The sequence below is a fragment of the Schistocerca cancellata genome, chromosome 2 (assembly GCF_023864275.1).
Source record: "Schistocerca cancellata isolate TAMUIC-IGC-003103 chromosome 2, iqSchCanc2.1, whole genome shotgun sequence".
Taxonomy (NCBI): Eukaryota; Metazoa; Arthropoda; class Insecta; order Orthoptera; family Acrididae; genus Schistocerca; species Schistocerca cancellata.
In genome coordinates, this window is record NC_064627.1 from 598,897,388 (window position 1) to 599,041,566 (window position 144,179).

The 144,179-nt window shown below is 41.0% G+C and overlaps 2 protein-coding genes across 2 annotated transcripts in view; both read left to right on the plus strand.

Moving 5' to 3' along the window:
- The first annotated feature begins 14,407 nt into the window (after positions 1 to 14,407).
- On the plus strand, positions 14,408 to 84,352 carry LOC126147163 (bile salt-activated lipase-like). Its single transcript, XM_049915673.1, has 9 exons — positions 14,408 to 14,538; positions 14,708 to 14,858; positions 15,317 to 15,502; positions 18,498 to 18,697; positions 36,044 to 36,209; positions 49,556 to 49,737; positions 57,068 to 57,200; positions 70,361 to 70,484; positions 84,141 to 84,352. Exons 1-9 carry the CDS (start codon positions 14,464 to 14,466, stop codon positions 84,295 to 84,297), a joined length of 1,374 nt encoding a protein of 457 aa, XP_049771630.1. The 5' UTR covers positions 14,408 to 14,463; the 3' UTR covers positions 84,298 to 84,352.
- A 49,005-nt stretch (positions 84,353 to 133,357) lies between these two features.
- Positions 133,358 to 144,179, plus strand: part of LOC126156951 (venom carboxylesterase-6-like) — a 37,117-nt gene continuing 26,295 nt past the window's right edge. The window contains exon 1 of the mRNA XM_049916343.1: positions 133,358 to 133,452. Coding sequence (XP_049772300.1) covers positions 133,384 to 133,452 — 69 coding nt within the window. The 5' untranslated portion in view covers positions 133,358 to 133,383. The remainder of the gene's footprint in view (positions 133,453 to 144,179) is intronic.

A 144,179-nucleotide genomic window follows, 5' to 3' on the forward strand; every position in this document is an offset into this window, starting at 1 on the left:
TTCTCTTTTGTACATTAATGACTTATCATCAGGTAGTAATTCAGGTTTCAGTACTTTACTTTCACATTTGTAATCCATTATTTTATCCTTTTTTACAGTTTCAGGTATTCATTCTGATATCTTAAGAGAAGGTATTTTACAGTACGGACTTTCTGTAATTTTTACAGGACCCTCTCTTGTTAAACACATAGCATCGCTTTCACAACCCGCACCCCTCTGAACGTAACTCACTTCCTTTGACCACTCTAAATGATTCGCTCCATTCTACAGTTTCAACATTTTATGCCGTTTACATTTTACGTAACTGTTATTCTACATTATTAGTGTTTCAACGAGAATTTTTTACATTATTGTATGTTCTATGATTTTAGCTCGTCGTCTCTTATTAAACTCATCACATCCCTATAATCTCCTTCCTGCTTCCTTTGTCCTTCCAAAATCATCCTCACTCCATTTCTCCTTAGCGCCTCCACCTACCACCGACATATACACTGATTTAGCTTGACTTTGTATTAGATCTAAAGATCATCCAGAGTGATCGAAATATGTAATTTAATTAACAATGTGCAACTGAGTCAGAACAATAAAGGAGAATTATCTTAATTGTCTGAACAATTGCTCGAGCTCACAAGACGATTATGTCGACTATAACGAGAGATTATTTTATTTGCAGATGAGTGCTGCAATGATTAGCAGGTCAAGCATAGTTTTAGTTAGGGTTACTACTAACAGTTTGATAGACATTAATAAATGGCTTACAGCCAGCTCATTTTCGTTAAACCTCGGAAAGAATATGTGCTGTTCAGAACATGTAAGGGGTTCCCAACCAGCACAAGCATAAAGTACGAAGAAGTGAAGATAGAAGAGGCTGACAGTGTTAAATTGGTGGGGTAGAAACATGATACTAAATTCAGTTTGGACAAACATTCCACAAAACGTGCTCAGAAGTCCAAACAAATACTTGTTTCCAATGTGAAAGTTATCAGACATCCCATTATATCTTAACATATCGCATTCTGAGATAACTTTTCTCGTAAATCAAAAGTTTTCAGTGTTAAAAAGCGTGTAATACGCATTATTTATGGTGTGAATTATTGTAGACTATGCGTTAGTACCCTCAGGTTCTATTCATTGCCCAGGAAATACATGCACGAGCATCTCAAATACAGATAGCTGCTGTAGTGGAAAGAAAAATGCTCTAGTCGACATGACGAGTGGGGTTGCTTCAGAAACTGCTCTGACCATCGTAGTAACAGCAGAGCGTATGATACCAGGACACTTGATGAGGGTCAGATTTTGGGCACTCAATGCGCTGGAGATTCCACCTCCTATGGAGTACAGCAACTACGATTTTCCCCATATGACCATGACGGTAGGCGGGGGGGGGGGGGGGGGAGGGGGCATGGGGGGCATAGTATCTCTATTGGAGGTAAACTCGTGACAGCCACAGCTACCGTCAGTAACAACGATTTGCTAACAGGGTAACCGTCGATATCCGCTTACTAGAGAACAAACAGAACACAGCACATAAAATCAGAGTACGACAGGAAAGCAAGCAGCAGTACAATTAGCATTTTGCCGTGCGGTACAAAAGTCTACATCACAAGTGAGGAACTCTCTATTTTGTCAATATGGACATGGTGTCATTAATGCGTCTAACTATATCTCGTCTCCCACTGAGCAGTCTCAGTAATATAGAGCTGAATTTTGGACATGAAACCATAATGTAATGGCTTGTCGATTTTTCCCACAGCCTCCAGAGTATCTATCATTCCCATCACCATTGAACCACCTATGTACGAATTACTGCATACCAGATGTATAGAAAGGAAATGTTATAATACATCAGAAGGTGGAACAACATAAAAGCATTGATGTTTCCAAGTACTGAAGTGGGTCAATGTTTTGAAGCACTTACTATGAAAATAGTAGTCACGGCAGACAAACTACAGACCAAGTGAATTGGCGCCAAAGTATTGAACTCGAAATTTTCAAATTTCGTTTTAATCATCAACAGTTAAGTTTCTCGTGATTTACATATACAAATAAAAGTGACCCAGACAAGTGGATACGATTGGACATTAATGTATACATATAACCATGCCTCGTTGTATGCACAGCACGATTACGCCCGTCACATGATCCACATTGGCTCAGAGCATAGTATGGGCAGTGTCAGTGTAAGTGGAACGGTGCAAATGAGGCGATAGTACTCACAATGAATCAGTGATTGTTCGTTGTGGAAAGTTATGTGACATCTAAGTCGTGGGAATGGGTAAGTTGTTCGCTGAGAAGTTTGGTGCTTAGTCCGAAAAGGGCGTCACACTGAATCTGTTTTGAACAAGTCAAAAAAGTGTTCCAAACCAAGGCCGGAAAGTGCCCCAAGAGATGACTGGTAGTCACTTTCAAAATAGTCTGTAGTCAGGTTAGTATTGTATTTCCTTTCCTGTGCTGTGTTTCTCTTTACCCTGGAACTCTGTTCTCCAGACCACTTTTGTTTGTCCCAGATTGTATCTCTTAAGGCAAATAGCAGGATGGTTCTTCCCAAAGCCGAAGTTCACTTTCCTTACCGATCCCTCTCCTACATGAGCTTGCGATCTGTCTCTAATGAAATTGTTGTCGATGAGAATTTAAAATCTAATCTTCCTTACTTGCTACAGTTAGTGCTGTTTGTGAAACAACATGATGATTTATTAAGCAATGTATGCACTTAAAGTCTAAATTGACTGAGTTAAGGTTAATCAGGAGTTCATCATTAGTTTTCTAAAACATATTTTAAAGTACATTTATTTCGGAACTGTGGTTCAATTCTTTGTTACTGCATGCAACCTAAAGACCATCGCTTAAACTGAACCATCACATAAGGTGTTATTATACTTATGGAAATAAGCTCTCTGAAACTGGTAACATATTGAGACATACCCTCACAGCATATTCATAGTGTAGACTATATAGTTACTGTTCCCTCAGGCAATGATGGTGAACAACTGATATTTAATATATCAGTACATCATACCATTATGAAATGCAGCAGTAAAACTTAGGTCGGTTCTAACATCGAGGTCTAAGAGGTGGATACAGTACATTTATCGAGAATAAAAGTAGCTCATTACAGGAATAAGAAAACCTGCACACGATACATCATGCAATACCTTATTTCATTACCAGTAGTAAGTTAGTCATTTTAAAAGTAATTAACTTGTCACATGGGAATTTAGTGGAATGGGGTTGTGCAGAAGTGGGGCATATTGAACTATATTACTTTATTTAACAACAAAATTTCAACAGAACATTAAAGCCCTTATAATAAAACAAATATACATTTTTCAGGCCAAAAGAATTTCAAGTATGGCTAAAATAACCAACAGAACAATTAAATATTTAGCATTAACATAAAAAACCCGAACGTAAACCAAATTCAGTCTTGCACTCTTGTGAGCAACTGGGCAACAACACAACAAATTGCAATGACAATTGAAAAGCTTACAGTGTGAATGACTACTCTGTATTATTTTGGATCAGTTCGATGACCTCTATACAGACCTAGATCTACTATTGTTACTATCTCCAGACAACTAAGAAACTAAATACCAACAACACTGCCAAGCTACCAATTCTTATGGCTAAATAACTTTTGATACAATTGATATGTGAGAGATGATTCATATAAGATAATAACAGAGCAAAATCGTAATACACAAGACTGAACCACTGGTTCAACCAAATTAACTCAATAACACAACTATTACATCCACTTGAGAAAGAACTGATTCACGCTAATAGCGAAAAACGAAACTTGTGGTTCATATATTTAGTCCGCCCCTGATAGATACAAAAATAGTTATGCTTGCCCAGTCTGGCAAAACACACTGCCACACCTCTCATATGCCACAGATACAAACTTCTCTATAGTCTAGACTCATAGTCTCTCCCATGTGGGAAGTTGTGTACAAAAGGCTGCATTCAGTGCACATTTGCATCTAATGTGGTGCAGTGCCTTGTTCATAAAGCTAACAGGCTACCACCGTCAGCTGCGAAAGCCCCCAGGTTGTGCTCCTTATGACCAGCAGAGCGCACTCTTCGACTCCTCTGAAAATTCTGTGTGTCAGTAGAGGTAAAGGCAGTAACCATTCCGCTTCGTTGGCGCCATCACTGCCCTCTAAACACTACAATGATCGCTGACTATGCACCACAGGTTCTGACCACAGACAGGGCACTGGCGCTGCCACAGTTCTCCATACGCCACAATGGCTACTGACAACAGTCCACAGATTTCACGTGTGAACACAATGACATGATGTTTGCTTCTTTGAGATCTGTATTTGAAGGGGAACAGGTCAATGCCGTTCTCACTACTTGTGCTCTCCACCATACCTTAAACCGTCACCATCAGCGCGGCAGACGTGGATCTCAGCGCTTCTTGCTGATTTTTTAGTACTAGAGCAACGCTGATGTGTCTGGCTGGGTAGGGTGGGAAATTAGGAATGCTATGAACTACAGATTCATGGCAATACTTGGTTGTTTTGTATGATCCCATGAATCAACAAGTTAAAAATGTCACCTTTTGAGAAAACATTACGTGTAGCTAAAAATAAAATCCAACTTTGACAATTCTTTTTCATTTTAATTTTTTTACCGTTACCAATACCTATTCTAACAAAACAATCATTACATAATATTACTAATATTAGAAGTCAAATCAATGTTTACAAATAATTAATGCTTGTGGTAAAAGGGGATGAAATACGTGGTTTCACATTTGATCAACAATTTTCCAAAGCATATCACTAGTGTTATGAGGAATATTTTAAGTTTGAGAGTGAATTTATGAACCCTGTGTTTTCCAGTTACTTGGACTCCAACGAAAGGCACGTGCACAGGGCATATAAAACTTAAAACTCATACGAGATTTATTGAACATCTGTAACAATATTTTTCCTGACAGCTGCAGCTATAATATTCCATAACATTTTAATTATCAGATACAGTCTACATAAAATTCATTTCTTTGACTTCTCCATATACCCCAGAGACATCACTGACTATACTCTAACGGATTGTGGTATGAAATAGAATGTAATGTTCGCTAGATTAAGACACTATATGAAAAACAGAACTTTGAAGATAAACTTAGAAAGAGACTTTATAGGAAATTTCACTTTTTTTATTTTGTGACACATTAATTTTTATCTTCTGGTCGGCACTGGGTTGCTGGGTAATTGATACATAATCTTGCTTCATTACCTTATTTCTGTGAGAGCTTCATTAATTTTGTGTAACAGGTCTAAATTATGCAGTCCATTTGTCATACCTTAAAGTACTTCTTCCACTTTTAAAGTGTTCACAACTCATCTGTTACTTCATTTTTTAAATTTTCTTTACATTTGTTACAGGCTCAAGAGTATGTAACAGTGGAAATACAAGAGGGCACCCTGAGGGGTCAGATGTCGAAAACATGGACAGACATTCCCATGTTCATGTTTCAAGGTATTCCATATGCTGAACCACCAGTGGGAGATCTTCGCTTCCAGGCAAGTATATTGTTTCTTTTTCCTGTGTCGTATATACAAGTAATGGTACTGAGTACATTCTGGCACTGTCTCCATTGCTGCTAGATTTACAATGGCATCATCCTTCCGAATCGTAAAATTTCTTCCTTCCCATCTGTCAACCCATCCCCTCTCCCCCAATCCATCCCTCACTCATATGATGTCATAGTGGCCACAGACCAACTGCCCTACGTGGAAACCACAAGAAATTCAAAAACTGATGGGAAATTAAAAAACACTGTGTTCTTCTCAACCTTCTAATGTCACAGATCAATTGTCCTAAATATAACATTTCGGGAAGTTCAAAATTCAAAGATGGACAGTTATCCCACAGGTGTAAAATGAAAAAAGTATCCGATTTGGCGACCCAGCATGGCTGACCTACCAACAAAGGCGAAGCCACAATGATTGACAGGTTTTCCGTCAGATCTGTCACATCTAAAAATTATGACATCAGAATCAATGATGGTGGACCTGAGGAGGCTTGTACAGCTTGCTTGGTTGTCAGATTTTCCAGCTGAATAGCGCAGCCTGCATGATTGCCAGGCCACTTGGACTAAGCTTAGAATCTGGTGTAAGTTTAAAATAGTGTGATATTCAAAAAATCATTGGTTTTCTCTACTCCTCTCATGTCCCAAGTTTAAAACTCACTCAACTTTCATGTCTAAAGAATTTCAATCCTGATTTTGCAACCCAGGAGCTGACTTGCCCGAAGTTTAAGACTAGTTGTACTATGCTCATATTTAATATTGAAACATGTAGAGTAAGATGGGAACAACTAAATCCTTATTTAAAGAAAAATGCAAATGGAGTCACTACAAAGACTCCAGCCACTACACAGCTCTGCATCACACTCTCTAGCAGCCATCCACTTGTGAAGCACTGTGCCATGTTATCCACTGTGAGTCATCAGTCACTGTGACAACCACAGCAGTTCGCTGTGTGCAAGCTGACACTTTGGCAGTGCTGCTGCCTCTTCGTACCTCTGAGCAGACCATGTGATGTTAGAATGCCAGCTTCCCATCCCACCAAACTGTATGCATTTGGTTGGCACCTGGTACTATCTGACATGCCCCAGTGGCTGCGACAGGGCACAACAGCTACGTAGTGGCGTTTAATCCACTACTTTTTGCTCTGCCGAATTAAGAGTTGTGTGACATACCAAATGCGTGAGTCTGCCAGAGTGTTGATGCCTATGAGATCACAGTCATAGTCCAGTCAGAATTTCCAGAGAGTTTGTGATATTATATATACCTTACGCAAACATTATTTTTCTCATAGACAAATTGAAAGCTGTAGCACATTCCAGCTAGAAAATGCACTTAGAAACGCTACTTCTGTTCTACAGTTAGTAACTTGGAGGGATGCCAGCTCTTTATATCAGACCTGTTTTCCAGAACAAGAAAATCCACTTAGTAGGTGCAAACACGTTTTTCTCCTGCAGGCAGAAACCTGTAATTCACTCACCAGTAGTTGTACTTAAGAAAGCCTTTAGACATGCTGTTTCAGACTTATAACCTGCAACACTACTTACAGCAGACACACGAAAATTCTCTCATCAGGAATGTGAAGCACTACTATCAAGTTACTCCTCACATACAACGGACGAATTAGGATACAATGAACACTAGACAATTCCAAAAATAATAAATGGAGGTTGGAAACATTCCATTGAGGTAACTAACGAATACTTTGCTTAGAAACTTGTGAAATTCAGTGAGTGAATAAAGAAATCTGGAAATAATAATCGTACATTAACAGCTCTCTTCTTAAACCATCACACACCTAACAATTCATAAAGACTTGTAGCTTGTGTGATGCAGCTGACATGTTTTTAGTTGTAGATTCATTCCACAGTTTCAAAGAGTAGGAACTACATAGATTTGTGGTAGTAGATTCAGTCAAAAGATTTCAACTCTATATCCCCAAAGTTACCTGAAACACATCAGCCACACCACATTTTTTCTACAAAGTTACCCACATTGTACTGTCAAAATATTACTTTATCAGCTTTCTTGGAGTTCAGGCCAAAGACTAATTTGTTGATACAGTCTCCACAGTAGTCTATTCTATGCAACCTCTACTGCAAACTATGTCTATTTGAACCTGCTTACGTATTCATGCCCAGGACTCCCTCTACAACTGTTAGGCTCCTCATGTCCCTCCATTGCTAAACCTATTACTCCGTGATGCCTTAGGATATTTCCTGTCAACTGGTCCCTTCTTTTATTCAAGTTGACCACAAACAGCATGTCTCCCCAACTCTGTTTAATACGTTCTTATTACTTATTCTATCTGCTATTAGCATTCTTGCACATGTATAAAATCACATTTTAAAAGCTTATGTGGTCTTCATGTTTGAACTGCTTATTGTCCACGTTTCACTTCCACACAAGGCGACAATCCATATAAATACTCTCAGAGAATCCTTCCTAATAATTAAATTTATATTACATGTTAAAAAATTCCTTTTTTCAGAAATGATTTCCTTGCTGTCCCCAATATGTGTTCTGTATCCTTTCTGTTTTGGCCATAATTAATTACTTTGCTGTCCAGTTAGCTAAACTCTTCTTCTACTTTTAGTGTCTCATCTTCCAATTTAATTACCTGATCATCGCCTGATTTAATTCCTCTACATTCCACTAACCTTGTTTTACTTTTATGACTATTCATTGCATTCAACTGCTCTTCCTGTTCCTTTGCTGTTTCTGTCAGACTTACAATGTCATCGGCAAACCACAAAATTTATATTTCTTCTCCGTCAACGTTAATTCACTTCCTTTTCTTTTACTGCATTATCTGCAAGGGTTTCATTTATTTTGTTCAGTGAGCATAATATTATTGGTGGTTCATGGTGTGGGTTCCTGTAGTCATGTCCTAGTTCATGAACCACGGGCAACGTATGAGTGGCCAAGTAAGTGGTCCCGACAGTCGGGATACCAATTACTTTGGAATAAGGCTGGGCATCTCGGACATATTCTGAGTCGTGGTCACCTTTGTGCTCATACGGCAAAGACTACCAAATCCACCGGTCAGTCCCTCAGCCGTTAGGGGTAAAACCCAATGGGACTCGGGGCAAGTAAAGCTAGCAACCTGCTTCCCTGGTACTTTAAATATGATGCTGGCAACAATCAGAGCAAAATGCCTCAGACCTTTGGAGGTGACGGAGTCCCACCTCTAACTGACAAATCAGGGATTCCTAAGATACGACTTGGCAAACAAATGGTAATGAGATGGGGAGCTATTAATATCAATGGGGGCTACTCTGGGAAGGAGGTAGAGCTGGCAGAGGCTGCAAGTAAGATGGGGCTGGACGTTTTAGCTGTTAGTGACATTCGGGTAAGGGGTGAGAAAGAAGAGGAAGTGGGAGAATACAAGGTCTACCTGTCAGGAGTCAAAGCAGGAATAGCACAATGGGGTGTAGGGCTTTACATCAGGAAAGAAATGGAACCCAGCGTAGTTGCAATAAGGTATGTAAACGAACGACTGATGTGGATAGATTTGACAGTGTCTAGCAAGAAAATTAGGATTGTGTCAGTATATTCGCATTGTAAAGGGACAGATCAAGATAAGATGGATAGTTTTTATGAGGCACTCAGTGATGTAGTTGTTAGAGTAAAGGACAAGGACAGTGTTCTGCTCATGGGTGATTTTAACGCCAGGATTGGAAATCGAACAGAAGGGTATGAAAAGGTTATGGGTAAATTTGGAGAGGATATGGAGGCCAACAGGAACGGGAAACAACTCTTGGATTTCTGTGCCAGTATGGGCTTAGTAATCACAAACTCCTTTTTTAAACATAAGAACATTCACTTGGGAAGGCAGGGGAACGAGATCTGTCATTGACTATATAATAACAGATCAGGAATTCAGGAAGGCTGTGAGGGACACACGTGTATTCAGGGGATTCTTTGATGACACTGATCATTATTTAATCTGCAGTGAAATTGGGATAGTGAGGCCGAAAGTGCAGGAGGTCAGGTCCATATGTAGGAGGATAAGAGTGGAGAAATTTCAGGATAAGGAAATCAGGCACAAGTACATAACAGCGATCTCAGAAAGGTACCAGTTAGTTGAATGTAGTCAATTACAGTCATTGGAAAAGGAATGGGCAAGGTACAGGGACACAATACTAGAAGTGGCTAAAGAATGTCTTGGAACAGTAGTGTGTAAAAGAAGGAAGAAGCAAACAGCTTGGTGGAATGATACAGTCAAGGCAGCCTGTAAAAGGAAAAAGAAGGCGTATCAAAAATGGCTACATACCAGAACCCAGGTAGACAGAGAAAGTTATGTTGAAGAAAGAAACAAAGCCAAACAGATAATTGCACCATCCAAGAAGAAATCGTGGGAAGACTTTGGAAACAGGTTGGAGACTATGGGTCAAGCTGCTGGAAAACCATTCTGGAGTGTAATTAGCAGTCTTCGAAAGGGAGGTAAGAAGGAAATGACAAGTATTTTGGACAGGTCAGGAAAACTGCTGGTGAATCCTGTAGATGCCTTGGGAAGATGGAGGGAATATTTTGAAGAGTTGCTCAATGTAGGTGAAAATGCGATCAGTAATGTTTCAGATTTCGAGGTAGAATGGGATAGGAATGATGATGGAAATAGGATCACATTTGAGGAAGTGGAAAAATGGTCAATAGATTGCAGTGCAATAAAGCGGCTGGGGTGGATGAAATAAAGTCGGAACTCATCAAATACAGTGGAATGTCAGGTCTTAAATGGCTACACAGGATAATTGAAATCGCCTGGGAGTCGGGACAGGTTCCATCAGACTGGACATAAGCAGTAATCACACCAATCTTTAAACATGGAAACAGAAAAGATTGTAACAACTACAGAGGTATCTCTTTAATCAGCGTTGTGGGTAAAATCTTCTCAGGTATTGTTGAAAGGAAAGTGCGAGTATTAGTTGAGGACCAATTAGATGAAAATCAGTGTGGGTTTAGGCCTCTTAGAGGTTGTCAGGACCAGATCTTTAGCTTACGGCAAATAATGGAGAAGTGTTATGAGTGGAACAGGGAATTGTATCTATGCTTTATAGATCTAGAAAAGGCATATGACCGGGTTCCTAGGAGGAAGTTATTGTCTGTTCTACAAGATTATGGAATACGAGGCCAACTTTTGCAAGCAATTAAAGGTCTTTACATGGATAGTCAGGCAGCAGTTAGAGTTGATGGTAAATTGAGTTCATGGTTCAGAGTAGTTTCAGGGGTAAGACAAGGCTGCAACCTGTCTCCACTGTTGTTCATATTATTCATGGATCATATGTTGAAAACAATAGACTGGCTGGGTGAGATTAAGATATGTGAACACAAAATAAGCAGTCTTGCATATGCGGATGACTTAGTTGTGATGGCAGATTCGATTGAAAGTTTGCAAAGTAATATTTCAGAGCTAGATCAGAAATGTAAGGACTGTGGTATGAAGATTAGCATCTCCAAAACGAAAGTAATGTCAATGGGAAAGAAATATAAACGGATTGAGTGACAAATAGGAGGAACAAAGTTAGAACAGGTGGACGGTTTCAAGTACTTAGGATGCATATTCTCACAGGATGGCAACATAGTGAAAGAACTGGAAGCGAGGTGTAGCAAAGCTAATGTAGTGAGCGCTCAGCTACGATCTACTCTCTTCTGCAAGAAGGAAGTCAGTACTAAGACTAAGTTATCTGTGCACCGTTCAATCTTTCGACCAACTTTGTTGTATGGGAGCGAAAGCTGGGTGGATTCAGGTTACCTTATCAACAAGGTTGAGGTTACGGATATGAAAGTAGCTAGGATGATTGCAGGTACTAGTAGATGGGAACAATGGCAGGAGGGTGTCCACAATGAGTAAATCAAAGAAAAACTGGGAATGAACTCTATAGATGTAGCAGTCAGGGCGAACAGGCTTAGATGGTGGGGTCACGTTACACGCATGGGAGAAGCAAGGTTACCCAAGAGACTCATGGATTCAGCAGTAGAGGGTAGGAGGAGTCGGGGCAGACCGAGGAGAAGGTACCTGGATTCGGTTAAGAATGATTTTGAAGTAATAGGTTTAACAGCAGAAGAGGCATCAAAGTTAGCACTGAATAGGGGATCATGGAGGAACTGTATAAGGGGGGCTATGCTCCAGACTGAACGCTGAAAGGCATAATCAGTCTTAAATGATGATGATGATGATGATGAGCATAATATTATGTCATCAGCAAAGAGAAAATTTTCTTCACTTTGTACGAGCGTCTGCTTCGCACTGAAATCAGTGCACAACAGTGCAAATGTCAACGGTATGCGTTAAGTGTCTCGTTTATATTCGCTCACAGTACCTGCTATTGCCAACAGTGACGCCCTCTTTAACTCGTTGTCCTCAAGTGTGTATTCAGTACTGCTGTGTTCTGTCTAGGACTTTGTTTTTCCGCAGTGTTAGTTGTGGTTTGACAGTGATAGACAGCAGTGCTATGTCTAGGCTTACTGATGAAGAGCTGACAGATACGGGCTACGTTTATGGGCTCATTAAGCACAATTGCAGAGTGGCATAACGGTTGTATGCTGAGCTGTTCCCGAACCGACGGCAACGTTATAGTACTTTTGCATCTTCTGAAGACTGAAGCATTGCATTTTGTTATGTGTTGTCGGTATTGGTGATCCAATATTACAGATCCTTTTAAGATTGTGAAGTTATTTTCACAGAAACAAGCGTGACTGCGATAGCAAACCAATTAAATAATAATTACTTTATTACCCTGTAAAGAACTGCCGGAGACCATAGGTCCGTCATACCTAAATACTTAGAAGGGTTACCTGAACAACCTCTGACACTTTGTCGATGGAGTTCCGGTTCACCCTGTATGCTTGCTTTTTGTACCATATCTGCTTTCCGCCTGCTTAGCTGAGTGATAACGTGCTTGTCTCCCAAACACCGGGCCCGAATACGATTCCGATCCGGTCGGAGATTTTCTCCGTTCGTGGACTGGGTGTTGTGTTGTCCTCATCATCATTTCTTCCTCATCATCGGCCGCATGTCGCCCAATGTGGCGTCGACTGAAATAAGACCTGCACTTGGCGACCGAAACCGAATGGGACTTCCCGGCCGCAATGCCATAAGATCACTTCGTTTACCATATCTGCTAATTGTGACTGAAACCAGTTGTCAGCTACAACTCTATTGCATAGCGATTCTAGCTTATTCAGTAGAATATTATGGTTAGTACTATAATCATCCTCGGAGAGATCTAAGAATATATCTGTGACTTACTCAACCTTGTCAAGAGTATCCAGTGTCACTTTTGTCAATTCTACTACGATTGACTCTGCACTTCTACAACTTCTGAATCCAAGCTGCGACTCACTTTCTATTTACTAAAACAAATTTGTCAGTCTGTTTTTCAGATACACTATGTCATTTTTCATAAAGAAGACAGCAAGAAAACAGGCCCCTAGTTTTCTGTTTCTACTCTGAAGCAACCACACCTTCGAACAGCTTCATTTAACAATGTTATTATTACACTGAGGTGACTAAAGTTATGAGATAGCGATACTGTCTCTGTTTGTATCGCGTACAAAAAGGTATAAAAGGGCAGAACACTGAGAGAACTGTCGTTTACACTCAGGTGATTCATGTGAAAAGGTTTTCGACGTGATTATGCCGCACGACGGAAATAACAGACTTTGAAAGCGGAATGATGGTTGAAGCTAGACGCATAGGACATTACATTTCGGATATCGTTGGAGAATTCATTTTCCGCGATCCACAGTGTCAATAGTGTCCCGAGATTACCACATTTCAGTCATTACCTCTCGCCGCGGACAACACAGTGGCCGATGGACTTCACTCAACGACGGAGAACAGCGACGTTTGCGTAGAGTTGTCAGTGCTAACAGACAAGTAATACTGCGTGAAATAACCGTAGAAATCAACGTGGGACCTACAACTAACTTATCTGTTACGACACTGCGGCGAAATTTGGCGTTAATGGGCCATGATAGCAGATGACCGATGCGAGCGCTGCCTTTGCTAACAGCACGACATCAACCTGCAGCGCCTATCCTGGGATCGTGAAGAAATCGGTTGATCCTAGACGACAGGTAGGCAGTGGCCTGGTCAGATGAATACTGTTATCAGTTTATAAGAGCTGATGGTAGTTATCGAGTGTGGCGCAGAGCCCACTTGGCCATGGACACGAGTTGTTAATAAGGGGCTCTGCAGTCTGGTGGTGGGTGGATCCATAATGCTGTGGGCTATGCGTATATGGAATAGAACGGGTCCTCTTCGATGTTCGGCTGCTTGGAGACCATTGTAGCCATACGTGGATGTCGTTTTCCCAAATAACAAAGGATTATTTTTGTGGATGACAATGCGCCATTTTAAAGGGGCACAGTTGTTCGTGACTGATTTGAAGAACATTTTTCACAGAAAATGGTTTGGCCGCTCACATTCCCCGACTTGAATCCCATCGAATATTTATGGGACATAATTGAGAGATTATATCGTGCACAAAATCCTGCACCGACAAGACTTTCGCATTTATGAACGACTACCCTATCGAACATTTGTGGGACATTCGAGAGGTCAGGTCACACAAAAAAACCTGCACCAGCAACATTTTCGCATTTATGGACGGCTACAGAGGTACAATATGGCCCAACGTTTCCGCAGTGGACTTAAAACGGCTTGTTGAGACCACGCCACGTCGAGTTGTTGCAGTACGCCGGGCAAGAGGAGGTCCGACACGATATTGGGAAGTGTCAATGACTTTTGACACTTCAGTGGATGTTCGTTAATTCACTGTTGTTGTTAGCTATATGTTCGTTATGCTTCTTAAGATTTGCTCTAAGCTCAGATATTTACGTATAATGAAACCTTCGCTTTTCTCTAGCCACCAGTGAGTAAAGCTGCTTGGTCTGGCGTTAGAGATGCACTGGCGGTAGGATCGATGTGTCCTCAACTTGACAACAATGAAGCGTCTGGGGACGAGGACTGCCTCTACCTGAATGTCTTTGGTCCAGAGGTAGGTATTATTAAATAAAAAACGGCTACTGCGTAAATTACTAATGTGATGAAAAACCGAATGATACTTTAAGTCTAATAACTAAACAAAACTATGTCAAAAAATTCCTTAGAAGATTTTATTTCTCCTTTAACACTACTCATTACGATGATTTTCTACACTTATGCAGACAGCCCTGCAGAAAGAAGAACTTAAACCTGTAATGGTATGGATCCACGGTGGATGTTTCACATCAGGCTACGGTCAGGGCGCGACACCTAATTACTACGTGGACCAAGACGTCATCCTCGTCAGCATAAACTATCGTCTCGGACTCCTGGGTAAAAAATATTTTTATCGACGTCACCTCTTACTTGAAGGATACAAATATTTTGAAATAATATTTCGTTACAAGTCTGGGTCAATGAACACCAGAGTTCGCCGTTTGTCATTAATGATTTATTTTGTATTTTGTGATAAGCAGTGTTTGTGAAGGTCCTAATTATTATTTATACACAAAAGTCTTCTTTTTTTTCTGAAATGTGTGACGCCACCTTACATCTAAAACTGGTGTTATTTACCACACATCATAGAAGTAATACTGTGCTGGTACATACGCTTGTTCTTAGCTGTAGACAGCACCAATATAAAAATTTCTGCAAGTGATCTGGCGTAAGATACCTCTTTCAGCAATTTCGCTATCCTCGCTCTGTTCATTACCTTACTAAATATCTTTATGTTAGACAACGTACGCTGTGTTTCTAAATACATCACTGACAAAACAAAAAAAATTTCGTAGGTTTCCTAAGCACAGGGGACGAAGTCGTCCCAGGAAACATGGGCCTTAAAGACCAGACAGAAGCACTTCGCTGGGTACAGAGGAACATAGCAGCGTTTGGTGGTGACGCACAAAAAGTAACCATTTTCGGCCAAAGCGCTGGAGGAGCCTCGATTCATTATCACGTCGTATCTCCGCTGAGCACGGGCAAGTAAAACTTTTCAAATACTCTACTAATTTAATCTTTTAACTGATCGAGGTTTTCAAAAATTATACGTTTGTGTCAACTACTACGTAGGCATTAAAATTATGTTCATTAATCACTTCGAAATTTGGAGCCGTAGTTTCTTTTCCGAGTAATAGTCGTCCATGTTATCTCGTAAGCATAGCTTTCACAAACGCAGCACGGCAACGTAGTCTAAACCATGAATTAAAACTTCCGAGCAAAGACGCCGTGGTAGATATATAAAAGTATTCCTTGACTTTTCCTCTCCGACTGCGCGAGACATCTCACCGTTTTATCTCCGATGATATCTCCCACAGTCGGAGACGAAAGTCAGGAAATACGTTCGTATATGGACCACGGAAGTTTTAACTCAAGTGAATACCAACCGAAAGGTCTGTATCGCGTGAATAATCTCAAACTATTTAAATTTTCATTAAAAGATGTACTAGTAGACCGATTTATTACAGAAATGTGCTGCTTTCCAAGAATAGCTCCTCAAAGCCTTGCACGTTAGTCCCATACTGGCTGCAAATTAATCCTGCTACTCTCAGTAACAGTTGTGAAAACTATTGGGTGACAGTAACAAGTATCAAAGGCGATAAAATGTTTCATCATATTTTAGTATCTATCATTAGCGTATAGCGAATTGGCTATAGTTCTTACGTATTCTACTGTAACATACCATGAATACACCTACAGTCACAACGTAAGTGTATTGTGTCACGTACCACGTAAAAGCGTCTGACATGGAACTTAAGTAATTAAATGAATATAATTTTAATTATCTTTCATGATACATTGCTGTTGTTGTAATTTACATTAGTTTAGGTACTAAAACAATATAATAAGCATCTACAACAATTTCCTTTTCAGTTAAGACCAATTCATATACTGGCTACATCCTGTGCACGAAGTTCTGGGAAGGGATTGCTCTCACTGAAGTGTCTTATTGTTCCTGTGCACTAAATTTTCGTTTGGAATATAATTATATTGTACTCTACAATGGCTTCAGGTTTCAATTGCGTCCTAGTTCCAGGCCTTTCGGCTGCATGTAGAAAGGGAAGTTTATCGTCTAAGGTTTCTATTACACGTCGATTGTAAGAGGTAGGCTGCAACTCGTGACGTGTTGACCAAGTTGCTTCTGCCAAGTGTTCGTTACGTCTAATGCTATATCCCTTTTACCGCCCCCCATCCCCACACACCCCATGTTTATTCAATGTGAAAACCATCCACAACTACTTTGAACTGAGTACTTCGGTTCCACACAAGATATATGAAAAACAAATTAATGACCCTTATGTTGCTTGGTTGTGAAGCTGTTGCTCTACAAATGATACTCCACAAAAACTGATTTTTGCCTGGCACAGCCGGTAAGTCTGCTCAGTCACTGTGTCGTACAGCGATTTTAGCTACTGGAGATATTAATGCAATATTTTCCCGCTGACCACATGTAAAACCGTTTATCGGTATCAGGTCTGGAGAACGGAATTATCCAGCACGTCGCACACTGCAGCGTTTCGAAGAAGTTTTGAGTTCTCAGGCGAAAGACAGTCACGTTTGGTTTTCGAATTTAGCTTCGTTTCCTTTAATGTCCAGTAGATAACTCATAGTTAGTATAAGCCAAGGCTACCAATACTAGTTCATTTATATTTATTCGTTTCAAGGTGAATAAGAACTGTATGAACTGATTAAGATAGCATACAAATTTGAAAGACGAGAACCTTTCTTTCTTTGGGAGATTCTGCCATTATTAGGCCCTACACTGCCGGCTGTGACGTCCACGTTTGTTGGGTCTTTTGTCCTTTTGTTGCCAGAGATGTGATCTCAGGAAATATAACCAGTTATTTAGGCACTTACGGGGCGAGGGAGTATTGGGATCTTACGTACTTCCTACGTCGAACTAATCAGAGTTGTCTTATGAGATCGGGTAGAATAGAAAATTGATTCATGAAACCGTCATGTCTTTCTACTTTTACGATCTGTACCAGCGGGAATAGAAGCTAAGCTTTAATCAGTGGAGCTGCTCGTCAAGCCGCTGCATTATCATGCAATCTGCCTCTGATGGATTATCAAACAAGGGACGAATGGCGCAAAGCTGTCTTTGGCGGTGAGTTCAGCGATGGTTGTTTAAATGTGTAACGTTGAGCAGATGAGTAGGTAGCAACGTAGAATATCAATTTTGCTCTTATGCTCTGGTAAGAAATTAGCCTCCAGTCATTGATGGAGCTAACTCTAGAAACAGTAGGCAGTGGAGGACATATCATTTATATCACACTGTGGTCGTACTTATAATGACAGGGAGAATGCCCTCTTATCGGGCCAACACCCACGCTCATAATTTTCGCATTACACAAATCTCTCTCCAAGGTAACACTCACTGCAAGAACTGACCCCAATAGGAAAATGGCGCACATGGTGGTACGGAGCAGGACAAGATTTGCATTTCCAGCAGGTTCTATTGCTCTTTAGTAAGAGCACATGGAAACAATGTGGAGCACTATGTCTCAGGATCATGTATGATCGTAAGTATGAGCTATAGCAGAATCAATTTGTAGTTAGAAGTCGTTGTGCAAGGTGCCGAAAGCATTCTTCAATAAAAACTGGTCTGAGGTGTGTTGTCGTCGTACAAGGTCTTACGAATCACTACAGTTCGTAAATACCATCTAACGAGGGTAATTTTCTGCGTTAATGCCTCGCACTTGTCCAATTATATTGCTCGGAAAAAATGCTAAATAAGACACGAAAGCATCTTCAGTTTTGCTATCCATCTGTTCCATTGCATAATACTGCCTCCCATTTGTTATGTCGAAACTGTAGTAGTGCACGTTACATCTGTGAAACTTGCTACAGAGGTGGTTTTCGAAACACCTTACGTAACGACGATGGATACGTATTTCACTGGAAACAGGTACTTGGTTTTTGTGTTAGCATTGTGTGCGATTACAGCAATTCATTGGAAATTTTTTTCGTCACCAGGTCTGTTCAAGAACGCAATTTCGATGAGTGGGTCATCGTTGAATCCATGGGCATTTTCCAGAAATGCAACAGACAGAGCAATTCGATTTGCTCAACATTTGGGATACACAGGGAAAACTTCAAGTGATCTTGTAAATTTTCTGAAAAATGTGGATCCCTCAACGCTAATAATGGATCAAAAGGTGGCTCTTTCGGAAGAGGTATGTATATGACTTGAATTGCACTGTTTCACTCAATAAGATAGCTTCTGATATCACCGTTGATTATTTTAGGCACAGATAAAAGGGGGGAGTACAGGGTGATGAAGCGACCAAATAATCTTAACAAACAGTCATACACACTGTATAACATATAATAAATAATTCATTAATAAACTTAACTTGATTCTCATGATTTGCATTGCTACCGTAGTGAATAAAGAGTAATAAAACTTATAATTGCAAGTTAGAGTAGTAATGCAAGGCATAACCTAGGTTTAGTTACAGTCATCTTCATGTCAAACAAATCCGTCACAGTTGCAAAGTGCTTTCATTGCTCGAAGTCTTATATGGACGACGTCGCTATACACTTCCACCGTTTCGGGGTCAGCCTCATCATGAGGTGTTTCTGAAATACAAAGTAAGACAATATTTGTAACATACTCCCTTAAACACTTAAAGTATTTAAGAAACAAAATTTAGAGTCTAAATAATCAGATAAAATTAGCCCACCTAGCAATAGTAGGTCGTCATGTCCATGCCCAAACAAAAAGCAGATAAACATTTAGCGTTTGTGAATCGTCGTAACCCGACATAACTGCCGCACTTAGAGGGATGTTGAAGAACTATAAGCAATGTGTCCCTCTCAGGCCAATTTTTAATTCTATAGGACGTCCAGGTCATGAATTGACTAGATACCCTAACAGCGTCCTCAGCCATCATTATTATTACTCGCAGCGTCATTTGGTTAGGAATTGGAAAGAAATTATACAACTCTTGCAAACAACTAGGGTTCTTCAGGAAGCTACGTTTGCTTCTTTCGATGCTGAGAGCATGTATACTGATATCCCCATACATGAGGTTCTGGACTTATAGACAATAATGAAGTAATTAGTAATTAATAGGAAGAATATATTAAAGAGCGTTGGAAGTTACTCACGCTGCTGTTGAAATATAACGATTTGAAGTTTGGAGAAGAAGAAGGGCAGCGGAATTTAGGTTTGCCAATGGGCTCTCCGTTAGCCACTACATTAGCCAACGTTTAATGTCACACTTGGATGGGAGATATTATTTGATAAACACCCCTCAGTACAAAGACATAATTGTGCAATGCAGGAGGTATATCAATGACGTTATTGTCGTTTCTGATCGATTACAGGGACCAGACTTTAGAATTGCATAACGTCCTAAATAATCAAGCACATAACACAGATTTACTATGGAGTTCTCACGAGATGGTACTTTCTTATATTTCGATTCGTTACTTACTTTCCATAATGAGAGGATTATGTTTAACATTTATTGGAAACCAACCACCACGGATACGTTGATACATAGCTCCTCCACGCCTGCTAGAGTACATAGTGTCGCGGCCTTCGTATCTATGCTTCACAAGTTACATGTAGTCCCAGTAAATAAGGATGTCTCTAATAATGAATGGTGCACAGTAAAATTCTTATCTTACGGGAGTGGGTACCCTGCCAAGATTGTGGGAGATATCGACAAGCCACTGGCAAAAAAAGAGTGGAAATAATGAGCTTTTAGACAGCACACTCATTGCACAGAGTGTGGGAAAGCGTTTGCATAAAGCTATATTTCACCACCTACGGCAGATGTTTTCTTTACAGACTGTTTGAGCATTGAAATGCTAGGGAGACTATTTTTAATGACTATGTCATATATTTTATTTCTAATTTTAATTTTTTAAATTTCCTGGCTGCTTAAAGGAGTAAGTGGCAAATATTGTTTTACTTTAGATTTCAAATACAACAGATCGTGGGGTTAAGACCCAGAAACCGTGGTACTGTTAAGACTTACGTCAGTAAAACAGTATACCTTGAGATGACTGTGTGTTAATGTTGCCCTCATCATTTCATCATCATTCATGAAAGTGGCGAAACTGGGCTGAGCAAAGGGTGGGAAATTGTACGGGCGCAGTTAACCGCGCTGTGTAGCGCCCCACAAACCAACCATCATCACCATCATCATCATCAGTAAAACAGTAAAATCATTTTACATCTGTGGCGGATTTGTTGACCATGTACATGTTGCTGAACAGTTGTGGATGTCCCATAACAAAAATTTATGCAATTTAATTATTTCGCCTTAAAAACTACTTGAAAAGCTTCCTTCTAAGTCATTCACCGTCTCTTAAAGTCTCATTAAGTCATTCATCTCCCAAGTTTCCATTAAACTTATCTAACAAATTATAGTCAGTCACCAAATTTACATCACTTCTAGTATGCATTCCATTTATTTATTTAATTTTGTGGCAAGGCAAGATGCATCAGTTCCTCTCTTACATCATACATGGTTTCTACGCATTTTAAATCAGTTCATTATGACACACACTTTCACACTTTATAATAAGTCTTACATATGCCAATCTTGAACATGACTGTTAACAGCAACTGTAACTTCCCAATTTATGAGTTACACAGCCATTCAGCTTCCACAATTTATTTTATTTTAGAACTCAGCCACGTTTCGATTGAGCTAAGGATTTCTTCTTTACATTAAAACTTTTTTTGACAGTAAAAATTGATATCTACCTCCCACCTATGAATAAAAAGTTTTAAAATAAAAACTGTTATTTATTCGGATTATTTTTCGTATAACTTTACGTGCATCAACATTACATCCATCACATGTTGAGGAACTCAAGTCAAAAACAGACAATGTGAATAAAATATCCATTAAAACTGAAAGAATTAAAAACTGGTGTAGCTACTGAACAGACAACCGTCAAACTAAGCACATAGGAACTAGCTGCAGCGCTTACTTGCACTGTAAGTTTCTACTATTATGAAGTAGTAGAACAATAATGGAAAGAAAACCTAAGATTAAAAGGAATTAAAAGGTGTCATATAATTTTAAATAGGACTAACTACCATATTTTTGACAGTGTAAAAGCAATTAAAATCTGTATTAACATGAAGAAGTACATAGGATGTTGTTCAAAAGCAGAGAAAATTTTTAATCTTGCAAAACGACGTTACAGGAAGTATCCTCTGGCGATAAATTAGTTCATCACAGAACTAATGCACACTCATGAAATTGAAGAAAAGTATTACGAAAAGTGTCTGAGGGAAATAACTCTTCCGAATAGGAAGTGATGTTGATTAACAAAGGTACCGTTGTTACACGGTAATGAGCAACGACTTGTAACCATTAAGGGAGGACCTATGCGAAATTGCAATACTTCGAAGAAAATCTTGTAAAGTCCTCAGTGCTCAGGATAGTGTAACTAAATTGGGCACACTTAAGAAATTTTATGTACATACACATGTAAGTTTTCATGATTATCAATGTTACACAGTTTTAATTACAAACAATTTAATTTTTTTCAGTAAGTTGAGTACCAATGTTTCCTGAAAAATCTCCCAGAACGACTTATAGGCTTTTCGTACAAACTTTGATCTACAAATATCTGTATAACAGAATTTTGATTTCTTCTATTGATGCAGTTTTACATCTCTTGAAATTGCACCAGATTTTGCGGCCTTTCTCTTACATAAATACTTTAATGTTGCATTAAATGAAAATACTTTCCACTATAATACTGACAAATTGCACGTCAAATATAAATACTGTAACGCGTTGTATGAGGAAAAGTTTTATAAAGTTTCCAAAATGTAACTAAAAACAAATATTTGGCACTTTTTATTAGGCCTTTCCTCATGTGGGTGCACTAGTGCAAACCATAAGCATATTTCTCTTCAACATGAAGCAGACGTTTCTTTTTTATCTTTACGTTTTTTTTAAATTTTCAAATGGAGTAGAAATAGTGGCACTGCATCAATTCTCTTCTTCAGTCATTATTATTGAGCTAGTTTCCAAGTTGTCGTTATGGCGTAGAGAAGAAATACAGTGCTTTATCCTTTTAAACAGTTTACTGGAACGAAGCATGTTGCAGACGGTAATAACAAATCTACATAAATCTTTCGTAAAAGTTATTCCTTTGCAGCCACTTGTAAACAAACACCATAAAGTAAAGAATACAGCGTCACTAGCAGTGATCCTATTCCGTAGCCTTTCTGATACGCCACACTTACAATCCCCTCAATGTAAGAAAGCGCCGTAGGAATAAATAACATAAGCAAACACAGAACAAGAAAGGGGCGTGGCTACTTGGAAGCTTTAGTCATTAATAATTTTTATCACACTTACTAGTGAACTAGGAACATAATGTTCAGGAATTTAAATTTCTTTCCACGTAATAAATGAAGAGTCAAAAAAAATTCTTCAAAATTATGATGGCTTTCACGTATGTCCACCCTTAAAGAGGTTATGGTTCCTCAATTACAGTTGTTCGTTTAAAAGGAGGCGACCTTCCTTTACCGTGTGTCTAAAAACCTCTGTTCCCTCCAATGTATCCGCCACTTTCTTTTTTTATGCAAAATATCATTTTTTTCTACTCTTTTCGGATTATGGCCTGACGTTCAGGAGTGTTCTGTTTCAAAATTAAAATGCACATGACACACTTTCTTTAATTCCAAAAGCATATGACAATCCTTTTTACTAAGGCTGTCTTTCTTTCTGAATAGTTCACATATTCTCTGTACGCCCATCTTTTCAGAAATGGTAGCGGAACCCGGCCGTTCTGCACAGAATGTCAAATCAAACACCTTTCAGTCGTCTAAACTGTTATTTTACTGGGCTACCAGTTTCGGCAATATATTGTGCCATCCTCAGGCTCCCTGGTCGAAATTCCAAACTCGGTTCCGCTCAAATTAGGGGCCAGCATTTCGGCAGATAATGTTTCAAGTGATCGCTGAATCAAGCAGAAATCTACAGTTATCAGTGATGGTCCATAACTGGACCGGAACCGAGATTGGAATCTTCCCACAGGTCGGTCAGGGGGTCTGAGGATGGCGTAAAATATCGCCGAAATTGTTAGCCATATAAAATAACATTCCCAAAATTTGACGGCTGAAAAGTGTTTGATTTGACATTCAGCACACATTCTCTGAGATTATTTGCTGAACCAGTTGTTCTGAAGTGTTAGCGTATTTCACACACTGTTTAACATTTTAATAAGGTTTTATGTGATTCGGTAGTATACCCGTTTATTCAAAAGATCTATTGGAACGGATAGCGGTACCTGTGTAAAGTACAGGGTGATTATAATTAAACTTTCAAAGCGCTGTAGAAATAACACCACTTGTCAGAATGATGTCAATTTGCAACGAAATATTATCGGAAACGAAAAAAATTAGTGTGAAAATTGATCAATAGATGGTGCTGTATGTGTCAGAATACATAAATGAAATCGTTTGTCATGCGCACGACCCGTTGAAGTTGGTATAAATGCGCCGGGTACACGGCTCTTCCTTCGTACGCCATGACTGTCTCAATGGAGGATCGCACTCTGTTGGTAAAGCTGTGTTAGAAGAATGATGACTGTGCAGACGTCGGTCTGCAGAAGTTCCGGACACTGAAGGGTTGGAAAAAAGGCGCTTGTCCGACAACTGCCGTGGGTCTGGAGAAAATGATTCCGAAATTCTAAAAGACGGGTTCTTTTGGTGTGCAACTTGGTTGAGGGAGGAAACGAGTTGATTCGACGTAAGTGCAAGCAGTGGTCACAGCAATGCAGGAGGAGACGAGTGGTGGTGCGCAAGCGTGTAGTGCACGGAGAATTGCCCCAATATTGGACATAACCGTGAGCACGGTGCGTAAAATCCTATGAAACAACCTTCTTAGCTATCCATTCAAAATTACCTATGTGCACGAGCTGCTTCCTGTTGGCCAGCGAGAGAGACCTTTGTTTAGAATTTCTTGCTCTCGTGGAAGTGGACAATCATTGGCCGTGGAAAATTTTGTGGACAGACGAAGCCCCCTTCCATCTGACAGTATATGTCAATACCCAGAACAGTCGAATATGGGTAACGGAAAATCCACATGCAGATCAACCAGTAATCCTTCATCCTGAAAAGGTCACTGTGTGGTGCGGGTTTACGGCATCATTTATCATGAGGCCATACGTTTTCGGTCCTGTTACCTGTACTGTCACTAGTAACCAATATGAGGGTCTTTTGCGAAACCACGACATTCCAGCTCTCCAACAGCGTGGAAGTTTGGATGGGATCACTTTAATGCAAGATAGCTCACGTTCGCACATTGAAAATGTGACGTTACCTGTGCGTGTCCGTACCGTACCCATGACGTCACAAGCCGTTTCCTTTGTCTACATTCGTGTATGCATGGTACCAAAATGCCGATTCAGAACATTATGCCGGAGAAATTTGCTAAGTATGGCATAAAGGTCATGTGTCTCACAGATGCACATTCACCATATTTATATAATGCTTATTTTTATACGAGGAAAGACAGCGATGGAGCAACACTATGGGAAGAAGTGGAAACGTTTGAATACCCGACACAGTCTGTGATTCGTCTTTCCAAATGTATATATATAGAACAAACAGGAATGGCACAGCAGGCAACTGATTTTTCTCACTGAATCGTGTAAGGAACTGTTTAAAAACAAGTATACATATGTTGAAACTCTAGAATCCAACGATAGAGAAGTTCTGAAAGAGTTTCTTCCCGACACAAAGACAGAAGTTGGCTCAGCTGTTTGCGGTCCCAATAAAGAAGTTACACTATAGCCTTTCATTAAAAAAAATGTCTAAATCATTTACAACTCTTTCTTCAATGAACCACTCTGCATATACCGATAGCAAAAAAGAAAGAAAAACAGAAATTATTAATTTCTATAATGTCAAGAAGTCTGGTGTAGACGCTTTAGACATGAACCACTCTGCATGTAGCGATAAAAAAGGAAAAGAACAGAAATTATTAATTTCTATAATGTCAAGAAATCTGGTGTAGACACTTTAGACATGAAGTATAGCATACTCAGCCAACTACTGAAAGAGGAGGTGTCCCCTGGCAGTAGTTCACTTTCTAAAATCAGTGAGCTCAGCAAACACCTATGTTATGTATTTACGTTAAGTGTACAACGTCAAGATTTGAGTTCATGAAGAGCATAGGAATGAGCTTAATCAGAAGGCATGAACAGAGCAGGCTATAGGTGTAACGTCCCCTTAGAACAATTGTATACGAGGCTGTGCTTAAACTGACACACAATATTTTTAGCGCAACGCAATCTGACTTTCAAAAATCCCTACAAAAGAATGGCCCTGACTAACATTAACCTATACGTTTCACAAATCACTTACCTCACCAAAAATCTTCCTTACTCGAACTACTGCAATACAGCGAGCGCCACTACTGCCAGCTAAATAAAAGATTCAAACTACGGAAGGCACTAACTACTGATAGGGATAGTTATCAAATGAAAGATTTTAATGGAGAACAAACAATGTATTTACCTTAATATCATCACAAGTCATAATATATGTAATTTCAAAACTCCACCATCTCTCTCCTCATATCCACCACTGCTGGCGGCTCACCTCTAAATGCGCAACGCTACGCGCTGTTCACATCCAGCTGCCGCTGCCCAACACTACAGTGGCAGACAACAATGCAAACTAGCCACAGACTGCACACAGCACAGCCAGTGATTTTCATATAGAGCGCTACGTAACGTTGCCAATAAGAAGTCATAAACAGCCTACTTACATAAAGAAAACATAAACAGCCTACTTACATAAAGAAAACATAAACAGCCTACTTACATAAAGAAAACATAAACAGCCTACTTACATAAAGAAAACATAAACAGCCTACTTACATAAAGAAAACATAAACAGCCTACTTACATAGCCCCCATGCTCCCCACAAAAAATTTTACAAATGGTTTTGGGCAGTGGCCAAGAATGATTTGAAAAAATTTTTCATAATTACAATAACAAAGATATCAAATGCACACACTTATTTATACAATGTTGGTCAAAAGCTAAAATTTTCTCACAGTCCATAAAGACAGTCCAGATTGTTCATCACAGTAAAATTTCAGTGGTTTTTTTTTTCAAAGTCTGAGCAGTAAAAGACAATGCACACGGAAGTAGTGGATTTCCATGCAGTCTTGAAGAAGTAGTGTTGTCCTTCCAACTGAAAGACAGTGCTGACTCTTGACATGCTGACAGGTAATGGGCCACAACAGAGCAAACCCACAGCGGAGTCATTCGACGTTTTGAAGAAGATTGGTAGGTAGGTCATCACAGAGCAGACCCACTGTAGTCCTGGTAGAGAGTATGGTATTGGTGGGCCACCAGAGGTGCAGACCCACTGTAGTCCTTGTAGAAATTGTGGACAGGCCCACTGTAGTCCTGGTAGAGATGGTCAGCAGCCATCTGTTGCGACTGTGCAGGTGCACAATCACCATTGAAGAGTCTTGCAGATAATATAGCAAGTCCATAAACCACCACTCGTGCACTCACAAAGTTTTTTTTCTAATTGTCCTTAGAACCAGCAATGCTGTTAACCAGTCCCTTGCTGAATTATTAACACACGTGCAAACACTAACAGTCCCTACTTCTCACATATTGTCCATATACTATGACCAACAGAAACGTGTGCAGTGAAATGTAACGTACAAGTTACGTAATTTGATGAACTGGTGTCAATTACAATTTTATAAACATAATAATACAGATAACATTTGTAGTAATACAGGTTTTACAAAATAATAGAAATAAACATATACATTAGTGTTACAGGAATTATGAGATAAGTAAATACATAAAAGATCAGAATAACTTTTGAAACATCAACTTTACACATGAACATTAAAACAAAACAGAATAAATAATGTCTAAGCATATTTACAAGGTAAATATCATATTATTAACGCAAATTATATTTGAGGATAACAGTATTCCTCATCATAGTTCATGTAGCTGAGTATTAGAAAAATTCTGCAACATAAGCCTTATCAGATAAACATATAAAGACAGGAAAAACATAAATACACAAGGGTACACAAACATATAGCGGAAAATACAAGGAAAGGACAGGGTTTGTTTTACTGCAGTATTTTGCAAACAAAACTTTCTTTACTTCTCGGAGATCTCCCTTTGTTCTTCATTATTTCCAAAAGACCTATCTATACCTGCTTTCTGTACTTTTCTCGTATAGCCTCTCAGTGCATTTCTTCAAATTCATCGCAACTCATTCTCTTATAGGCTACCCCCTCTAAAGGTAACTTAAATCTACTGAGCTCAGATGCTAAACTAAGGGACGAGGCAATGCAGCAGCACAAAACAATTAACACAAACAGCAATGACAAAAAAAAATGGAAAATCGCAAAGCAAGCTACAGTAAATCTAAATTACCAAGCAATACAACATTACAACTAATATGAGCCAATGTGCAGCAACAAGAAAAATAAATCAGTAGTAAAACTAGCTTAACAGAGTAATACAAAGTGAAATTTAGTAGCACTATGCCTGGCAAACAGCAGCAGCAAACGGAACATGACATAGCTCAAGCAGAAAAAAATATTACACTAAAGACAACAATGCAGATAAGGGAAATTTATATTCACATCTTAATGTCTATGTAATTAAAATGGTGCACCACAAAACTAATTCTACAAAAAATTACCAAGTACTTGAAAAGAAAATTATATAAGCAGTTACTGTTATTAGTCCCTTCTTATTGTTCTTTCCATTCCAAGAGCTCCTTTTTCGAAGAATGTGGATCATAAAATAATTATTTAATAGATCTGTTGACAGAAAGTGTTCACATTAGAAAATGCATGTAAGTTTATTTTATAAAACTAATGCTGCAACACAGCTGGAAACCAGACATTAAACAAAATGAGCAATCTCTGAACTACAAAGACAATAGATGTAAAATGTTTCTCATCATTTCATTAGGCCTTTTAGTAAATATAATAAATTACGAGCTCCACAGTATGCTTTCAACAAGGAAATGTCAATAGTGAGGATAATGGCCTCCCCTTTTTTTTTCTACCTGTGCCTCAGAAAAGGGGACACACTAATGGCTTGTTCTCCAGGTGTCTGACACAGCTGGGTGCCCACGACGCATTACGTGCAGGTGGTCACTTAACTTTCTTACGGAAATATTTACGACAGCAGTTTCTGCTACAGTGACAGTCTCATATAAAAATATTTCACAGGTCGAGAATTTGTGTTGCAAATGTGTAGAAACAAAATCTTATGAATATAACAGTGACCAAAAAATTTTTGCCGGCATTGTGATACATTCACGCATTTACACACATTTCATAACTCTTAAAGTACGATTCTTGGTTTCCAACATCCTTTTTCACAAATCAGAGTGCCTAACCACTACTCCTTATTCCTTACCTTGTTACACATATACATTTTCGCCGACATTCTTCAATATTTCATCATTATAAATATGTAGCATAATCAAATTTCTCATATAGCATCAGCTTATTAATCATAAACATACAGCAACAGCATAATACACGTAGTCATCATAATAATATCATAACACCTCAGTCAAATCTCAAAAACGTCGTAGCTTTCTGCAATAATTTCAAAACCTAGAGAAAATTCTCTGCTCATTTCAGTAGTGTCATCTACCTCAAACGTACTTTAAAAATCATGATCTCATACCAAATACATCATTCAAAGCTCTCATAGTATCACAATGGTTCCGAAAAAATATGAACAGTTCACAAAGTACAGACAAAATACAATTTCGTAAGTGTGAAGTTATCCAACGGTGTAATTACGTAAACATCTGTCATTGCCATAGTAAAAAAGTTTGTCTGTCTCAGTTAAATGATCAGATAGCTGTGTAATTATGTATTAGAGAAATATGGTACCGATGTGTAAAGTTGTATAAGCAAATATCATATTAGCTAGGGCTCCTTGTGCTTGCCACACACATGGTACACAAAGTAAGCATGTACCCCCCTGAGGATTAATGTAATTATAACCTCAGATGTTACAGATTACAAGAATGGAATGAAATGTATTACGGAAAACCTTTGTATCATTGTACTGCAAATATCTTTAAAAATAAATGATTTAAGTACAAAATTAATCACTCAAATACGTGTCCTGTAGCGCTAAATGTGCGTCTTGCTGTAAGATAATCTCTGTGGAAGTGTCGTAGTTATTGTCCTCCGTAAGCTAAGTTCTGCAGAAGCCAATGTACTTACCTCATGATAAACAAAAATAAAATGCTTTGCGTATAGATATCGTAGTTATTACGCTTATTGTTGTGATGATGAAAGTACTGTGTTGTAACGTATTGTTGTGCTACGGAAAAGGCTGTCTCATTGTAGCTATACCACAAAAGTTACTACTAAAACATGTTTTACTTTCCATAATAATACATAAAACAGTCATAAAACAGAAATACCGCAAAAGCAACATTGTAAATTGTCACTCATTAGTAGCGTCATGATAAAATCGTGTAGCTGTTACATAAACTAATCACTGTGTCATCTGGTATCTCACATAAAGTACTTTAAATCCAGAATGTATTTTCAAGTAAACCAAAATTTGCATTAAAATCTCATTTGCAGTATATGTTCTAAGTATGTAAGCCTGATAGTCATTACGTAATCGTGCAACTAACAAGCAAGAATGTACACACACAATAACACTGTGACGTCTGTTCACTATAACAATGCATTCGTAATTTCTGTTTAAGTAAGTTCTCTTGGTTCTTGATTTTATATTTAACTTCCAACATTGTTGCATGTTAACAGTTTCTAAGTCTGACAAAGCGTACTACCGATGTAAAGTGAAAAGTTATATGGCAAAGACAAAGTTAAAAAAAAGATTATCTCTCAATAAATGGTTTCACGTGTGAAATGTGGTGTAGTCCTTTGCTCTTCCTAGTATGCAGAGTTTCAACTTTAACGCAATTATCATGTGGTATACGTCGGTAAAGAATACTGGAATTTTTCTCAAAGTTAGCGTCTATGTTATTTTTCTCTGAGCCAGCCGGCGCAGGTGGCTGCCTGCGGTGCTAGTCATTGTCTGCTATCTCTTTGTTGGCGCACGTCGTTATTGGGATTAGGAGACCTAACTTCCACAAATTCACGTTGTCGAGAGTGCCCTGCTCTGTTTGAATCCCGCCAGTTCTGATGCAGTTCAGGTCTGTCGTTACGATTATATCGTCTGTCGTCATGTCGGTAGATTCCATAGTTTCTTTCTTGTCTGTCACGTGGTGGAGAATTTCTCCCTGAGTCGTAACTGCACGCTGGACTGTTGCGTCCAAAGTTATTCTGTCTCCCTTGATAATAATTATTTTGGTTCCCATATTGTCTGTTTCTCTGATTGTCTCTGTGACAGTCATTACCGCGGAGAGGTGATCTTTCCCTGTAATTATTACTACTCTGCCAACGGTTGTCATACCGGTGGTGTCTGTTTTGGTCACGATTTACGTTATAAGAATAGCCTTGTCATGTATTATTTCTGTCATCGTGGAATTGAGACAGATGTGACCTGTAATTGTTGTACGCCTGTTTTCGCGTTCCGCAATTGTCAGTGTCAATATCCAGTTCCTGTAACAGTCCCTGAAAGGCTTCAATGTCGTCTTTGCAACGTCCTGCTAAAATAATACGTCTTAAATGTTCAGGCAATTTCATTAAGCAAATGCGGATGAGTTCTGATGGGCTGTATGGGTTTGACAGGTACTGATTCTTGTGCAACATATCTTCAAAATATTTCACAAGACTGGAAAATTCAGATTGTTCGAAATGTTTCATCATTATGGTGCTATGTTTTACTCAGTCTTGTGTAGCTTGAGACCAATACGCTGAGAGGAAGGCATGATAAAATTCTCCTTCACTGTGACAATCGTGAATGACCGATCGCATTCTTACAGCTGGTTCATTCTCCAAGTAGCCACACATAAATTCTAACCTGTGCTCCAATGACCAGTTGGGAGGAAAACAATGAGAAAATTGATGAAGCCATGCTTGTGGATGAATGTCGTTGCCAGAATTCTTAAATGTTTTGAATTTACGTGTAGTAATGAACAGCTTATAGTCGAAATCATCGTGTCGGCGAGTCGCACATCGCTCATTGTTACTTCGTTTCGGCGGTTCCATCTCAAAATCCAATGCGCCTTGCCAATTTCTTTCATAATTTATGAAGTGTCCTGTGTTATTATTTTGTGGTTGTTCCGTATTTCTATGTCCCTCTTCCCGTACTGGAGCGCGAGTGTCCTCTGAAATATGTAATTCTTGTATTACCTGTGTCAACTGATCTTGTACTTCCCGGATTTCTCTTTTGTACTGTGTATTGATTTGATTTTGATTTTGTTTGAATTTTCTAATTTGTTCATACTCTTCTGTGTCAGTGAAGGCTACGGGTCTTGTGTCATTCAGATCATCATCTACCTTTGTAGATAAGTTAGGGACCTGATCCGAAAGTTCGGCTACTTTCTCCGATAGTGAACCCATTTCCTCAGTGTGTTTTTCTGAACCAAGTTTCAGAGTGTCCATTTGTGTTGAAATCGAATCCACTGTGTCCTTTATGTTTTCCTGAGTTTTTGCAAGTTGCTTAACCGAATCGGTAGATGCAACTGAGTCAATTTTAGCCCACAAGGTCTCATGATTTTCATGAACAATGGTTTGCAGTTCTTTTATGGCTGCTTCGTGATTCTGTAATGCATTTTCATGCCGCGAAAAAATAGGTTGAAAATGCTCACAAATTTGTGTTTTTACGTCATTACAGACTTTTTGACATTTCGATTCAATGTTATGTAACTCAGTAGTTAAATCTTCACGTGTTTGTTCAAGCGTGATGTGAAGATTTTGTTCCATTGCGTCTAACTGTTGCTGTGTTTGTCTCTGGTGTTCTTCCATTGTGTCTAACTGTTGCTGTGTTTGTCTCTGGTGTTGTTCCATTGTGTCTAACTTTTGAAGCCTTTGTCCCATTTGTCTCTGATTTTGTTCCATTTGTTGCATTAATTGCAATAATAATGTATTAGTGTCTGGAATCTGTTTCTCTATGCTTTTTGGCAGTGCATTTTCACCGGCAACATTCACATTTTCACAAGCAGAAAATGTGTCTTGACTCATTTGAGAAAACGGTGAGGACGCAAAACCTGAATCTACAGTATTTGCAAAATTGTGTCCTATCATTTCGGATTCCTGAGGCGAGCTGTTGCCGAGCGATCGATCGATAATGCTTCCCTGTTCACTAATTGTTTCACTGCCTACGCCATTGTTTGCCGCCCGCTCCATTTCCCTATGCACAGTTACCAAATTACTATGTTGAACATTAGTTAATTCATTACATGGTGGCGCTAACACATTACTTTCGTCTTCACTGTCATTTCTCAGTTTACTTTGGAGCCTAGTATTACGTTTTTCACACGCCATTATTGTCACAATATTTCACACAACAACACAGAAAAACACAATTTGAAGAGCAAAAATAGGGGAATACATTAACATAGCACTGAAAATAATATCTAGTTAATTGCAAGCGCAGCTGCGAAATACTTGGTGCAAATCTACATGCATACCACAACTGTTTTACTGTACAACAATGAAAGACTGCAACTACAAAGGAGATTCTCTCTACAATTACGCACTAGCAATAAACAAAATCTACACTAATTACACAAACTATAAGAAAAAATCAGAAGATTCCAGTGAGGTATCCTCGGCTAAGGGTCGACATATGTAACGACCCCTTAGAAGAATTGTATACGAGACTGTGCTTAAACTGACACACAATCTGACTTTCAAAAATCCCTACAAAAGAATCGCCCCGACTAACATTAACCTATACGTTTCACAAATCACTTACCTCACCAAAAATCTTCCTTACTCGAACTACTGCAATACAGCGAGCGCCACTACTGCCAGCTAAATAAAAGATTCAAACTACGGAAGGCACTAAGTACTGATAGGGATAGTTAGCAAATGAAAGATTTTAATGGAGAACAGACAATGTATTTACCTTAATATCATCACAAGTCATAATATACGTAATTTCAAAACTCCGCCATCTCTCTCCTCACATCCACCACTGCTGGCGGCTCACCTCTAACTGCGCAACGCTACGCGCTGTTCACATCCAGCTGCCGCTGCCCAACACTACAATGGCAGACAACAATGCAAACTAGCCACAGGCTGCACACAGCACAGCCAGTGATTTTCATATAGAGCGCTACGTAACGTTGCCAATAAGAAAACATAAACAGCCTACTTACATAAAGAAAACATAAACAGCCTACTTACATAAAGAAAACATAAACAGCCTACTTACATAAAGAAAACATAAACAGCTTACTTACGTAGGTTCCAAACGTACCTGTTGGAATTAGGAAAGCAATTTCAAATATTTTGGGTGATCGAAAAAAAAAAGAGAAGAATGACAAGCTAGAAGAGAGAAAAAACTGTCGTTGCTTTCTCTACACTCAACAGAATGACGGCATACAAGAGCGTGGAAAGTGATAAACCCAACTGCTTACAGTGCTCCATGAAAACATGTAAAATACGTGCAGAAAGTTTGCAATTTTTTTCTTTCGTATGTATTGTATCGCATGTTAACTGGGGACCTAGAAACGACGGGTAGGCTCCGTCCCCGCCGTAGCCGCAGTGGCCCACAACCCTACCGCAGTCCACTTCAGCCCTCCGCCACCCCACACCGAACCCAGGGTTATTGTGCGGTTCGGTCCCCGGTGGACTCCCCAGGGAACGTCTCACCACAGATGAGTGTAATCCCTATGTTTGTGAGGTAGAGTAATGGTGGTGTACGCGTACATGGAGAACTTGTTAGCGCAGCAATCGCCGATATAGTGTAGCTGAGGCGTAATAAGAGGAACCAGCCCGCATTCGCCGAGGCAGATGGAAAACCGCCTAAAAACTATCCACAGACTGGACGGCTCATCGGACCTCGATGAAAGTCTGCCGGGCGGATTCGTGCCGGGGACCAGGCGCTCCTTCCCGCCTGGAAAGCCGTGCGTTAGACCGATCGGCTAAACTGGCGGGCCGTTTTTTTTCTTTACTTCCCTATATATCAAACAATTTGAGAAAACACGTCAACTTAACAAACTATTTTAGAGGAAACAATTACATTTAAGTTGCTCAGTTTTACAGAAGTATAATCGAGTTTATAAACTATTTCATGAAGAAAGTATTTGCAATTGTTGGATGCTGTAGGGCCAACCATGATTTAAACATGATGAAAATACCAGTATCAATATTTCATCAGTCCTTGGAACTGCTATTTACCTTCGATGTTCACTAAAATGGACATAAATTGCAAAAATTGGTAATCTTAGTCTCCCAGACTGATGTTACCGTTACCGCACATTTTTACATGTTACCAACTAAGGGCTAAATCGTAATGTTTTTGATCCACCGTATCCTCAGATTGTCCTCAAATTGACTGGAATTTTGCTCAGCATCTATGGCATGTTATTTTGGAGAAAATGTTCAAGGTTAAGTAGTTGGTAATTGTTAGAGAAGGTGTTTCAGTCATTAATGTCGAACTTCTTTGGAACTGCATCGGAAGAGGGCACAGTATCTGATGCTCCCAGTCTGTCACAAAGTCCTGAACAACCAGCACGTGTTACCTGCTGCTCCGATTGTTCTTGAGAAGTGACATAACTGCGTCCGATATTTATGAGGAAGCAACATAACAGCAACAACATGTAGTCGTGAGCTAGACCTCATGATTATGTGTGAAATGCTTCATTTACCGGGAGGTCACATAAACAACAGGAACCGAGCTATCGCATGTTTAGCGGAATTACTGTTATTTAACTCGTCTAGTAGACTACGAAATGAGACATCGAATGTAATAGATGAGTCAAGTCGAAGTAGAGAGGAACTACAATGCCGACTGGCAATGACAACGAAAGCGTTTCAGAAGAAGTGAAATTTGTTAACATCGCATATAAATTTAAGTGTAGCAAAATGTTTTCTAATGGTATTCGTCTAGAGTGTAGTCTTGTACGGAAGTGAAACACAGACAATCAGTAGTTCAGAATAGAAGCTTTTGAAATACGATGCTACAGAACAATGGTGAAGATTAGGAGGGCATATCGTGTAACAGGTAAGGAGATACTGATCAAAACTGAGGAAAAAAGAAATTTATGTCACATCTAGACTGAAAACAAGATCGGTTGGCAACACACGTTTTAAGGCAACGAGAAATCATCAGTTTAGTATTAAAGGGAGTTGGGAGGGGGGCAGGGGACGCGTATAGAGAGCAAGGGTTGAAAACAGTAAGCAGGTTCATATGGATGTAGGTTGCAGTAGTTCTTCGGAGATGTAGATGCTTGCACAGGTTAGTGCAGAATAGACAACTGCACCAGACCTGTATTTGCACTGAAGGTCACAACAACATTCAAAGTTAATGACTTAACGAAACAGTATTGTGTGGTTTACATGTCGTTATGATTAAAGGTACACTGTAGCAAATTAAATGGTTAATAACGTATCAAAATTATCTGTGACAGGACAGCAAAACATTGTTCACCTGTGTTTGGGTGCCCAGTGCAGAGCCGGTAAACGATGGGGCTTTTCTGACGGAAGAGCCGTGGACAGCTTTGTCGGAAGGGCGCTACAATCTGGTTCCCTTCATGGCTGGCAACACTGACCTAGAGCGAGTTGGACACACTCAGCGTAAGTAAAATAAACCTCTCTCATAATTTTATTAGATACATAGTTCATTCCAAAAAAATGATATTTGTTAAAGTGGAATATAATTTTAACTTTATTACGTCTTTCCCAAAGATATTAATTTCAAATGTAGCCTAGAAGAAAAAGAGGAGGTTTTGAAACGTTGTTCTACAAAGAAATGCTGAAGATAATTATAATTGCGTGTAGGCGGCCGAGTACGAGTTTCGCAACTGGAAGACATTTCGGTGACTTGCATGTTCCTGCGCAGCCCGTTATTGAGCAGGGGAAATAGTACCTAAAGTTTAACGTGGAATCCGAATCAATTGTCGGTCCTCGCGACACCCCACATCGTGGAGAGGCGAAGGTTAAATTAAATACAGACTGAATACTTCCGTGGTCCGAAAGCGACCTCTCGGTTCTTAGGCACATACATTACCACTAGGCCACCAGTCCCAACAATGATGAAGATTTGGTGGGTCGATCAAATGACTAATGAAGAGATATTGTTATGATACAATTTAAATAAAAAAAGGGATGGTTGATGAGACATATCCTATTGCGTCAGCCAACCCTCCACCTCATTATTGTGTGAACTGTATAAGCATTTGGTAGGTGGGGGGCTAAACACTGAAGAAGGAGATCAAGACTGAACTAGAATAAGAACATTAAACTATATGTTTGTTGCAGCTGAGCTAAAATTTATATTGCTTTTTATCTGTTGAAAACTTTATAAAACTTGAAACATCCACTTAGAGAAATTTATAAAATTACTGTGCTGGTAAACTTCTACGTTATTTGATTTTCAATCAGCTGAGCAAAACTGAAAGTATTCAGACATTTCTCTTTCTACTTATTCTGATCCTGACACAATTTTTTTTAGTACAACGCAATATGACTTTAAATAATCCCTACAAAAGAATGGCCCTGACTAACAATAACCTATACCTTACCTCACAAAAATCTTCGTTACTCAAACTACTGCAATACAGCGTGCGCCAATACTGCCAGCTAAATAAAAGATTCTAACTAATGAAGGCACTAACTACTGATAGGCATAGTTAGCAAATGAAACATTTTGATAGAGAACAAACAATGTATTTACCTTAATAGTGTTCAAAAGTCATAATATTTATATCAGTTCATGGCATCCAGTTTTACAAATTTCGTTTTCTGACGGACACACGTCCAGATCGCTCTCAAACCTCTGCCAGCTCTCTCCCCACATTCACCACTGCTAGCGGCTCACCTTCAACTGCGCAACACTACGCGCTGTTCACATCCAACTGCCCGACACTACAATAGCAAATATTCCAACAATGCAGATCAGCCACAGACTGCACACAGCACAGTCAGTGATTTTCATACAGAGCGCTACGTGGCGTTACCGACATAAAAACCTGAACAGCCTACTTACAAACTAAGTCAGATTCTATATTTCTATTAGGGAGGTGGTAAAAAGTTAGTATACACTAATAAGTGTCTTGTAATTCAACATAATTTTTGTGTTGGAAATTTTCGGTACATGAGCTCTATTCAGTTATCCTGTAGAGTGGAAAATTCTTACGCCGACATATGATCTGAACATCATTTTAGAAAGAATTATGAATTTTGTTATGTTACGTCGATTGCAAAATAACTTCTTAATGTTCGAGGGGGTAGGAACTTTTCCTAGTCCTTTACATGGCACAAGAAAATTTTTTTAGCATTTACTCGAAGGTGACTATGCTATTTCACATGCCATTTAAGTCTTTAGATACAATATCGAAGATTGAGTCATCAGCATTGTTGTAACTGACCGAGAGACTAAGGTAATGAAGAGCGATGAACTTATATTCTTCAATATATCTTTTTCATGTTTAATAATTATGGACATCATTATTCTCTCCGAAACTTAGTCGACTGTTGACAACAAATTTCGTGAGCTAGTACATCAAACGTGATGCTGTACTTCGAAAACCTAATATTTATGCATTAGTCTACAATACGATCCGGGGGGGGGGGGGCGTGGCGCGGGGGGGGGGGGGGGGGGATGGCGGGGGGTGGGGGCGTGGAATACCCAATATTACTTTTGTTGGTCGCTTCTGTGCTGTAGAAACTTGCTTCCTTAAAGATGAGCTACTTGATAGTGTAATTATACAACACATTATTCAAAAATGAATCTCAACTTACAGATTTCTTTCCTTATGAGACTTGCAAATAGTGTGAGATGTAAAAATGTCTTAAAGGATTTATTCAGCAAACTATAGATTGAGGAGTTTTATGATTATGTACACCAGTCATTTTAAACACTCTCCCTTAATTTTTACTTTTTGGCTGACAGCGGCGGATTTAAAAATTTTGCGCCCCTAGGCACACCATATTATATGCGCCCCCTTCCCCCCAAAAGAAAAACACGTTTTAAATAATAACTATTACCTGATCACTTCACAATTGCCGTTTTGGGTGGGAGCGCTGTGACCTGTTTCCGTACTCTGCTATTCATTGTTCTCAAGGACGCTTCAACAGTCTAGTCACGATCAGTTCTGAACTGTACTTGGTGTACGGCTGCGAATAAAACTTAAAACTGTATTTTGTAAACACATTATTCTGGCGAAAGGCAACAGAAACGAACACAAGAAAATAACTTTTCCTTTATGGCCTAAAAATTCAGCATAGCGTGTAGGATACAATCGATTTTTGTTGTATATTTACTTTTAATATGTTCTTTTACACGAAACCGTTAAAAATGAAAATAAAAAATGTGTGTTACAATCCTAAAGTTGAAGCGAACGTTTCATACATTAGAAATTAATACGTACTTTTACAGAGATGCTTTCAGAATTAAAACTAAACTGTCGTTTTACGATCTAATAACTAGAATGTGTAGTAGATAAAAAAAACACGTTCGCTTTTAATACATGAATCAATAGGAAAGCGTAAGAAATGAAAAAGGAACAGAGATTTCGGTGCACGAACTAATAGCTAAATACAGACGAACAAACACAGAACTGGATTTGCAATTACATAATTTTACAGACTAATGTGGAAAAATCAAATTTGTTTTATAATCTAATAGTTAATTTGTAAAGCATTAGGGTCTGTGTAGAAAGATGCTGAATAAGAAGTGTACACAATACCTTTAATCGATGTAAGGGCTGAACAGGTTTGTGCTGCAGCTAATGCTCTCACCATAGCTTTTTCTAACGGTATTAGTAAAGGTTTTACTTATTTATCGACAGAACAGAACTACGTTATTTATTAACACTTTTTCATCTGAGCGTACTCTGCGATAACGTATACTTCCGCGATAACTGTACATTTCGGCAGACGCCAAGAATACGAATCAGTTGTTATATACTACAGTATCAGTGTGACTTGTCTGTACTGTGCAGAGCGGCCTGGGTCATTCGGGTATTGTTTAGTGTTGTCGGGGACCTTCGGTCACGTCTGCAGATAAACGAGATAAACAGGTGATTTAATGAACGTGCTCTACTTTATACTAAAAATAAATTAATAATCTTAAAATTTTTAAATCTAATATGAATAAACAAACAAGCTCACCAGTCATCAAAGTTTGCGTCTGTCTTTGACGGCAGAAAACTCGTTGATCATATGTTTATAGTTCACACCGTTATCTGTTAGGAGGTCGGCTTCGATGTGAAGAATGGACAGGGCGTTCAGTCTCTCCTCAGACAACGTAGAATGTAGGTACGACTTCAGTCTATTAAGAGCCGAAAACGAGCGTTCTGCTGAACAATTTCTAAGTGCCATACATAGAAATATTCTAAGAACAATGTCAACAGTTCAAAACACGTCCTATAACCTCTCTTTTCGTAAAAATTTACTCATTTCGACTGGTATATCACTAATCTCAACCGATTTCAAAAGTTCCGCGAAATATACACATACACTAGGGAAGGAAGGCTCTAAATCTGAGTCATATGATGCTTGGAGCTTTGCTGTACGTTCAGCAATATCGTCAGGTGAACAGTACTTAAGATTACTGAAAACTGTGAAGGAGTCCCACAGTGTTCTTTAGCTTTCCTTCCTCTTCACTAATTCGGCGTACTTATCGAGTACTGGGAGAAACGTTTCGACTCTAAATTTTTCCCTTCGCTGTAGCTTTGTTTTTTACAAAGGTATGAACAGCGGTATGACTTTTTTAAATGGCACCCCGTATTTCTTATTCGGTAATTCATTTCCTCTCCTAAAGACGTATTCAAAAATGTATCACAGTGTACCCTTCACTGAAACAGAACGTTATTAATTACATAACACAACATTGACTTTGAGCCCGGGATCACAAACTCATCCACTTGCTGGAGCTGTCAGAAAACAAATGTAAACCAAGTCAAAACACAACACAAAACTGACTTTGACTCTCCTGTACCATTGCCCACGAGTAGAACACTCAAAGGTGCTCAATGATGACCCCGGACACCGATTCACTGATGAACTCGTTGAATGAAAGAATTATTTACTGCTTCCAGTGTTGCCTGCTGAAGAGAATTGCAAGCAAGCACGATACGTTCCTGCTTGTCCTCTGGAGTTGTTGGAATATCGCGAAAGACAATGTCTTTAATGCATCCTCAAAGAAAAAAATCCAGACTATTTAAATCAGGAGACCTAGCAGGCCAAGTAACTGTTCCTCCTAGACCAATTCATCTGGCGGAATACCTTCGGTTCAGAACACGACCTGCACGCAAGTCATTATGTGCTGAACGTCCATCGTATTGACACCACATAAGCATTCTGGTTCTTAGCGGCACTTCATCCAGAAGAGTAGGGAAATTCGTCTGTGGAAGTTGGCATACACTGTTCCATTCAGACTACCATTTATGAAATAAGGGCCAATAATTGTAGTACCAAGCATCCCACACCAGACGTGAACTCTCCACTGAGGCTCATGTTCCACCTGTGTAAGCCATCGTGGGCTGTTGCTGGATCAATAATGCATGTTCCTTGTATTAATCTGTCCTTTGTTTGAGAAGGAACATTCATCGGTAAATAGAACACTGGAGAAGAAGTTCGTGTTGGCGAGGATTTGCTGCTGTGACCACGGACAGAACTGTACGCTTTTCTGGAAATCATTCACAAGCAATTCTTGATGTAGTTGTACATGGTAAGGATGGAACCGGTGACGTGTAAGAATTTTATGTACATTGGTTGTAGGAATGCCAGTCTCGTGCCAAAGTTGTCGTGTACTCACTTGTAGATTCATAGCAACGGAAGCGAGAACAGTAAATTCGGCAGCTTCGTCTGTGCGAGTGATACGACGATTACGTTGTCGTGGGTTGAAACTTCCCCTTCCGTGAAGCGTCTCAAGAAGACAAGAAAACACCCGTCGGGAAGGTGGGTTCTTGTCCGGATATCGCTCTCTCTGTACAGTTCCGCTACCTGTGTAGCATTTCGCCTACCTTCAACAACAACAACAACAATAACAATAAAAGAAACGTTATGTCGATGCAGTTTGTAGGAAGGACAGCCTTCACTGTATGCCTACTCTACACAAAAGTATTTAAAAGGACTAAACTACTGTAATAAATGTACCCGTACATAAGAAAACAGCATTGCAATTACTGTTATATTAACTTACATTCCCAACAGATAAGTAGCATACCTACCTTCTCTTCGTTGGTGTACATTCTACTCACACAACTCTTCAACTGACGATGGTAGACGGAATCACTGGTGTGCGTTCTATTTATGTTTATATTTGTCCCCTGTCAACGTCAGCTCATGGATGTGTTCCATTACCCCCAGTACACCTACATTAAGCGCTGGGTGCGTCAACGCCAATGTTGCGTTACTAATTAATAACGTTGTGTTTCAGTGAATTGTTCACTGTGATACATTTTTGGATAGGTCTTTAGGAGAGGAAATGAATTACCGAATAAAAATTACCGGGTGTTATTTTAAAAAAGTCATACCGCTGTTCATATCTTTGTAAGAAACAAAGCTACAACGAAGGCAATCATCGGGTAAAGAACATTTGCTTGAAAAATTTTGAAATTTGCATTTGGATAAACAGTTATTTAGGGTGCTCAAGATAAGTGGGACACCCTGTACACACTTGGAATTTCAGATTTACACTATTAAATCCTTCCAAACTGTCATCACGAATATCGTTTCTAGTCTGCTGAGTTGATTCAATAAAGCTGAAGCCACATTTGGCACAAGTGGTTTTCAAGCGTTTTATTGGCTGTATGTGAGGGCATTGATAATGGCCTCCCAGTTTCCATACAGACTTACACACACTTTCTCTCTTGCTGAACAACGTGTTTTTGACAAACTTTTTACCGTTTTGCTTCCTCCTTTCCTGAAAGAAAGAAGTTTATCCCAGCGCTGTGTATAAGCAGAGAAAAAATTATAAAGGTCTTGCACTGCACTGAAAGATGAACATGCTTCCCGACAACAGCTTGCAGCACTAGTGCCGACTAAATTCAAAGATTGTGCTGCACAAGGCACATAATGCGCTTTCGGATTTCGTTCTTTAATGCGTGCCTACTAACCAGTGAAGGTTCCTGACATATTGCTTGCGTTGTCATATGACTGGCCTCTACAGCCAGTAATATCAATGAAATTTGTAGACAGGACTTTCAGTACGGCCTCAGCTAAATTTTCAGACTTGTGTCCCGGGTTTGGTAAAAACAGAAGAAAATGGTCAACTGGTTCACCATTCTCGTTCACATATCTTAATATGAAAGATAATTTGTCAATATATGAAATGTCAGTAGTGGAATATACTATTATATAGAAACATTTGGCCTATTTTATTTCACTTACGATAATTCTTGTTATTCGTTCAGAAACAAGCTCTATTATTTCATCACAAATTGTTGAAGAAAGATACCAGTACACTATGTGATCAAAAGTATCCAGACATCCCCCAAAAAATACGTTTTTCATATTAGGTGCAACGTGCTGCCACCGACTGCTATGTACAACATATCAGCGACCTCAGTATTCATTAGACATCGCGAGAGAGCATAATGGGGCTCTCCGCGGAACTCACGGGCTTCGACGGTGGTCAGGTGATTGGGTGTCACTTGTGCCATACGTCTGTACGCCAGATTTCCACGCTCCTAAACATCTCTAGGCCCACTGTTTCCGATGTGATACTGAAGTGGAAACGTGAAGGGACATGTACTGCACAAAAGCGTACAGACCGACCTCGTCTGTTCACTGACAAGAGACCGCCGACAGTTGAAGAGGGTCGTAATGTGTAATATGCAGTCATCTATCCAGACCATCAAACAGGTATACCAAACCGTATCAGGATCCTCTGCAAGTACTATGACAGTTAGGCGGGAGGTGACAAAAGCTCGGATTTCATGGTCGAGCGGCTGCTCATAAGCCACACATCACGCCGGTAAATGCCAAACGACGCCTCGCTTGGTGAAGCAGCGTAAACATTGGACAACTGAACAGTGTAAAAACGTTGTGTGGAGTGACGAATCACGGTACACAATGTGGCGATCCTACGGAAACGTGTGGGTATGGCGAATGCTCGGTGAACGTAATCTACCAGCGTGTGTAGTGCCAACAGTAAAATTCGGAGGCGGTGCTGTTACAGTGTGGTCGTATTTTTCATGGAGAGGGCTTGTTTTGCGTAGCACTATCACAGCACAGGCCTACATTGACAATTTGAGCACCTTGTTTCCCATTGTTGAAGAGCAGTTTGGGGATGGCGATTGCTTCTTTCAACACGATCGAGCACCTCTGTTCATAGTGCGCGGAATGTGGCGGAGTGGTTACACGACAATAACATCCCTGTAATGGACTGGCCTGCATAGTCCTGACCTGAATCCCATAGAACACCTTTGGGACGCTTTGGAACGCCGACTTCGTGCCAGGCCTCACCGACCAACATCGATACTTCTTCTCAGTGCAGCACTCCGTGAAGAATGGGCTTCCATTCCCCAAGAAACTTTCCAGCAGCTGATTTAACGTATGCCTACGAGAGTGGGAGTTGCCATCAAGACCGAGACTTTTTTTCGTGAAGCTCGAAATCAGTAACAATTTGCTTCTCTTCATTTTTAACTTTTGTTTCGTCCGCATTTACTTCTTTTACTGCAGTCCCAGAAATATCATCCGTATTACTTGAACACGAAGTCGAACCATTAAGGTTTTTGGAAAAAATTTATCTACTCTGCCAAGCCTTTTTAGAACATTGGCTTCTCGTTCTTGTCTTTTCTTCGATAATTTCCGAAATGCCGTCCAATTTAATTTTGCACGTTTGTTCTTTTCACTGTTATTCATGTTAAGGCATTTACAGGATTGTCAACCAACAGTAAAAAGAAAAAAAAATGTAAAAGGAGAAAAAGAAAGGCTGTATCCAGTTCCAATTGTACTACACCGCACATGAGCACAAGGCTTTTTTCTTTAAACACGGCATACGATCACAAATATCGTTCCTTTGAACACGGAGCGATGAACTGACCAACTCGGATTACCCAACGTAACTGTGCTATGAAAGAACGACAATGCACAATAGTTTAATTTCATTGTAGCCTGCCGGCAGGAATTCGTCTCGTAAAGAAAACAGGACAGTCTCTTTTTTGGTTCTGTTTCCCGCGTCGCCGGAATTTTTACTGGGACGCAGATACGTTCTAAATATTCTTGACATTGTCTTTTTAATTTAGAAAGCAAATAGTTTTGGCATTTTCTTGCAGTGAGGTGTGCTGAATCGACTCTTATGCCACTTTTTCATATAACATTTTAGCGGTTTCTGTGGGCAGACTACGAAGTTTAAGTAGTCTTGTTGGAAGTTGATGTGGTGTGTTGCCATTTGTGTGAACACTGATGTTATGTTTATACGCAAATGAACCTTCTATTCCAACATAAAATATAAATAACATTTCTTCGAAGAAAAAAAGCTTGGTTAAGGAGTTTAATATGAAATTTTCAATGTCTCGTACTATTTGATTGCACTTACTGGAAACTTTGATATCATGCAGGCTGCAACACAATAAATGAGACAAACGAAAGTTGATTTCTTATTCTTTTTTTCTCCAAAAAAAAGTAACTAAATAAAAAAATAAATAAAATTTCTAAACTGTTGTGGGGCGTATTTCACACATTATTAGATATTCTGCTCATTTATTTTCGTATAAACATGTGTTTAAAAATGTAAAACATTCCAAGTATCAACACGATTTGTTAAACGGGTGTCATTAAATCAAATCTCAGATATTGAAGACCACAGAGCTTTCACATTACATTAATGGAGTGTTGACTTGATACTTAATCGTAATTTATACAAGAAATTTAAGTAGAGTCGGGTTTTACATACTGAGGCCCACACATGTTACAGTATTTAAGAAATTGCTGATTAGTTTATCACAGCTTTTGAGGGGTCTCGGTATTTTCACATGGAAAATATGGTAGGGTTAAGTAGAAGCCGAGAACATTCTCGGGACAATAACGTTTCAAACATTGGATTGTAGATTGCCATCCTGACAGCTTATTTCAAAATATTTTGAACAAACATGAAGATGATACCCGACAGAAACCCAATGCTAAATTTCCGTTCAGTCACCAAGTAAACTATGTATATTTCCAAGCTTGTACTGTCGAATTTCGTTCTTGAGGCTTATTTAAACTAGCAAGTCGTTTAGCAATGTTAAAAAAATTTTGTCCTTTGTAAGTGCAGTTATTTTAAAACGTAAAGGATTAAAATGAGTACAGAGCAAAAAAGGCAGCCCCCCTTAAGGGAGGCCCGTGCCTAGTGGGCCTGTATGCAAATCCGCCACTGTGGATGAGTAGTAATTTTGTGAGTACTGTTATACCATTTAATACGCGAACCTGAACAACATGTGCCGAAAGTAAAGCTTAATACGAAGACTGTTTTGAACAATACAGTGGTTTAGTGGAAACGGTCCTGCTGGAGATGGTATGCCTTTGAACTGACCTCCCGGCCAATTGGAGGACGCCTTACAGTTTAACGTGGATTCCGAAGTACGGTACAACTCAGCATTTTTCGCATCAACATACATTGCGAGAGATGAAGGGAGTAATAAGTGTCGCATAAGATTGACCGTGGATCGAACCTAAGACCATCGAACTAGAAGTATGGCACTTAGCCATTTAGCCACACAATATGTGTTTGCCTTTGCGTAGCTTTCTTTAAGTGATAATGTGATCATTTCAGAAAGCTAAACAATAATTACTTCAAACAGACTGTTTACAATTTATTTTGTTGCTGTACGTTTACTTGATTTTTTGGAAAATACGTCTCACAAACAAAGATAACTTTTTACTTATTGTGTGTAGGTTCCATAGATATAGTTGTCGTTCTTTCTGTTGTTGTGTGTCCATGGATTACATGTTTTAATCGGTATTTTGAGTGATCGTTCTCAATTGTACTTGTCACCGATAGAAGTTAGTGTTTACCAGTGTATTCAGGCAGTTCAGATCATAAACATTATCGTGAATTAATCATTTACTTTACTATTTGGTAAAGAATTTACAATCGTGGTCCCAATGGTCTCTTAATTCTGTAAGGGTAATATAAAGGAACAGGAAGCAAAACACTAAAACATACAGTAGAAGTAGCGTAACCAAACCTCGATTCTAAGCAGAAGGGAGTTTCTTAAAGAACGATTAGTTGTAATTTTCAGATGATAATTCGCACAAACACATGGCTGAAAATACCCAAGATCGGTAAGAACGTTAATGAAATAACAGCACTCACATGACTACTACAGTCGACAGATTTGATACATCCACATATACAGGAAGAACTGAATTTTTGCTTCTTGAAAAACATGGCAATGAAGTGGAACAGTTGCTTTTTCGTGGAGGGGTATAATAACTAATGGATCATCATGATCAAAGTGATCCATTGACACCAACTGACGGATTTTAGTGTGCTCTATACTCTTCTACACATTACCGCTTTAGAAAAAAATACTTCTTCTTTCTGCTTGTTTTCTAATGACACGAACCAATTTCGGTCTTCCTGAGGTCATGCTATCCAGTTCCATTAATCTTTCATTTGCATACTTATATCTCTCCGGACTTCCACTTCATCTTCATTGCGGTCATAATTACATCTTTCATTCCAGCCTGTTTGCTTATCCCTTTCTATAATTAGTATACATGTCCCTTTTGTCAGCTTAATAGTTCTCATTCTGCAACTGGTATTCATGTTAAAAGGCTGTGTCTCAATTTCATGAATGAAAACATATACTAATCAGAGAGTGAAACTTTTAGATTTCAGATATGTAGGTAGTTGAATTATGAAAACAAAATGGTTAAAATGGCTCTGAGCACCATGGGACTTAACATCTGAGGTCATCAGTCGCCTTGAACTTAAGAGTTACGTAAACCTAACTAACCTAAGGACTTCACACACATCCATGCCCGAGGCAGGAATCTAACCTGTGATCGTAGCGGTCGCGCGGTTCCAGATTGAAGCACCTAGAACCTCTTGGCCACACCGGCCGGCAATTATGTAAACAATATTTACTAGTTGTTTACCAAAAGCACTGCAAACTAATTCTATTCTGCTCTTTGTATCTCTTATTGTCCTTCCTGGCACTTTTTCGAATGCGCTAAATAAGAAAACTGAACTGGTGATACCACTACATTGCTCCTTTTCAGTATCCTCTTTAAGATTTGGTTATACCTCATTTTTGCATAATAGTTATTTGTTTTCAAACCTCGGCTGGTTACAGATTTGCTCCATTAAACTCTACTATTCGTTATTCAAGTACACTCCTGGAAATTGAAATAAGAACACCGTGAATTCATTGTCCCAGGAAGGGGAAACTTTATTGACACATTCCTGGGGTCAGATACATCACATGATCACACTGACAGAACTACAGGCACATAGACACAGGCAACAGACCATGCACAATGTCGGCACTAATACAGTGTATATCCACCTTTCGCAGCAATGCAGGCTGCTATTCTCCCATGGAGACGATCGTAGAGATGCTGGATGTAGTCCTGTGGAACGGCTAGCCATGCCATTTCCACCTGGCGCCTCAGTTGGACCAGCGTTCGTGCTGGACGTGCAGACCGCGTGAGACGACGCTTCATCCAGTCCCAAACATGCTCAATGGGGGACAGATCCGGAGATCTTGCTGGCCAGGGTAGTTGACTTACACCTTCTAGAGCACGTTGGGTGGCACGGGATACATGCGGACGTGCATTGTCCTGTTGGAACAGCAAGTTCCCTTGCCGGTCTAGGAATGGTAGAACGATGGGTTCGATGACGGTTTGGATGTACCGTGCACTATTCAGTGTCCCCTCGACGAACACCAGTGGTGTATGGCCAGTGTAGGAGATCGCTCCCCACACCATGATGCCGGGTGTTGGCCCTGTGTGCCTCGGTCGTATGCAGTCCTGATTGTGGCGCTCACCTGCACGGCGCCAAACACGCATACGACCATCATTGGCACCAAGGCAGAAGCGACTCTCATCGCTGAAGACGACACGTCTCCATTCGTCCCTCCATTCACGCCTGTCGCGACACCACTGGAGGCGGGCTGCACGATGTTGGGGCGTGAGCGGAAGACGGCCTGACGGTGTGCGGGACCGTAGCCCAGCTTCATGGAGACGGTTGCGAATGGTCCTCGCCGATACCCCAGGAGCAACAGTGTCTCTAATTTGCTGGGAAGTGGCGGTGCGGTCCCCTACGGCACTGCGTAGGATCCTACGGTCTTGGCGTGCATCCGTGTTTCGCTGCGGTCCGGTCCCAGGTCGACGGGCACGTGCACCTTCCGCCGACCACTGGCGACAACATCGATGTACTGTGGAGACCTCACGCCCCACGTGTTGAGCAATTCGGCGGTACGTCCACCCGGCCTCCCGCATGCCCACTATACGCCCTCGCTCTAAGTCCGTCAACTGCACATACGGTTCACGTCCACGCTGTCGCGGCATGCTACCAGTGTTAAAGACTGCGATGGAGCTCCGTATGCCACGGCAAACTGGCTGACACTGACGGTGGCGGTGCACAAATGCTACGAAGCTAGCGCCATTCGACGGCCAACACCGCGGTTCCTGGTGTGTCCGCTGTGCCGTGCGTGTGATCATTGCTTGTACAGCCCTCTCGCAGTGTCCGGAGCAAGTATGGTGGGTCTGACACATCGGTGTCAATGTGTTCTTTTTTCCATTTCCAGGAGTGTATATCTGCTCCAGAGGCAAACGGTTTAATGTTATCAGCAAAGCGAAGGTGACCATTAACTCAGTAAAAGCACACAAACTGCCTACCTAGCACTAAAGGATCACAAAAGACAGCGAAAAAATCGTTACAGATCATGTCACGCTTCCTTATCGGCTACAGAAGATTTTAACAGGTAAGATTAAAAAATGTGCTGCTCTGTACATAAAAACCCTGTGTTTTTTGTTGACAGCTGGAGGTTCATTATCCACGGAGGCCAAAATAGAGAACCTGAACGAGAACTTTGGCGAAATTGTGGGCTGCGATCTACGACTTCCAACGAAGGAAGAGCGTGTGGAAGGGGCAGAGTCCGTCAAAAAATTCTACTATAACGGCAGCGACATCACACTCAAGGACAACTACACCACCGCTCTGGTAAGCCACAGCAACTTAGATGTGAGTAGGTGCTCGAACATTTTTACCTGTGCCGATCTTCACTACATATTTCTTGAATCGTACTGGACTGGATCTCATTTATGAGTTGAATGTATCGACATCACTAACTTACCGATATTCCTGTCTGTCTCCAGAAGAATTCGCCATTTTCACATGCCCCTTCTGGATCATTTAAATAATTCTATTTGATAAAACAAGTTCTCCACTCTTTGTAGTTACTTTATTTCAAGTGTCCTAGAAACATGATCAAAACTCTTGGAAACTGAAAAGATGTGATGTATCTGTTACGGGAAGAGGAGAGCAAACCCCATTATATTAATGACGTTACATATATCTGCTAAAAAATGAAGCAAAATGCAGAAAGGCCTGCTGAAGATAGGCGCTGGAAACAGATATTGGCAGGTGACATACTACATGAAGAAATGTATCGTATTGCGAATAACTAGACGAGAAGACACGCTATTCTTTGATTACGCGACTGCCGAACAATCGATGGAAATAACTCCAATACCTGGATAAATGTACACGAAAAGACTTAGTAGGGACGACCACATAAAACTAACAGTAGGAAAGGCGCATGCCAGACTGAGGTTCATTGGATGCATTTTCAGGGAATTTAGTTCATAGATGTTCAGCACATCATACAGGGCGTCCCAAGAGGAATTATTAATCTTCAGGGACAAGACAGGAACGATCATTCGAAGTAAAGATGGGCTTTAAAATGCGCGCCTTAAGACCTGTGAGCACTTCTTCATCTTATACAATGAAAGAAATCTCTTCTGCTACAAGCTTTTTGTTTTCCATACTTTGGGAGGAGGTAATATGGACAAAAACAGCAAAATCACGTCAAGTAGACATCGTCTATAATGTGCACTTAGTCATCTTCGCTGCTAATAGCTCTTAAAGTATGTATTTTAGAGCCTATTTTTACTACAATATTCTTTTTCTTTTCATCCAAAGAACATCTACATCTATACGGATACTCCGCAAATCACATTCAAGTGCCTGGAAGAGGGTTCATCGAACCACCTTCCCATTAACTAGGTGTTTGGTTGAATTTACACCTTTTAGATTAGACTGATTTATCGTGTAACTGAAGTTTAACGAGTTCCTTTTAGCACCCATGTGGATGACCTCACACTTCTCGTTATTTAGGGTCAACTGCCACTTTTCGCACCATTCAGATATCTTTTTTATATCGTTATGCAGTTTGCTTTGATCTTCTGATGACTTTATTAGTCGATAAACGACAGCGTCACCTGCAAACAACCGAAGACGATTGCTCAGATTGTCTCCAAAATCGCTTATATAGATAAAGAACAGAAAAGGGCCTATAACACTATCTTGGGGAACGCCATAAATCAGTTCTGTTGTACTCGATGACTTTCCGTCAATTACTACGAACTGTGACCTCTCTGACAGGAAATCACAAATCCAGTCACATAACTGAGACGATATTCCATAAGCACGCAGTTTCACTACGTCCCGCTTGTGTGGTGCAGTGGCAAAAGCCTTCCGGAAACCCACTTTATGTGAATAAAGAGCTAGTTGTATTTCACAGGAACGATGTTTTCTAAACCCATGTTGACTGTGTGTCAATAGACAATTTTCTTCGAGGTAATTCATAATGTTCGAACACAATATATGTTCTAAAATGCTGCTGCATATCGACGTTAACGATATGGGTCTGTAGTTTAGTGGATTACTCCTACTACCTTTCTTGAATATTGGTGTGACCTGTGCAACTTTCCAGTCTTTGGGTACAGATCTTTCGTAGAGCGAACGGCTGTATATGATTGTTAAGTATGAAGCTAATGCATCAGCATACTCCGAAAGGAACCTAATTGGTATACAGTCTGGATCAGAAGACTTGCTTTCATTATGTGATTTAAGTTGCTTCACTACTCCGAGGGTATTGACTTTACGTTACTCATGTTGGCAGCTGCCCTCGATTCGAATTCTGGAATATTTACTTCGTCTTCTTTTGTGAAGGCATTTCGGAAGGCTGTGTTTAGTAGCTCTGCTTTGGCAGCACTGTCTTCGATAGTATCTCTATTGCTATCGCGCAGAGAGGGCATTGATTGTTTCTTGCCACTAACATCTCTTTGGATTTTCTGTCAGGTTTCGAGACAAATTTTCGTTGTGGAAATAGTTATAGGCATCTCACATTGAAGTCCGCGGTAAATTTCGAGCTTCTGTAAAAGATCGCCAATCTTGGGGATTTTGCGTCTGTTTAAATTTGGCATGTTTCTTTCGTTGTTTCTGCAACAGTGTTCCTAACCGTTTTGTGTGCCAAGGAGAATCAGCTCCGTCGTTTGTTAATTTATTTCGTATAAATCTCTCAATTGCTGCCGATACTATTTCCGCCAAAATATGGAAGGCAAAGAGCTTCCTGTAGAAGAGATTTGTTACACAGTATCAAAGGTGATATGCTCATAACTCTTAACGTATGCAGTTTAGAGCCCATGTTTACTAGACATTTTGGCTTCGAATGATCATTCCTGTCATATCTCCCAGTATTGTCCATTCACGTTGGGACACCCTGTGTACTTGGTGTTGCTTGGTCTCGAACCGTTAACAGTTAGAACTGATACAAGAAATGGAGGAGGTCCGAAGAATAGCGGCGTGTACTTTATGGGGTCGTTTAGAAAGAACAAATGCGTAACAGAGGTTCAGATCCAGATGCCATAAGAGAGTCTTTGTGCATGAAACTTCAGATTTCCAACAGTGTACATACCTCGAACAGTCAACAAACATATTACTTACTTCAACATACATATTATGAATGAACCATCAAGATAACAGTATAGAGATACGAGATCGCGTGGAATCTTGCCGACAGTCGTTCGTCCTATGCTTCATTCGCGATTGGAAAGGGAAAAGGGCACAGTGAGAGTGATACTCGAAGTATCCTCTGCTACACAACTCAGTGTGACTTGGGGCGTACAGATGTAAATGTGGTTGTAAGGGAAAATCTTTGACTACTTCCATTTATCCTCAATGTAGATCACGGAATGTTGTGGTGATGTAGACTGGCCTCATCATCTTTTAGACAATCTCAGTGGGAGAGTGATCTGGTCATCGTGCTAATCAGTGTAAATAACGAACGCCCTGGAGATAGCCTCGTGGAAAGTGTGGTGTATGTACAGTGCTTTACCCTGCTGTAGGAACACCAGTTGAATGAACTGGTTAACATTCAAGATATACCTTGCAACATTCACTGTTCCCTCAACAAGCATCATATGTGCACAACCGTTGTGCGAAGTAGCTCCCTACTCTCTGATCTTCAGCTTTGGTCCTATCTGGAGCTGTTCGATATCTCCAGTAATGGGTTGTTTTCTGGTCGACGTTGCATTCACAAGTGACTATCGCCAACGCATGGGCAGGTTCAGCCCTCGTCACTAAATATTACTTTACGTCTTTCACTAGACCATCGAAGATTTGCTACTCGATGATGCGTTGCGAAAGGCAATTTTCATTGAGGTTCTCATGTTCATAGTACATATGTAAGTGAGTAGTTACTCATTATCGTAACTGGGAACAAAGTCCGTCGCAATTTGTGCTGCGTTAATCGTTTAATCAGTAACGGCTGTTCGTATGTGCGACATCCCACAAGTGATTGCGTATGATGACGAAACGTGCTCTTTCCTTTTGTCCACCTGAACTGTACAGCTATCCACACTAACACGTCGCTGTTATTCTGTTGAATCCAGCAGCTGTGGCTGTTGGCGTTTTTCTGATGCTTCTACGAAGTTCGCAAACCCGAACTGATACTGGAACCAGTCTTTCTACAAGTCGAATATAGTTTTTGAGAGCTCATATTTATCAGGAGATCGCTGGTTTGGTTCCTGATAACGACTTTTTTTACGATGGAATGGTATGAAAGAGGCTTCCCGAGCATTGAGAGTGAATCTAACAAGCTCCTAATCAAAACGAGCAGTGTCATTGATTCACAAGTCGCCGAAGTTAAATTAAATTTAACACTGTGTATTTGGCTTTATACCATTGTGTATTTGTTTAACGCATTACCGAGGTTACGGGTATAGTTCATAAGCGATAATGATAATGATTACATGCCAGAAAATCAAATGGCTCCAAGCACTACGCGACTTAACATCTGAGGTCATCAGTCCCCTACACTTAGAACTACTTAAAGTTAACTAACCTAAGGACATCACACACATCCATGCCCAAGGCAGGATTCGAACCTGCGACCGTAGCAGCCGCGTGGGTCCGGACTGAAGCGCCTAGAACTGCTCGGTCACAAAGGCCAGCCGTACATACCAGATATACACTGCAGTTCCGATCTCTAGTTTCCTATTTTAAGTGCCTAAATGCGCAAGCCAAAGATAATCGAATGGGAGTTACTCGATGCAAAAGCCGATGATGGAGAAATGTCAATGCCGTATGAGAGGAGGAGAAGTAACAGCAAACAGCCCTCATTACAAATCCTTCCTTAAGCCCCAAACGATAGCGCAATTTAAGAGGCCGATTTATACGACGTACATTGTAATATAATCAAGGAATATGACCGATTTGATAGTTATCAGTGGAAAAACTGATATCTCGAGTAGCGGCGATTCTCTTATTAATGGGTACTGAGATGACTGGATTTTACTAACAACTGTCCCAATCTCTCGTTCGGGAGCACTTCATGAATAGCAAATTCTGGTTGAGGGAATAGTCTATACAACAGGTGCCTGACACACAAAATATGTGATCATGCGCTGCGGATGTGGCCCTAAATGGGCATCTGACTGCCTGCATACATACAGTTCGACCAATGATTACAGTTCAATGTAGACGAGTAAAAAACACCAAAGAGTAAAATAATTCTCTCCACTATGTAACATTCATTAAATGACTGGAAAAGCTTCACTGCACTGTGAAATGGTAAATTAATGACCACATAATATCATTTACACGTCCATCCTTCCAATAAATAAAAGACCTTTCTTGAAACAAAACTTATTGAACATATTCTGAATGGAGATTTACACTCAATGTGGCTTGTGTAGACTGACTGTAATGTATGTATCGAACAATATTAAGATCATCTCAATGTTCATAAATCTGACCTGGCACAATAAGGAATCAGAGCAGCTCCAAAAGAAAAAAAAATGTGTGAAAAAATGCATTACAATATAACTAATGTCTTCTTCTTCTTCTTCGTTGTCTCTCTCTCTCTCTCTCTCTCTCTCTCTCTCTCTCTCTATCTCTTTTCTCCAGATTGCCAACACAGCTCACGGTGCGTACGACCACAGACGTTTACCCGTCAGGTTGACATTCTACGTGGGGGCCTGTGCTTGCATGAAACATTTTTCAAAAATTATTATGCCCACTCGCTGCTTTAATTCTGTACCTCAGAAAACACTTTTGCAGCAACGCCTAGCATTATCACCTTGTAGGAGAAAATAGAAAGAGGCATGTACTGCAGTTGCGATCGGGTCGTTACACTGTTTTTGACTGACGACGGGAGTAGCGGAGGCGGTATAAAATTCTCGACAACCAGCCTCTGTGCGTATACCAAACCTCTCAGCTGTGAGTTATGGAGTAAAGAAAAGCAAGTTTTGGATTACAGTACAGCTGTTGGTTTCAATTATCATTATTCAAGGACACCCAAAGGGGTCTTGCTACGAAACCAAATGGAACCGAAAACAATTACTCTGCTGTCGGACCGTATGGCGGTTGACAGTCAAGTTGGTATACCACCGCCCTCTGGAGCGTCTCTACACACGTCTACGCTGGGCATCGGGGCTCAGTACGTAGCGGCAGATTCGAGGGGCTTGCTGCTGTACAATGGTCAATGGTAGTTGGGGCAATGGGCGCCATGATCCCAGCCCCCTTTCGTCGAGCAGCCTATTAATGGTCCTTGTGGTCACTGAAACACCAGTTGCACGTCGGATCGATGATAAGATGAATCTGGGAATCTACTGCCTCTCTGATTATTGCTCTTCCTAACGTTCTGCTGTCTGTCTTGGTTGACACTGTCTTCGGCCATGTCTCACCCATTGCTGCCAACATCGTCGAACAGTGTCATTGCTTCTGTTCAAACGTCGAGCGATTCACTGATTTACCCAAACGGCCTCTTTGGGCCCAACTACACGTCCTCTCTCAAATGATGACTCCCACGTATATTGTTCACGCACCTTTCTTCGAGGCATAGTTGCTGTCCAACTGAGTAGACGGAATGAAATTCAGAACGACTTTATGGCCTTAGCATAGAATCGTCCCCTCTTTAGTGTTTGCTATCATTTCCAGCTGTGCGGGTGGAATTGCGCTACAAAGTCACACTATCACGCATCGTGCACCAAAGCTTCTTTTTTAAAAAGAAAAAAAAAAGATGTGGGGCGTGTATTGCACGTAAATTCACTTGGTTCCCTAGTGAATTTCGTCCTACAGTTTCCATGAAACTCGAAGTTTATGAAGTCGTATCTTTTGAACCTATCGTACCCTGAAATAATTTTGCCGGTAAATTCAGTGATATATGCAGATACTGTTTGCGAAATCAATTGCGAAGAGAGTTAGTAACACAGAGTTAATAAATGATAACCAGAGTTTTTCATACGTCTCAGTGTTTATGACCCCATATTTTTTGAACAATATCTCGTACATTAATATACTTTGGCAGGTACAGTCAGCGGTGTATGTGAGTATTGCGTAAAAAATGTATAGCGAATGGTGTTAGAAGTAACAAAGTAATAAATTAAAATGTCAGGCCTGGTGCGGCAGTTTTAGTGCATGAACAGCGAATGTGTAAAAAACGATTAACTTTTTTTCCTTTCACCAGTTTGTGGGGGCTTTCAGCGAGAAGAAATCTCGCAAGGGCTTGGAATTATGTGGAAAGTTGGTTTCAACTCAAGAAGTGCTCTCCTTCTCAAATGGGTGTTGAGTAAAGTCTGGTTATCTGACCACCTGAGCTACATTCATTTTTTACCCCCACATTCATTCCGTTGAGAGCTACGTGGGTCTTACCCGCACACTGATTATTCCCAGATAGTAAATTACTTTGAAATCGATCCAGTGTTTCAGGAAGAGATGTCCAACATGCAGACATATATCCATTATTATAATATGTATGGATTAATGTTAACAGTGGTCTTTAATCGTTTTCGGTAATCACTGAAAAGACGTTTATTTATTTTTACTGTGCTAAATTCTTGAAATATCGACACTAAATTTATCTGTCAATTATGCCCATTTTCTCTACATCTTCCGAGTAATTATAATCGAATAAGAAGACTGCACGTGTATTTATTGGCTTCTGACTACACTACAATATTTATGATGCTTTAATTACATTTTGCAGTTCGACTCACACCTTTTCTTCGTGGAGGGAGTGGACGCCGCCATCAGGAGCATGTCCCGGTTGACCTCGCAGCCTGTCTACTACTACCAGTTTTCGTTCGTCGGTCCCCTCAGCGCGTATCCTGGCGGCCCAGGTATTCAAATAAAATAATTAGAAATTTCTCTCACTTATTATCATATTTAGTAATTTAAGGTGTTTCACCACAAGAAAGTAACTGCCATTCTGATAATTTTCCTAATACGTTCTGAGAATAATACCATGGAAAAGACAAAAAACACAAAAGTATTTTTCTTTTCGTATCGACTAATCTTCACCGACAACAATGCAGTTCTCGCAAGTTTAGACAATTGCTTGAAATTTTCGGCGAAAGCTTCTTTTCCCAAAACGAATCCCTGCGGTTACATGTTTGAAATGCCCCTCAAAACGTGATGCAGACAACAGTGATCTGAAGTTTTGTTAGCAACTTCATAGAAGTGGTAGTAACTACAAACAAAATGGTTCAAATGGCTCTGAGCACTATGGGACTTAACATCTATGGTCATCAGTCCCCTAGAACTTAGAACTACTTAAACCTAACTAACCTAAGGACATCGCAGAACACCCAGTCATCACGGGTAGTAACTACATTGGTAATTTATAGAAAAAGAAGGATCACAGGTGAAATTCCCATCAACCAATCTATTAATAGATATTTACGGATAATGCAGTTAAAAATGACATTTCTGATACCCGATTCCTTCAGCATCACTATTAACCCTAGGACGCCTAAGGGGGGTGGGGGGGTTCGTTGAACCCACAATTTTTTTATGTCCCCTGATTTTGCCCAAGTAACTTTCATACTACATATTCCCTTTGAGTTATTGTTTGTCGGCTATTTTATGAAATGTTAGTATCAATATATTTTATAGAAAATTCCTGCTTTGAAAGAAAAAATAAATAAACTTATTATGGGTCGAACAAACCCCCCATCCCCTTTGTCTTCCATACTATAGAAAATTTCCCTTAGTAGGATTTCGTATTTCTCATCTCTACAACAATGCAAGTTAGTTCCTTGTTGTTTGCTATTCTTGATATTCACAACAATTGGTTTACTTTCAGAGGAAGTGATTGTTGATGTCAGTCAGCTGTTATTTATCTTGTAAACTTGCAGTGAGTTAGTGCAGTTCGCTACTGTTCACACCCAGACTTACAAAAGACTAAAAGACTACGTGACTCGTCTTTAGAAAGAGTTCTGAATGAAATTTTAGATGAAGATTCTGACTCGGGGAGTGAAAGTGAATATGTGGATGGTGTTTTGGTGTATGATTCAGATCGGGAAAGTGATGTGGATGTTAAAGAAGATGAAGATAGCGCAGCTTCAGGCAGTGACCATCAGGATGTTATTGTGGCCAAGTCTGGAAGAAGGTACGTAACCACACAGCCTAGAATTCCTCAGAGGTCTGTTGCTAATATAGTAAGAGAGCAGGCAGGAGTAACTGCAGCTCGTTTTTGCCATTCACCTGGAGAAGCCTTGAAGTTACTTCTTACGCCTGACATCATGGATGTTATAGTAAAACATTCAAATGAAGAGGCAGTTAGGCGAAATGTTACTTTGACTAATGAGAAAGAATTGTATGCCTTTATAGGAATCCTGATTCTTATGGGGGCAAATAAGGACAATACTGTCAGTGTACGCGATATTTGGTCAGACCTAATGGATCAGCCAGTTTACAAGGGTATTATGGCAAGAGAACGTTTCAAGGAACTTATTGCACTCATAAGGTTTGATGACAAGAGTAGCCGCCAGCTAAGAAGGGAAGCAGACAAGTTCACAACAATCCGTGATGTTTTCAACAAAGTGAATGATGGGTTTCCACTATTGTATAAACCAGGGGTGCACCTCACCATTGATGAGATCCTCAGCTTGTTTAGAGGGCGCTGCCCCTTCAAAGTATTTATGAAGGATAAACCGGGCAAGTATGGCATCCTTATACGCATGATGTCCGATGCAGTTGACAGATACGTCTTGAACATGGAACCCTATGCAGGCAATGTTCAGAATTTGCCGAAAGAAGAATGGGGTTCAGCAGCAGTCGTCAAACGTCTGGTAGCAACTGTGAAAAATACTGGTCGAAATATTATTACAGACCGATACTGCACATCGGTGGATTTGGCGGAAGAGTTATACCAAGACTACAACGTTACTACAGTAGGAACTCTCCAGTCAAACAGGAAGCATATTCCAGACATAATGAAGAACACGTCAAATCGAGAGCTATATTCATCAATGTTCTTGTTCACAGACCCATCAACAGGTAGGCCTCCAGTAACTTTGGTGTCCTACATAGTAAAAACGAAACCAAGAGAAAACTTACTGATGTTGTCTACAATGCACCAAGATAAAGGCACTGTTGGAGGAGAGATGAATAAAACCGAGATAAATGCATATTATAATTCCACTAAAGGTGGAATTGATACCATTGATCAAATAGCGCGTATGTACACCTGCAAGAGGGGAACAAAGAGATGGCCTCTATCTGTATTTTCCTCTCTCATCGACATTTGCGCTATCAATGCAACCACCATATTCATCCAGCAACATCCAACATGGAATGAAAAGAAACACAACAAACGGAAAGTTTATGATCTGCAAGCTGGGATGGAATTAGTGAAATTGCAGGTAGAAGAAAGAAGTGCCAATGCAAGAGAGTTATCTAACCAAATTGTTCAATCAATGGAGACTATTCTACAAAAGAAAATCAAAGAAATGACAACAGAAGCACGTCAGCCTCCTGCAGGGAAAGGTCGGTGCCATATTTGTGTAAGAGAAGCTAAAACAAAGAAGCAGAAGTACAACAATCTAAGTAAACCAAAACAGTATTGTGGACAGTGTCATAAACATGTGTGTAACACACATTCAGAAAAAATTGTGAAGTGTGTTCCTCGCCTTGAAGTTGAGGACTCAGAGTAGTCTGTTGTATATGAACACATCTGTATTTTGTATTGTAGTATATCAATTTTTATTCACTCAATCCAATATTTATAACAATTAACAACATTTATAAACCGATCCCTTAGTTAAAATACATAAACCATTTTGAAAGTCGTAATTTTTCATCAGTCAACTTATTTAATACCTGTGGGCTCGCCGAACCCTCCCCTTAGGCATCCAAGTTAGCAAAACCTCTTGGGCGTCCTAGGGTTAAAGGACTTTTTTCCATCAACTGTAACGCTTGTTCCACGTTAATCTGTCATTATGTTTATTGGCGTTTCATTCAAACGAGGCTCATCAGCAACAATATTCAGGAATATGTTTCGCATGCTTCATCATCACTTCCTTCGTCTTCGCAACAGTTTCCCCATTCTGGAAAGATACATGGTGTTCATCTATTTTCCCAGTGAACTAAAAAACCACGCTTCACACTCATTGCAAGTACTCGCACATTCGACTGCCAGCAGCAAGCAACTCCAGCCCGGTATATTCAACGCTATCGGGTTTTCCGGATACATTTTTCGCATATTGTGGTAAAAATTTTGTAGCTCCACTACGCGAACCTATTTTATGTGGTGATTTTTCGTGAGACAGCTTTAGGAATTTCATTTGTGTACCAACGTTGTTCGATATGTTACGCTACCCAGCTAAAGGAGCTGTTTCATATTTACTACATTTCTCATGTACAAATAGAGTACTTAAGGACAGCAAATTGTAGCGAGACTGATAAAAGTAAATAGTATTAGCGCAAAACTTTCACTCAATAAATTAATTTGGTTTATTGCAATTGCTGCAGGATTTTATTTAATAAACACCAAAACAACACTTAGTTGATACAAACTGTGTATTCTAACCATTGATGAATTTATGATAGTTCACAAAATCGGAGTTGTTCAAACCAAAACAACTAGTATCTTCCTATAAAAACAAAAATTTGTAAACAATATAATGTCGATTCCATTAAAGGTGGTGAAGTGTCATATCCCCGGATGTTACTTATCCTGACTTTGGGACCAAATGAACATGGCTTTCATGCAGTATCCGGCAGACCGTAGTATGTACAGGTGTATATGGAATACCTGTAGCCATACCAAACAGGACCAGGTATCTAACACCAATGATTCTCATTATCATCATTTATGGTGACTACCATAATCCACAACGGTCATTCAGTTGAAGCTAAAACATCACACGTCAGGTGCAGCGGAAAAATGATCAACAGCAGGAGTGCATAAAATTCTTGCATTCTGCAGAAATTTTTCCTTTGTATGCATTTGCATTAGACGTCTATATCAAGTTTAGAGTACTGCAAATCGTAAAATGTGCTAGCAATTTTCATTGGACTTGAGCAAAGCACTCTTAACCCTCGTGAAAAAGTGCACACGTTTAGAAAAATGTTCCTTCTGGAAGTGCTCCAGTGTATAACTTGTTTTTCCATTTCACTCCCAGGATCTGCCAGTTCCGTATCTCTTTTGAACCTGGTGCTTGTAGCCATAAGAGCAGTGGTTCCCAACCTGGGGTAATTACCCCCTGAGAAGTAAAATGAAATTTTCTGAGGAGTAAAAACTAAACGATTCGATACGGTTTCAGTCACGAAACTAAGTTATTTTCAAAATATCATTACGATTATCACAATTTTATAAGACTCTAATTTTGATTTTATGAATTATCAATAATTACTTTCTCTCAATTAGTAGCATTAATCAGTCAAGGTCACAGGTTCTTCACACTCTAATTCCACTAATACATATGTTCGGCTTTGTCACATACATCACTGACGGTAAAAGTGGGGCAGAGCGGTTCTAGGCGCAACAGTCTGGAACCGCGCGACAGCTACGGTCGCAGGTTCGAATCCTGCCTCGGGCATGGATGTGTGTGATGTCCTTAGGTTAGTTAGGTTTCAGTAGCTGTAAGTTCTAGGGGACTGATGAACTCAGAAGTTAAGTCCCATAGTGGTCAGAGCCATTTTGATTTGATAAAAGTAGTTTGATGAACCTTCTGCCAGGCGCTCAAGCGTAAATTGCAGAATAGTCATGTAGGTGTAGACTTAACAAATGAATAAGAAATTTAATTTTTCGGTAATTGCTTTTGAGTGGAGCTTCATTACAAATTTTAGTTTCCTATTTAGATGTGCCTAACGAGAAGAACATGAAGGCAAGTAAGAATGGATCTCGCAGAAAAATATTGCACCAGATATCTCCACTGAAGCTGTTCTAATGGTGCTGACATTTCTTTAATATTGTCGAAAATTCAGCGACCATTGTGCATAGCGAACCGGACGGAGCTCTCTCACTAGAGCAGTGGTTCCCAACCTTTCTTACCTTTCATTACCCCTGAGTGCAATCACACGTTTAGCTGTACCCCTGGCTACCCCCTGCCATCTGTTACCCTCCTCCCCCATATTATCACCAGCTTTAGCACCTGACTAAACTGTAGAACGAAACACTTTTCTCGGAACACTTTTATTTTTAAAATGATACCGTTCCACTCTCGTATAGCGCACGGGAAAAATGAACACAAAATCTTTCCATGAGAGTTTTGATTTCTTTTATTTTACACTACTGCGTATTAAAATTGCTACACCACGAAGATGTCGTGCTACAGACAAGAAATTTAACCAACAGGAAGAAGATGCTGTGATATGCAAATGATTACCTTTTCAGAGCCTTCACACAAGGTTCGCGCCGATGGTGACACCTACAACGTGCTGACATGAGGAAAGTTTCCATCCGATTTCCCATACACAAACAGCAGCTGATCGGCGTTGGCTGGTGAAACGTTGTTGTGATGCCTCGTGTAAGGAGGAGAAATGCGTACCATCACGTTTCCGACTTTGATAAAGGTCGGATTGTAGCCTATCGCGCTTGCGGTTTATCGTATCGCGACATTGATGCTCGCGTTGGTTGAGATCCAATGACTGTTAGCAGCATATGGAATCGGTGGGTTCAAGAGGGTAATACGAAAACCCGTGCTGGATCCCAACGGCCTTGAATCACTAGCAATCGAGATAACAGGCATCTTATCCGCATGGCTGTAACGGATCGCGTAGCCCATCTCGATCCCTGAGTCAACAGATGGGGACGTTTGCAAGGCAGTAACCATCTGCACGAACAGTTCGACGACGTTTGCAGCAGCATGGACTATCAGCTCGGTGACCATGGCTGCGGTTGGCCTTGACGCTCCATCACAGACAGGAGCACCTGCGATGGTGTACTCAACGACGAACCTGGGTGCACGAATGGCAAAAAGTCATTTTTTCGATGAATCCAGGTTCTGTTTAAAACATCATGATGGTTGCATCCGTGTTTGGCGACATCGCGGTGAACGCACATTGGAAGCGTGTATTCATCATCACCATACTGGCGTATCACCCAGCGTGATGGGACGGGGTGCCATTGGTTACATGTCTCGGTCACCTCTTGTTCGCATTGACGGCACTTTGAACAGTGTACATTACATTTCAGATGTGTTACGAGCCGTGGCTCTACCCATCATTCGATCCCTGCGAAACCCTACTTTTCAGCAGGATAGTGCACGACCGCATGTTGCAGGTCCTGTACGGGCCTTTCTGGATACAGGAAATGTTCGACTGCTGCCCTGGCCAGCACATTCTCCAGATCTCTCACTAATTGAAAACATCTGGTCAATAGTGGCCGTGCAACTGGCTCGTAACAATACGCCAGTCACTACTCTTGATGAACTGTGGTATCGTGTTGAAGCTGCATGGGCAGCTGTACTAGAGTACTAGAGCCTCTGTGTGGCATGAGCAAGTGTCGCTTAGATACGCGCAGCTGATAAGAGCTCAAACTTCCATAAGAATAACATTACCGGAAGTTGCGCAATCTTGATTATAGCCCGCACAGAGGCTAAGTAATATATACACGCGCTGCAGCGGCTAAGTCAGTCGTAACTGAAAAAGCTCTGACTCAATGCTCAGGCATATCAAGGCCGTCATTAGGGCCAGAGGTGGTTGTTCTGGGTACTGATTTCTCAGGATCTATGCACCCAAATTGCGTGAAAATGTAATCACATGTCAGTTCTAGTATAATATATTTGTCCAATGAATACCGGTTCATAATCTGCATTTCTTCTTGGTGTAGCAACTTTAATGGCTAGTAGTGTATTAAGATGGTCATTTCTCCAAATATATGTGGGTGTCAATAAAATACTCTCGCACTCGGAGGAAAAAGTTGGTGATTGGACCTTGGAAAATAGATCTCCCCTCAACGCAAAACGTCTTTATTTTAATGATTGCCACCCAGCGCGCGTGTCTTATCCGAGACAGATTCTCCACTGTTTCTCCGTCAATCCTATCTGGTAAGGACCTCATTATCACATCAGTACTGTACCAGAGGAGGGACAAGGGTAGTGAGGTCGGACTCTTTAGTTGATCTCTCGCATCTTTTAGGGTTTTAGCAATAAAACGTAGTCTTTGGTTCGCTTTCCCCAATACATCTTCTATGTGATCGTTCCAATTAAAGTTGTCGTAATTGTTATCCTTAGGTATTTAGTTAAATTGACAGCCTTTAGATGTGTGGCATTTCTCGTGTAGCCGAAATTTAGCGGATTCCTTTGATTACTCATTGGGAAAACTTCATCATTTGGACAGATATCTTGTGTAAATCATTTTGCAATTTTTTCTGACAATCTCATGACTTCACAAGTTGACAGATGACAGCATCATCCGCCAACAATCTAAGTGAGCTGCTCAGATTGGCTTCTAAACCGTTTATGTAGAGCAGGAACAGCTGAGGGCCTGTAACGTTTCTTATTGGAACGCCAGATATTACTTCTGTTTTACTCGAAGATTTTCTCTCAGTTACCACGAACTGTGACCTTTTTGATGGGAATGTACGAATCTAGTCGCACAACAGAGACGGTAATCCATAGGCAACCAGTTCGATTAGAAGCTGCTTGTGAGGAACCTGAACCGAAAGCCTTTTGGAAATCTAATGCTGAAATTTATCAGCTACCAGAATACTGTATTCTATATTGAGAACGAAAACAGCGATTCTTCAAGTAAAATAGTTTCCTTCGGAGTATCGGGCATGCGTTCCGATAGAACTGTCTATCTTAAACCACAGGCGTAATTTTTACTTCCACCTTCTCAAGATTAAGAATCAGTATCATCAAGTGTGCTCCATTCCATCTGAGTTAGGCAAGTTTTTCGGCTCACATTAACTATTGCTAACCAACGTAAATACGTTATTGTGGTATACTTACCCACCCCGATGGCTGAGATCGTGAAAGTGTGGACTCTTTTGTAATTCGATCACCCTGACTATGAAATACAAATTGTCATTGTAACTGGGAAAACGAAGTAATCAGCTGTGAAAGCAACAGACAGTGTGCGAGTGCCTCATGATAAAGCCTTGATCTACTATAAAAGACGGATAATTATGCTGCTGTGGCACATTTTATAATGTTAACTGAATCTTCCGTCAGTTCTTGGTAGGACAATATTAGTGCTTTTCATTTGTTATAAACCCTTGATCTCTTCATAATGTAGTACTTAAGTAAACCTTCACATACTGTTGACAAAAACTTGGCTATTGATGCGAGTCCTTGTGGTACATACCGACAATGGTGAGGAATAGCCGGTGCAGAGAGCGTGGTGTGTCCAGTTCATCATTCTGCCAGCAAGAACACGATCATAGCAGTATGGCGAGCAAGTACTAACCACATTTTCCTAAGTAGTAGAAACTCTCAAATGACGATTTGGAACAATAAAACAAATTGAAGTTGATCTTGCGCAGCATAGATGTGGGGGATTGCTTCATTGTCCTCTACCAAACTTCAAAATATAGCCCAGCCAAGTGGTGCTCAAAACAGTCGTTTTCGTAACAGAATTGCGGAAGTTTTTAAGTTTTTCTTTGTGATGTTTGGCGTGCTGAATCCAAAATCCATGTTTGCAGTTTTCTGGAGGTCGGACACATAAGTAAAAACGCGAAAACTTCAAAAGGATTGCAAATTTTTCATTTTTTCGCTTATGTCATCGAAAACTATGTGTTTCTCGTTGATGATCACTCTCTACAAAATTAAAGTAGGCAGAATTCACTACGAAAGTCACTACTCAGATTTGATTTACTGAGGAGCGGATCGGTGCTAGAGCAACTGCAGACCAGTTTTTTGTTTTATTTTGTCTTTCTGGGAAAACGTGAAAAACACCCGCTCCCAACCCTTAAAACTCGAAAAATGTACACGTTATTGACATAAACACTCAACAGCGCGAATGAAAATTAGAGAAACTACAAGAGACGTCTGCAACATTCAATTTTTGCACGTGGAGGAACGGAACAAAGCGAAAATTACGAAAAGTACCTTCTGCACCCTACAGAGAGACGGTCCCTTCCACCTGTCCATCTTTCATCGGCGGTGTACTTTCTGTGTAAGAAAAAAAAATGAGGCCAGCGATAGGAAGACATGAAGGAAGAAGAATAAGGTTTTACGTTCCGTCGATAACAAGGTCAAGACGAAGCACAAACTCGGATTCTTTTTATTTATTTATTTTTGAAGAATGAGTAAGTTTGGCCGTATCGTTTCAAAGGAGCCATCCCGGAATTTGCCCTGGGGGATTTACGGAAATGTTGAAACACTGGATGGCCGGACGCGGATTTGAACCATCTACCTTGCTAGCCACTGCGCCACCTCGCTCGGTTATGGACAAAACTAAGTAGAAGAAGCGACATATCGATAGGACAGGTATTGAGACTCACTGGACATTACTGGGTTGGTACTAGAGGGAGCCGCTGTGGTCACAAACTGTGGAGGAAGACAAAGATTGCGACATATACAGCAAACAAAGAAGAACGTCGGATACTTTAATCTGAAATGGAGAGTTTGGGGCTGAAGAGGAAATCGTGGTGGGCAGCATTAAAGCTATTAGACACGGCCCACCACTCTCCTGATGCGAGCGGATACTGAGACTACACAAAACGTAGCGCTAGTAAGTCAGCCACGGTTTAGTTCCATACCGGTGAATATTTGTACCGTGTGACTCGTGTCTTCTACAGCAACCAAGTTGCGTACCTATGAAGTATTGTCCCACTTGTGCTACGGTATTCGCGATTTCCTGTCAGAAAGGTCACGGTTCGTAATAACTGGCGGAAAGTCATCGAGTAAAACAGAAGTGATATCTGGCGATCCGCAAGGAAGCGTTACGTGACCACTGCTGTTCCTAACCTATACAAAAGATTTAGAACACAATCCGAGCGGCCCTGTAAGATTAACTGCAAAAGATGGTGTCACTTACCGTCTAGTAAAGCCGTCAGAAGTTCAAAACCTGTTGAAAAATCATTGAGACAACATATCCGTACGGTTTGAAAAGTGGGAATTGACCCTAAATAATGAAAAGTGTAAGGTCATTCTCACGAGTATTAAAACGAATCTGTAAATTTCGATTACACGACAAATCCCAAAAATCTAAGGACTGTTCTTTAACTAAATGCCTATACATAAAAATTGGGAACAATTTAAACTGGAACGATTGCATTGAAAATGTTGTGGATAAGGCGAACCAAAGACTGGGTTTTATTGGCAGCATCCTTAGAAGATGCACAGATACACGAATGAGACTGCCCTCACTACGCCAGTGCGTTGTCTGCCAGGGTACTGCTGTGCAGCATGGCTGCCTCTGCAGGTAGGATTGACGAAGGACGTCGAAAAATTTCAAAGAAGTGCAACTCGTTTTGTATTATCGCTAAATAAAGGAGAGAGGGTCAGGAATTTGATACGCGAATTAGGGTGGCAATACTTAAAACAAAAGCGTTTTCGTTCTCACAGATTATTTCATGATACTTCGATCGCCAAATTTCTCCTCAGAATTGATTTCTTGACACCCACTTCTAGAGGGACAAATGATCAACGTAATGAAATAAGAGAAATCGGAGCTCGCACGAAATGATTTATGTGTTATTTTCCCCGCGCACTTACCGAGTTTGGAGCGGCAGAGGGTCTGCGTGATACAAAGGTATGAACTGCAGAATGATTATGCGCACGTAGGTGTAGGACTCCTCCCGCGTCTATCTCTGAAGCGACTAGCATGTTGGCATTAATAAATCCAAATGCTGAGTCGTGGAACGAGTCAAGATTTCGTTCGCTCATTTGATGTGTTAGCGGAGGAAAGTGAGAAGCTGTACTCCTTTGTAAACTTGGGAATAATGTTGTTCGCTCCATAGATGTAGAGCTAAAACATACGGCCCGCATTCCGAGGTCGTGCGGTAGCGTTCTCGCTTCCCACGCCCGGGTTCCCGGGTTCGATTCCCGGTGGGGTCAGGGATTTTCTCTGCCTCGTGTTGGCTGGGTGTTGTGTGCTGTCCTTAGGTTAGTTAGGTTTAAGTAGTTCTAAGTTCTAGGGGACTGATGACCATAGATGTTAAGTCCCATAGTGCTCAGAGCCATTTGAACCATTTTTTCAAACACATACGGATCATGAACTATGAAATTATATGTAAATAATTGCAAATATTCACTAACAAAAAATGAGAAAGCGTACTGATTGCTTCCTTACTGAACAAAAATATGACGTGAGCCCCCAACACATGATGAGGATCTTCGTAAGAGACTCTAGTTTCCAGCGTAGTGATGAAAACAAGAAAGTTACTTGTAACTAGTGTCGAGCTGCTTTTGGGATGTAATGTCAACAAGAAAAAATTAGTAATCGGACTAATAACCACTGTTCATGTATCTTACGACTACCAACGCGCTTGAAAAACCCATGTAAAAAGGCAGGAATGCTATTGTGCTAATAGATTGCACTACCATACCAATTAAAAACCAAAATATGTATGGTGACGAATAAGTCTACGGAAAAGGAAATGATAGCTTGAACGATCGAGCTTCTTAGAAACCAAGAGTGTGGCACTACCGTCAGTATAAATATCACGACTCAGTTAATAATTCAAGAATATTGGGAAATTTTGATAAATACAGTATTACAGCCGCTACCACTGCAAATGCACTGTTTATTTATTCAGCGGATTATAGAATAAGGAAACTGATTGAAAGATATAACAGTCCTTAAACATCAGAACAGTCACCCAGCAGTGCAAACAGAAATAAGGTGAATAGCAGAGAGAGTAATTTCGGTCATTTTTCCGTGTATTTGTCTGTACAATGTGCCTAACACGTTCTGGACGAAAACTTCAATATTCCGAAAGTGGGGGGCATGGTGGCGTCGAGGATTAGCAGCAGATGAATCCTGTGAACATAACGTGTGAACAGAGGCCCAGGAGAGAGTGTTCTCAATTACATGAAATTTATGAGAATTTCATTATTAAATATTTTCATTGCTTCATACTCAAATAACCACTATAATTATTATTATTTTATTATTATTATTATACAAATTTGGCCGTTAAAGACCGTGAAAACAGTTATTTCTTGCGCTTCTGGGAAGTCTTCTTTCTCTCAGTCCACACTTCTTTCATTCTTGCGCTGAAGGCGGCTTTTCTCTCTTCAGACCATTTAGTTCCACAAGTCTTCTTGATTTTCACACCGAAACCCGTGAATGAATTCAGTTTTTTTCTAAAAAGGTTTCTGTTAAATATTGTTTCCTGATCTATGTCCATTTCTTTTAGATCTGTTTCTGTGTTGATAAACCATAAATTTTTATTTTTTAGATTTGCGATGTACGAAAATATTTGTTTTGTAAGCCTATTCGGGTTCATCCTCATGATGTGAACATAAAAGGAGCATCTTCTTTTTCTAATTTCGTCTGTAATTTTGCTGCACTTCATATACACTTCTTTGTTGCTTTTTAGTCTGTATACAGGCTTGCCTTGATCATCTGTTATTTTCCTGTGTCCAAGAATTGTCCTCACAATTCTTCTTTCACGATTTTCTATCTGTTCTGCATATGTAAAATTTGCCACTATAATTATTTTTAAGTAAATCTTAATTACATAATTAATGACAATGTACGTATTTATACTGTTTCACAGTATTATTGTTGATCTAAGAAAAATATACTGTATCTAATGACAAGGTGACCCAAGAATACCAACAATGGACAAAAACTATAATGACCTCACTGGATTAGATCCAATGGCCTATGGGGTAACTGCGGTGGCACTTATCACCAGATGATATACAGACATAATTACATTGCTTTCGTCGTCCCAAACCATTAGCTTACTTCGAAAATTTCCTCACGGAATTTATCAGTATAAGCCATCGATAATTGTCATTTTTAAAGAAAGGAGATTTGTTTTATAGAAGTAGATCTCAAAACTTAAAATACTTTTCACTACGTGCTTAGTTAGTCGTACAACTCGAGCAAAGAATGTCTACCTGAATATTTTCATTCTTTTTCTTTCCTTTAGGAGCAGCACATGCCGATGATGTGCACTACATGTTCACATCGCCCATGGCTCTGGATCCTGATACGGATGGGGGTATTATCAGAGCTCAGATGATAGAAATGTGGGCTAATTTTGCCAAATATGAGTAAGTAATTTTCTTTTAATTTTTAATTATTATTTCGGTCTGAAAGTACCTCTAAGTTCATTTGTCGAGATCCAAATCACTATTTCTTAGATAGTTTCATTGTGTGTAATGTTTAAAAGATTCATGGAGGGTTGGTGATAACCTACGAGTGGCCTTTAATTCTGGGCACCCACAAAGAATGTTGTCAAATCTGTGTGTTTCGTCAGTCTCGCGATAATACATTCCAAACGTGTAGTAAAGAAAACTGCAGATTTCAAGGTTCGTTAGTAATAAGGAGCCATTAGCTGAATTGGTCGTTATCAAGTTCATAGCTGTCAGGTGGAATCAACAACAGTCTTAAGAGTCCGAAATTCTGTCCTTACCATAAATGTCAACCGTGAAACAATTGGTATTCAGTATAAGGGGGCACATGGAAAGTGAGAGTACAAATCACAGAAAATACTGATTAATTACGGTACTGCACTGGAAGAAAAAGCGCAATAATCTCAAGTACAATATCACTTTACTGACAAGTGAAATGATAGCTATTTTATATTGTAGGAGCATATGACAACAAATTCAGACGAAATGAAACACACGTGACTCAGTAAAGACTGCCAAACAATCGCATCATTACCCAGTGTACCACTCTGTGGTTGTAACGCAGGACGGTATTCACGCATGCAAACGCTCGTAAAGATGTCGAACGGCATCCTGCGATAGATTGTCCCAGGCTTCTTGGCCTGTTGTTGCAATTCGGTAATGGTTCGTAAGTTCCCGTTATATCATGTCCCATTCGTGTTCAACTGGCTAGAGACCTGGCGATCTTGGCGCCCAGGGCAGTTGCTGCACTTCACGAAGCGCGTGACAGCGGCCACATATGGACGTGGATTGTCCTCCTGAAAAAGCACATCACCTTCCTGCCGAATAAATGGCAGTTTCATGTGGATAGCAGCCTTTACGGTGTATTGTGTCTAGACAAGACAGCCTAGACACAATGAGAGGAAGCCGAAAGGCACGCGCTTAAACTCACGCAGGCTGGCGTGAGGTCTGAAACAGGATACGTAATGAATGCTATAAAGAAAAGTACGTAGCTTCTGGAATACTTAACATAAATCCACATTTGTAGAACATCGCTCTTGATGATACATTAATAGAATCTCAATATCTATACTGGTAATGGCGCCTTGCTAGGTCGTAGCAAATGTAGCTGAAGGCTATGCTACTATCGTCTCGGCAAATGAGAGCGTAATTCTCAGTGAACCATGGCTAGCAACGTCGGCTGTACAACTGGGGCGAGTGCTAGTCAGTCTCACTAGACCTGCCGTGTGGCGGCGCTCGGTCTGCAATTACTGACAGTGGCGACACGCGGGTTCGACGTATACTAGCGGACCGCGGCCGATTTAAAAGCTACCACCTAGCAAGTGTGGTGTCTGGCGGTGACACCACATTCCTCCCCCGCAAATCGGCGAACGGTTGTGTTATAAGGCTTCCGCCCGCCGTGGGGAGGACCCCATGTTGACGTATGCGACGAGGTGGGGAGCCTAACAACAGGCGAGGCTGTGCCACCCGCACCCGGCCATTCGGTCCGAGGGGAGCTAGGAAACGCCTGAAAACCTAGTCCAGGGTGCACGCTAACATGCGGTGTATGCGCCCGTAGATAGTCAGGAGGGGCCGAAGGGTCGACCTCCATCGAGTCGGAGCACCCGACTGGCGAAGACGACAGCTGGTCCGGAGTGGGCAAAAGTTCCATGGCGGAGGACAACTGGTCACGGGAAGCTATCGGCGGCGCGTGACCCAGGGAGGCGCCCGGCGGTTGCAGCGACGCGTCCACTGCGGGCGTCGCCGGCGGGAGAACAGGCGGCGGCGGCGGCGGTGCGTCGCCATGGGGCAAAATGGAAGGCTGCGTCGGTAACACCTGGGGATGAGGCGAGCCAGTAGATGGGTCCCCAGGACGCTGACCGGACGGCACCGTCGCTGAAAGCAGACGGGGAGCGGCAGAACCCAGGCGACGACAGAGGCGCAGCTGATTGAGATGCCGACGCACCTCACCAGCGGCCTCCATAACCAGATACATAGCGCGGCCGAGGCAGCGAAGAATGCGCCCTGCGAGCCAACGCCGTGAACCGCGATAGTTGCGATAATATACAACGTCGCCGGGAGAAAAAGCAAGTGTCTGCCGCTGTACAGGAACCTGATGCGGCGGATGTAGCAAAGACATCAAGGTTCGATGAGGACGACCATGGAGCAACTCAGCCGGCGAGCGACCATCTCGGGGCTGAGAGCGATACGAGGACAGAAAGAGCAATAACGCTTCCTCCCGAGAATGCGACTCTTTCAACTTCAACATCTGTGACTTGAAAGTCCGGACCAACCGCTCAGCGGCACCGTTTGAGTGAGGCGAAAACGGCGCGGATGTCAGATGTTGAATACCATTGGCCATGCAGAATGACTGAAATTCTGCGGACATGAATTGTGGGCCATTGTCGGAAACAATAGTCTGTGGAAGACCTTCCATGCAAAAGATAGCGGACAACGCTTGGATGGTGGCAGAAGACGTCGTGGAAGACATCCTGACAACAAAAGGAAAATTACGGAAGGAATCGACAACAACCAACCATCGAGCATTCCAGAATGGACCAGCAAAATCGATGTGTAAGCGTTGCTAAGGGGAAGTGGCTGTCGGCCATGCAAAGAATTTCCGCGGTGGTGCGGATTGTTGTTCGGCACACGCCATGCAAGAAGAGCACATATTCGTAATCGCAGCATCGATTCCGAACCAAGTAAAGTGCTGACGAGCAAGTTGTTTCGTTCGCACTATACCCCAATGTCCTTAGTGGAGAAGCTGTAAGACAGAGGACTGTAATGAACGTGGGACCACGACCCTGGACTGATCATTATCAGAATGCAACAGCAAAACACCACGTCGTACAAAAAGTCTCTCCTTGTGAGCAAAAAATCGGCGAACCAACGGATCCTCGATCCGTGACTTTGACAAGGGCCATTGAGTAGCAACAAAACGCAAAACGGTAGCAAGAACAGGGTCGGCAGCTGTGGCTGCAGCTACACGACGAAAATCAATCGGAAACGATTCGACCACGTCATCGGTTTCCGCATCAATGAACATACAAGCAAGTTCAGAAGAATCGAATGCTCTATCCTCAGCAACAGGCAAACGGGACAACGCATCGGCGCTTCCGTGCTTAGCAGTGGACCGATACAAGATATCGTAGCGGTACTGCGAGAGGAAAATAGACCAGCGAATGAATTTCTGCGCTGTACGTGGAGGTACAGGCTTGTTCGGATGAAAAAGCGATGTCAAAGGTTTGTGGTCTGTGATGATGGTAAAGTGACGACCATACAAGAAATCGTGAAACTTTGTAACACCAAACACGAGAGCCAAAGCTTCTTTCTCAATCTGTGAATAATTTCTTTGCGCTGACGAGAGCAATTTGGACGTAAAGGCAATAGGGTGATCATGCGAACCATCTTTGTGCGCAAGCACAGCACCGATCCAGAAATCCGATGCATCCACCATCAACAAAAGGGTTTTCTGGGGATCGAAAGGCGTAAGGCAAGTATTAGAAAGCAACGCCAATTTCAACTGGCAAAAGGCGCGTTCGCATTCCGTCGACCAGGCGAACGGAACACCTTTACGGCGTAAGCGATGAAGCGGAGCTGAAATGGAAGAGGCATGGGGGATATAGCAATGGTAATAATTTATCTTACCCAGCACACTCTGTAGCTGTTTCAAATTCTGCGGCGAAGGCAAGTCGTGTATGGCACGGAGGTGCTCTGGACTGGGATGTATGCCTTGGGCATTGAGTACATGTCCCAGATATGGCAATTCACGAGCAAAAAACACACATTTGTCCTACCGCAAGCGAAGACCATTTTGTCGCAAGACCTGAAATAATGTTCGGAGGTTGGCTAAATGTTCGTCTACTGTCTTTCCTGAGATCACAATATCGTCCAGATAGTTTGCTGCAGTAGGGACCGACGCACAAACAGTTTGTAAATATTGCTGAAACAAAGCAGGGGCGGATGCACACCCGAATGGCAGTCTTTTGAATCGGTACAATCCAAGATGCGTGTTATGGCTGCGGTAGCGATGAAGCGGCGGCGGCCGTATCGTTTTGCCTTGCACGTTGACCCTGGACGAGCTGTCCAAGGGCATCCAATAAGGCCTGCGTTTGCTGATTCTGCAAGCGATAAAATTCGGACAGTTCATCTGGAGAATGTGGCGAAGCCATTACACAAGTAAAGTAAGCAAGAAGAAAGAAGAAGAAGACCCTTTTTGAGACTCGTCGCCAAATATGTTGTGTCTAGACAAGACAGCCTAGACACAATGAGAGAAAGCCAAAAGGCACGCGCTTAAACTCACGCAGGCTGGCGTGAGGTCTGAAACAGGATACGTAATGAATGCTATAAAGAAAAGTACGTAGCTTCTGGAATACTTAACTTTAATCCACATTTGTAAAACATCGCTCCTGATGATACATTAATAGAATCTCAATATCTATACTGGTAATGGCGCCTTGCCAGGTCGTAGCAAATGTAGCTGAAGGCTATGCTACTATCGTCTCCGCAAATGAGAGCGTAATTCTCAGTGAACCATGGCTAGCAACGTCGGCTGTACAACTGGGCGAGTGCTAGTACGTCTCACTAGACCTGCCGTGTGGCGGCGCTCGGTCTGCAATTACTGACAGTGGCGACACGCGGGTCCGACGTATACTAGCGGACCGCGGCCGATTTAAAAGCTACCACCTAGCAAGTGTGGTGTCTGGCGGTGACACCACATATTGTGCACTAGATACGTTACTCTGCACATACATCAAGTATCACTACGAGCTATAACTGTTGGGCCGCCCACACCATGATGCGTGGTATGGGTTTATGCGTTGTGGGCGAATACACTCTGGAATAGATAGCTCAACAGACCTACACTATACACTCGCATACGGGCAGAACCTACTCTCATCACTGAAGAGAACAAAGCGCCATTCCACTCTCCAGCCAACTCTTTCACGACACCAGAGTAGCCATACTTGATGATGTCGCTCTATCAGTGGACGTCTGGCCAGAGTCACACGTGATCCTAATCCTGGTGCTAGCAGATGCTTCGCGATGGTCCCTGATGACACAGTAGGTGCTACATGTGCCCAGATTTCGTTGCTGGATTATGTTCGGTCGGCCACCGCATGCTGGGTGCAATGCGTCGATCCTTACGTGAGTCTGTACAACGCGAATGTCTTGAACATGATTTGCAGGTGTGGGGAGTTTCTAGGAGACACTGTTGAAAGCAGCGATGCATCACCGATATGTTGGGCCCAACATGTGCAACAATCCGTCGATACGTCCATCCAGCTTCCAGTGAGCCCACAACGCTACCTAGCTCAGACGATTGAAGCTGTTCCACAGAAGCACGTTCTCGCCAGTGGGGCATGGTTGCACCCTACTGTTGTACTGTTCACTTCTAAACTCAGCACAGCTGCTGCCTGCAAAGTAAAAACAGAGTGTCAGTGGACAGCTCACTTGATCGCCGATGACCGAGACAAATGAATCACTGAACTAAAGCCCCTCACAATGCACGTACAGGGTGTTTCAAAAATGACCGGTATATTTGAAACGGCAATAAAAAACTAAACGAGCAGCGATAGAAATACACCGTTTGTTGCAATATGCTTGGGACAACAGTACATTTTCAGGCGGACAAACTTTCGAAATTACAGTAGTTACAATTTTCAACAACAGATGGCGCTGCAAGTGATGCGAAAGATATAGAAGACAACGCAGGCTGTGGGTGCGCCATTCTGTACGTCGTCTTTCTGCTGTAAGCGTGTGCTGTTCAGAACGTGCAAGTGTGCTGTAGACAACATGGTTTATTCCTTAGAACAGAGGATTTTTCTGGTGTTGGAATTCCACCGCCTAGAACACAGTGTTGTTGCCACAAGACGAAGTTTTCAACGGAGGTTTAATGTACCCAAAGGACCGAAAAGCGATACAATAAAGGATCTGTTTGAAAAATTTCAACGGACTGGGAACGTGACGGATGAGCGTGCTGGAAAGGTAGGGCGACCGCGCACGGCAACCACAGAGGGCAACGTGCAGCTAGTGCAGCAGGTGATCCAACAGCGGCCTCGGGTTTCCGTTCGCCGTGTTGCAGCTGCGGTCCAAATGACGCCAACGTCCACGTATCGTCTCATGCGCCAGAGTTCACACCTCTATCCATACAAAATTCAAACGCGGCAACCCCTCAGCGCCGCTACCATTGCTGCACGAGAGACATTCGCTAACGATATAATGCACAGGATTGATGACGGCGATATGCATGTGGGCAGCATTTGGTTTACTGACGAAGCTTATTTTTACCTGGACGGCTTCGTCAATAAACAGAACTGGCGCATATGGGGAACCGAAAAGCCCCATGTTGCAGTCCCATCGTCCCTGCATCCTCAAAAAGTACTGGTCTGGGCCGCCATTTCTTCCAAAGGAATCATTGGCCCATTTTTCAGATCCGAAACGATTACTGCATTACGCTATCTGGACATTCTTCGTGAATTTGTGGCGGTACAAACTGCCTTAGACGACACTGCGAACACCTCGTGGTTTATGCAAGTGGTGCCCCGCCACATCGCACGGCCGACGTCTTTAATTTCCTGAATGAATATTTCGATGATCGTGTGATTGCTTTGGGCTATCCGAAACATACAGGAGGCGGCGTGGATTGGCCTCCCTATTCGCCAGACATGAACCCCTGCGACTTCTTTCTGTGGGGACACTTGAAAGACCAGGTGTACCGCCAGAATCCAGAAACAATTGAACAGCTGAAGCAGTACATCTCATCTGCATGTGAAGCCATTCCGCCAGACACGTTGTCAAAGGTTTTGGGTAATTTCATTCAGAGACTACGCTATATTATTGCTACGCATGGTGGATATGTGGAAAATATCGTACTATAGAGTTTCCCAGACCGCAGCGCCATCTGTTGTTGAAAATTGTAACTACTGTAATTTCGAAAGTTTGTCTGCCTGAAAATGTACTGTTGTCCCAAGCATATTGCAACAAACGGTGTATTTCTACCGCTGCTCGTTTAGTTTTTATTGCCTGTATTATACCCGGGTGTAGCTTAGCGCAGTCCTTGGAGGTTACCTGTGTCCCAGAGTTCACTACAATCGATTCGCCTTCACTATCCACATCAACTAGCACTCAACATTTAATCTGTCGCTAATGACTTCGACATAGAATGGGCGCTGAACTCTAAAATCATTTAACAGTCTGCTGTCAAGTGTGCGCTGGTTTCAAACCTTGTAGGACATTAAAACTGTGTCGGACGAGGACTCGAAGCTGCGACGTCTGCCTTTCGCGAGCGAGTGTATGTATTACTGACTAAGCTATACAAGTAAGACTCTAGTCGTGACTCGTGAGACATGCTTCGATGGTCCAGTCAGTATTGCACTTGCTCCCGAAAGGCAAAGGTCACAGACTGAAATTTCGGTTCAGCACACAGAAACTTTCACATCATTTAAATGTGTGTCACACGGACAGGTAGTTCGAAAATTTTAACTCTTTTTTTATGGAGTAACAACCATAATCATCCTTGCCGTTAGTTAGTTTGAATATTAACTTTGCCAATTTTTATTGGAAAAGAAAACAAAAATGAACTGTGTTTGTAGCCTACAGTTTCTGTACGCTGGGTTTCGCGTGTCTATAAACCGCTTTTGTAAACGTCTCTACGGCAACGCCTGTTCATAACTTTATGCACGGCTATTGTTTTCGCATAAAGCCGTCTGTGCTTCTCAGTTCAAAGCTGTCAAAAGAGTTGCCACGTGTCAGGAATTTCCTTAAGTTTAGTCGACTGTAGGAGCATGTTAGGCGTAAAGAATAAACATATTAAATTTCATGCATGAGGCGGAATTTTTTCACGGATCTCACTGTTTATTCACCGCATCTCTTCAATTATATGTATTTGGTAGGTACAGTCAGCAGGTTACGTGGATATTGTGTGAGAAATATGTTAAAAGTCATGAGGCAGCATTAAACGCATCTCATCGTTTATCACCCGAACTGTGATAGGTAGATGGTGCTTACCCCCACAGCAATTGTTGCCTAACATTAAGAGACATATGTAGAAGTTTGGTTCAAATGGCTCCAGTGGATTAGGAGGAGAGGTGGAACGTACATACACGCATGCGAGACTCGTACATATACCCAATTTTACAATGTGTATGATTGCCAATGCTTGCAGCCTTATACCCTCAGCTGCTGCGTGAATTATGCTTTATAGTTTTTCATATAGATAGTAAAAATTTCATCTTTGACAACGGAAGACTCAACCACATATTTGTAAATGAGTATATAATTTAAATGAGCTGCCAAGAATTACTGCTGATGTCCTAATAAAATAAGTACAATTAAAAAATTTTCTTTATATTACAGACCACTGATAATGCCTACCGCAAAGAGGCGAAGCCTATTTGGTAGACACAGATACAACACTCAGCTTCAAAAAAGCAAGTTTCCTTTTCTATACGATAAACGATAATATGTGCATGTAGTTCCTACTTCAAGGGAGTGATAAAACAATTTATTACTAAATTGCGCTGCAATGTCAGTGCGGATCGCTGTTGGTATCAACTGCGATATCCTCAAGAATAAGATAACTTCATTACTATGTACACAACAAATATTATTCAGAGCATTTCGTACCACTTCCTGCCACGTCGACTTAAAAAGCTAAACAAACAGCCTGGTGCTAATATGTCCAAAAATAAAGTCGACAACTACTTCGAATGCCGTCATCAACAAGATCCCGAAGGCGGCAAACTAAGAACCGTATTCTTTGACTCTGAAACTCTCCCTTGGCTGTCTTTTTTGTTTCTGTTTTTGTTTACAGTTATTTCAACTAAACGTTACATGTACTTAAGAGATGGTTGAAACACATAAAAAAAGATGGCAAGTACAGATGATTTTTGTAAGAAAACAAGTTGGTGAAGAATGTTTGAGACTGAAACTTCCTGGCAGATTAAAACTATGTGCCGGGTCGAGACTCGAACTCGGGACCTTTGCCTTTCGCGGCAAGTGCTCTACCAGCTGCAAGAAGTAAAGCTGTGAGGGCAGGGCGTGAGTTGTGCTTGTGTAGCTCTGTTGGTAGAGCGCTGGCCCACGAAATGCAAAGGTCCCGAGTTCGACTCTCGGTCCGGGACACAGTTTTAATCTGCCAGGAAGTTTCATATCAGCGTACACTCGGCTGCAGAGTGAAAATCTCATTCTGGAATATTTAACAATTTTGCGTGGAAACGGATGATAAGCGAAGTTGTTGTTATTGTTGTGGTTTTCAGTCCTGAGACTGGTTTGATGCAACTCTCGATGCTACTGTATCCTGTGCAAGCTTCTTCATCTCCCAGTACCTACTGCAACCTACATCCTTCTGAATCTGCTTAGTGTATTCATCACTTGCTCTTCCTCTACGATTTTTACCCTCCACGCTGCCCTCCAGTACTAAATTGGTGATCCCTTGATGCCTCAGAACATGTCCTACCAGCCGAATCCTTCTTATAGTCAAGTTGTGCCACAAACTCCTGTACTCCCCAATTTTGTTCAATACCTCCTCATTAGTTATGTGATCTATCCATCTAATCTTCAGCATTCTTCTGTAACACCACATTTCGAAAACTTCTATTCTCTTCTTGTCCAAACTATTTATCGTCTATGTTTCACTTCCATACATGGCTACACTCCATACAAATACTTTCAGAAAAGAATTCCTGATACTTAAATCTATACTCGATGTTGACAAATTTCTCTTCTTCAGAAACGGTTTCCTTGCCATTGGCAATCTACATTTGATATCCTCTCTACTTCGACCATCATGAGTTATTTTGCTCCTCAAATAGCAAACCTCCTTTACTACTTTAAGTGTCTCATTTCCTAATCTAATTCCCTCAGCATCACCCGACTTTATTCGACTACATTCCATTATCCTCGTTTTGCTTTTGTTGTTGTTCATCTTATATCCTCCTTTCAAGACACTGTCCATTCCGTTCAACTGCTCTTCTAAGTTCTTTGCTGTCTCTGACAGAATTACAATGCCATCGGCGAACGTCAAAGTTTTTATTTCTTCTCCATGGATTTTAATACCTACTCCGAACTTTTCTTTTGTTTCCTTTAGTGCTTGCTCAATATACAGATTGAATAACATCGTGGAGAGCCTACAAGCCTGTCTCACTCCCTTCCCAACCACTGCTTCCCTTTCATGTCCCTCGACTCTTATAACTGCCATCTGGTTTCTGTACAAATTGTAAATAGCCTTTCGCTCGCTGTATTTTACCCCTGCCACCTTTAGAATTTGAAAGAGAGTATTCCAGTCAACATTGTCAAAGGCTTTCTCTAAATCTACAAATGCTAGAAACGTATTATTTGAAGAAAACACATATCTGGAAAATATGGATAGTTCTGTTAACTTGTTTGACGATTTTATGTCACTTAAAATATAGTCACTGATGAATGTGGATGATTCAGTGGTGTAATGGTGATGCTGCTAATGCATGGAAACAACTATCATGATGAAGGTGAAATGATGAGTATGATTATGGGGCCCTGTAAAACTGCAGGTGGTGACTAAAAGTCATCCAATTTGAGGAAGAAAAAAATCGTTCAAATGGCTCTGAGCACTATGGGACTCAACTGCTGAGGTCATTAGTCCCCTAGATCTTAGAACTATTTAAACCTAACTAACCTAAGGACATCACAAACGTCCATGCCCGAGGCAGGATTCGAACCTGCGACCGTAGCGGTCTTGCGGTTCCAGACTGCAGCGCCTTTAACCGCACGGCCACTTCGGCCGGCAATTTGAGGAAGAGGCAAGGGTAAAGTGGAAGGATGGTGTGAGGGTGAACGCTGTGATAAGAGTAGATAGGAGAGATACATCACGGGACGGATTTCATTGTCGAGGAGGGGGAATTGGTTGAAATTCCGGCAGTAGATGATGGATAAGGCATGAAAGTTGAAATAAGGATGAAGTGGTGCAGCAGGCTATCTGGATTAGTGATTGGCTTGTACCCAGAGACGTTATTTAAAGGCAGCGGTCTGGCAGTGGCTGACTTGAGGAATCCTGCAGGCGATTTCAGTCTTGTCACCACTGTGCGTCCTGCGGCTGCCGGCTCTCGTGGCGTCTGTGATGCGCACCGCATTTGAACGCGAGCGGGGCGCGACACTGAATACACGGGTAACCTACAGTACATACGACTTTATGCAAATATGATCTCATTTTGACGTCACACGTGCTTATCGAAGACCACAAGAAATGCTACCGACTTTCATTAAAATTCGTTGTTCAGTGCTTGGGATATTAGGTTTCGTAATTTCGTATCACAACTTGCGTGCTCTGGAAGTATGGTGTTTCAAGGCAATGTCACACTGAAGATCTATTGAAAGACGTCAGTCTTGGTACGAACTGTTACACTCACATGTCACAAAATGACGTACCTATGAATGTAAGTCATGGTTTCCCGCACCATGAATCACGATTAAACAGTTAACACAACGCTATACCATTCATCAGCAGTATTTGCTTCCTGGCCACAACACCATTCCAAACACAACCGTCTTTTTTTTTTTGTGGTGTTGACGACAGTTTATGCTTGGAACGTTAATCTCCTAGTCCTGATGCTGTTAGTCTGCGACGAATGGTGCGAGATGACACAGAATACTGCAGGGAGTCAATGATTTGTTCTCGGATGGCAAGTACACTGGGGAAGGGGTGAGAATGTGCTTGGTGCTCAGTATGGCGATCGTCCTTTGTGATGGTGAGACTTGGAGACCGACAACTTGACCATCAGTATGCCTGCCTTCACATTCGCAAGCAGTCGAACATCAGGGCACTGTCACATCCGAATGCACGACAAGTATGGATATTGGAGAAGTGACCCGCCGATCAAATGGAGACCCACAGTAAGGTTTCTTTCAAAGTCTGCCAGCTGCTGATAATGCTGTGCCATTGTCAGTTATCACTCAGCATTTAACGTTTTTCACGCCCCTTCTGTCGTATCCCACTTTCTTTCGTCTTAGCGTTTCTAAAAGCTTCTGGGACTTCTTTTTTAAGCTAATAGAAGTATTCTCCTCCTGTAATATATGATGTGTACGAAGTGCGATTTCTCTCTCTCTCACTCAGTTCTGAGCTCCCACTCTCAATAATTTACAGATTCAACCTGAGACACGCCACTGAGCATAAATACTCGCGTGTTGATCATCTGGTAAAGCAAACTACCAGAAGAAAATAGAATTAAAAGAAAATCATGTCTCAGACATCTATAAACTGCATAAAATACAGTTTACGAGCTAGTTCTTTTAGGACGCGTGCAGCGCAGGATTAGCCGAGCGGGCTAAGGCGCTAATGTTAAGGACTGTGCGGCTGGTCCAGGCGGAGGTTCGAGTCCTCTCTGGGGCATGGGTGTGTGTGTGTTTGTCCTTAGGATAATTTAGGTTAAGTAGTGTGTAAGCTTAGGGACTGATGACCTTAGCAGTTAACTCCCATAAGATTTCACACACATTTGATCATTTTAGATCACGTCTTTTCCAAAGAAACGTCTTCAGGTGAAGTACAACAAATAATACCATTGGCGACGTCTTCTCGAGAAATCTTAATGTTTCGGTGTTTCGAAAGTGCATTTATTCATGGTACTTAAGATAAATGAACTGTTGCTTTAATTTGTCTGCTAGAATGGCTACCCACTCTTTCTAATTACAGGCCAAGTCCTAAAACGCGTTTTCAGACTTTTTTTGTTGAGACGCGTTACAGAACAGTTTTGAACTTACACAACACACTTTACTGGATTGAATGCTGACTGGCTTCATCATTTTTTTTAAAGTCATCTCACTTTCGGGGTTGATGAATGGGTTTTAGGAAAAATGCTTAGTACAACCTTTTTAAGTAAGCTTCGGAATTAAATTTTGTCATCACATTAATCTCTCACTTATGCACAGCCCAGTTTACAAGAAAGCAAAACTTTACACACATTTACACACGATGTATTATCTGACCACAATATTATTGGATTTGGAAGTGAGTGCACTTCGGACTGCTTATCGCGAGTTTTAATCGTGATATTTCACGAGGACATGCTGAACAACTGGAGAATTGTCCTGAGATCATTCACAATGCGGGGTATTTTCCTTTGTCACGGCTGTACTTGTGCACTGTAATGTCACCACGTGTTTCCAGTAACGGCCACGAGAGGTCAATGCAATAATAGCGCGGTCACTTAGTAACTATGAGATGAACGCACCCTGCAGTAAAGAATAAAAGGTAACCTCCTCCTGTTGAAGTGAATGTTATTGTTTTGGACGTCACGTTCGCCTCGCGGGTTCTGAACCAACCGATCACGAAAATCAATAACCAGCTCTTTACGTTTTCGATACAGCGAGTGACGTCAAAATAACATCACGTTTACACGAAGCCTTGTGAAAGTTAGGTTGCTCTTGCCTCGATCTCCACACCGGCGTTATTGTCGGGCGTAGAGGCTATAGTGTAGTGACATCCTCATAATAAAGAAACTTCATGTAAATTTTGCGAGCCTCCTTCGATATCTTAAATTCAAGTAATGCGAAGACTATTAGCTGTTAGCACATCACTAAATTAATAATCGTAACGTAATGCTGTAATTAATGTCGTTTCAGCAATCCAACGCCGGAACAGACTTCGCTGCTGACGGAGACGTGGAAGGAGTACGACGAATCTACCCCATACTACCTGGAGATAACGAGACCTCTTCGCCTTAAAACAAACTTGTTTGAGCCGTACATGAACTTCTGGCTGAACCTGCTGCCGTCGTAAACACACATCAGATTTAAGCGTTGTGTGAATGTAACAATTCAGTATGAGTTGTTGGTACGTTCAGTGTCATTGTTTTAACTGGAGTTATAAAATTTAACACAACTGTGACATTAAAAAATTTCTACCACGTAACAAACGCACCAAGCAAACTTGACAATAAATAATTAATGATAACTTGTGACACTCTTTTCACTTCTTCTTTCTATAAGTACGTCATAGAAATCAAGTAGCAGGGATTTCAAACGCTTCCTGCTAGTGATACATGCAAGCTCATTTTAACAAATATTTTTGGATGTTGAGGATTTCACTTGGACATTTATCTGTATGTACGTAAGTTTCCAAATTTTCCAACGAACATATCGATTTGAAGCACGAAATTTACATAGAAATCTTCATTGAAATTTTAGAGAAACAAAACGAATAAAAACCACATGACATTCAGAAACTACCGGTTATTCGGCATTTCCTCTTATGAACATCTAGGAGCTGTAGTGGGTAGAGAGTACAAAACATTTTCAACAGGAACCCACAGTAGAATACTGGGCAGTGCAATCACTCTATAAAGGTGCTTGCTTACAAATCACTAGTGCGACCTATTCTAGAATATTGCTCAAGTGTGTGGGACGCATACCAAATAGGACTAACAGATTGAAACTTCCCGGCAGATTAAAATTGTGTGCCGCACTGAGACTCAAACTTGGGGCCTTTGCTTCTCGTTGGCATTTGCTCTACCATCTGAGCTAACCAAGCCCAACTCAAGACACATCCTCACTGCTTTAATTCTTCCAGTACCTCGTCTCCTACCTTCCAAACTTCACAGAAGCTCTCCTGAAGACATTGCAGACTAGCACTCCTGGAAGAAAGGCTACTGCCGAGACATGGCTTAGCCACGGCCTGGGGAATGTTTCCACAATGAAATTTTCACTCTGCAGCGGAGTGTGCGCTGATATGAAACTTCCTAGAGAATTAAAACTGTGAAGACATGTCCTGACTCGTACTTGTGTAGCTCAGATTGTAGAGCACTTTCCCGGATAAAGCAAAGGTTCTGAGTTGGAGTCTCGGTACGGGACACAGTTGTAATCTGCCATTTATATGGTTTTGGCCAGTCCTTTCTTCCCTACCTCATCGATTTTCATCACGCAAGCCACAACAAGTCCGTGGCCTGGGTGTGAAATAACCGGGTCATAAACTCGCTTTGGGTTTGACTTTCATGCCGTGTCAACACTATTGTACTCTTGGTCTCTCTGCGTGACGACAACATGAAGAAATCGCCTTGGCACCTCGCTAGCAGTACTCACCTTGAAAATTTCTCGGGTAGTCAGCCGGGTAACGACGTCCAAAAGGCGCGGTATTTCGGCAAGCAGACTTCTTGCCATCAGAACGCCTGAAGATGGCAAGAAGTCGGCTTACCGAAATATCGCGCCTTTTGGACGATGCTACCCGGCTGAATACCCGAAAAATTTTCAAGATTTCTGCACGCCGGGAAAACCTCAGATCACATATCAACTACTCACCTTGTCAGTAGACGCTTTTGGCGAAACTTCGCTCAGTCATCTAACTTGATCTGTTTTGCTGTCGGGGGGAGATGTCTCAGTTTTCTGCATCTGGGCCAAGTGGATCATTTTACAGTACAATACATGTACACCGATCAACCAGAACATTATGGCCACCGACGTACTATTGTTGTAAACCCGTCTAGGCGGTAGCAGCGTCACCTGAGGAGGAATGACTACTAGTCAGACACACGTGCGGTGCATGTAGTATCAGTGAGTGTGCAGTCCGTGTGTAGAGTGCAAAAGGCGCGCGATCTACTCATACATAAGTTTGACGGATGGCAGATTGTGATGGCCCAGAGGTTTGGCACGAGCATTTCGGAAACTGCCCGACTTTTCGGATGTTCAAAGACTACTGTAATGAGTGTTTTAAATACGTAACGAAACCATGGTGAAACCATGTCCAATGTCGTGGGGTTGGTGGCCACCCCTCATTACAGATGTCGGATGTCGTAGGCTGCGCAGACTGCTAAAGCAGAACTGGCGGCTAACTTGCGCGGCAACTAACATCAGACTGTAATACTGGCCAGAATATAAGTGTTTCTGAGCACACAGTGCACTTAATATTTCTAACTATGGGCCTCTGCAGCCGACGACCCATGCATGTGCCAATGTTAACACCACTACAACGGTAGCAATGACTGAAGTGGGCACATGACCACTGGTACTGGACGTTGGCGCAGTGGCAGGGCGTTGCACGATCTAATGAATCCCGATACCTTCTTCATCATGCCAGTGGGGCGGCGCGAATATGTCGGGTTCTAGGGAAAGAGCTCCTTGATACCTTTACTATGCGACTGAGACAAGCTGGCGGAGGCTCCATCATGCTCTGCGGGACATTCACATTCCAGTGGAGCTCGTGCAACACACCAAGATAGCCAAGGAGTATCGTCCACTGGTTGCAGGTCACGTGCACCCCTTCATGACGATCGTGTTTCCCGATGGCAGTGGCATTTTTAACAAGATAATGAGGCATGGCACAAGGCCAGGAGTGTGATGTAGTGTTTCGAAGAACACAGTGGCGAGTTTAAATTGATGTGCTGCCCCCACTTCTCCAGACCTGAAACTGATCAAACACACCTTTGGTGTGATTGAATGTGATGTCAGAGTTCGCGCCCCCCTCCCGGAAATTACCGGAATTAGGCGACTTGTGTGTGCAGATGTGGTGCCAGTTCTCTCCATCACCCTACCAAAGCCTCATTTCTTCCACTCTACGACCCGCCAAAAGTGAATACCCGTTATTAAAAAGGTGGTCGCATTATTCTGGCTGATCAGTGTAGCCCTAAGGATGCTACTTACTAACTTACAACTCTTTCGAATTGTATTTGAAATTCCATCAACACCATATGTTTTTTGGTTCAAATGGCTCTGAGCACTACGGGACTCAACTGCTGAGGTCATTAGTCCCCTAGAACTTAGAACTACTTAAACCTAACTAACCTAAGGACTTCACAAACATCCATGCCCGCGGCAGGATTCGAACCTGCGACCGTAGCGGTCTTGCGGTTCCAGATTGCAGCGCCTTTAACCACACGGCCACTTCGGCCGGCATATGTTTTTTGTGACAACTTTTATAATTCTATGAAACTTCAGTGAAGGTTGTGATTCTATTTTTGGAGGCTTAATCTTTAGTGGACTGAAATTTTCAATACACTGCCTTGCTGCTTCGCTGAACCCTGTAATTCTATTTCCACTGTTATAATAAAAAACGATTACTAAAAATACTCGCGCTTTCTGATTTATCAGTCACAGTATTTTCACGTAGCTTAATTATGATTTTCCTGAAACATTATAGTGTTTTTGGAGTAAGCACGTCACACCAGTTCATAGCTTGTTCTGGTCTTTGTGTGAATATCACTTTTCCTCTTAATCCCTTTAGCTTACTTGTTTTTGAAAGACCTCCTGGATGAAAGTTACTTAGAAATATAGACAATAATTACTATGAAATATACTACCTACCGAAAGGTGAAGCAAGCGGAGGAGGAAACGAAATGAATCTTCACAGTTTGAGAGGCCATGTGATGACAGAGATCGGTTTAACAAGTTTGGAATGCTTCAAGGATGGGAAAGGAAATCGGATGTGCCCTGTTAAAGCAACCGTACTGAAATTTGCGTCGAGCGATTTTGGGAAATCACGTAAGGCCCCAGTTATGATGGTCAGGCGCAGATGTGAACCACAGTCATCCCGAATGTGAGCACTGTATGCTGACTACCGTGCCACCTATCTCTACATCTACATCTATACTCCGCGAGCCACCTTACGGTGTGTGGCGGAGGGTACTTATTGTACCACTATCTGATCCCCCCTTCCCTGTTCCATTCACGAATTGTGCGTGGGAAGAACGACTGCTTGTAAGTCTCCGTATTTGCTCTAATTTCTCGGATCTTTTCGTTGTGATCATTACGCGAGATATATGTGGCCGGTAGTAATATGTTGCCCATCTCTTCCCGGAATGTGCTCTCTCGTAATTTCGATAATAAACCTCTCCGTATTGCGTAACGCCTTTCTTGAAGTGTCCGCCACTGGAGCTTGTTCAGCATCTCCGTAACGCTCTCGCGCTGACTAAATGTCCCCATGACGAATCGCGCTGCTTTTCGCTGGATCATGTCTATCTCTTCTATTAATCCAATCTGGTAAGGGTCCCATACTGATGAGCAATACTCAAGAATCGGACGAACAAGCGTTTTGTAAGCTACTTCTTTCGTCGATGAGTCACATTTTCTTAGAATTCTTCCTATGAATCTCAACCCGGCGCCTGCTTTTCCCACTATTTGTTTTATGTGATCATTCCACTTCAGATCGCTCCGGATAGTAACTCCTAAGTATTTTACGGTCGTTACCGCTTCCAATGATTTACCACCTATGGCATAATCGTACTGGAATGGATTTCTGCCCCTATGTATGCGCATTATATTACATTTATCTACGTTTAGGGAAAGCTGCCAGCTGTCGCACCATGCATTAATCCTCTGCAGGTCTTCCTGGAGTAGGTAAGAGTCTTCTGATGTTGCTACTTTCTTGTAGACAACCGTGTCATCTGCAAATAGCCTCACGGAGCTACCGATGTTGTCAACTAAGTCATTTATGTTTATTGTAAACAATAAAGGTCCTATCACGCTTCCTTGCGGTACTCCCGAAATTACCTCTACATCTGCAGATTTTGAACCGTTAAGAATGACATGTTGTGTTCTTTCTTCTAGGAAATCCTGAATCCAATCACAAACCTGGTCCGATATTCCGTAAGCTCGTATTTTTTTCACTAAACGTAAGTGCGGAACCGTATCAAATGCCTTCCTGAAGTCCAGGAATACGGCATCAATCTGCTCGCCAGTGTCTACGGCACTGTGAATTTCTTGGGCAAATAGGGCGAGCTGAGTTTCACATGATCTCTGTTTGCGGAATCCATGTTGGTTATGATGAAGGAGATTTGTATTATCTAAGAACGTCATAATACGAGAACACAAAACATGTTCCATTATTCTACAACAGATTGACGTAAGCGAAATAGGCCTATAATTATTCGCATCTGATTTATGACCCTTCTTGAAAATGGAAACGACCTGCGCTTTCTTCCAGTCGCTAGGTACTTTACGTTCTTCCAGCGATCTACGATAAATTGCTGATAGAAAGGGGGCAAGTTCTTTAGCATAATCACTGTAGAATCTTAAGGGTATCTCGTCTGGTCCGGATGCTTTTCCGCTACTAAGTGATAGCAGTTGTTTTTCAATTCCGATATCGTTTATTTCAATATTTTCCATTTTGGCGTCCGTGCGACGGCTGAAGTCAGGGACCGTGTTACGATTTTCCGCAGTGAAACAGTTTCGGAACACTGAATTCAGTATTTCTGCCTTTCTTCGGTCGTCCTCTGTTTCGGTGCCATCGTGGTCAACGAGTGACTGAATAGGGGATTTAGATCCGCTTACCGATTTTACATATGACCAAAACTTTTTAGGGTTCTTGTTTAGATTGTTTGCCAATGTTTTATGTTCGAATTCGTTGAATGCTTCTCTCATTGCTCTCTTTACGCTCTTTTTCGCTTCGTTCAGCTTTTCCTTATCAGCTATGATTCGACTACTCTTAAACCTATGATGAAGCTTTCTTTGTTTCCGTAGTACCTTTCGTACATGATTGTTATACCACGGTGGATCTTTCCCCTCGCTTTGGACCTTAGTCGGTACGAACTTATCTAAGGCGTACTGGACGATGTTTCTGAATTTTTTCCATTTTTGTTCCACATCCTCTTCCTCAGAAATGAACGTTTGATGGTGGTCACTCAGATATTCTGCGATTTGTGCCCTATCACTCTTGTTAAGCAAATATATTTTCCTTCCTTTCTTGGCATTTCTTATTACACTTGTAGTCATTGATGCAACCACTGACTTATGATCACTGATACCCTCTTCTACATTCACGGAGTCGAAAAGTTCCGGTCTATTTGTTGCTATGAGGTCTAAAACGTTAGCTTCACGAGTTGGTTCTCTAACTATCTGCTCGAAGTAATTCTCGGACAAGGCAGTCAGGATAATGTCACAAGAGTCTCTGTCCCTGGCTCCAGTTCTGATTGTGTGACTATCCCATTCTATACCTGGTAGATTGAAGTCTCCCCCTATTACAATAGTATGATCACGAAACTTCTTCACGACGTTCTGCAGATTCTCTCTGAGGCGCTCAACTACTACGGTTGCTGATGCAGGTGGTCTATAGAAGCATCCGACTATCATATCTGACCCACCTTTGATACTTAGCTTAACCCAGATTATTTCACATTCGCATTCGCTAATAACTTCACTGGATATTATTGAATTCTTTACTGCCATAAATACTCCTCCACCACTGGCGTTTATCCTATCCTTGCGGTATATATTCCATTCTGTGTCTAGGATTTCGTTACTGTTCACTTCCGGTTTTAACCAACTTTCCGTTCCTAATACTATATGCGCACTATTTCCTTCAATAAGAGATACTAATTCAGGAACCTTGCCCTGGATACTCCTGCGGTTTACCAATATTACGTTAACTTTTCCTGTTTTTGGTCTCTGAGGACGGACGTTCTTTATCAACGATGATAATGTCCTCTCTGGTAAGCCGTCAGGTATTTTATCGTTTCGCCCAAGGGGGGGTCCCTCTAACCTAAAAAACCCCCGTGTGCACGCCACACGTACTCTGCTACCCTAGTAGCTGCTTCCGGTGTGTAGTGCACGCCTGACCTGTCTAGGGGGGCCCTACAGTTCTCCACCCAATAACGGAGGTCGATGAATTTGCAACCATTATAGTCGCAGAGTCGTCTGAGCCTCTGGTTTAGACCCTCCACACGGCTCCAAACCAGAGGACCGCGATCGACTCTGGGCACTATGCTGCAGATATTAAGCTCAGCTTGCACTCCGCGTGCGATGCTGGTTGTCTTCACCAAATCAGCCAGCCGCCGGAAGGAACCAAGGATGGCCTCAGAACCAAAGCGGCAGGCGTCATTCGTTCCGACATGTGCTACTATCTGCAGCCGGTCACACCCAGTGCGTTCAATAGCTGCCGGAAGGGCCTCCTCCACATTACGGACGAGACCCCCCGGCAAGCACACCGAGTGCACACTGGCATTCTTCCCCGACCTACCCGCTATTTTCCTGAGGGGCTCCATAACCCGCCTAACGTTGGAGCTCCCTATAACTAATAGGCCCGCCCTCTGTGACTGTCGGGACCTTGCCGGAGAATCGGCCACTGGCCCAACAGGCGAGGCATCCTGTGGTGGCTCGGAAACGATGTCATCACCACTAGGAAGCACCCCGTACCTGTTGGAAAGGGGTAAGGCAGCTGCCACGCGGCCAGATCCCACCTTCGCCTTTCGGCCAGGCACGCGCGAGCCCACCACTGTCCGCCATTCACCCTGGAGTGATGGCTGACCGGTAAGATGCTCACTGCCGGAAGATGCAGCGACATCAGGGGTTCCATGTGATTCCAAGGCCACCGAAGTAGGCATAGGTCTCACCACAGTTGCCCCAACACCACTACGAGCCGACGCCTGCGCCTCGAGCTCGATGAGCCTAACAGACAAAGCCTCCACCTGCCCCCGAAGAGTGGCCAATTCTCCTTGCATCCGCTCACAACCACCACAGTCCCTACACATGACTATGTTTACCCTACCCTATACGGTGACAAATTCCCAAGATAATCTTCTGATGAGCTACTCTGATAATCAAGAAACACTCACTGAAATACGAGACGCGAAAACTACGCTAGGTTTTCCCAGAAAAACTATTTAAAAGCTAAGCGCAGCAAATAAGTACAAAAACGCTTTATACAAACAGTACTCTCTGCTGCTGGTGCTCTCGCTCTGGCTGTCACAAGACAACTGCTGATTGAAGTGACTAGTGGCTAACGGCCGCGAAAGAAACAAAGAAGGTTTTAGGGCGCTTTCTGTTCTAAACGATCAAGAAAACACTAAGAAATCTAACACGAAAACTACGTAAAGTTTTATCAAGAACTGTTAGTTACTATGCAGAGCAGATAAACACAAATAGAATCCCTTTCTTAGTGGAAGGTCGTAAACAAAATGCAAAATAAACGCTTTATACAAACAGTACTCGCTGCTGCTGGTGCTCTCGCTCTGGCTGTCACAAGACAACTGCTGATTCAAGTGACTAGTGGCTAACGGCCGCGAAACAAACAAAAGACGGTTTTAGGGCGCTTTCTGTTCTAAACGATCAAGAAAACACTAAGAAATCTAACACGAAAACTACGTAAAGTTTTATCAAGAACTGTTAGTTACTATGCAGAGCAGATAAACACAAATAGAATCCCTTCCTTAGTAGAAGGTCGTAAACAAAATGCAAAATAAACGCTTTATACAAACAGTACTCGCTGCTGCTGGTGCTCTCGCTCTGGCTGTCACAAGACAACTCAGTTTGATGTCCGAGCTCGCGTCACATATGTTCTACTAGTATCAGAACAGATCCGCGTATCATACCGGTGGCTGTTCCACCTGCGTCAAGCAACTGGAACCCTAATCACTACAGTGGTCGATAGCCTGCATATAGTCCATAGAGATACGTGCCACACATGGACAAACCTTGTCCTGTTGAAAAATTGAGCTATGGTACTGCCTCAAAAGAGGTAACACATAAGGACACAGCATTTTCGTGACATACCGCTGTCTCGTCAGAGTTTCCCCAATGACTACCAACTGTAACATTAAGTCATGGTTTCCCACACCATGAACCACGATCAAACAGTTAACACAACGCTATACCATACATCAGCAGTACTTGCTTCCTGACCACAACACCATTCCAAACACAACCGTTTTTTTGTCGTGTTAGACAGTGTACGCTTGGAATGTTAATCTCCTAGTCCACGTGCTGTTAGTCTCCGACGAATGGTGCGAGGTGACACAGAATATTGCAGGGAATCAATGATTTGTTCTCGGATGGCAAGTACACTGGGGAAGGGGTGAGAATGCGCTTGGTGCTCAATATGGCGATCCTCTCTTTTGATGGTGAGACTTGGAGACCGACAACTTGACCATCAGTATGCCTGCCTTCACATTCGCAAGCAGCCGAACATCAGGGCACTGTCACATGCGAATGCACCAAAAATCTGGGTATTGGACGAAGTGACCCGCCGATCAAATAGAGACCCACAACGAGGCCACTTTCAAACTCCGCCAGCTGCTGATAATGCTGTGTCCTTCTCAGTGACCACTCAGCATCTTACGCTCTTTACGCCCCTTATATAACCTACCAGGCCTCGCAACAACCCTAAACAAGAACAACACTAATTCTCTTTGATGGCTCGTCCACCTGTCACAAACAATTCCAACTCTCAGCACGACAATAGGGTATACTCGTTCAAAGTTACTTTAACATCTGGATGATTCACGTTGTTGCCCATGGTATGTTAATTTTCACTTTATCTCTCTTGCCATGTAAACTTCGTGCCTTTTAACTAATTTTGGGCCTGATCTAGTACTTCAGTTGCCTCGCCGCTACATTTGCGCCAATTAAACGACCATTCACAGTCCTGAGATTTTTCTTCCAGACTGGCTAACTAATGACATTCGCATTCAGCACTCATCACAGGGCACTACTTCAACTTAAACCGAAAATTATAAATGCACACTTGAACTGCTACAAAATTAGAACTAGTGAATACCTATTCCCAATGAATTACAGAGCTAACTTTCGCACTACAGGAGGAGATGTTAACACGAGAATGTACACAACACACCGTTATTCACATAAGGATAGTTTTACGTGGTGCAAGGAAAAATATGATTGAAAACCAGACACCACATGTTTTACATGCTATATTAAACAGACACCATCAGGAAATTATGAGAGGCATTGTAATGGACCCAAAACAACCTGTAGCATCCTGTGTGGCCGGTGCCTATGTCAGAGCGCCTTGAATGAGATCGCCGACTTTGATTGCCAGCTTCTTCTTTGTCCTGCGACATACAGCGCTGACAGAGGTAGGGAAATCTACAGTTTCTCGCAAGGTGATTTTAATTTTGCCAGATAGAAATGATAATCTGTTGTATTTTACATATAGCTTAAAAAAGATTTACCCTACGCCTGTCCGAGGGTTCACTGGAGTATCATGTGAAAATCTGAAGTAACCCATAAATCAGCTCGTAAATGAGAAGAGAGCTGGCAGTGTCACTCCATTTCACCGAAATTATTTTTTGCAGCATTCGAGGAAGTCTTCAGATCATTAAAGTGGAATGAAGAAGGTAAATGCATTAACATATCTTATGCAAACAATCTACTATTTGCAGACGTGACTTTTGTTTTCTTCTCATCGAAAAAACTCCTCCGTACGAAGGAGGTGTCGAAAACAGGAAGTATAAGAGAACGCTTGAATATTAATTACAACAGATGAAAATAATGTTCGAACAGGATACCGATAGGAAGATAGTAAAGTAAACAATGAAGTTGTAGAGAGAGTAGAAGAAGTTGTATGCCTAGGATGAGTAGAAACAGCAACCCGATGGACACCTAAATTCCCAACGTACCATAAGTGGTTAGATTGCAACCAATTTATACAGCCATTACTTGCTTAGGAAAGATAAAGAAAGACGCCAAATTCGCAAATAGTCCACAAATTCAAGATTGCAAAACTAACAACATGAAGATACGTGCAGAGCATAACAAGAAGGAACATCAAGGTGAACACTCGAATAACGTTAAGGCCTTAAGTTGGGGACGGGATTGAGCTGGTTACGGAGTACAAATGGAGATGCTGGGTACTTGGCGAAAAGAAATAATAGGAGATGTACGAAGAGATTCTGTGTTGCAGCTCGAGTGACAAGGAAAGTCCTAGAGAACGATGACATAAATAAATAAGCAGGACTACTAGGATAAGAAGACCTCCAAGTGTTTATGAGTGGACAAGTCTGGAAAATAGCTGTCCCCAGTACTGGATGATGACGTTTGCTGATAATCCTCTACGACTTCGATCAACGAGCAGTCACTCCTGCAACTGTTCTCAGTACTCTCTGCACTAATATTTAGATGGAAAATAACACAACCCGACGCGATTTTAGGACTTCCAGAGTAACTCATTCACAATGCTGCTAACTTCCATAATTTTTAATTTTATTGAAGAAGATTTCCATATTGAGAAATATATATTTCAATTTCCTGTACCTATATTGACTGTTTTTCAGTAATTACATGTGCAGAATGATTTATTATGCCACAAAAAGTAACGGAGTTGCTGCATTTCAGATATTAAGATAGAAAGAGGGCATAGTGTCACAAAAGAACTAAGGCCGAGGCGTTAAATGTGATTTTTATTTTCGACTACTGGATCCACAACGCAGTTGGGAAAATCAGTCACATATTTTGAGGAAAACCGCTGTTGACGAGTGTAGTGGAAACTTCCGAAATTTGTTAGGGGACGTCATGATTACGACTGACTGCAGACGATATTTCACTAAGAAGCACACAAGCGCTGGAAACCTGATGTTGCCGCGGTAGATTTCATCCAGGTGTGAGCCATCTGGTCCAATCGCAGCCCCGCCGTGTTTGTATCATTTCGGCAAATGTCGCCGGGCAAATGATCCCGTGAGTGTGGTGTAGTGGGACGTGAAATTGAAGCGTCCCCATCCACCAGTGTCAGCCCAGTTTGCAGGTGAATATAAGTTTAATTTATTGTTTTGTTTATGTATTTTTGTAATATTTGTAATAGCTGTGAATTATCTAAAGTTTTGCATTTATTTTTTATGTTTCATGTACGGAGAGGGCGGCGCAACGAACGGAGACAGCATCTTCGCTGCCGCGACCAGAGAGAAAATTGCTGGCCACTATATGTCGCGGGTCGACAGCCAAAGAGCAACAGAAGATCCTGAAACAGAGTTGTTGCGTTGTGCTTCTAAAAATTAAATAATTGAGAATTTGTAATGTTTGTACAACAATGACGTCATAGAAAGTTTAATCATGTTGTAAATGTTCAGTTCTGTCTTGTCAAGGCTCAGGTTCACGTCTATATGTAGGAAGATAATAAACTAGTGGATGCTACTGAAGTTTAAATACGTGTTCCGAGAATTTATTTATGAAGAATTATGTTACGTAATTTATTTGACAAGATTATTAATTTTGACAGCGTTCATCGCGAGTTTGAGTCTTGAAAGTTTATTCAATGTGGCTCTAATATCTATTAAAGCAGGTAACCTGCATTAATATAATTTCTGAGGAGAAACAAACGACATCTAAATTGAAAAATGTTTGCGCAAACCAATTGGACTGAGTGACGTAATTCTGCGCATACGACTAAACTGACGTTTTACAGTTTCGTTCAAGAACCATTCAGAGACAATTTAAAAAGAATATAAATAATTTTGAAGTGTGTTGTAACTGACGTAAGTGACGAAGTCTACACATGGTCATATGACAAAAGAAAATCGTTTATAAAAAACTTGCGCCGTTACACTACACCGTGGCGACCGTGACAGGATTTGTGTGCAACTAAGACACACAGGTACGAAACAATTAAAACATCAAGAGTCCTTCAGAAGTCAACGCGAGTTTTCGTGGAGCCTTCACCAGCCAGCGGCGACTTCGCGGGTGTGGGCATCCGACGGAGCGCAGCCAAGCAGTACGGTCACGCAGTTATTCCACGAGAAGGCGCATCTGTTGGGCAGCAGCTGAACGCTGCAAACCCTGACAACCTTTTTTCTCCCTAAACTAACAGGCCCAGTACGTTAGCTGGGGGGCGTTCCTCCGGCTGGTATTAGAGGTGTTGCTGAGGGCTTCGCCTGTCTACGGTGGGGCCGGGCGTGGTTGCAGCCAGTGACGTCTCCGGTGTTCGCCTCAGCGTCCTGCCGGTTGCGGAAGCGGGGTTGCAGCATCTCAGCGGCTGCATAGACGGCTGTTACTTCTGCAGCCCATAGCAGCACACTGATCACCGAGAACTACAAATTACAATATTAGTGTCCGGTGAGTCTGTTTTAAGTTGGAAGTGGAGTGTTGTACATAGGGAGTGTGCTTTAATAGGATTGTTAATTACAAGTCTGCGTGTGTAACTAGTTAATATCTTACAATAATGTCGGGAAGTGAAATGTCAGACGAAGAGCAATCTGTGTCCGATAGAAGCATGAGATCCCTTTTTTGGGCGATCGCTAAATTAAAACAATCTAACGGGGATTTTTTAGCTGAACTAAAACAGTCTAACGAAGAATCTACTGCTAGATTAAAACAGTCTAACGAAGAATCTACTGCTAGATTAAAAGAGGAACTAAAACAGGAATTAAAACAGTCTAACGAAGAATCTACGGCTAGATTAAAAGAGGAACTTAAAGGGGAGCTAACAAAATCGACAGAGAGGTTACAGGAACATCTTAATGAAACCAGTCGAGAATTAAGTGATAAAATAGAGGCTTCTAAAGTTGAAATGCAGGAAAAACTAGTAGGACTTAGTAATATGATTGCTGATAATTGTAAAAGGTTAGAAGACCATATCCAGGAATCGCGTGAGGAAAAAGCTCGCATGCGAAATTATATTACTGACTTAACCAAGAAACTAGATAATGTCAATGTCTTAGTTGTAAATGAAATAGAGAAAAATAACGATAAGTTACGAGATGAATTTTCTATGCAAACAGAAACTGTTCGTAGAGAATTGTTAGAATCTATTAAAGAGGTTTCTACCAAACCTGTAGAGATTTCTTCAATAGATAATGTAGAATTAGAGATATTAACTCATCGAGTAGAAAAAGATCATACTGGAATAGAAAACATGAAATTTTTAATTACCGAAATATGCAGTAACCTTGAGACTTCCAAAGATAATAACATTGATGAAGGTACAGAGCGTTCACATCGTGAACACAGTGAAGAATCGATATTAGCTAATCGCGTATCCGATACAGAAATGCGAATACAGGAGATTACTAAACGGTTATCGGAATTAGATAATAATGAAAACATTTCAGGTAGTAGAAGTAATAACGTAATCAGAGACAACAGTCGCATCGTGTCTGCTAGCTCGGACGACAACAACACAAATAAAGAAATCACGGCAAGCAAATCCGACGCAACTCCGTCTCTGCCATCTAAACAAAACCCAACTATGTCTCTCGCAGAATGTTGGGATGATATAAGGACAAATTCCAATGTAGCAAGTCGATTTCCTGTATTCAAACCAGGAGGCGAACTTCACCCTATAATCTTTATAAAAGCTTTTGAAACTTCATTATCTCCTAAGTGGAGTAATGAAAAACGGATTCAATTTGTAATAGGACATTTAGAAGAAGAAGCTGCGGAATGGGCAGTACTGCATAGAACTGAATTTAGGGACTGGGATGATTTTGTTAAGCAGTTTAAACAAAATTATTGGTCAAGAGAAAAACAACAACACTTAATTTAGATTTGTTAGACCCTCCTCCATATTCTAAACGGTGGGGAGGTTATAGGAATTATTCCGAATGGCATTTAAACCGTGCTAAATTAATTGAAGAACCAATTATTGAAAGTCATCTAATACGAGTCCTAATTAGTAGGTTGCCGTATTATGTAAAGGAAAGAATGATAGCAAGAGTATGGTCACGACCTTGCGAATTATTAGGAAATTTAGAACAGTTAGACATACTTAATAGAGAAAGGGAAGACGAGAAATTTAGATTTGGTAGAAATGACATTCCTCGAAATAATAATAATTCAGAACCACGAAAATTTAACAACAACAATCATAGCCGGTTTTGTTATATAAAACGTCAATCTAAAGATAAAGAGAGCCAACAAAATCGTGGTAATAACTCTAAAATGCGGAAATTACACAATAATGATAATGAGATAAATCATCCTCAAGTAATGAATGAAGGTCAAGTTGTAGGTGACGTTATCATAGAAAGTTCGGAAAACTAGTAAAGTACTTTAGTACGGGTCAACTAAAGGGAACTGTTAGTCAAGATTATACAAGACCCAATTGCAATTTATCATTAAGCTGCCAAAAGGAAGGTGATTGGCAACAAGATTTACTTCAGGAAGACAATCAGATAAGGGAGAATATAACGTATAAACCCGTTATTAAAGGTTATATTAAAGATACCGAAGTAAATATTATAATCGATTCGGGTAGCGAAGTACGTATTTTATCTAAAGAATTATTTCAGCTTAAAAGAAAATATTGGAATTTCCCAATCTTACCTGTACCTGGGGTGAAAATTATAGGAGTTACTGGTAAAAGAAGTCATAATATTACTGAGAAAGTTTATTTAACTTTTGAAATTGCTGAACAATAATTGCTCACTCTATACTTGTCGTAGCCAACTTAAATGTGGCCATAATTTTAGGTATAGATTGGCTATGTAAATATAAAGCTGTATTAGATTTTAAAGACTCTTCCTTAACCATCCATAAGGAGGCATGTGCTTTTAAAGTGAGGTTTTCTAATAATCAAGTACCTGAAAATTGCTACGAATCCTTATAGATTAAGTACACACAGACCATAAACCTATTAACAGATTTTAGTGATCTTGAATATGAAGTATAACAATGTGAGGCTAGTAATAGTATCGAAACCGAAGTGAAAGAAAAATGTTATTCTACGAATTGTCTATCCGAACGAGAAAAGGAAGAGTTGGAATCTTTATTGTTAGAATTTAGAGCTGTCTTCTCAGATGAACCGGGGAGAATCAAAGATTACGTTTGTAAACTTAAGATTAAAGATCAAAAACCATTCTTTAAGAAACCTTATCCTATTCCAGTACAATTCAAAGAACCGGCTAGTAGAGAAATAATTAAGATGCTAGAACGAAACATTATAGAACGATCATGTAGTGCTTTTAACAGTCCTTTGTGTGTAGTTAAGAAAGCTACTGGTGGGGTACGACTGGTTCTGGATGCCCGTGAATTAAACAAAATTATAGAGATTGAAAGAGACAGACCTATTCCTATGGAGGACGTACTTCTTATGATAGCGGGTTCTCGTTATATGAGTACAATGGATTTAACTGCTGGCTACCATCAAGTAATATTACACCCGGATTCACGGCAATATACGGCTTTTCTTTTTGAAAGCAGATCATATCAGTTCCGTTTTACCTTTTGGACTTAATATATCAGTGTCAACTTTCATTTGGGCATTAGATTCTGCTTTGGGTCAGCAATTATTACACAAGATTATTTTATATGTAGATGATATTTTGGTAGCCACTAAAACGTGGGAATAACACGTAACGATATTACGGAAATTGTTTGACTGTTTAATTGACAGAGGAATTACGTTAAAATTATCTAAGTCTTACTTCGGAAAGGAGGAAGTGAGATTTTTGGGGCATATAGTGTACAGTAAAGGTATTAGGCCAGACTGAGCACCTATTGAAGCTATTGCTCGATGCCCGAGTCCTAGAAATCGGAAACAACTGAAATCATTCTTAGGAATGGTAGGATTTCTAAGAAGATTTCTTCCAGGGCAGGATATTGTTAATCCTAAATTACTGGATTTGTTAAAAGAGAAATCAGTATGGCTCTGGGAGAAAGAGGAAGAGGAAGTTTTTAATAAGATAAAAGGAGCGTTAACAGAAGCCAAAATGATATACCATCCAGATTTCAGTCAGGACTTTTGTATGTGTACGGATGCCTCTGATTATGGTGTGTCTTGCGTAATATTCCAAGGTGATCTGACCAATGAAAAGGGATTATATCAGCCTCTTGGATTCGCTAGTAGAACTTTAAATAAACATGAAAGAAATTATTTTGTAACCGAGAAGGAAGCTCTCGCAGTGGTATGGGGTTTTCAGATATTTAGAGGATTATTAATTGGGAGAAAAACAATTGTATATACTGATCATCAGGCTTTAACCTTTTTGAACAATTGTCGGTTACTTCACCGTAGATTATTACGTTGGGTCTTATGCTTGCAAGAATAGGTATATAAAAGGATCTCAAAATGTAATTTCGGATGCTTTGTCGAGACTTCCAGTAGGAATGGAGAATATTAACATGGCAGAAGAACCAGGAACAAATTCCCATGTTTATTTCCTTTCAACTCAGGAGAACGAACGTAAGGTTAAACGGATAGTAACTGCTATTAGATGCAATCAAAGAAATGACGATAAATATAGGGACCTTATACAAAACCTCAATAATGGGGACGAAACAGTTAACACCCGGGGTGTGTGGTTATATTTCAACGACTTGTTGTATTGGAAAGCACAGAGGGAACACCAGAGATGGAAAATCTGCATTCCGAAAACTGTTGTGTACGAATTAATTATTTATAGTCATGAAGGTTACGGGCATTTTGGAATTCATAAATGTATTAAACATCTAATGAAGTATTATTATTTCAAAAATATGTCCCGTATTGTGAGACGTATTATTAGGGCTTGTGAAACCTGTCAAAAGGTTGAAGTTAATAACAAATGTAAGCGTTATAAATTATATGCGGTAATTCCTCGAGGTCTGTGGGATCTACTGTCATTAGATTTTTTCGGCCCTCTGCCTCGTAGTTCCAGAGAATTTACTTATGTGTTTGTTGTAATGGAATGTTCGTCCAAACATGTGAAGCTATATACTTTGAAACGAGCGAATACCGCAAGCGTTATTCGCTGTCTTACCCGAAATTACTTTGTTAACTGGGGCATTCCTAAACGACTTATGTCTGACAACGGTAGTGCCTTTATTAGTCAAAAGTTTCAAGATATGATAAAACAATATGGAATCAAACATATCTTAATTTCGAAATATCACCCTCAAAGTAATTTAGTAGAAAGAGTCATGAAAGAATTAGGACGATTATGTAGAACTTATTGTGCACATAAACATACTCGGTGGGTCAAACTAATGCCTGAATTCGAAAAGATATTAAATGAATTGCCTCATATAACGACGGGATTATCACCTACAGAAATTTTAGGCAAACGAATTGTAGGTGAGCCTTTACTAGCTGCTCTACCTTGGCCACCAGTAAATGAGATCCAACAATGCATCCCAGACGAAAAGGTTTGCGAACAGATTGTTAAAAATGCTGAACGGAGAATTAAAAGTTATAATCAACATGATATAGAACACTCATTTCAGGTAGGAGATCTTGTATTAGTACGATCTCATCCTAAAAGTTCGAAGATCAATAAGGAATGTAGAAAATTCTTCTTTATCTTTGAAGGTCCATATGTTGCACGTAAGATTGTACAAGCCAAAGCTTTACTTCTTATGGAACCTTCATCAGGTGTAATTAAAGGATTATATAGTGTCGCTCAAATGAAACCCTTCATTCCTAAATAAGTTAATATTTAGTATATGTTACATACGGAAGAGTGTTCATATTTTATTCATGTGAAGTTTTTCGTGATAGTTACGTGTTATTTTTAAGAAATGACAGGAAGTTTAAACAAGTGTTCTACAATAATCTACCGGTACTTCATAAAGGGAAAGATAACTAAAAGGGGATTTATATGGAAGAAAGTTTTGTTATTAGGTCAGAAGGAATTTTGTATATTTTATATTTACTCAGATAGTAGGAACCAAAGGGGATGGTTAATAATTTTAGGGACCATGGGCGTCCAGAGCTATATGGTTCACGAGAACATAGCAGAGTGCCTTTAATAGAGATTTGTAATAGTGTTAATATAGAACACACCAAACGGGGCTCTCTCGCTTGTTTCTCCTAAATAAATTGCCATTACCCAACAAAGTGTCCGAAGGTAAAGAAAGCCGTGCCGAGATTCTAAAGCAAGTTTTGCTTGATTTCTTCTTGACCTCAGGCATAAATAAAGCATTAGGGAAAAGAATGGCGTAAAGTAAATAGTACTATTAGTTATTGTGAGAAACTTATTAGTAATATACATTTTTGGAAAGAATAACTCTAGTAAATGAATAAAACAGAAACTAATCAATCACAATTTGAACGCTCTCTCCTAATGCAACAACGTTAAAGAACGTACTAAATTATTACTTACTAGCAACTATTAAACGAAAAGGAGTAATCTCCATATATTCGGTTGTGAATTACCATAATAGTACAATTAAAAGTAAATGACAAATAGTCACAACAATATTGTAGTAAAAGGATTAAATATATCTAAGTGCAAGGACTCTAGATTACGTAAAATGTGAGAAAAATGTATTAACAGTTAAATATTGTATACAGAAAAAGTTTTATTTTCGGCTAAAGCCTGACAAACTGAGCTTGTGGGTGGGGTATGTAGTGGGACGTGAAATTGAAGCGTCCCCCATCCACCAGTGTCAGCCCAGTTTGCAGGTGAATATAAGTTTAATTTATTGTTTTGTTTATGAATTTTTGTAATATTTGTAATAGCTGTGAATTATCTAATGTTCAGTTCTGTCTTGTCAAGGCTCAGGTTCACGTCTATATGTAGGAAGATAATAAACTAGTGGATGCTACTGAAGTTTAAATACGTGTTACGAGAATTTATTTATGAAGAATTACGTTACGTAATTTATTTGACAAGATTATTAATTTTGACAGCGTTCATCGCGAGTTTGAGTCTTGAAAGTTTATTCAATGTGGCTCTAATATCTATTAAAGCAGATAACCTGCATTAATAAAATTTCTGAGGAGAAACAAACGACATCTAAATTGAAAAAAGTTTGCGCAAACCAATTGGACTGAATGACGTAATTCTGCGCATACGACTCAACTGGTGTTTTACAGTTTCGTTCAAGAACTATTCAGAGACAATTTAAAAAGAATATAAATAATTTTGAAGTGTGTTGTAACTGACGTAGGTGACGAAGTCTACACATGGTCATATGTCAAAAGAAAATCATTTATAAAAAACTTGCGTCGTTACACTACAGTGGGGAAGTCTTATTCTGCAATACGGTCTTGAATATGTGAAGCGATTTGTCCGTATTCCTAAAGAATTTTACCTCTTTGGCTTGTTTTTCTTTTCCCGTCTATACTCTCCGCGAAATTACTTGTTCGTAATTTTTCTAATATAAATGTTTAGTTTATCATGAAAAATTACGTATGTCAATATATACGGTTTCAGGGTCGTACCTTGTGTAATACATTTTTGATCTTTCATTGTGTTTGTGTAACGATGTAAGAAGATATGGGCAACTAACTTCACAAACCATTACATCAATCAAGTCAATCTGTCGGCAATATGAAATTATTAGATGGCAGTGTAGGATATTTATGAAATGCAAGATGGAAGTGATGGAAAATTTAAAAACATGCAAAATGACAGTAGTGAGAAATTTAAAAACATTGAAGACAGCGGTGGTGTGAAATTAAAAAAAAACGGCAAAGTGTTTGGAAATAGCTCAGCTGTGCTAAGTGTATAATGGTATGATTTTTTTAATGTTAAAGAGGCCAGAACTAGCCCATAACTGCGTTGTAAGGTTGAAATACCAGCCTTGCTCATGGAGTTTCAACGAGGCTCACAATTTGCACCATTATTCCCAGAACTGATCGTGGCCTTTTGGTTCTGAGTCGCGTATAAGAACTGAAACAGAGACTTGCAAGGTTCTGTGATAAGCTAGTCTGCGACTTCCTGGAGTTGCGCCTTAGATTTGGGAACTGTAGGGTCTCCCTAAATCGGTCAGGTGTGCACTACACATCAGAGAACGCAACGAAGGTAGCTGACTGTGTGTGGGGTGCACACAAGGCGACTCTCCATCCAATCCACATAACGCTAGCTGTAGAGAACCCAGAAGTATCAGTGTAATATCGAAAGCAATTAATCCCGCAGGTGAGATTACTAACAGCACAATGGTAAACTGCCAAAGCATTCGCCACCAATCGACGGAGTTTGAAGCGCCCATAAAAAGCAATGAAGCTCACATAATACTAGGTTCAGAAAGCTGGCTGAAATCTGAACTTGATGGAAGTGAGATTTTGGCTGGAAATTTTAGTGTATAAGAATAGGCGAGTGAGAAATGGAGGTGGTGTATTTGTCGCAGTAGACAAGAGTCTCAGATCCACCGAAGTAGAAATAGAAGTTGCATGTCAGACTGCTTGCTCAAGACTCAGTATTAGGGGTAGGCATAAAATGATAATTGGATACTTCTATCGCCCACCGGGCTCATCTCCTGGTGTAAGCGAAAATTTTAGAGAAAACCTCAGTGCGCTTCTACGTTCCCCAGTCATACTATAATAGTCGGAGGAGACTTTAATCATCAAATAGTTAACAGGAAAAATTACAGTGTTGTTAGTGGTGGGCGTCATGAGACATCCTGTGAAGCCTTACGAATTGCCAAATGCCTTCTCTGCAAACTGTCTAGAACAGATACTTAATAACCCTACTCATGATGGAAATATATTGGATCCAATGTCAACAAATAGACCTAAGCTCTTTCATGATAAACACATAGAAACTGGTATCATGACCATGACGCGTTTGTGGCAAAAATGATTAACAGCGTACAAAGGACAGCTAAAACAAGCAGAAAGACATATAGCTTCAGGAAACTATAAATAAAATCAGTAGTGTCATATCTCAATGAGGAACCTCAAATTTTCAGCACAGGGCAGGAGCATGCGGAGGAACTTTGGTTCAAATTTAAAGGAATAGTTGACCATGGACTGGATAGATAAGTATGCAGTAGAACAGTTCGTAATGGGAGGAAACCTCACTGGTATACAGTCACTGTAAAAAACCCTTTAAAGTAACAGTGATTACTGCAATAATAGGTGTAAAACAAAACGTAAAGCTATAGATAAAGATATGTTGAATGAAATGCGTTTGGCTGTCAAGGGCGCAATGCGTCATGTCTTCAATGACTACCGTAGAAAAACATTATCAAGTGATCTTTCACAGAACCCAGAGAAATCCTGGTAGCAAGTAAAGGCTGTTAATTACACCAAAGTGAATGAGACAGAAACTGAAATTGCTGGTAGCAAAGAAGAGGCTGACATACTTGACTACAGTGTCAAACATTACTTTATAAAGAAAAACCCACGAGAACTGCCCTAATTTAATCCTCGTACCACTGAAAAGATGAGTGAAACAAGTGTTAGTGTCAGTAGTACTGAGAAATAGCTCAATCGTTAAAATTGAACAAAGATCCAGTGCTTGATGGAGTCCCTGTCACATTCTAAAGCGAATTTGCGGCTGAGTTAGCCCCTCTTCTAACTATAATATATTGTAGATCCATCGAAACAAAAGCACATGCCCAGTTGTTGGATAAAGGCACAGGTCACACCTGTCTACAAGAAGGGCAGTAGAAGTGATTGACGAAACTACCGTCTAATATCCCTGACATAGATTTGTTGTAGATTCTTGGACCATAGTCTGAGCTCAAACATAACGAGTTAATTTGAACAGAATGACATCCTAATTGCCAACCAGCATGGATTTAGAAAATATGGATCATGTGAAACCCAACTAGGACTTTTCTCACATGACATACTGAAAGTTTTCGATCAAGGCAATAAAGTAGATGCTGTATTTCTTGATTTCCGAAAAGCATTCGACTCAGTACCACACCTACGTTTATTAAAAATACTCTCATATGAGATATCAAGCGAAATTTGTGAGTGGATTGAAGACTTTTTGGTAGGGAGGACGCAGCATTGTTATCTTGGATGGAGAGTCATCGTCAGATGTAGAAGTTACTCCAGGTGTGCCCCAAGGAAGTGTGTTGGAACCCTTTTTGTTCCTGTTGTATATTAATGACCTTGCAGACAATATTAATAGTAGAATCTGGCTTTTTGCAGATGATGCAGTTACATGTAATGAAGTACTACCTGAAAGAAGCTGCATAAATACAGAATCAGATCTTGATTAGATTTCAAAATGGTGGAGAGATTGGCAACTTTCTTTAGATGTTCAGAAATGTAAAATTTTGCACTTCACAAAACGAAGAACCCTAGTATCCTATGACTATAATATCAATGCGTCACTGCTGGAATCATGTGTGTAACACTTGTAGGAATATGAAATGGAATGATCACACAAGTTCAGTCGTGGTTGAAGCAGGTGGTAGACTGCGGTTTATTTGTAGAATACTGGGGAAGTGCAATCAGTCTACAAAGGAGATTGCTTACATATCATTCGTGTGAGCTGTTAGAGAATATTACTCAAGTGTGTGGCACCTTTACCAGGTAGAACTAAAAAGCAATATTGAACGTATACAGAGAGGACCAGCACAAACGGTCACAGGTTTATTTAATTCGTGGGATAATGGCACACAAATAATGAAGGAACTGAAATAGCAGACTCTTGAAGACAGACGTAAACTATCCCAAGAAAGTCTATTAACAAAGTCTAATGGCCCTGAGCACTATGGGACTTAACATCTCGGGTCATCAGTCCCCTAGAACTTAGAACTACTTAAACCTAACTAACCTAAGAACATCACACATCCATGCCCGAGGCAGGACTCGAACCTGCGGCCGTAGCGGTCGCGCGGTTCCAGACTGAAGCGCCTAGAACCGCTCGGCCACCATCGGCCGGCAACAAAGTCTCAATGAATCTAAATTCATACTACAACCTCCTACGTATCGCTCACATAGGGATCATGACGATAAGATCAGAATAATTATTGCAATCATTCTTCCCGCCCTCATATGTGAACGGAACAGGAAGAAACCCTAATAACCAGTACAATGCGTTGTACCTTATGCCATGCACCTTATGGTGGTTTGGAGAGTATAGATATAGATGTAGATAGATTATATATGAAAAATACGTAAGGACGTACGCACACACACACACACACACACACACACACACACACACACACACACACTTACACACACATGCATGCACATATTTACATATACAACCACATATATGTATTTATATGCACACAGACATGAACATTTGATGCTCTCCCAGTGGTGGCGCAGTATTTAACCAGTCATTAAAACGAAATATCCTATGACAGTGCAGAATTGTACCAGTCATTAAAATGAAGAGCCTCTCAGTAAGCACCTGCCATATTCAAAATTATATGTGTGATCTGAACTGCGTAAGCTGACGTCATGTTCGAAAGTAACTGAACGATATGAAATTTTCACCATGTTCCATTATTGCAACGATCTGAATTTAGCGCCATGTTCAAAGGTAGCTGAATTATCTAAGTTATTTGTGAAAAATATGTGAGGTTATCGACGATACAGTACTTCCATATCTATAATTTGTGAGCGAACACACACACAATCGTCAAATGTATTATGCACACACCTCCAGACCTCAGTACCTCAGGTGGCTGGATGAATGAGAAAGACAGCCTTTTCTTGCTCACCATTACATGTTGAAGAGGGATTATGTGAGAGAACACACAGGAGCTGCCGCCTGCAAATGAGCAAAGAAGCCAGCAGCATACTGTTGAAACTGCGTTACATCACTTTCATTAAGATGTAGTAGCTATATTCCCTAAAGCGTAATTTAATTTTCTGCATGCATGCGAGTCCTTAAACAGACACTCTCAGAAAGATATTATGTGATGTAATCTACGCAATGCAAGAAGAAAATGGAATATTCTGTCTCTTATGGACGTTCAGACAGACATGATAGTTACAGATCAAAAGAAGAATAGAGATATTTGTATGTCAATATGTTACAGAACACCGGTTGCTTACAATCACATTTCCATGTAACATATAGAACATATAAATTACAACTTCAGTTTCACAATACGCTCCACATTTTATCGAAATGATGCTATACTATGCCATATGGCATTGGTCGGTGTCATGTGGTCAACAGGGCAGATCGTGGAGTCAGTTTTTCGCTTTGTCTTTGGCCTATTCGAGAAAGCCCTCTGTCTATAACGATATTTTCGTCGATAGAGCGTTAAGCCTAAATACTCATTCCTTTCCTCTTTGTCCGCTATTTTTGTGATAATGCTACCGAAGGAAATCTGTCGGAAAGTCTCTGTGTAATTTTACTGTTATGGTCGCGTAGTGAAATATATTTATAGGCGATTTATAATCTATGACATCAGTTATTAATGGACAGTGATTGGGATGTGACCATGTTCTGCTTTTAGACAGCACTAACTCTGCGGGGGAGACTTTCTGTGGGTGTCTGAATGTCTGTGAAGAAGTGGCAGGTGTTCTTCCCCAAGAGCCGAAACCAGAGAAGCCAGTGATGTTGGGAGCTGGAAAGCGAAGTCAACGTACTGACTCATCCCAAAGGTGTTCCACGTGCTTCAGGTTGGAACTCTGGGTAGGCCTGTCAGTAGTATTGCTATGGGGAACTTGGTACAATTTCTTTACGTTCTAATGTTACTTTTGCAGGTCAGTACCGCACCCACGATGTCACAAACCACGCCCCATTGTATGACGTCATTATTTATGCACGGAAGCGAGATGCTAAGCCATCAGCAACCTGATACATAGTTTCATTAGCTAACACGCTCGGTATCAATAAGTTCCACCTATCTCCCTGTCGCATATACACATTTAGATCCCCAATCGCAACCGAGTAATTTATCGGCCACTAAAACAAAACAGCCACTCAGTCCCAAGGATCTCCATATTCAAAAGTATCTGAACTACTTTTGACGCCATTCTCAAAAAATATTATAACGACCAGCATCATTCATCTTAATGCAAAGACGTTGGCCATAATGGTTTAAAGTACTGTAATTCCATATCCGAAATGTTTGTATTATTAATCAATAATTGGTATGTCCAGAGAAGGATTATAGAAGACAAATGTGTAATGCACCATGTAAACTTATTTTTACAGTAAGTGCGCGTTTCAGACGTCAAGTGTGAGTTTTATCGCACTCTTTCAGTAACTGCCACAATACTGTAGCTAACTAGTGTTTATAGAGGAATAACTGTGACATTTTTTGATGTGCTACTAACACTGACTGGTCCATTGACATAACAGGTGTAACGCGTATCTACTTCTACGCCATATTCCCTAAGCTACCAGACGGTGTGTGGAGGAGGGTACCTCTTGTACCAGTACCTGACCCCCCCTTCCCTGTTCCACTCGCGAATGGCACGTGGGAGGAATGACTGTCAATAAACCTCTGTATTAGCTCTTATTTCTCGAATTTTCTTGTCGTGGGCATTTCCCGAGATGTATGTTGGGGTATAAAAAAGGATATATGTTGGAGGATCCCCCTCACATGGGGTGGCTTTTGTGCTTCAGCGATATAGTACTGTAGGTGAAACCATATCGAAATGGTATCTGTTGAGAGGTGTAAAGAAATTATATAAAAAAAAATTTTATGAATATATAGACACCAGTTCAACTACCAGAGATTAATGCGCAAAGCATTTGCTGAACAAAAGAAGCTTAACGGAGTACAACATTTAACTACTGTCGACCTCCGTAGTTCGCACTGGCAAATTCCCCTATCACCTGAAAGTAGGAAATGAACAGCATTCATATTTGCAGGGAGGTCCCACCAGTATTGCGTTTTGCCCTTCGGGTTAAACGTGAGCGCTTGTGTTTTCATCAATGCACTCTACACCGTGTTAAGGCCTGACCTCTCAGACAAACTCACAGTGTACATAGACGACATCTTCAGAGCAACACCTACTTGCGATGAACATGTAGAACTTTTAGACAGGATGTTACAGAGGTTTCCAGAAGCTGGTGTTACAGCGAACATTAAGAAATCTAAATTTGTACGAAAAGACATCAGATTTCTCGGTCACATAATTTCGCCCGCTGAGATAACGCCTGACCCTGAGAAACTATTAGCAATAAAAAACTTCCCAGCCCCTTGCACAAAGCGACAGCTAAAGGCATTCGTAGGCTTGTGTTCATTTTTCTGCCGGTTCGTTCCGAACCAATTACTCAATAGCCCTGCATTAATACACCTATAAAAGAAGGACAAACAGTGGAACTGGCCGCAACAGTACCAAGCTGATTTTGATAGTATAAAACATGCTTTGGTAAACCCCAATATTTTAGGACATCCTGACATGAGCTAAGATTTTTGTATAGCGGCAAATGCTTCGTTTTCGGGATTAGAAACCTGTCTGTTTCAGCTGGACGAAGGTGGGGGCACAGACAATTATAAAGTAATTGGTTTTTCTAGCCGCACACTCAGAATGTGAACGCACAGAGTTAGAAGCCCTTTCTATTGTGTGGGCATTCAAGAAATTTAATTATTATCTATTTGGCAAACATATACGAGTCTACAGTGACCACCAGGCATTAAGCTTTTTACTCACATGTAAGTTATTACATAATCGCCTTGCGCGGTAGACTCTGTTTCTGCAGTCTTATGATTTTGAAATTATATATGTGAAGGGCAAAGACAACGTAATCGCCGATGCACTGTCATCGTTACCCCAAGGATTACCCGAGTTTGAAGAGTTGCTAGAACAAAACACAGAATTTAAGGTTATGCTCATAAAAGACACTAAATTTAGAAAATAATTTTTGTATATGTGCAACAAGATGGCGAAATTGCAGGAAGAAGATGAGCGGTACGACAGTATTACAAGTTGTATAAAGATGTGTTATTCTATAGGAGAAACATAAGCAGCGATGTGTGGTGCGTTTGTGTACTCGAAGCGTGTGAGAAAAGTTTAATTTGGCATACTCATTTCACTTGGGGACACTATGGTGCCCGCAAGTGTTGTAAAATGTTGACTGTGTACTGCTATTTTCCCAATATGCTTCGAGGAACACAACAAATTTTGAAAACTTGTATTGTTTGTCAAAAGGCTAAGCCTGTCAATCTGAACTGTGATACAGAGTTACATCATATTTTACCAAGAAACCCTCTAGAGCTGGCATGCATAGATGCTATGGGTCCTTTACCCTCTGCAAGGAGAGAGGTGAAATATACAGGGTGCTACGAAAAGGCACTGCCAAACTTTCAGGAAACATTCCTCACACACAAATAAAGAAAAAATGTTATGTGGACATGCGTCCGGAAACGCTTAATTTCCATATTAGAGCTCATTTTAGTTTCGTCAGTATCTACTGTACTTCCTCGATTCACCGCCAGTTGGCCCGATTGAAGGAGGGTAATGTTGACTTCGGTGCTTGTGTTGACATGCGACTCATTGCTCTACAGTACCAGCATCAAGCACATCAGTACGTAGCATCTCAGGTTAGTGTTCATCACGAACGTGGTTCTGCAGTCAGTGCAATGTTTACAAATGCGGAGTTGCCAGATGCACATTTGACGTATGGATTAGCACGGGGCAATAGCCGTGGCGCGGTACGTTTGTATCGAGACAGATTTCCAGAACGTAGGTGTCCCAACAGGAAGACGTTCGAAGCAATTGATCGGCATCTTAGGGAGCACGGAACATTCCAGCCTATGACTCGCGACTGGGGAAGACCTAGAACGACAAGGACACCGGCAATTGACGAGGCAATTCTTCGTGCAGTTGACGATGACCCTAATGTCAGCGTCAGAGACGTTGCTGCAGTACAAGGGAACGTTGACCACGTCACTGTATGGAGAGTGCTACGGGAGAACCAGTTGTTTCCGTACCATGTACAGCGTGTGCAGGTACTATTAGCAGCTGATTGGCCTCGACGGGTACACTTCTGCGAATGGTTCATCCAACAATGTGTCAATCCTCATTTCAGTGCAAATGTCCTGTTGCTGTGTGTTTCCATTACATGATTAATGTGATTTGAAGAGAAGTAATAAAAGGAGCTCTAACACGGAAAGTAAGCGTTTTCGGACACATGTCCACATAACATATTTTCTTTCTTTGTGTGTGATGAATGTTTCCTGAATGTTTGGCCGTACCTTTTTGTAACACCCTGTATAATTGGTGTATATGATGTATTTTCGAAATATGTGAAACTGTATGCCACAAAAACAACCGCAGCTAAGCCTATTATTAGACGTATGCTAAATGACTACTTTCCGTCTGTTGGGAAGCCGCAGGCGGTCTTGCCAGATAATGCAACCAATTTTACATGCCATGCTTGGAAACAGTTTCTAAAAAAGCAGCAGGTGAAACAAATTTTGATATCCAAATATAGTCCGCAATCCAATCCGACAGGGGGGAGTTTTTCTTGAATTGAACAGGTTTATGAGGACGTATGTAGCCAACAAACAGTCTAAAGGGATTGAATGCTTAAACGTTTTTGAACAGGTAGTAAATAATCTTCCGAATTACGAAACAACAGTTACACCATCGGGATAAATGATCGTATGGCATTGTAGGCTGGGAGGTCCCATGCGGGGAAGTTCGGCCGCCGTATTGCAAGTCCTTTTTAGTTGACGCCACTTCGGCGACTTGCGAGTCAATGATGACGAAGAACACACAACATCCAGTCATCACAAGGAAGAGAAAACCCCTGACCCCGCCGGAAATCGAACCCAGGACCCCATGCGCGGGAAGCGAGAACGCTACCGCAAGACCACGAGCTGCGGACTACACCGCCCGAATTAATATACAATAGGAAAGAAAACAATGAATTGGTTAACCCCATCCCATCTGTTCCAAGACAACCTCGAGATTTAAATGAAAAGGTAAGACAGGTATTGATCTCTATTACAGAACAAGCTCAACGCCGTAAGAAACATTTTGACAAACAGCTACATGGTGTTACCAGATTTGTGATTACAGAAAAAGTATTACTTAGGACCCATGTGAAATCTTCTCTGTCAGCAAGAAAAACGCAAAGTGGCAAATAAGATATACTGGTCCGTATATTATTCTACATATTCCGCATGACGGATGTTATTTACTTGCGTATCCTCACAATGGTAAAATCAAAGGACTCTTTGCACACAAAGACTTCCACCATGTTTACATATCACATTTTATATCTATCTATGCACACGAGTGAAATAAGTAAACTATGTTAAAAAAGTAGAAATACGATTAGGTTAAAGTAGGTATATCTTCCTATGTAACTAGGTGAATCAGAGCATTTCACTACTTCTGTTTACATTTGTCAATGATTGTGGACTCAATACACAAGCAAGCTAGGACATACACGTCAATTTACGACAAGCAATATTAACATAGGATGTACTTGGGACGTTGACTGAATAGTTTCTGATTACAGTGGTATTTTAGTTTTAAGTTTATGTACAAAGGATTCTGGAGTGAACAATTAGCACAGACCTCGGAACAAAGTAGATGTAAGTTTTGTTTTCCACTTGTGTTTGAAGATCGTAAGCTACAGAAGTTACAGAAAATATTGGACTCCCTAAGGTACATAAGTATACGGTCACGCAAGTATATGCCATGTTCCAGAGAGAATATTTTTGTTTTGACGTGTCCACACCACTAGGCTTTATTTATGAATATATCGAGCCAAACGATATTAAATGTTTTTTATGCTCCGATGATGATATGATTTCTGGCTGCTAATGAAAGTTTAGCGTGTTATACACCATACGCACGACAACCTGATCTAAGTAGAGTGTATCCAAAGATAGAGTTTAGGAAAACAGGGTGTATACATGGACGAGGAAAAGAAATTCCCCGATTTTTCCCGGATTTCCTGGTTAAAAATACACTTTCTCCCTGATGAAAATAAACTTTTTACGTGTTAAGTAACAATACGCTTTTCCTCGAAACTGTAAAACTTGTCAGTCCTTTCAATGGTTGTGGTTTTATACACCGGTATAGAATTTCCCGGCACTTTAGGAAACGAAACACAGGGGAAAAACAAGTTTTGGAAACATGTCTGATGTGTAGCAACATGTACGCTGCATTTCTTCGTTTTACGAAGGTAGAAATTCGAATTCCACCAAATTCCGCATGTTACTTTCCAAAGGATTGAAATCGCGATTGCGATGCGATTTTGTAAGCCAGTAGTAGCTCATGTCAAGCGATCTCGCCAACCGATGACAGCGGATATTCAGAACATAAGATACGTGATGTAGTCAGCCAATAGCAATGTCACTGTTAAGTAGCGCGAACACACAAATAGGAAAAGGTAATGGTTTAAATTAATATACTTAGTGTTGCTACAAGCAAAGAAAAGCTTTCACGTATAATATTGGTCTCTAAGATTAATAAGCTGCAAGTGAAGCTAAGCTTTCACACATAATGTTGCTCATTCTTGCACATGTTACACTTTAAGATACATCACACAAATGTGCCAGTAAAATTTTTAACGACATAAATGTCTGATGTTCTGTGATATAAAATATTCTAAATGGTTGTCTTCAAAGATTTGATTTTTGAATGAGAGTCAAACGCTTTGTGATTTAAGAAATTCATCGGACAGTCATACACAGAGTTCATCATGTGTAAAAGGAAATTTAATTTACTTGAAAATAACGCTTTTCAAACAACCATTCGGAATATTTTCCCGCGACCTGTTAGAAACAGATCCGTTTCAGCAGTTGCACCAGATGTATGGCGTCACCGCGTTTCCGCAGCTACGATGACGCAGGAAGCCCGTACGTTCGTACGTGTAACACATTAAAAGATCTTACATTATGTCATAAAAGAAACAAGACATACTCCAAGATCATGGGAATTTTGTGAACCATACTAAAATGCATAATTCGGCTTAAAGTGCACATTCGTATGTCCAGATTCAAATGAAAATTTTCTCGGAGTACCAGTACAGTATTATCTCATGTTTGGTTCTTTATTATGGCATAATACCATACATGCAAGAAGATGAAAACGTGAACTTGAAATGCAGCGAACAGTTGAAAATAGCCTATAGTGTGGAATTAAACACTTCGTTTGAAATAAATTGGCCTCAGCAGAAAAGATTAATAAAAGTCATTTTCTTTAACAAACCGACAAAAATAACTTCATTGTTCTGCAAGGCGATTAACGCTTGACTGTCAGAAAGGTGGAAACAAAATAAAATCTGAAACTAATAATATATTTTAGCCTTCCATAATTATGTGAATGTATTTTAAATCACTTGATAGCTCCCGGCCACAGAAATCCGTTTTGTTTTCATCTGACGTGAGAGCAATAAACGAAGAGGAAACAACAAAACCATTTAACGTAACCATGGGTCACGTGAAGACTACCACCTCCCCACTACAACTCAGACTGCTCTGTGCGTCAGGTACGGATCTACGATATTTCCAAACCGGGATAATATTACATAGTGGCGCTCCCCCTCCCTCGAGCGTTTGAGGTAGGACGCCAAAAATTAAAAAAAATCGACTTTTCAGAAATATATTCATTTTGTAGCGCACATCTTTCTGAAGAGTCTGATACATAAAACATATAATTATGTTCGAGGTAACGTAAGACATTTTATTTGGTCATAAAGTGTGCCGAATTGCAGTGCCAAACCTCTTCACGCAACATTCTTCCATCCCATGTCTCTGCATTTCGCTCTGTGGTATTCAAACGTGTAATAGTTTGTAATTGTTGCCACCAAACTGTATTACAACCAGTGGAAGTTAAAATGTCCTGTGGTGCCTCTCCTGTTCCCAGTCGGCCGGTTTGACATCCTGCCCCTCTTAAAAAACAATTAATACTGGATGGGATTATTTGCAGCCGGCAGAACAAGAACTCTTCATAAAATTTGCAGTCTGCCTATTAGCTAATAACTTGCTGTTTTGTGTGTCATAAAATTAAATATAAGATACATAAAACGAGTAAAGAAAAGAGTCAAGCAAGACAGTACATATTTCTACAGTCCTTAAGTCCTAGCTTTCTTTTCTCTCTCTGATCTTGCCACAGCTTTTTATGGCGTACTTTTTTTTCTGGGAAAGAATCTATTACCTCATCAAAGTTCCTCAACGTTTTGCTATTTGAAAAAAACGAACTGTCATTGTCTAATACTAGAAAAGCTGTTAATACAAATAGTACCCAAGACTGGCGTGGTTTCTCGATCTGATTACGTGTATTTTGTAACTGTCTGCTAGATAAAACGAAATAGGCCAGACTAACATTACAGTAATTGTTACACACACCAAATAAACGGGATTGTTTTGGTACAAATGGTTATTTTTATAACACGACAGAATATAATTCACGTAGTACCAATATCAAATGCCTATTAGGCCTGCTACAAGGAAAAGGTTTTATTTTAGGAAATAGTTTCACATTTCATTCATACCCTCTAGCTTCTGAGGCATGAGATCAAAGAGAAGCAGTACGAAATTTTTATATGAATTTGGAATCGTCATATTCTTTCGTAATTTGTGTGAGTCCCCGTTTCTTCTCCTGCCTCGTTCTAGCAAACAATCTTGTTATTACTAATTCTGTAACTATTCCTGCCAGTGTCAACATTTATTCTCTAGTTAACTTCACTAACCCTGCCACAATCGCCGGTTTAGTTATCCCGCCATTTACTCTCCGGTTAGGGGTTATTACGTGTTCGTACAATGCGTTTTCCGCGCTACTCCCAGAATAGAACTATAGCGGCTGGTAGCCGGGGATTGTATAACTGGCCCTTAGTAATGTAGCGGTCTGGCCAAAACTTTTCTGTCAAAATTTCATTTTCTTGGATAAACGGAGAAGACAATACGTAATCTTTGTTGTCTGTTATTCCTGTTAGTCGTTTATTTCCACTCTGGTAGTCTGAATCTGTGGAATTCTGAGTAATTATAACAACGCTGATCATTTTCGAACCCAGTCAACTACATAAACAGTGATTGTCATTCACCCTTTCGGCCTTATTCGCTCAGCTCGTATAGACCCGTCCCCTTTTGTCTGCAGGAAAGTTTATTTATAGAAGCGACGGGGTTCCTCTGGCAGATACATCACGTACACTATGCACTCATTCAAAAATCAACTTAGAATTTGATAAAAAATGTTCAAAAACCAACAGGTATGCGTTCAAAGTCATATGAATAATCGCTAGACCAACGTGTGCTGGATGCTAGGCGCTTTGTGAAACAAAGTCTTTTTAATCAGTAATATGAATTTGCCCCCCCCCCCCTCCCCCTTAAATTGCCGCCCAGGGCAAGACGAATGGAATATTCCATAATTTGAAACACGAACAGCTGCTAGCATGAGTTTCTTAGAAGTAGATACCTTAGGGGTTGTGAAGCAACTCAAATCGCTTGATACGGGCAAGTCTTCAGGTCCAGATTGTATACCGATTAGGTTCCTTTCAGATTACGCTGATACAATAGCTCCCTACTTAGCAATCATATACAACCGCTCGCTCACCGACAGATCTGTACCTACAGATTGGAAAAGAAGGGTAGTAGGTGTAATCCATCGAACTACAGACCTATATCATTGACGTCGGTTTGCAGTAGGGTTTTGGAGCGTATACTGTATTCAAACATAATGAATCACCTCGAGGGGAACGATCTATTGATACGTAATCAGCATGGTTTCAGGAAACATCGTTCTTATGCAACGCAGCTAGCTCTTTATTCGCACGAAGTAATGGCCGCTATCGACAGGGGATCTCAAGTTGATTCCGTATTTCTAGATTTCCGGAAAGCTTTTGACACCGTTCCTCACAAGCGACTTCTAATCAAGCTGCGGGCCTGTGGGGTATCGTCTCAGTTGTGCGACTGGATCCGTGATTTCCTGTCAGGAAGGTCGCAATTCGTAGTAATAGACGGCAAATCATCGAGTAAAACTGAAGTGATATCAGGTGTTCCCCAGGGAAGCGTCCTAGGACTTCTGCTGTTCCTGATCTATATAAATGACCTGGGTGACAATCTGAGCTGTTCTCTTAGGTTGTTCGCAGATGATGCTGTAATTTACCGTCTAGTAAGGTCATCCGAAGACCAGTATCAGTTGCAAAGCGATTTAGAAAAGATTGCTGTATGGTGTGGCAGGTGGCAGCTGATGCTAAATAACGATAAGTGTGAGGTGATCCACATGAGTTCCAAAAGAAATCCGTTGGAATTCGATTACTCGATAAATAGTACAATTCTCAAGACTGTCAATTCAACTAAGTACCTGGGTGTAAAAATTACGAACAACTTCAGTTGGAAAGACCACATAGATAATATTGTGAGGAAGGCGAGCCAAAGGTTGCGTTTCATTGGCAGGACACTTAGAAGACGCAACAAGTCCACTAAAGAGACAGTTTACACTACACTCGTTCGTCCTCTGTTAGAATATTGCTGCGCGGTGTGGGATCCTTACCAGGTGGGATTGACCGAGGACATCGAAAGGGTGCAAAAAAGGGCAACTCGTTTTGTATTATCGTGTAATAGGGGAGAGTGTGTGGCAGATATGATACGCGAGTTGGGATGGAAGTCATTAAAGCAAAGACGTTTTTCGTCGCGGCGAGATCTATTTACGAAATTTCAGTCACCAACTTTCTCTTCCGAATGCGAAAATATTTTGTTGAGCCCAACCTACATAGGTAGGAATGATCATCAAAATAAAATAAGAGAAATCAGAGCTCGAACAGAAAGGTTTAGGTGTTCGTTTTTCCCACGCGCTGTTCGGGAGTGGAATGGTAGGGAGATAGTATGATTGTGGTTCGATGAACCCTCTGCCAAGCACTTAAATGTGAATTACAGAGTAATCATGTAGATGTAGATGTAGATGTAGATACCCCGGTTTGCCCCCGCCCCCTTGTTCCGGGCCTGTTGCGCATACGTGAATCTGGCAACTGAGGAGCACCAGTAAAACTTTTCCGGTTAGCATCTGGCTGCTTGCTGCTGTTGCTTATACAGCTAACTGCCACACTTCTGTGGCCAGAAGCGGGAGAAGGTACTACTACTCATCTGCACATGCGCATAACCTCGCTCCCAACCGCTCCAACGAATTTGGTGTAAACAGTTATGACGTCACTCTCATCGGAGGCAATTTATTGTTATGAAACATTGCATAGTCTTCCGAAAGCCTTTGATACATTTTGCTGTTGGCAGAGGCTTGTATGAACACTGTGTTTTGTTCTTGTATATGGTGCATTTTCTTTGCAACTTAAGTTTTATTTTCGTCTCTTTTTCCTCTGGTCCGTTTTTTTATTGCGGCAGTATTATTCTGAAGTAGCGAGACACAGTAATATTCTTTGTTAGAGTATTGGTTTTTACCAGTCAAAGTTACAAAAATTTAACCAAAAACTAAAAAATGAAAACTTCCCGGAATTCTAAAAAATTTACTGGATTTCCCGGTTTCCTCCCGGATGAAAAAATTCCCGGTTTTTCCCGGATATCCCTGTTGTCCCGGATCGTATACACCCTGGAAAAAAAACTAGTGTGATCTTACTGAAATACAAATAATTTTTCAACTTTATACACACGTTTGAGTGCAAGTACACTGCTCAGGTACGATTTGTAAACATGATATGAGGCATACTTAATACCGTCTCTTCTAGAATAAAGTAAAAGAAATACGTACGAGGTAATTTACAGGAAACTGACGGGCAGAGAAATTGGACAATGCCGAAACAACCTGAATTCTTTACAGGCGGCGTTTATCGAGATGCTACGATACTTCAATCGGCGAAGAGAAGCAACTATATTACTCTTACGTCACTACGACTTACGATCTACGTTACAGAATAGTACCAAGATCACTTAGAAGTACTCTACTTGACACTCAGTAACACCAGAAAGTTTTAATAATTGGTCTTACCTTCGACATGAGGGTACCAAGAATCTATGCTGACTTTAGAGCAATGTATGCAATGATTTTACCTTACGTTTACAATATTTTGTCCAGTCCGAGTTGGAAACGTTTTGTGAACAGAGTGTGTACGTGGAAAAGGAAAAAAAATTCCCGGATTTTTCCCGGATTTTTCCCGGATTTCCCGGTTGAAAATACAATTTCTCCCCGATGAAAATACACTTTTTCCGTGTTAAATGACAGTATATTTTTCCTCGACACTGTAAAACTTATCAATCCTAGAATGTTTATGGTTTTCTACATAGACGTAGACTTTACCGGCACTTTAGAAAACAAAACCCAGGGGAAAAACACCTTTTGGAAAGATCTTTGATGTGCAGCAACATGTACGCTGCATTTCTTCTTTTTACGGAGGTATAAATTCGAATTCCACCAAACACTGCATGTTACTTTCCGAAGTAATGAAATCGAGATTGCGACGCGCTTTTGTAAGCCAGTCATAGCTCATGTCACGTGATCTCGGCAGCTGATGACAGCACAGGACACGTAGTGTAGTCAACCAATAGCAAGATAACTCTTAAGTAGCGCGAACACACAAAAAGAAATGTTAGTGGTTTAAATTAATATTCATAGTTTTGCTAGAAGAAAAATGAAGCTTTCACAAATAATATTGGTCTCGAAGATTAATAAGCTGCAAGAGAAGCTAAGCTTCCACATATAACGCAGATCATCTTGCGCGTGTTGTACTTTAAGATACATCACACAAATGTGCCAGTAAAATTTTTAATAACGACGTAAATGTCTGATCTTCTGGGCTCGAAATTCTTCTAGATGGTCGTCCTCAAAGAGTTGATTTTTAAATGCTTTTAAATGAGAGTCAAACCCTCTGTGATTTAAGAAATCCATCGTACATTCTCGCACATAGTTCATCTTGCGTAAAAGTAAATTTACTTTGAAAGTAACACTGTTCAAATCACCATTCGCAATATTTTCCCGTGGCCTGTTAGAAATTGGTTCGTTTCAGCAGTTGCCAGAGAGCGCCAGATAACAGGCGTCACTGCGCCTGCGCAACTACAATGACGCAGGGAGCCAGCATGTTAGTACGTGTAAAATATTAAAAGATCTTGCATTATGTCATAAAAGAAATAAGACATCAAAGGATATTTCAGGAGCATTGGAATTTCGTGAACTATACTAAAATGCATAATTTGGCTTAAAGTGCACAATCGTACGTCCAGATTCGGATGTAAATTTTCTAGAGTACCAGTACTGTATTATCTAATGTTTGGTTCTTTATTATGGAATAATGCCATACGAGCTAGTAGATGGAAAACGTGCACTTGAAATGCAGCGAACAGTTGAAACTAGCCAACAGTGTGAGTTTAAACACTTCGTTTAAAATAAATTGACTGCCTCAGCGCAAAATATTAATAAAAGCCAAATATCTTTAGTTAATCGACAAAAATAACTTCATTGTTCTGCAAGGTGATTAATGCTTGACTGTCAGAAAGGTGGAAATAAAACCTGACACTAACAACATATTTCAGCCTTCTGTAATTATGCGAACGTATTTTAATTCATTTAGTAGCTCCCGGCTACAGAAAACCGTTTTCTTTTCATTTAATGTGAGAGCAATAAACGAAGAGGAAACAGCAAAATCACTAAATGTAAACACAGGTCACGTGGAGACTACCCACTACAACTCAGACTGCTCTGTGCATCAGCCCTGGATCTACGATATTTCCGAACGGGAGCAATTTAGATAGTGGCGCCCCGCCACACATCTGTAGACAGAAGCGGGAGAAGGTACTATTCATAGGCGACTCAACTGTGCATGCGCAAGAGCCCGCCCGCAACTGTTCAAATGAATCAAATGTAAGCAGCTATCATGTCACGCTCATCGGAGGCAATTTGCTGTTAGGAAGCACTGCATATTCTTCCTAAAGCCTTTGACACACTTTGTTGTTGTATATGACGCATTTCCTTTGCGACTTAAGTTTTATTTTAGTTTTTTCTCTCGTTCATTTTTTTTTTTTTTTTTTTTTTTTTTTTTTTGCTGCAGCATTATTCTGTAGAAGCGGTACCCAGTAATATCCTTCGTTAGAGTATTAGTTCTTACTAGCCAAAATCACAAAAATTTAACTGGTAACTAAAACAAGGAAAAGTTCCAGGAATTCTAAAAAATTCCCAGGTTTTTCCCGGTTTACTCCTTGACGAAAAAATTCTCGGGTTTTTCCCGGCTCTCCCGGGTCGTATACACCCTGGTGAAGAATTAGAGTAAGAAAGGACTTAGGTCAGGTTCGATAAAAATAAAAGAACACGTGCCAGTGATACAATGATGCACACGAGTAAACATGATCAAACACAGACACAGACTCGGAAAGCAGAATAGCGTATAGCGGCCAAGTTTCATTATCAATCTGTTGTTCGTACTGCCTAACATTTTAATTTTTCTACTTATGTATGAATTTTAGTATAGTTATTTATTTATTTATATGTTTTTTTATAATTTCTTTCTACTTGTTCTTGGTGTGTACCATGCGTTATTACAATCTTGGGTGACGTAAAGATGAAATTCTTCCCCCACAGTAACTCGCGGGTAGTAAATGAACAGATTTTGCCTCATTTGGAGACACTTTCTGTAAGCACTTTCTGTGCTTTCATTTTTTGTAGTGTCATTTCAATGTGTAACTGCGTCTATAGCACGATCCTAAGTTAGGGGAGTGCTGTCGTTCACGAAAACGTGTTCTCTCATGCCCTGTGAGATGTCAGATAGTATAGCGATAGCGAACTGTATTACTAGAGGTATGTATGTTCTGTGAACACATGCAACTACAAACTTCTATAACGAAATATTTTGAGCAATATGTACCCCCGATGAAGTTTTGAAAGAGAATACAGGAGCAAATAACGAACGTGGGCATAAACTACCAAAAACCAGCCAGTGGCCTCATGAACTTTTTTTTTTTTTGCGACAGAAAGAAAATCAACGGGACGGTGGACGGTGTATAGTTACCCAACGACAGTGAGTTTCTCAGTGTCAGTGACATGTGAGATGTACGCATAGGAACCAGTGAGAATACTATTATACCACAAGCTTTTTCCTTCGAAATAAAGAAGACTTGGTAAATCGAGAAACCCTGTTACGGCACAAGTGGTTGTGCAAAGTATACGACAGTGTGCCGTTGGCAAGCCAAATAATAAAGTGCAGTACTTACCTTCGTGCAGTGATCGTAGGAGGTGCCCTGTGGTCATTTATCACAGCGCAGGTGTACGACGAGTGGAAACACATGCAGTAGTTTCGTAAACGCTACTAACGCTGCACAAAACACTTCACGGAAATATATTGATCAACGCGCGCAACATCGCTATCCGGCGGTGTTTGCACGACTACTGGACTCCAAATGGCGCGTAGCTTACCTCCAGACTCATTGCTGCACTTGCGATTGCTTAACTGACACATTATTGACTGACAGCGTGAAGCTGGAGGGAAATTGAATAGGAAGCAAAAATCTACGTTCAAATGGACGCTCACCGTAGTGCAAAGAGGCGTAGAGACTCGATTTACTTACCTACTAAATAAAGTCTTACCACTATAGGTCATGATTTACGACCCACATTACAAAACAAAATATAAAGAACGAAACCCATGTTCATTGAACAGTACCCATGTTTGTGTATATGTTAGTGTTAAGCTAGAATAAGTACTAATCTCTGTGAATTTCATTTGTTACGCGTTTATCTTGCCCATGATGAGACAATTATGAGACCCAGAAAGGACATTATCAAATAGATCCTGGTATAAAAGAGGGAGGAAGTGGAGAGCATAAGCAACTATAAGAAAGAATTTCTCCCACTTACTACTCCAGATACCCTTGCAGCCATACAGCCTGGATCGATACAGTAAAAAAGCGACGTTCTTGTAAAACTTTCTTGTTTACACAAAAATGTAACTGCAGAATCATAGAAAATACCTGTGAAATGTAATGTTATTGTCAACGTGCGATTGAAGATGTTTTTTGTGTGTAGGAACAATGACACTGTGAATCGTCGTACTGAACTAAACTATAAATTTGATCTAACAGACGATGTAATGTAATATCCATGTATTTGATCTAAAAGACGATGTAATGTAATGTCCATGTATTTGATGTAAAAGATGATGTAACGTAATATCCCCGTATTTAATGTGAAGGACGATGTGGTAATTTTTGTATCTAGTATGTAAGCATTTTGTGTGCCCTAGGGTGTACGTTTTGTTTTCCTTGCTAAGAACCAGTGCCAGCACCAGAACTATATAAACAAAGGGATGAAGAGAACTTTATTAAAGAAATGAACAATGCCATTTAAGTATGTGTGTAGAGTAGTCAAGAACTACCAGTCTGTAAAGTGGTTGGGCTCATGGCCCGGAATTTGACATTTCTTCGGACAATTCGCCCAAGGGGGCAATGTAAAGGAATTATATAAATTTTTTATGAATATATAGACATTAGTTCAGCTACTAGAGATAAATGCGTAAAGCACTTGCTGAACAAAAGAAGCTTTTCGCTCTTCGTTTATTAGTTTTAGAATAAGTTACCTTTCGCTGTTATCCTGCCTTAGTGTTAAGACGTGTTGTGCCATTCCTTACTGATAAAGTTGGGTTAAATAATGAAAGTGATTTTGGAGAAGAGCGATATCGTCTTTTGTGATACCATGGGTCCCAGCTCCTGAAATTCTGGAAAATTATTAGTATTATTTTAATTTTATGCAGAGAATTTAGATGGAGGCGACGATCTTCACGACGACGAGGCTCAACAATAGAGGTACGTGAATGTGTTCATCTTTTTCCTTTCGTGGCCGCTACCGTCAATTTCAATATATTTTCCGCGACATTCAGAACCTGCACTCTTTCTTTTCATTTAATTTCGAAGTCCACGCATTTACGTTCTAAGATAAATAAACGCATTTAACTGTAATTCTTTTTATCCAGGCCAAGAGGGATGATTGCACTCAAAATGTACGTGCTCTATCCCTTTCGTATGTTCGCATACATTTCTGTGTGTACAAGCGTAAATATATTTAAGACTCATTTCCTACAGAGTATTAACGTTTATTTATTATTCACTTATTTTGACCACTTATTCGCGAATGTACGTGCCCTCTTATTTGAAATAGTCAGTCGGTCGTATTCTTTAATAACATTATTTGTAATATTCAGTGGCTTAGTTTCCACAATTGATCTTTGCCCGTGTCGCAACACCGCTTCACGCAAAATATTTGTTACGCAACATCCACAATAACTTTTATTTTATAATTTCGACGACCGACTGAATAAATATTTTTCTAACAATAACAATAGCAAAATATAATAATATAAGAGGACGCGTTACAGAGGTCAGACAAACGTATGGTTTCTGAAGAGGGCAACAGCAGCATTTTGCCGGCCGCGGTGGCCGAGCGGTTCTAGGTGCTTCAGTCCCAGACCGCGCGACTGCTACGGTCGCAGGTACGAATCCTGCCTCGGGCATGGATGTGTGTGATGTCCTTAGGTTAGTTGGGTTTAAGTAGTTCTAAGTTCTAGGGCACTGATGACCTCAGATGTTAAGTCCCATAGTGCTCAGAGCCTTTTGAACCACTTTTTGAACAGCAGCCTTTTCAGTACTTGCAGGGCCAGCAATCTGGATGATCGACTAATCTGTCCCCGTAACATCAACCAAATCGGCATTGCTGTTCTGGTACTTCGGATGGTTGGAAGCTAGGGGGAACTAAAGCCGTAAGTTTCCCCAATGGCATGAAGCTCTACTGTACAGTTAAATGATGAGGCATCCTCTTGGGCAAAATATTCCGGAGGGAAAATAGACCCCAATTCGCATCTGTGGGCGGGGACTACTGACGAACTGACGTTCGACGTATAGGAGAGTTAAATGTCAGATCCCTTAACCGGGCAGATAGGTTACGAAACTTAAAAGAGAAATGGATAGGATGCAGTTATATATAGTAGAATTACTGAAGTTTGGTGGCAGCAGGACTAGGTCTTCTGGTTAGGTGAATTCAGGACTATAAATAAAAAAATCAAATAGAGGTAATACAGGTGTTGGTTTAATAATGAATAAGAAAACAGGAATGCGGGTAAGCTACTATGAACAGCGTAGAGAACGCATTATCGTAACCAAAATGGACATGAAGCCCGCACCTACCACAGCAGCACATGTTTATGTGCCAACTAGTTCCGCAGACGTTGAAGATAATGAAGAAATGTATGACCATATAAAAGGTATTATTCAGAGAGTTAAGGGAGACAAAAATTTAATTGTGATGGGGGACAGGAAACACATAATCGGAAAAGAAAGAGAAGAAAAAAATTTAGGTGAATATGGACCGGCGGAAAGGAATAAAAGAGGAAGCTGCCTGATGAATTTTGCACAGAGAATAATTTAATCATCGCTAACACGTGATTCAAAACCTTGAAAGAAAATTGCATACGTGGAAGAGATCTGAAGGCACCGGAAGTTTTCACATTTATTGTTTAATAGCAAGACACAGATTTCAGTACCATATTTTAAACAGTAACATATTTCCAGGGGCGATATGGACCCTGAGCAAAATTTACTGTTTGTGAACCGTAGGTTAAAAGAGAAGCAGTGGTTGGGAAGGGAGTAAGACAGGGTTGTAGCCTCTCCCCGATGCTATTCAACCTGTATATTGAGCAAGCAGTAAAGGAAACAAAAGAAAAATTCGGAGTAGGTATTAAAATCCATGGAGAAGAAATAAAAACGTTGAGGTTCGCCGATGACATTGTAATTCTGTCAGAGACAGCAAAGGACTTGGAAGAGCAGTTGAACGGAATGGATAGTGTCTTGAAGGGAGGATATAAGATGAACATCAACAAAACCAAAACGAGGATAATGGAATGTAGTCGAATTAAGTCGGGTGATGTTGAGGGTATTAGATTAGGAAATGAGACACTTAAAGTAGTAAAGGAGTTTTGCTATTTGGGGAGCAAAATAACTGATGATGGTCGAAGTAGAGAGGATATAAAATGTAGACTGGCAATGGCAAGGAAAGCGTTTCTGAAGAAGAGAAATTTGTTAACATCGAGTATAGATTTAAGTGTCAGGAAGTCATTTCTGAAAGTATTTGTATGGAGTGTAGCCATGTATGGAAGCGAAACATGGACAATAAATAGTTTGGACAAGAAGAGAATAGAAGCTTTCGAAATGTGGTGCTACAGAAGAATGCTGAAGATTAGATGGGTAGATCACATAACTAATGAGGAAGTATTGAATAGGATTGGGGAGAAGAGAAGTTTGTGGCACAACTTGACCAGAAGAAGGGATCGGTTGGTAGGACATGTTCTGAGGCATCAAGGCATCACCAATTTAGTATTGGAGGGCAGCGTGGAGGGTAAAAATTGTAGGGGGAGACCAAGAGATGAATACACTAAGCAGATTCAGAAAGATGTAGGTTGCAGTAGGTACTGGGAGATGAAGAAGCTTGCACAGGATAGAGTAGCATGGAGAGCTGCATTAAAACCAGTCTCAGGACTGAAGACCACAACAACAACAACAACAGGTTAAAACTGAAGAAATTAAGGGGATGGAGCCTGGATAAGTTGAAGAAGCCAGAGGTTGTTGAGAGCTTCAGAGGAAGCAGTGGGCAACGACTGACTAGAGCAAGGAAAGGAATACATTAGAAGACGAATGCTGGCTTTAAGAGATGAAATAGTAAAGGTAGCAGAGGATCAATAGGTAAAAAGACTAAGACAATTATAAATCCTTACACAGCATAGAAGACACTGAATTAAAGTAATGAAAGTAAAAAAAAAATCTAAATGCATCAAATGAAACAATTGAAAAGGATTACAAACGTCTAAGAATGATAATGACAGGAAGTGCAAAATGGCGAAGCAGGAATGGCTAAGCAGGAATGTAAGGATTTAGAAGCATATATCACCAGAGGAAAGATAGATACTGCGTACAGAAAAATTAAAGAGACCTTTGGAAAAAACAAAAACAACGGTATGATTATACAGGGCTCAGAAGGAAAACCAGTGCTAAACAAAGATGGGAAAGCTGAAAGGTGGTAGGAGTATATAGAGGGTATATACAAGGGAGATTAAATTCTAGGCAATATCATAGAAATGGAAGAGAACATAGATGAGGAAAAGATGGAAAGTGCGATACTGATAGACTAATTAGAAAGAGCGCTGAAAGATCTGAGTCGAAACAAGGCCCCGAAAGTCGGCGACATTCCGTCAGGACAACTGCTAGCCTTCAGAGCGCCAGCCACGGCGGAACTATTCCATATGGTATACAACATATATGAGACAGGCGAAACAATCCCAGACCTCAAGAAGAATGGAGTAATTCCAATTCCAAATAAAACAAGTGCCGACAGCTGTGGACATTATCGAACTATCTGTTTATAAGTCATGGTCGCAAAATATTAACACGAAATTTTTTACAGAAGAATGGATAAACTGGTAGCAGTCGACCTCAGGGAAGATCAGCTTGGATACTGGAGTATTGTGAGCACATGTGAGGCAATACTGACGCAACGACTTATCATAGAAGACAGTTAAGGAAAGGCAGACCTACGTTTATAGCACTTGTACACTTAGAGAAAGCTTTTGACAATACTGACTTTGGCTACTCTCACTGAAATTCCTAAGGTAGCAGGGGTAAAGCAGAGAGAGCAAAAGACTGTTTACAACTTGTACTGATGGCAGTTACAAGAATTGAAGGGCATAAAAGAGAAGCAGTGATTGAGAAGGGAGTGAGGCATGGTTATAGACCCGCTGATGTTATTCAGTCTGTACACTGAGAAAGCGGTAAGGAAAGCCAAGAAAAATTAGGAGAAGGAATTAATGTTCAGGGAGCAAAACTAAAAATGTCTGATGTTTTTCGATAACAGTGTAATTTTGTCAGAGTGAGCAAATGACTTGAAAGAGCAGTTGAACGAAATAGGCAGTGTCTTTGAAGGTGAGTATAAGATGATCATCAGGGAATTAGATTAGGAAAAGAGACGCTTCAAGCAGTAAATGAATTTTGATATTAGAGGCAGTAAAATAACAGATGATGACTGAAGCAAAGGCAAAGGCAAAGGCAATGGCAAGAAAAGCGTTTCTGAAGAAATTTGTTAACATGGAATATAGGTTCAAGTGTTAGGAAGCCTTTGCTGAAAGTGCTTGTATGGAATGTAGCCGTGTATGGAAGTGAAACATGGACGATAAACATTTTAGACAAGAAGAGAATAAAAGCTTTTTAAATGTCGTGCTACAGAAGAATGCTGAAGATTAGATGTGTAGATCACGTAACTAATGAGGAGGTACTGAATAGAATTGGAGAGAAAGCGATTTTGTGGCACAACCGGACTGGAAGGATCAATTTATATGATTCATTCTGAGACATTAAGAGATCACCAATTTAGTACTGAAGGACTGAAGACCACAACAGCATGTTGGAGGTAGTAATATTTTGTCTGTATCTTGCTGGAAAATTCACCCTCGAAATTTCAGTAGCTAATCTGTCAGTGATGTACGTACAACGCTTTACTTGTAGTGTCTGCCACTGGAATTTATTGAGCATTTCTGTAACGCTCTCGCGCCGACTAAACGATCCCGTAGAGGAACGCGCCTCTCTTCGTTGGATCTTCCCTACCTCTTGTATCAGACGCACCTGGTAGGTATCGTATATTGATGAACAGTACTCGAGAATCGGTCGAACAAGGCCTGTTATGCCACTTCCTTCGTGGATGTGTTACATTTCCTTAAGCGTCTTCAAGCCTGGCATCTGTTTTTCGTACTACTTGTTTTATGTGGTTATTCTACATTAGGACGCTATGGAAAATTAGTCCTTTTTACGATGGATACTTATCATAGAAGACAGTTAAGGAAAGGCAGACCTACGTTTATAGCACTTGTACACTTAGAGAAAGCTTTTGACAATATTCGTATAATAATGGATTTCTTTTCCTATGTATGACCCAGTGTTTTACGTTTATTTACGTTCAGTGTCAACTGTCAAATCCTACGCCATTCGTTAATGCTGGTTTAAATGGTTCAAATGGCTCTGAGCACTATGGGACTTAACTTCTGAGGTCATCAGTCCCCTAGAATTTAGAACTACTTAAACCTAACTAACCTAAGGACATCACACATATCCATGCCCGAGGCAGGATTCGAACCTGCGACCGTAGCGGTCGCGCCGTTCCAGACTGTAGCGCCTAGAACCGCTCGGCCACTTCGGCCGGCCGTTAATCCTGTGCGTGTCGGTCTGCAAATCGGTACTGTCTTCTGGGGTAGCTACTTTCTTATAGACAACCGTACCATCTGCGAACAGTCTTCAAGGAGCTTTCGAGCTTTTTACTAGATCATTTACATATATCATTAACAGTAACGGTTCTACGACACCTCCTTGCGGAGTCCGGTAATTACCTTTACACCTGCGGTTTTTGTTCTGTTAGGAGGCGCCTGTTGAGTTCTGTCTGTAAGGAAGTCTTGAATCCAGTCACAAATCTGGTCCGAAGCTCACTAAGCTCCTTCTTTTTTCACTAAACAGCTGCGCGAGGTGGGGTCAAATGCCTTCCTGAAGTCAAAAGCCACGACATCAAACCTGAGCCCCGTTGTCTATGGCGCTGTGGATCTCATGGAGAAACAGAAAGAGCTGAGTTAGGCAAGATTTCTGTGTGCGGGACCTATGTTTATTTTTATTCCCCAAAACGGTCATACTTCCTGAATTTAGAACATGTCCCATAATTGGGTTGGGTTGTTTGGGGAAGGAGACCAGATAGCGAGGTCATCGATCTCATCGGATTAGGGAAGGACGGCGAAGGAAGTCGCCCGTGCCCTTTGAAAGGAACCTTCCCGGCATTTGCCTGGAGCGATTTAGGGAAATCACGGAAAACCTAAATCGGGATGGCCGGATGCGGGATTGAACCGTCGTCCTCCCGAATGCGAGTCCAGTGTGTCCCATAATTCTTCAACAGGCTGACGTCAACGACATAGGCCTATAATCAAGTGCATGTGTTCTACACCTTTAAGTCCTTTCTTGAAAATGGGAACGATCTGCGCTTTTTTTTGAGTCGCTAGGTACCCCTCGTTGCTCCAGCTATCTACGATAAATTACTGGTAGATGAGGAGCAAATTCTTTGGCATAATCTTTGTAGAATCTTATAGGTACCTCACCTAGTTCTAAGCGATTGTAACTGCTTTTCTATTCCGGCATCGGTTAGCTCAGTACCTGCCATTACGACGTTCATACGAAGGCTTTCAGGAGGGTCCGTGATAAGCTCTTCGACATTGAATCGATTACGGAAGAACGATATCAGTATTTCGACTTTCTCTCTGTTAGCTTTAGTTTTTCGGTGCCAGGATTGTCACTGAGTGAATGAATACAGGATTTGGAACCGCTTACTAATTTTTTTGTAAGACTAAAACTTCTTGGAGTTTTTACTCAGATTAGTTGACAAAATTACTTTGAAAGTCACTGAACGCTTCTCTCATCTCTGTCTTTATGCTCATTTTCGTTTCGTTCAGCTCTCTAGAGGGCAGAATCGCGAATAGCCCGCTGTACCTCTTGAGGCAGACAACGAGAAGTACACTTAAAGAGGACCCTAAGCACTTAGCGAAATTTAAGTATCGTTTCAGACTGAGACTGGCATGCTACCTCCTTCGTGGATGAATTATTTATTTCTGACATTCTCAGAATGAAGATTAAACAAAATTTCACATTTAAATTTACAGAATAAAAGCCATAAATATATCTGACAGATTGAATTTTAGTAATACTGTGACCCACTAATCGTATTTGCTAAGGTACTTATACTAGTAATGTAGTCTGTAATTTCTTTCTTTTCAACACTAACAGTTGCAACAATGGGTACGATGTGTGCATGGTGTGTGCAGATGCAGGACGAGCTGGCCGTAGTTCGCGAAGAGCTGAATGAGCTTTTGGCTAAGGTCGGCCACCTTCAGTCTGCTTCCTCAGGGTGTAGCGGTGGCGAAGAAGGGATCTCACGTGATGCTTCGGAAACCAGTGTACTTCTCCACGCGAATTAGTAGATGATAAATGACTGGTAGAAGCTTATTCCAAGAATCCCGAAACTTTATAGATTTTGCAGTAACATACTGACAGTGGAGAAATGATTTTTAGGCCATCGACAGCCAGGTGCTTTGAGATGAGTGATTTATTTGAACAATATGTTCTTCCAGTATAGTTTAGGTCTGCTGTTTAGTAGCCTTAGCAACCAAACAAAATTTTTATTTTTGTTTTTTGAATACAGAAGAAGAATGTGAGTTACACACATACTGACATAGAAAGTATAAAAAATTCCATGCATGAAACACATTCAGCATAGTTTTCGATGATTACTTGCTTAGTAGTTAGCAGACACTTATCCTTTTTTCATAACTATCACTTTCAGACCTACCTGTCTATTTCCAGTAGTGAAATATGTGTTTCTTAACATTTATTTCTAGACATATACCGTCATTATCGTCGATTTATTCCTGAAATTTCAACCACTTTATCAGCACTGGAGCCCCCTTCAGTGTTTACAGATGTACACACTGAAATCCCCCTTATCTGGCCAAGACACTTGCTGTTAGTTGTGTGTCTTTTTTTACTCCTGGCTAGTTTCCTCAGCTACATGATAATGAAATGAGATAACTTATCAACTGCCTGCCTAGGTACTTAATTTGCCTGGTGTCAATATTTCGAACAGATCCCTGCAGCGACAGTAGAAGGAGAGCAACAGCAGCCCAATATGGAGTTTACGATAGTATTTCAGTTAACCGTTTTACTTTACCTGTCTTTATCACCGATATACCTGTTGGTAAGTCTATTAATATGCCTAGCAAGTGTTCGCTATCTGTAAAATTGCTTATATGTATATTCAATACAAACTGCCTGATAAGAAAATTAAATCACCCAGTAGACGTGGTCAGTGTAGCTTTGTACACGTACATATCATCGGGGGGATGAAACTAATTATAATTGTAATGCACTTCAACAGGCACAGAGGACACCAGCGTGCATTACTGTTATTCTTGTTCAGTGATGTTTCCAGGCTTGGTGGCCTATACATGGGGTTTGAACAGCGTCAGGTGTTGAATGATCACTGTGAAAGACGAGATGCAATGTGCTCGAATGAGCGTTATCAGCCCCTGGCAGAGTCTGAAATGCGTCTCACTGTAGGCTACTGCACTACTGGCCATTAAAATTGTTACACCACGAAGATGTCTTGCTACAGACAAGAAATTTAACCAACAGGAAGAAGATGTTGTGATATGCAAATGATTACCTTTTCAGAGCATTCACACAAGGTTGGCGTCGGTGGCGACACCTACAACGTGCTGTCATGAGGAAAGTTTCCAACCGATTTCTCATACACAAACAGCAGTTGACTGGCGTTGCCTGGTGAAACGTTTTTGTGATGTCACGCGTAAGGGGGAGAAATGCCTACCATCACGTTTCCGACTTTGATAAAGGTCGGATTGTAGCCTATCGCGATTGCCGTTTATCGTATCGCGACATTGCTGCTCGCGTTGGTCGAGAACCAACGACTGTTAGCAGAATATGGAATCGGTGGGTTCAGGAGGGTAATACGGAACGCCGTGCTGGATCCCAACGGCCTCGTATTACTAGCAGTCGAGATGACAGGCATCTTATCCGCATGGCTGTAACGGATCGTGCAGCCACGTCTCAATCCCTGAGTCAACCGATGGGGACGTTTGCAAGACAACAACCATCTACACGAACAGTTCGACGACGTTTGCAGCAGCATGGACCATCAGCTCGGAGACCATGGCTGCGGTTCCCCTTGACGCTGCATCACAGACAGGAGCGCCTGCAATGGTGTACTCAAAGACGAACCTGGGTGAACGAATGGCAAAACGTCTTTTTTCCGATGAATCCAGGTTGTGTTTACAGCATCATGATGATCGCATTCGTGTTTGGCGACATCGCGGTGAATGCACATTGGAAGCGTGTATTCGGCATCGCCATACTGGCGTATCACCCGGCGTGATGGTATGGGTTACCATTCGTTACACGTCTCGGTCACCTCTTGTTCGCATTGACGGCACTTTAAACAGTGACGCTACATTTCAGATGTGTTACGCCCCGTGATTCTACCCTTCATTCAATCCCTGCAAAACCCTACATTTCAGCAGAATAATGCACGACCGCATGTTGCAGGTCCTGTACAAGTCTTTCTGGATACAGAAAATGTTCGACTGCTGCCCTGGCCAGCACAGTCTCCAGATCTCTCACCAACTGAAAACGTCTGGTCAATGGTGGCCGAGCAACTGGCTCGTCACAATACGCCAGTCACTACTGTTGATGAACTGCGGTATCCTGTTGAAGCTGCATGGGCAGCTGTACCTGTACACGCCATCCAAGCTCTCTTTGACTCAATGCCCAGGCGTATCTAGGCTGTTATTACGGCCAGAGGTGGTTGTTCTGGGTACTGATTTCTCAGGATCTACGCACCCAAATTGCGTGAAAATATAATCACATGTCAGTTCTGGCACCTGCATTTCTTCTTGGTGTAGCAATTTTAGTGGCCAGTAGTGTATTTGACCGGCTGGCTGAAATGTGCAATATCAAGAGTTCTGAGGTGTTCGGATGTGACAGTGTCCAGATGTCTAACACCATGGAAACGTGGAGGCAGCCATACTCGTCGTCAGGATTCACATCGCTACGTCCCGTGATCACAAATAAGGATCACTTTACAGTGTACCAAGTACACCATAACCTCTTCGCACTTTCAGTTGATATCCAAGGGCAAATAATGCATTCCCTGCAACATTCTCTGACATACAACTCTATCGGTCGGAGATCCGTAGCCACTGGACTGGGGATTACCGTCCCACTCGGAAGCTGCCGTAAACACCACAGAACAAACGGCTGGGTTTGCGATCCATGGATTGCTGATGAATGGCGTTTCACCGTGTTCCGTGACGTATCTCAGTTCTGTGCTATCACACATGTCCGACATTGATGCCTATGATGGCGACCTGGGGAGCTGTTCCATTATTATAACATTTTGGGGAGACATAGCGGTGTTACTCCGTACGTTATAGTGAGGGTAGCCATCGGGTATAGGTTCAGGTCAGGACTGGCAGTATTTGACGGAATTCTGAGGGCACAAGATCACATCACGAACAAGCTATTTCCTCATGTGACAGTCGCGTGGTGCCGGTTTTCAATGGGACAGTACTCATCCATACATGGCACTTTTCTCTATGAATTGTTTGCGTGTTGTCTCGGTATTCCTGTGGTCAGGAAGATCCATCGATATGTCCGGTGTAGAACATTTGTGTGACCATCTCGAACGTCACTCCATTCCAGTGCCAGCGTCCAGGATATCAGGGACCAGATACAACAACTACTGACCGCCTTGCCTCAGGAGGGGATAAGACGTTTCATGATCCCCATTCCAACCGAATCAGTCCGTGCTTAGAGGCCAGACGGGGTGTAACGTTGTACTTGTAATTTTTTGAATACCACAACAGCCTCTGACCTCAAATTTTTCTTTATGCAATTCCCGGTTTCTTTCACTATGATCGTCATCTAATTGATCTAAAAAGAGAAAATTTCCATAATATGAAAAATGTATGTATTAGTGCGCTACCAATTATTACAAGCGGTATTGTAATATACATAACCTGGAAGACGAACAAACATACCTCTCTTTATGAAGTTAACAGAGTAATCATATAAAATATGTGTTCATGAATGGCACCATGACATAGAATGAAATCATGATAAAGCTGATAAAAGTTAAGGCCCCTAACGTCGGGTCGTCACTGGCGTACTGTGTCTACAACTAAGGTACGAACAGTTGAGGGGGCGTGGCTGCTAGATGTCGTTGGACGAGCGCAGTTTCCAACGGCCTATTAAAGAGTAGAAATATTATCTGCATAAAACTAAATCGAATATATACACTCCTGGAAATTGAAATAAGAACACCGTGAATTCATTGTCCCAGGAAGGGGAAACTTTATTGACACATTCCTGGGGTCAGATACATCACATGATCACACTGACAGAACCACAGGCACATAGACACAGGCAACAGAGCATGCACAATGTCGGCACTAGTACAGTGTATATCCACCTTTCGCAGCAATGCAGGCTGCTATTCTCCCATGGAGACGATCGTAGAGATGCTGGATGTAGTCCTGTGGAACGGCTTGCCATGCCATTTCCACCTGGCGCCTCAGTTGGACCAGCGTTCGTGCTGGACGTGCAGACCGCGTGAGACGACGCTTCATCCAGTCCCAAACATGCTCAATGGGGGACAGATCCGGAGATCTTGCTGGCCAGGGTAGTTGACTTACACCTTCTAGAGCACGTTGGGTGGCACGGGATACATGCGGACGTGCATTGTCCTGTTGGAACAGTAAGTTCCCTTGCCGGTCTAGGAATGGTAGAACGATGGGTTCGATGACGGTTTGGATGTACCGTGCACTATTCAGTGTCCCCACGACGATCACCAGTGGTGTACGGCCAGTGTAGGAGATCGCTCCCCACACCATGATGCCGGGTGTTGGCCCTGTGTGCCTCGGTCGTATGCAGTCCTGATTGTGGCGCTCACCTGCACGGCGCCAAACACGCATACGACCATCACTGGCACCAAGGCAGAAGCGACTCTCATCGCTGAAGACGACACGTCTCCATTCGTCCCTCCATTGACACTACTGGAGGCGGGCTGCACGATGTTGGGGCGTGAGCGGAAGACGGCCTAACGGTGTGCGGGACCGTAGCCCAGCTTCATGGAGACGGTTGCGAATGGTCCTCGCCGATACCCCAGGAGCAACAGTGTCCCTAATTTGCTGGGAAGTGGCGGTGCGGTCCCCTACGGCACTGCGTAGGATCCTACGGTCTTGGCGTGCATCCGTGCGTCGCTGCGGTCCGGTCCCAGGTCGACGGGCACGTGCACCTTCCGCCGACCACTGGCGACAACATCGATGTACTGTGGAGACCTCACGCCCCACGTGTTGAGCAATTCGGCGGTACGTCCACCCGGCCTCCCGCATGCCCACTATACGCCCTCGCTCGAAGTCCGTCAACTGCACATACGGTTCACGTCCACGCTGTCGCGGCATGCTACCAGTGTTAAAGACTGCGATGGAGCTCCGTATGCCACGGCAAACTGGCTGACACTGACGGCGGCGGTGCACAAATGCTGCGCAGCTAGCGCCATTCGACGGCCAACACCGCGGTTCCTGGTGTGTCCGCTGTGCCGTGCGTGTGATCATTGCTTGTACAGCCCTCTCGCAGTGTCCGGAGCAAGTATGGTGGGTCTGACACACCGGTGTCAATGTGTTATTTTTTCCATTTCCAGGAGTGTACTTTAAGAAACAGCTAGAGTTTTAACATGGGTCCAAATAGAAATATTAGTTTAATTTATAAAAAGGTTGCTGAAACATGCGTCTGTGAAAAAGTACAACAAAATTAATTGACAGCAGTATGTCAAAGGATAACGAAGTCACATGCACAGCGGGCATACTACGAACGGATCTAAGAATCCGCGGGCGGCTCGGGACCAAGACATAAAGCAAATGGACAGAATAAGAAACACATTTAATAAAAACTGTAAAGCTTAGACAAAGATATCATAATAAATGGTCATTTAAAATTATAAAACCTAGTTGCTAGTGGTTGTCTGTGACGTAAACAGTGCACAATTAAGCGAAATGAAAGCAACATAGCAAAACACGATAAAAAGGCTGCGTGCAGAGCAGGATCGCCCAATCCAACACAGGAAAAAGTGGGCAGCACTGGAACGGGAGAGAAACAGAGTCCCACTAGCACATGAGACCGACAACACCGTATCATATAATGAAAAGAAGGCACTGGGTGATAATTCATTATGTTCACTAAGAAGTTTAGAAGACTGGCATTTCCTATTCCCACAAATCTCTGTGTCTGTCGAAAGATTCAATGGACGTCACTTAGGTGCAGTATATACTATCTTCATATTGTAGTCTATGCAAGTTATGGTATGCTTGTGCTCGATGAAGTGCTCTCCAGATGCAGTTCTGTTTCGTGGACGTGTGGATTCCTGCAACCTTATGCTAAAATTCCAGCCCATCTGCACAAGATAAAACTTCTCACAAGCAGTGCACTGTATTCAAAAGACGATTGAATTCAAAAATTTATTTAGTTTGAAACGTCCCCTTAGAAAAATTTATGAATTACTGTGCTGATAAACCTCTTACATTATTTGATTTTCAAACAGCTGAGCAGAACTGAATGTACTGACATTTCGCTCTTTACTTATTCTGATCAACACTAAACTGACACACGATATTTTTACCGCAACTCAATCTGACTTTCAATAATCCCTACAAAGGAATGGCCCTGACTAACATTAACCTGCACCTTTCACAAATCACTTACCTCTAACTACTGCAATACAGCGAGTCACACTACTGCCAGCAAAATGAAAGATTCAAACTACTGAAGGCATTAACTACTGACAGGCATAGTTAGCAAATGAAAGATTTTGACAGAGAACAAACAATGTATTTACCTTAATAGTGTTCAAAAGTCATAATATATATAGCAAAATGGCTCTGAGCAGTATGCGACTTAACTTCTCAGGTCAACAGTCGCCTAGAACTGAGAACTAATTAAACCTAACTAACCTAAAGACATCACACATATCCATGCCCGAGGCAGGATTCGAACCTGCGACCATAGCGGTCGCTCGGCTCCAGATTGCAGCGCCTAGAACCGCACAGCCAAATATATATAGCAGTTCATGACATCCATTCTTACAAATTTAGTGTCTCTGATGGACACACGTCCAGATCATCCGCTCTCAAAACTCCGCCATTTCTCTCCCCACATCCACCACTGCTGGCGGCTCACCTCCAACTGCGCAACGCTACGCGCTGTTAACAGCTAACTGCCCAACACTACAATAGCAAATTCCAACAATGCAAACCAGCCACATACTGCACATAGCACGGTCAGTTATTTTCATATAGAGCGCTACATGGCGTTACCAACATAGAAACCTTAACAGCCTACTTACAAGTTTGCCACATATCTTTCGTCTAGGCTACATTTTTAGTGTTAGTTATTTTTAAACTGCATCTGACTGTTGCATTCTTTAATTGCTTCTATAAGGGCTAACAAAAGTGTCCGTAATATGTCATCAGGTCAAATTTTTTCTTACTGTTTACTGTTTTCTGTAGTTCTGCTCTTTTTTCTTTATTTTGTTGTATACACGGGTGACAAAGATTTCCTTGTACCCGTTTGCCACGACTGTCTGTTTTAGTATATTTAGTTCCTTACGGTTTTCTCGTTTACCTAATGGCAAATAGATAAATCAGTAAACCATGGAAGTAAAGAGGTATCTCTTGTACCGCAATGGGTGGCAAGATTTAGCGTGAATACATGTAGGTTTTTCTGTAAATACCAAATGTAAGCCTATTGTTACTTTCAAAGATTGTTAAATCCAAAAAGTTAATACAGCTATTCTTCTCAGTTTGCGTGGATGTATAGCACAAAACCGTTGGGCGAAGACGCCGATGTCTTTAGCGCTAAGATGACGTCCGCCACTAAGATGGCATCTACGCAAGAGATGAGTTGTTCTTTACAGTCGTAAATTTATAAAAAAAAATTTATTTCCAAGTCCTTAACAAAAATGTCACCTAAATTGCCAGCCAAGCTATTTCCCGTTGCAAGGACTTGTTTTTGATAAAAAATATTATTATTAAACGTAAAGTAACTATAGGACAGTGAGAGCTCCAGCATTTCAATGAACTCTATGGTTTCTGCTGTGAGCCACCAGGTAGCGTCTTATCTCGATGGTTTCATTAAGGGTGACATTGCTTTATAGGTTAATGATTCCAAGAGCTGCCAAAATTGCATAATTATTAATTACGCCCGTAATGGCGTAAGCTAATTGGCAACTGTTCTTAACCCCGAGAAGTGTGAATGCTGCTTTCAGTTTAACTTTATTATGTTTACAGCTAGGGAAAGTCCTATTTGTTAACAAAGATATGAAGTGGATTGCCATTCTTCTGTGTCTTTACTTGAAACCTCAGCTTATGGATACTGGCACGTAACATTTAAGAAGTTACTCTCTCTTTCTCTGTAAGTAAAAATGTAACGCTGTTAATTTTTTTTACTTGCGTACCTCAGTAATACAATTCTGTACAAAAAATGTTTCAAATAAAAATGGTTCAGATGGCTCTGAGCACTATGGGACTTAACATCTGTGGTCATCAGTCCCCTAGAACTTAGAACTACTTAAACCTAACTAACCTAAGGACATCACACACATCCATGCCCGAGGCAGGATTCGAACCTGCGACCGTAGCGGTCACGCGGTTCCAGACTGAAGCGCCTAGAACCGCACGGCCACACCGGCCGGCTAAAAAATGTTTCACTTATGTAGTCGTAGTCACACATTATGACAGCAGTACTGCATTTATGCTGATGCAGGCCGGCCGGAGTGGCCAAGCGGTTCTAGGCGCTACAGTCTGGAACCGAGCCACCGCTACGGTCGCAGGTTCGAATCCTGCCTTGCGCATGGATGTGTGTGATGTCCTTAGGTTAGTTAGGTTTATTTAGTTCTAAGTTCTAGGCGACTGATGACCTCAGAAGTTAAGTCGCATAGTGATCAGAGCCATGTGAGCCATTTGCTAATGCAGCGGTGCATTCGACGACGCTGCCGTTGCCATAGCTGTTTCTAATGACGCTGTGGACACATAAACACTTCACTGCATCGATACAAATCTTTAAGTGCTGCGTCAACAATCTCTGCCACCATTCCGCGGGCGTAATCTTGCGGTATTTCCGTCTGCTGGTCTTTGGCCAAATCAATATTATCAATAAATATTAAATCAAATACAGTCGGGAGGTTAACGGTACACAACGATTTTTCTGAATGATTAACCGCGTAAAGTAATCGATACAGACATACTTTGGATTAACCTTATCCATTACGGATATTTTAGAACCGGTAACTGTTAGTTGAATGTAAATACATAAAACTGCAGCCAGTCACTTTTTTGAAAAGTTATTTATTATTCAGTAACCGGATTTCGAACCTTTTCAGGTTCATCTTCGGATGGTTTTCTGGAAGTTACATGACTATTTCTAGCATAATGCTCGGTACTGACTCCGTATTATTTTATTCCTGGGCATTCGCTGTTAATGCCAATCTTGATTAAAATATTTGCTCATAAATTGACTGTATTATACGTTAACGCATGAAGAGAAATAAGATATCAGGTCACTTGAGGTTTGTTCTTGTAGTAATTCATTTATGTATTTATTTTATTTTGTGCTCTCATGTCTGACTAAAATATTTGCCCTTCTATCGACTGTAATACATCTCTGAGCAAAGTAGACCAATGCCATATCTTTTTGTCAAGATCTTTGATACAAGCTACAATTGTCTAGCACGTGCTGGACTCTGGCAAAGTTTTGCTCTCATAATGTAAATGAATACAGTTTGCGTAAAGGTTTGTGAAGTGATGCATGAACTCGCCATCAGAATGGAAGCAGACAGATGGACACTAACAGGAAAAAGCCGCCCATACTGTCGCAGTAAGTAAGAAGCAAAATTTGCATCCACATCGACAGATAAACAATAGTCATGGCCATACACTAAAGCACGTTCCATCTTCTTATCACAGAGCCAGTACTCAGCATTATGCTAGAAATAGTGATGTAACTTCCGGAAAACCATCTGAAAATGCACCTGAAAAGGTTCGAAAACCGGTTAATTCAATAATAAACTATTCGAAAAAGTGACTGCCTACTACTTTTGTAGGCATGGGCTTCGTGTCAATATTTGCTACAATAATGCGTTCACTGTGCTGTTTATAGTACCTTACCCGCGCTCCTATTTTTTTATTCATTATTAAACCTACACGTATTTCATTTTGTATTTATAATCCTGTATTCACCCGATCAGACGTCTTGTTCCTGTATCTAACTTTAACCTATCCGTTTCCCTTTTTAAATTTTCTAACCAACCTGCCCGATTAAGGGATCTGACATTCCACACTCCAATACGTAGAACGCCAGTTTGCTTTCTCCTGATAACGACGTCCTCCTGAGTAGTCACTCAACTTAATAAAGGCTGTACCAGTCTCCATATAAATGAATTGTCCTGATTGCTTCTCTGACTCAATATTAGTCAGTTCAAACCACTTAACATAGAAACTTGAAATTTGGAGGTGTTGTTCTTAAACTGTAGCATCTTTTAAGAAGGGGTTTTTCCAGACAGGGAACGAAAGGTTTTCTTGAAAATATGTAACTAATAAGTTCATTTTGAAGCTAGGCCTACGAAAATACTTTTTTTTGTCACAGAGAAATAAATGTATCAGTCTGTTCGGAAATTCAACACCTAAGTGGATGAAAGAGTGGATGAAAATGTTTTTCCGAAAATTCATTCATTATTAAAGAGCTGCTAAAGCATTGTTGAAGCTAAATCTGTTAAAATTGATATTTGTCTTCTCGATTAGCAGTAAAAAATACGTCTTTCAGTTTTTTTGGAAATTCAGATCCTAAGGGGGGTGAAATGTTGGGTGAAAATTTGTTTGGAAGTAAATCACTATTAAAGAAATACTAAAGAATTTTCAAAGTTGCATACATGGAAACTGGCATTAGACGTCTTGGTGAGAAATAAGGAAATGTGTTCACGATAAAGGATGACAGCCAATAACAGTTGCAGGATAAAAATTTACTAAAATTCTTGACCAAGGTTTCGGTACATATAAATATACCTTCATCAGAAGTAAAAAATCTAAAATTACATCATGCAATGGAGATTAATAAAACAATTGTGCCAAAGGCGTCGTCAATAATAAAGACATCTTCTCCATTTGTACAACATGACTATGGAGAAGATGTCTTAATTATTGACGACGCCTTTGGCACAATTGTTTTATTAATCTCCATTGCATGATGTAATTTTAGATTTTTACTTCTGATGAAGGTATATTTATAAGTACCGAAACCTTGGTCAAGAATTTCAATAAATTTTTATCCTGCAACTGTTTTTGGCTGTCATCCTTTATCGTGTCCAGAGGCCTTCCGCCGCCGCTTTTATTCCATCCTGGCCACGTATCAGGGCTCTGGAATTGTTTACACCGACGGTTCGATGGTTGCTGGTCGTGTCGGGTATGCGCTAACTCTAGGGGACCATTCCGAACAACGGTCCTTGGCGGCTGGCTGCAGCGTTTACACTGCTGAGCTAGTCGCCATCTTTCGTGCCCTAGAGTATATCCGCTCCTGCTCAGGTGAGTCCTTCGTTATCTGTAGCGATTCCCTGAGCGGTTTACGAGCTCTCGACCAGTGTTTTCCTCGTTCTCGACTGGTGATGGCTATCCATGAGTCCCTGCATACTCTTGCGCGTTGCGGCCGCTCTGTGGTCTTTGTGTGGACCCCCGGTCATGTCGGTATCCCGGGCAATGAACATGTTGACCGCCTGGCGAAAGAGGCCACGAGTAAACAGTCTCTGGACGTTGGCCTCCCAGAGACTGATTTGCGGGCAGTCCTCCGCCGAAAAGTTTTTGCGCTTTG

What these genes read in the sequence shown, in the direction of transcription:
- LOC126147163 (XM_049915673.1), top strand. Translation starts at nt 14,464, where the DNA reads ATGTGTCCTCAACTTGACAACAATGAAGCGTCTGGGGACGAGGACTGC. An exon ending in CGTATCTCCGCTGAGCACGG is followed by an intron (nt 15,503 to 18,497) that starts GCAAGTAAAACT and finishes TTTCGTCACCAG; the next exon opens with GTCTGTTCAAGAACGCAATT. An exon ending in GCGAGTTGGACACACTCAGC is followed by an intron (nt 36,210 to 49,555) that starts GTAAGTAAAATA and finishes TTTTGTTGACAG; the next exon opens with CTGGAGGTTCATTATCCACG.